This window comes from Trichoplusia ni, chromosome 3 (genome assembly GCF_003590095.1).
Source record: "Trichoplusia ni isolate ovarian cell line Hi5 chromosome 3, tn1, whole genome shotgun sequence".
Classification (NCBI taxonomy): Eukaryota; Metazoa; Arthropoda; class Insecta; order Lepidoptera; family Noctuidae; genus Trichoplusia; species Trichoplusia ni.
Window position 1 is genome coordinate 14,528,657 of NC_039480.1, and position 113,941 is coordinate 14,642,597.

The 113,941-nt window shown below is 33.6% G+C and overlaps 1 protein-coding gene across 1 annotated transcript; it reads left to right on the forward strand.

Annotated features, from left to right (window-relative positions):
- The first annotated feature begins 10,397 nt into the window (after positions 1–10,397).
- LOC113492061 lies at positions 10,398–84,879 on the forward strand. Its single transcript, XM_026869346.1, has 9 exons — positions 10,398–10,904; positions 24,293–24,502; positions 54,688–54,905; positions 57,700–57,838; positions 58,331–58,480; positions 62,976–63,119; positions 75,481–75,573; positions 81,799–81,963; positions 83,714–84,879. The coding sequence occupies exons 2-9, from the start codon at positions 24,430–24,432 to the stop codon at positions 84,229–84,231; spliced, it is 1,500 nt and encodes a 499-aa protein (XP_026725147.1). The 5' UTR covers positions 10,398–10,904; positions 24,293–24,429; the 3' UTR covers positions 84,232–84,879.
- Positions 84,880–113,941: the final 29,062 nt, after the last annotated feature.

Here is a 113,941-nt window from a genome sequence, read left to right on the forward strand (position 1 = left end):
CTCTTCATCCTGATTTCCAAGAATTAAATGCTAGTATGATCTAATCTTGCGACTTTACTTGAAAAGGTTTCTGTCAGTTATGAGTTAAATAATGGGTGATTTGAAATTGTAAGCAGACGGATCCAAATTGAATTTTCTTTTTTCATTTTATTTTAAACATTTTATACTCCATCGAACCATATTTAGTTTTCTATTTGAGTTTTTCCCTCAATCAGTTTTACTTACTTAATTTAGTAACTTGAATGTATTTACTATTTTTATTACACTAAATGACTGAGATTTCGAAAAATAAAGCTGCAAATTCAACCAAACGTCTTAATTTCGTGGAAAACAAGATGTTCCTGTATCCTTCTATAGTAAAAGTGTGGGTTATTTTCCGTTCCAGTGTCTGCATTGTTCCTTAAAACCCACATCGCGTGATAACAACGTGCGGAACTCTGGGTGCGCCCATATGTTGCACATAAATGGAAACCTTTCATTGTTGGTTGTCGAATGAAATGTTAAGTGAATTACGATAAAATTCGACACAAATAAGATGGCCTGTATCAGGTATGAAATGAGTGAATTAGTGATGATTTTTCTAATGAGTTAGCATCAAAAAGTTTAGATATATTGCGTCAATTAATTTTATTTTTTAGTGATAAAACAATTGGAATTCTTTTGTGTCTAGATTAAAATGATATATTTCATAACTACTTTTACAATAAACCTTTGATCAGAATTAAAATACAAATATCGATTGTGAAAACCTTGATCGTAAATAAATGTGTTGGTTTCATTTGACTAGTATTTGCTTTACGTTAAAATATTTGTCAGTTTCAAATCGGACGGAAATTGGAGTTTAAAAATGTTTTACATATTTTATTATGAGTAAAATTTGTTATTGACAGTGTTTGGTGCTTTGAAATAACATTCGTGTTTCGAATAAATATTTTAGTTGTAAATATGCTAGATATTAATAAAATACTGCTTTTAACAGCGCAAAAACAAATACTTGCGCCTACTATTTAAGTAGATTATTGCAGTCGAGGCAGCGTGATATGGTGCTACTCTTTGTAAAGCGGCGTCATTTTTCCACAACAGCTTTTCAGTCACACTCTTAAACCTATCGTAAGCATATGTTTTTTATTCCGTTTCATACCCATTATTTACGTACATACATAAATATACACTAGGTACAAAAGTACTGATTAATTAAATGACATGGATGGCTTGTAATAAACTCACGCAAAATCACTTTCGCCTAATGAAAGATTCTAGTGCAGAATTCCTTGTTAATGAGTCAATGTAAATCTAGATTCAGCAAATGTATATTAATGAACTAATGTGCCCATGTAACGACCATCAGGTAACAAACACATAGCCTATTCATCAATTAGTTGAATAAGTTTCCATGTCTCTACCTTTTTGTCAGACGAACATTAAAAAGGGAATAAGCCCCTATTTCCTTATCATACTCACTTCTTATGCTATCACAATAGATACACGTGCAGAGACACCCTAGTACATTGACTGCGATGGATGACAACCACAACAATATAACGCTATCCAGGAGTCCGAAAATAATCTTATCAGCATTTCCTTTCTGATAAGACTTCCCATCAAAACTCCAACTTGATGCCCAAAGAACCCAAAGCCAAGTGTTAAGTTAATATAATCGATCTTGACACAGGTTGATTGAAATAACCTTTGAAAGTCGACTCGAGCCGAGTCAATCTGTGTCGTAGAGTCAACGAACTGAAAAGCACTTGTTTATTGCTGAAGAAATCAAATATTTCCCTTTGATACTTTAGCCCCGGGCTCCGAGGAGTTTCCAATGCAATTTTGGAGTAAAATTTATTGATGTATTTTAGAATTTTACTTCGACTATTATTGCTTTATTTGAAAATAGCTTGATTGCATCCTTTGTACTTTGATCTTACCTGTCTGGAATGAACGTTGCGAAATTAACTTAATTGTGAAATAAGTGACATAAGCTTCTTTTTTGTAGTGTTAACATTTTGTAAGGCTATAAACAAACATGATTTATAATCCCGATAGGTTGTGTTTTGTACTTAGCTTAATTTAATTAGCAAGCCCTGTTTAAAGTGCACTGAAGTGTAATTTTATTTATATCGTTTTCTGTTCGTCACGTATTGGTGGTAATATATTTATTACTAGCTGTTACACGCGACTTCGTCCGCGTGGTTAGAAAATATAACTTAGGATTTTTTTTTTAAATCGGATTAGTTTTTTTGCGTTTCCGCCCTTAGTTGTAACATATTTCATTACTGATCTGCTCCTATTAATCATAGATTGATAGTAGATATATATCCTATTGCCTTCCTGAGTTAATGGACTAACACTGAAATATTTTTTCATACCGCTCAGTGGTTTCTGAGATTAGGGCGTTCAAGCGTGACAAACTCTTCAGTTTTATAATATAAGTAGGTATGTGTAGGTTATGTGCGTGCATAACAAAAAAATAAACTTAAGGAATGTTTTTTAAATAATATCATAAAGAGTAAAATTTGTGAGTCTGTGAATTGGGGGGATAATCTCAACATATTCTGAACCGATTTCGGAAATTCTTTTACTAATAGAAAGTCATGTTATTTTTTTTTGCACCTCTGGCAAGTCACTTTTCCTTCAAAGATTGGACAGGGTTTTTCATACACACTATATATATCCAAACAAAGTCGTCTAATAGCGTGGGGACGTGGCAGCAAGTTCTCAAGATGATGGTAGAGTGTTTCAATCCTTTACACACCGATCGCGTGCTTCTGCCGGTCAGAAATATGAGCCGGTGGGTCATTTTCATGTCATGATAATCCGATACGAAATATATTTGGAAAAACTTTGGAAAATTTTTAGGCAATAATGACCAATAAGGTGGTAAACTTGGGCTTGCACATTCAATGTCAGCATAAATCGGCCTTCTTAAATCTGTTGCACCAAAAGATGGAATGTGAATGGTCACCGCTTAGCAGTCTTAATATTTCTGAAGGATTTTTTAATATTTCAATCCGTACTTTCCCAACTGAGAAGAACATACCGTTTGTTTCTTTTTGCCATTTAACACCTTCATAATATATACCGAACCATATCTGATGTCGGAATCTGTAGCGCAGTCAATCATAGGAGTATAGGAAAATGCACTCCGTTCCTTATCAACCTAAGAAAGGCCGCCATGCTTTGCGGCAACATTTTGAGACACGTCCGATACGTTATGTCAGATGATTTCGACATTGTTCAAAGAATGTCGAGGGCGATCAGAATTCAAATGTTCTTTGCGCTCTTTTTCTGTCTCTTAATGCCGTTCTCCAGTTATTCTTTCTTTCTGACTTTCTAATTGATTATGAATATTTTAGTGTAATAGTGTTCGGTATAATTTAGGTTTATCTCGGTCAAACTGTTGACCATCACGTTCATCACTTGTTTCAAAAGACTAATTAGTAGATATGCAAATTCGCTGAGAACTCCAGCATAATTTTCTATCAGTAAACGTCTCCGACTCGCGATACAATGCGTGACGTTCACGATCAGCGGACTGTCGCGCATTTTGTGCACTTGCCTCTAGAGATCTAGAAGCAGATGCGTAGATACGCTGAGATATCAAACGCAATTAACGCTACAGAGCGAGTTGCAGCCTGATGTTCCCGAACAGCATCAACTCTCTCCTGACGCTCTTCGATAGATTCTTGGGACCTTATGATCCTCCATATTTTAGCTCCTTTGAAACGTTGGGAAAGATTTACCTTTTTTTAGTCATGGTTATAGTTTTATTGCGAAGTTACCTGATCAAGTAAAATGTAAGTGACTGGTCCGCTGGCTACTACGTAGGTTTTATGACAATATATAAAACAATAAAGACTTCTTTTAATTTACTTTTCAAACTATGACAGACATCAAAATATGTCAAATGTTTGACAGGAAAGTAAGGTAAAGGCACCTAATTCCGCGGTGTTTTCATTATAAATTAAAAGAACATAAATTGAGTATTTAATATACCTTTCTGTAGAATTGTCAATTTTTATTAGAAGTGTTATTTATCTTAATTTTGAAATATACTCACAGATTGACTGTATAAAAGATAAAAAATGTTAAATAGTGTAAAATGTAAAGAAGTCTGAGGCACCTTATTCCGATTTAAAAATTCTAATTCCAATGCATTTTGTTCCTCATTCTGGGTGTAAAAAATATTTAGGAAAGGAGAAAGGTAAATTTTTTTATTGTCTTTGGATTTTAAATCAATCTTAGTATAAAAGGCTCGGTATTTAAAAACTTAATTTTCTCCTCAATTCGTGAAGAAATACTCAAGAGTTAAGTGTTTTCGATAAGAAATATAAACCTCATAATATTTTGAACTAATCAAAAACTCACACAATATAAAAGTATCATCTTAAACACTATTTAGCAAATTTAGTATGAAACATGCATTCAAGTAGCTGCTAGCCTTAAACTGAGCGATTATTAGAAAACCTACACATACTAAAGCCATCATTAATTGTAAGACTATTTGTGTGTGTACATAAATTATTAAAAAAAAAACAGCTAAATTATTAATTAAATAAGACCTTGCTTCGATAAGACCGTTTTTTTTACAATATCGAAATATGGTGCCTTTACCTTAGTAAATTAAATTTGTTATTTTTTCGCCATTTCCGCAACTTTTTCGAATTTTCTCACCGTTTAAACCTTCCCTGGACTTCTACGAATACTTCAAGACTAAAAAAAGCCAAATCGGTTCAGCCGTTTTCGAGTTTTAGTGAGACTAACGAACAGCATTTCATTTTTATATATATAGATGACCACATACTCCTGTTAACCTTCGGATCTTTAATATGCCTGTCACTAAAAGGTTTGCTACGAAAAATAATAATCATGCCTTAACCTCGCCTGTATATTAAGTAGTTACATGAATTTTCGTATGTTATAAAACGAAATTTTTTATCCATCTAAGATTCCTATATTCAAACCCTAACAAGAAAAGGTATACTATTTTATTATATCTTGACATGGTGTCAGGATGATTGACATCTAAATTCATAAATCGTTCCTTATTTTCAATATACAATATTATAAGTCAGTAGTGTAGGTAACAAGTACGCGGAGTATTGAACTCCGTAGCGTTATTTAAGAGTACGTGTGTATATAGACTTTGCGTTTCAATAAAGGTATTTCATACTAAATATTAATATCAGAATGTTCGGAAGTTCGACTACCCTAAATTCTAAGGATCATATTTGGTTTTTGCTAAGCAAGCTAAGTTGTTGTAAACTACAAAATTTTAAATCTGTGACTTTTCAATGAGTTCTGCACATGAAATGGGGATTTATACATCCCAGAAGACGAGAGTATTTTTGAGATTGTTTTATAGGTAAATACCATCCACTAGACATTCCATTAAGTTTTTAGGGTTTTGTACTCAAAGAAAGAACGGAAGGGAAAGAGATATTGTACCCCGCTACCCATTGAGGCAACGGTGACTATTTGTCTGTCCGTCCGTCTGTCACCAGGTAGTATCTCATGAACCGTGATAGCAAGACGCTGAGATCTTCAAAAATGACGGTTAAAAAAAGGAAAATTAGAGGAACAAAGGCATAAATTTTATGTGTGCTATTTTTTTGCAAAGTGTGTCTGGTTATTTTTTATGATAGATTTGATGATGATGATTTCATCAAACCATGGATCAAATTATCGAAATAACGTAGGGATAGATGCAAAAAATTTAGGTGTATTCCAAAACTCACAAACATCAGCTCTCTTATTGAAATTCGAGAGCACATTGCCCCTTCAAAATCCTTGCTATTCACATTCAAAACAATATGGTATCAATACTGGCACATTCAACACCATTTGAACAATAGCGCATCAGGTATTATGTATTGCAAAGAGCGTACAACTATCGCCTAAATTTATTTTATTTGAGGTGTGGAACAGAGACCACACATCTACGGTATTGTGCTCTATCCCTCTTTCACGACTGCTATTATATTACTTTTAAACCTGGAAGTAGGGTTCCAGTCCATCGGCGACGCTCGATACTATATTCGTTGATTCAATTTAATTAATTCATCAATAGGATAGCTTATTAGTCCCGCAGAATAATGAATTATGTTCGACACATTCCCTTGTATTAAACGTGGAATTATTTTAGCAGTGATTTATAATACCGTAGCAGCTACGTCACTAGCTTGGACTTACGATTTTTAAGGCACTTTAAATCTATACTAATATATAAAGCTGAAGAGTTTGTTTGTTTGTTTGAACGCGCTAATCTCAGTTACTACTGGTCCAAATTGAAAAAATAATAATTAAAAAAAAATTGTGTTGAATAGACCATTCATCGAGGAAGGTTTTAGGCTATAAACCATCACGCTGCGACTAATAGGAGCGAAGATAGGTACAATGGAAAATGTGAAAAAGCAGACCAGGTATATATCATAACTTATATCTTCTACCCACGGGAACGAAGTCGCGGGCAACAGCTAGTGTAATAATATACCTATTGCTCTTAGTTCAAATAGCTCACAAGTAAGTTAGCTTCCTATTGGTAATAGTACACACAAAAGGTTTACACAGTTGGATAAACGCAGGTTTTCTCTTGCGACCTTACATACTCATAAGTATCAATAAATCAATTCAGCCTATCGGAGTTCACGGCTGAACATAGGACTTTTCTAAGTTCCACCACAACACCTAATCCTCCGTCTGTTGCATCCAGTCCACGCTAGTTGCCACAATTAAACCTTAGTAAAATTACCATAGACTAAATGATGGACACGGTGGAGTTGATGGACATAATATTTTATTGCCTGTTCTCCTCCGTAAGAGTGACATTTTGGAAATATGTGACTAGAGTCGTTACCAGTTCCAAAAAAGGCTTTTTGACTTTGAGAAAATTACTTATTGATTGTATCTGCAACTTATTAACATTCAAGCAATTATGTTTACGACCGGCAATGAGACAGACGCCACCTATCACTCTTGATTGAACAATCAGGAATTAATTAAGGAAAGTTAATTGAACAATTAATTGGATTTGCGCTGATGTATCGAATATTTATATTAGGTATATTTGTCAATTTGATTGATGGTTTAACGGTGCGGAATGGTACGTCATTGGCTGCCTAAAACCAGATTGTGGAGAACCGATCAAGTGCAAGAAGGACTCGCGGCTTCTTACAAACAGGCTAAAGATAATCTTTGAACAAACCTGTTTCCAGTAAAACGTTTGTTTTTACCAATCGCTGCTAAATTCGATATTACTTTTTATCACTCGCTGTCAACAAAGCGAAATCAAAAAATTGCACGTGTGTTTTCTTTAAGAATCTTTCTATCACGGCTCATAGCCTAGTGACAGACGGACGGACATATCTACTGCTGACATTCTGCCTTTGTAATAATAGCGGGTTCCTTTAAATAAATACCGCTTCTGGTGAGCAAAATATCGTTCTTCGAAAAAAAAAACAAAGGAATTAAATAAAAATAGGTGTCAAACAAATTCGGCTTTTCAAAGAAACTTTATTATATTCATGAAGACAAGACAATAGAAATAATCAGGGTCTATTTAATGTACAAAAAGGCAAACTGAGATCTTGTTGTGATGGCGTGGCGGTTGAATGAATGGATTTCTATGCACGACGGGTAAGTTCGATACCACCGTAGGCAAAGTACCATTATGTCTCTGTCATAGTTGTAATATTAATATTAACTTGCCTAATTATTCTAAGACATCACTGACCAAACGGTAAAGGAAAACATCATGAGGAAACCTGGATTCTAAGCATTGGAATCTGAAGTCGCCAATTCACAATATCATAGTTAAGGCCTGTGCCCAGCAGTGGGAAATATAAAGGCCGGCATTATTATTTATATATAAACTATCTCATATCCAATACATAATTTTAAAATAATTTAGTAATGCGATTAACATGAAATTCGGGTCAGATTGTTTCTGATATTGGTATATTATATGACTTTACTTGATTGATGAGAAAGTTAATTACTGTTGTCACGAATGCACGACTATAAGTTTGACAATGAAACGTAAAACTCGTATCGGGTAAATACAGTAAAATATATGATTTTTGGTGACAACTAGAGATTCGTACGGAATTTTGAATGAACTACTAGTTGAAAACAGTTTTACGGTTTAATGCAAACGCAAAATGCTTTTAGGGATGTGAACATAATTTATTTTACTCTAGATTTCATATCCTTTAATGTAATAAGAGGCGGTGGGGGGGGGGGGCAATTATTTCTAAACTGAAATTTGACTAGTGGCATTAAGAATTACCTCCTAATAACCCTTTTTCAGAACTTTCAGATTTGATCAAGTTTAATTTTCAGACGTAAAAGCCGTAATACCCAAAATGTTGTTAGAAATTTGCATATTTGATCATTGAACGCAATTAGATTAGGTTCAACTGGTCCGTAAGTGAGGCCGTTGCACGAACATTATCGACAAAGTAACGTAACGCTAACGTTAACTAGTATGCAGATTTTGAATTTATAACCACGTTCTTAATACAAATTACTACTCTTCGATACTTTTCTGATGCCGTTTATTCATTGTAGAGACTAACAATTACGCAGACTGTAGTTACTTAAATTTGTATAATCTTGACAGAGGGTATGATAAAATAAATATGAAATTAAAATCACAGTCAGAACCTGTTCCAGGTGATTACGTCAATTTTAAACATTTGAGTAACAGAGCTTTCAATTGAGAAAAACCAAGAGATAGCTACCAGAATACCATCGTCACTGTACTATGCAATGAAATATATTTTTTCTGAAAATGGGGATAGTTGACATCACTTTTACATGATATTTTTAAGGGTAGTTGGTTGACATTTCACAAACACTGGTGATCCTGGGAAGAAACGTCGATATCGGAGTCATTGTTTCTTGTTAAAGTCCAGATAGTGATGTTTTCGATTCAATTCAAAGTGCATCGTCTAAAAATGACGACCATATAGCCTAATGGGAGCAATAACGTGTTCGATGTCAAATTCGACTAAACAATAAATTTTCGATTAGCTATCAAACGAAGGTAGGTCAACATGACCATACAACAAATATGTTTTTAATCCCCTATCGATGTATTGGCATTCGATGTGACCGATACGTGCCAATCGTTTATGGCAGACGGGGTTGGCGTGTATCGTATTGGCAAGAATTCTATAAACCTTGATAACGTTATAGCCCGGTGTAGCGTTCAAAACCTGCGATCCGGGTAACTGCGGCAGATCAATTCAGAGTCAACTTTGACAAACTCTGGTTTGGTGTTGCAATCAGCTTGAAAAATAAAGCAACGTTTAGCAAATTGAAAATATATGTAAGGTGGTAACTATGCTTTCAAGTTGAGACTCGTTTTCAAGATCAAAGTTCCAACACTACCTAGAAAAGAAGATGACATGGTTTTTTAGGTTTGTGAATTACTGTCCCTCCCATTTGATGATTTAGAATAACTTAATCCAAGTCCAGAACCACCCTCTCCTGGAAGACCTATCAAATTCCGGTGAGAAGGTGAGACGCCACTCTACAAATCTAATAGTATTATTGTATAATGGCATTACATGTTACTTAAACCACCAGACACTTTATACTTTCCAAGTGGTTTGCAAAAACTCCTATTACATTTTCGATCCTCACAGATTTTCGGATACGAACCGGAAAACTGACTCCGGCCAGCCAATCTGAGCCGTACGAAGGCTCAGAGTAAAATTTATAGCTACAGGACGTATAGAAAGACCGGCTTAGTCGTTATTAATTAGTACATTGTTAGTCGTTACCGCAGCCTCTAACGGAACTTAGGTCAGACCTGTGTAAAGGGAATGTTACACACTAATAAATACTAGTCATTTTGTAGGAGAAAAGGAGAAAATTGTAAGTGGAGAAATTAAAGTAAGAAATATAGTTTAAAAATGATTGACAAAACTAAAAGTATATAATTTGTGTATTTGTGTATCATATTCTTAGGAGAGAAAAAAAATTAATATAAAAATTGCAAATGGAGAGTAATGATATCCTATATCTGAAGCTGTCATAACATAAACGTTAGTAGTTTGAAGAAAACCTTTTTAAGATTTCTTATTATAGTTTAATTCAGTACGTCATTTACACATAATTATCGAGTATGTGTTTACACTCATTAGGCCTGTAGCTCGTAGCTAAAAGATTTACGTGTATGTATTTTAGTATCTTAGTACCTTAAGTTGTTAATTGTCTACCCCACATCCGATCTACAGCGAATACACTAACGTAAGTTGTGTAAATAGATAGTAATTATAAACAAACACACTTATGGATTTGTCGCCTATATTGAAAACAGAAATTAAAGAAAAGTAAAAAACAAAATTATGAATCTCATAAATAAAATTACACTTACATTACCTACTGTTAAGTAGTGGACAAAAATAATAAAATCAAATAATTAATGCCTATAATACTCAATGTACCCAAATTAAAAGTTTCAAAAAGAAGCTACGTAAAGCTCTACAAAAACGCCGCGCTACGTGCTACGCCGCATTAAACGTTCCACAATAAATTCATGGAAAATGCTCGTCAACGTCATTTTAATTAGCACTACACCATCGACGCACCGTCTGACCGATATTAGAACACCATAATACCCCAACGTCTCTGCGCAGTTCAGACGCGTTGATTCTGATCTGAGTGGCCGTCGTCTCCATCAGTCGTTCGCGCGCTCTCGCCGGCGCTGCACGTGTCACTCCGAAAGTAGAGTCGCAATACGCGCGTATTTTACGTGATTGTATTTTAAACTTCAGTGTTAAAATGTGGGATTTTAATACGTGATGTTTATTAGTGGTGATGAATGTGAAATATGAATTTTGGTTTGGTATGATAAAGTTTAAAGACTCGCAGGATTTTGGTTATTAATGTACGCGGTTGAGGTACGTTCATTATATTTAATTCGGATTTATGATTAAGTAAATTAATGTTTATTAAATTTTCTGTTTTTAGAACTTTGTATATTTTATTTCGGAAATTTGTGGGTAACTTATAAAGGTTGGGTGGCTTATTTATTTAATTCCCTTTAAGGAAATTAATTTTCACCTTGCCTTAACCTGGGTCCTTTTTAACTAAATATCGGGTAATTTAAGTATTATGATTACAGTAAGGCGAACAATACTAACAAACTGACGGACAAGATTCCATTGAACCTTGTAAAAAAAAGTTTTTTCTAAGTATTTATCTGCAGAAAGTGCGTAGCACGTGCCAAAATTCCTCATTTCATATAAATTTAATAAATTCAGACCCCATCAAAAAGGAATACGTTAATCACTTTAATTAGTTAAACCAATTTCTTCCGTATGAGGTTTATTTAGTACAACATTCTGGTATCAGTTTTCTGTTTTATCAGTTTTCATATAATGTTCCACAAGAAAAAGCTGCCTATATGATCCTAACTCAATGTAAGAAGTAATTCAGTATCCGTTAGTCGAGCTAGGATAATTAAGATGATATAATTAGACTAATTAATCCGTCTACATTTTCTCCAGTTTGCGTAACATCTTTTTCTTTCATCTTTATCCGATCATCTTTTTTGCATGCCTGACATAATCTCTCCATCTTTGGTCTGACTCTTTCTCTACATTATCCAGTAGTTTATTTTTAGAATGTACTTTTCCTCCGCATTAATTTATCTTCCTTTTTTTCTTAACTAATATTAGCGTGTTTCGTTACAAGTAATTCATCGTTCCAAGATTGTGGGATTGTGCGGATATAAGATGGTTTTCCCAATGTATGGAACATCAATGGTTATTTAATTATTAAGTTTCAAATTTTGGAGTAAGAGAAGTGCTGCTAGTACTATTGAACTTTAATTGCTTAAGAAAGGCATTCATGAACTTTTAGTTTTACACCTAAAATGTATCAAAGTAACTGGTATAGTTTTGAATGTTCTGTTTCCGGGAATTTGATATAATTTATAAGAAATTAATTTTACAATATCCTTACGGGTTTGATAGGACATGCTTACATAAATACCTATATACAATCATTAAAATTTACGAGAAATCGTTGAGTTTCAACTTTAATATCGCTTTTTTGGTAGATATTTTCAGTACGTCGATCAGAATGAGTAACTTCTTATAATAAAAAAACAAACTGATTCAATTCCATATTTTTTAACTACTATAATACTTTCATTCAATAATTTGCCAGTATGTACCATTATAATTCCTGCCTTGTCTGGTAAATAAAATATATTCTTAAGTGCATCCACTTCTTCGAAACTTGGCTTTGGAATACCAGGAACTGCAATGAGCTCTTATTATTTGCATCGTATTCTGTTCCATTTCTGTTTTTCTTTTCCACAGACTGAGGTAATTATTGTTAACTATTATATCAATTGCAAACTTTGCAGTAGTATCAACTCGTACCCGAAGCTTTTACTAATGATATGAGGTAAAGTAAAGTTTTTTCTTAAATATTAATCAGGTAATCGAATTTATGACCAACCTGAGTAGTTACTGATATACATTTTACAATCTATTCATAAAAAAATATTTTTGTTTGCTGTACTGAGCTGTTCTGACTTTTATATCAATTTGGTCATAGTGGTTTCTTAGGTTTACGCGAATGTTAGATATTGAAATGAAGTCACACAGTCACAGTCTGCCCGTGACCATGATACATGCAAAGATGTCGAAATGTCGGGAACTAACATCCGTAAAACTAGTTTCATTTCAATTTGGTCAATTTGGTGTTTCTTAATATCAAAGGAAATAGTTATCGTTTCTCACACATACAAACAAGTTTCAAAAGTTTTAATTTAGCTTTTAGTTTCATATAGATAAAGAATGAATTAAGGAAATTCGATGGATCAAGTATTGAATGTTTACTGCTATTAAACAACTAGCTGTTACCACGACTTCGTCCGCGTGGGTAGAAGATATAAGTTATGATTTATACCTGCCCTGTTTTTTTCAAATTTTCCATTGTATCTTCTCTCCTATTAGTCGCAGCGTGATGGTTTTTAGCCTAAAGTCTTCCTCGATGAATGGTCTATTCAACACAAAAATATTTTTTCATTTTGGGCCAGTAGTTCCTGGTGGTTCCTGAGATTAGCGCGTTCAAACAAACAAACAAACAATCAAACAAACTCTTCAGCTTTATTTATTAGTATAGATTCAATATGTTTTTGATCTATTTTTTCAAAGCATACACTCATGCCATTTTTGACTGTAATACGGACCTTTTGATAAAACAAATACGACAAGGTTTAAAGGTTTACATAGCAAATACATAAAGAGTATTTACTGTAGGTACATTGTTTAGGTGTAGGAGTATATATACATCATTTACAACAAGCCATTCGTAATTCGTCATCGTATTTGTAATAATAAATTCAATGAAAATATCTTTTGCGATGATCAAATTTATTATACACGGAAGATCTTTCCAACAATAAAAAACATCAATAATATTCTTAAAACCTTATGGAGAACTCTTCTCATACTTTTTGGTATCGACTGCGAATATTATTATTTCTCTAAATGACCTCAACTTCAGCTCATTAGAAATAATTAAAATAGCAAAACAACATCTCTCCGGTCAGCTATTTACTCAACATTCTAATTCCTCAGTTAAAATGGGAACATTTTATTTTGTTCCTGTTTTATTTTAAGCAAGTTATATGAGTTACCTGAAACGGTCTCCCGTGTTCATTTCAGTTTTTACGACTCGTATATTTCATAACCGTCGCAGTGAATGTCGTTGGATCATGAGAATTATATTTTATCCTTCAAAGTGAGTACTGAGTAATAATCTTTACTTCTTTCGAAAGTGTTCGGTTTAAGTTACTGCAAAATTTTAATTAAAAAGTATTTGTAAAATTGTTTTTAATTTTGTTAGAATTGATGATCATGTACTTTAATATACTGAATATTGAACATTTAAAATGGAGTTTAGGACTTTCATGGAAATACTTTTTTTTTAATATTTGCCCTAAACCATTTGCCCGGCAACAGACCATCTACAGTCTGTTATTATTTATAATAACTTTAGCAATACCATTATACTTTCTTATTCATGTCTTGTATACCGAAACTTAAAATAGACTAAAAGAACTAAAAATAGCAAGTTTTTGAAAACCGCAATCAAAAGTTTCATTAAAACGGTGTTACTAAAGAATTATTAATGAAATTGGCTTTTCAAACTTTTCGCACAGTAATAGGCCTAACTTTAGCCAAATCGCTTGCTCACTGCATGACGCCATTTTCAGACCATTACATTTGGGTCTAGACTTTGTAACTTAAATCGGAATCGTTCGTAACTCGGTGGATACAACTTATGCAGGGTGCATTAATGATAAACATTTTGTTGTATTGTGGGAAGGCGGTATATTAAAATAACTATTGTTACTTCAAAAACATCGTTAGTACCAAGTATATCAGAATAGGTGTCTGGTAAGTTTAGATAAAAGAAAATCATGTCAGACTCTGTTCATTGACAAATTTTGATGACTAAAAATATTTCATTTGTTCTGAAACTAAAAACCTCATATTTTTACATCATGCTATAAAAAGTTAAAAGTTTCCATAATATATGGTTTCTGTATACTTATATATCAAAACCTAAAATACTTACCACTTATTAAGTTTACATTCAAACTAAGAAGAATCCTAAACCTTTTATGAAATGTATCTGGTACATGAGACGAAACTATTGAACTAGTTAGGAGATGGTCCTTTAACCCCAAATTCTACTTCAAAAGCTAATCCTTCGATTACCACTTTCAGACATTTCCGAACATTTTCAGTTCCCTATACCTTCCATTTTTGTAAAGCTTAAGAAATTCTGGTAATGTTTGGATTCCTTTCTCGTTTTGATGTATTTATGTCTTTTATGAAGACAAATCAATCCCACTTCCGCGGTGTTCAATTTCGTTAAAAGGCAAATTACGCAACACTTTACTTTGTTTCCACAAAATGTTGGCTTGAGAGTGACAAATAAAAAAACCTTTTTACTCATTTGTTTTTTCGGTGTTCAATCACTTAAAAGCTTTGGAATCGGTATTTCGGAATTAAAGAATGTGTAACTGGATTGAGAGCAGGCATATCTCAGTTAGGGGCCGAATTTAATCATGGATTTGTTCACCGAAGTGTAGTTAAGCTACTGTCAATCGGGTTTGTAATTGGATGGGTTCGGCGGTTTCCCCTTTTGTTCAGTTCATGAAGTTTATTCGTATTCTGTTGTTTAATTACTTCCTTAATATAAATAGGTTTGCATGTTTATATTTGAGTCAGTATGCTAGTTTAAAATAGATTGGGTGGGTAGGTATTGAATAGAGTACAATGATTTTCAACCTACTGAAAAATTGAGTCCTATATTTGTCCATATTTTGTGTTTGTTACCTCAGAAGCTCGGACTGTGCGAATTTTTCATTTGACCTGAAAGAGCTATCATTTGGTTCCATAAAATAAGGAACATAGAATAAAAGTAAGAATAAATTCTAACTACTAAAATATAAAAGCAAAGATTCATTCTTTCAAACTTCATTTTTTTATTTGTAACATGAAAACTTGACTGATTTTGCAAATCATTTAGTTTCAAAACAATTTTAAATCCAACAAATATAAATTTAATAAACAGTTCATTCACCAGTAAAACTCAATTCCATTAAGACGCAAAGATTGTATAAAATAAGCCTATTAAAGTCAGACAAAGGCATACCTTTGATATTTGAAAGTGAGGTATTTGGCATAATCACCACCTCCGTGGAAATGCGATCAAAGGAGCCGAGAGTACTTGGGAAATCCAATTAGAAGTCCAAACATGTTTCAGTGGTGGGGATTGAAGGTTTAAGACAATGAACTTAAGATGATGTTGGGGATACCACAGGGACATGACTTGGGCACGATTGTGATGCGTGCCTATTCAGGAAATCTATCTTTTGTGGTGGAGAAATTGAAATGTAAACTCTTTTTCATGAAATAGTAGATAGCTTTTTTATTTTTATGTAATTTTCAGGTTATAGTTGTTAAGAATAATGTGTCTGTTAGATGATAATAATAATGGTCTGAAGTACCGAAAATATTGTTGCGTGGTCGTTTTGGAAAGAGGTCATATGATCTTTTGCGGAAATTAAGTCAAATCAGAAAAAAAAGACTCAAATGAGTCTTATGCTAAGTGACTTCGTTTAATTATTATGATAATTCTTAGAGAGATCGGTACGAATTCGTAGAGTACGTAATTCGTAATCGTACCCTAAATTATTAGGTTTTTTTGTCCTCTTGCATTCGTAATAACAAGAACACAATTTTGTTCTGATATGTTGCCTTAGTTTCTACTATTAGTTGTGTGTCAGCGTTATCCATATTTATTGCTTGAACTGCAGTCCCAGATTTTATGGATCAGAAGCTATAAATTTGAGTGAAGCTAGTTTTGGAGCAAAGTCATAAGATCGCTCTATTGTAGAATGCTGTAGGTAAATATATCAAGGACTGTATCTACATTGAATTTGAACACAAGCTCCTTAATATGGAGTAAAATACTAAGTATCAAAATTATATATTTTTTTTATTACTAACTTCCATTGTTTTAATTTTCAAAGTCGTCATTTCACTAGTCGTTCTATAAGTTTTCAGTGTGATACGTGACATTTTTTTTTATTTTATATCACAAGGTCTAAAGTTGTGAAATTAGAATATCCAACAGGTGTACACTGTACAGGTAGTATGTTGGTTATTTATGGATTAATACTCAATAGGTTTCCACCGCCAAAGGGGTGGGAAAGGTGGAGAGGTATGCTGGAACCCTAAGCCTGCTTCGCTACCTACATATATTATATACATAAATCATACTCAAACAAGGAACGAATGATCGTCCTTATCACGCAATTTTTTTCTTTCTGTGATATCATGTGGGAATCAGACCCACGACCTACGGTTAAGCAGGTAGCCACCAACAGGTCAGTTTATAGCTCATAAATAATATGTTTATCAAAAACCAAAAATTGCAATACAATAAAATATCGACATCGTCACAACAACAAACCACGACCAAATAACAAACAAAATCATTCTTTTACACGCTACATTCGTTCAAGATCTAGTTAGATTCAATCCAGAAAGTTCTCTTTATCCCAATGTTTTCATACATTTTGTTTATGCATTCCTCGCTCAGGAACTCTCAACTTCCCGTCGGTCTTTTGTTCGTGTTGCTTCAATCTCGGTCTTTTTCGCCGTTTGTCTAGTAGTGGAGCTTATTTGGGAAATTCAGATGGTTTTGGGAATATTTGGTATGTCGGTTTAGCTGGTTTAGTTTGTGATGTTGTTTTTGTGGGTCTCGTTAGTAGAGTACGAATGTGTGGGTAAATGTTTTGTGTCTCATATATTGACTGGTAATCTTTCAATCCGTCATTACATAGTCTAGCTTAATTTTGTCTTATTTGTAGGAGCTCGTGTTCTTATTTACTAAGGTACATTTAAGTGTGGGTCCCGGCTGTTATTCACACATCTCTGACAGTCTACAGAAGCTAGAAACTCTGACAACCAGTCTAAGGGGTAATCTGTTGCCCAGGAACCTGAATTAAGGAGCTTGGATAGGCAGTCACTCCTTATAAAACGAATAAGAATTGAATCCTGTTATACTGGAAGCTGACCCCAACATATTTAGGACGACTATTGTAGAATCGAGACTGTAAGTTTAATGGCATTTATTCTTGACGATTTTTGAGCACAATTCGAAACATCAAATAACAGAATTCATTTGAGTATTAGAACATTATTGCCTATAGATTTTTCAGTAACCTTTTTTTTGCGAAGTTACTACACAAAAAATGTAAACATAAAATATTGCCTTAAGTGGGTACTTTATATTAAATACTATTACTCACTTCATAACTTAAACAAAGACTGTCATTTTCCCTACATTTAATTGTAAAATATTGTTGTACACCATAAAAATGACACTCTTAATTCTACTTATTTTCATTTTCCTTTGTTATTTACTGCACTTCTTTTATCCTCGTATTACAATACAAAAGTTACAATGTTTTTAAAAAGCTAAATTAATTTTCTTTGTCACAGTATTAAGATACGCTTTTTAGAGATCCGGTGTCTAATAAAGAATTTTATAAACTCCCGGTACGGATAAAATTGAGCTGAAAATTCAATTTTAAAACTCGAACTCCTGTTCATTTTTGTTTGTTATTGTCCACATTTTATCAACGTTTACAGAAGCGTACACACCAATGACGTTTAATATATAATGGATCTAACGACAGCGTAATAATTCAATTAATTAAATAATTTTCTCTTTTATGTGTAAATTTGTATACAACCTATAAAAAATCTGCAAGCTACAACTACTAACCTAACCACATTTTTCGTATTGGAATTTTGAAATATATTCTCGGTAGTAACTTAAAATATCTTTAACAAAACCTCATTCGTTGCCGCTGTAGAGTGCCCAAATGAAATCAACCCGTCCCCCACACAAATGCTCCTTGCCACGTCAAATAGAATGAACATCTAAAAATACAGAACCCGACTTTACGAAACACACTTTTGCCATAAAACTCGTCAGAATAAATGAAGGCAATCGTAGGAGCCGCGACTTTTTACGAAGGGAATGGCTTAACATTGGTTACCAGAAATGACTTTTTATATATCACGGAATTGGAGATTTAATTTAGAGGCGACCGTTTTTCTTTTGTTTATATAAGAGTTTATTTTTTCGGCGGTAGGGGGTAGTAATATGTTTAAGATAGGAAACGGCATCGTCGATTTTAACTTCCTTGCACTTTTCACGAACATTTTACACTGTTTTGGTTTTGAATTCAGACTGATAAGTAAGTAGCTATTATTATATAATTTGCAGAAAAGGTTAAGGGTCAAATTTGCTGCACTCTCGTTGGAAAATAAATTGTACTCCTAAAGCTATTTATTTCTTAAATGCGTTTAACTATTTCACGGCTTTAAGAGGCAGTATTTTATGATAAAATTGAGCATGACTCCTTCACGCATTCCTGAGAAAAATGGCCTTAACAGACAGACAAGCAAACGGATGTATAGTAAGTGATTTTATAAGCTTACCGTTATTTCCCTTTGAGGTAGGGAACAGTTATGACCCATCATATCGAAAATAAGGTCGATAATTATAACAAACTATCTACGCATGAAACTTTATACTGTTTATTTTGTTTTGGCCAATATACATATAGTATAGAGTGGTTTATACACAAACGTGTTCTGAATTACAAGTGCGATATCAATTAGAAAATGTTGTTAAAAGGATTTGGGTGAGCTGTTATGCGTAAGGATTAGTTTCACCGTTACGCTCAAGCTTATAGAGAGGTTTTCGTTATATTTGCTTGTTTATATTCAGATTTTATGATGAGAATATATTGTGTATCTACACCGTGATTTTTAAGTCGTCTTACAAAAGCAGCCCAGTTCATGTATCCAATGACTAGAACACGTTCATGATAAAAAAATAGGTATTTATGAGATTTGAATAAATTTAAAATGCAATTTTTATTCAACATTATGATGCAATTCGTAGTTTTTTAGAAACACAGCTCTGTTGCGAGCGCGGTCCGAGCCTTGTAACAATGGTGAGGGGCGCGGGCGGCGGCGTTTTTATCATTTTAAAGAGTATATTTCAGATTTCTCTTGCTTAATTTTTCGTCGTATTTATTATCTTAGTTGACGATAAAAAAAAAAATCGCGCCTAGGGGTATTTTACGTCGGATACATGAACTGGGCTACTTTCGTAAGACGACTAAAAAATCACCGTGTATATTATGAGTTATAACAAAAAGTTCTGAAACGAGAATTTGAAATTGATTTCACGGATGGTCGCTTGGTTGAGGTCGCCATGCCAAATAAAATGTGCGCGATGTGTTGCGGGTTTGACCTCCGCGTGAGCATGATTGTGATTCACGAATGCGTGTCCCCAGTTTTGGTGTCTTTATGCAGTTGATTTGAATGTTTGTTAAAGCCTTCAAAAACAATGTTTGATAAGCGTCTCAAACCAGAGTCAGCAATCAGTCGCGATCTGCGGATTTAAAAAGTAAGATAGCACTTGATGTGATATTTACTTAATCTCCCCTTCATACATTAATTAACGAAGTAACATTGTTATTTTATGAGGTTTATTACTAACGCCCTTATACTCTAGAGCCTAAAGGGTGCATAAATAATGAAGTTTTGAACTACTTATAAAAGTTTTAATGAGACTAGAAATTTAAGATCCTCTCTTCTATGTTACATCAGTATTCAAGAGCCCCAAAACTGTTTCTTTCTATTAGTTATCTTCTCAAAATATTGCTCTTCCTGTATTTGTCTTCGAAAAATAAAAATAAAATCTGTAAAAATGCAGAGGAACTAGCGACACTGAAATTTCCATAAAAATTAGCTAAATTAAAACAGATTTGCAAAAAAATGGTTATCCCTCAATTATTTGATCCTATCTGACTTTGTTTTTCGTTAATTCGGCAACAGAGATAATCTTATCTGAAAAATCATCAAGTACCTAGCTGTCACATAGCTTAGTAATTGACGGACAGCATAGCCTTAGTAACATAGTTCCGTTATTATCCTTTAGGTATGAAGCCTTGAAAAGAAAATAGTATTATACCCAGTTTAATTATTTTTTTGTAAAAACTAACCCTGAAAGTTAACCAACCTAAAATAACTCAACTTTGAATTAACCTAGGCATGGTCTATAAAAATAAAACTTAAAACATCTGTAAAGTCAACAATCTGTTAACGAATTGTTCCTCTAATAGTTTCTGAAATTACAATCTTTTGTTTCAACAAAAGAATGACTTGGTAAAACAAAAATTCGGAAAAAAATATTTTTTGACTCTGTTCAATCACCTTTTTTTGTGACCACGTGGAAGTCCTTGTGGACTTTCTACGACCTGCCTTAGGCGGAGGAATGTAAAGAGTATTTACTGGCTAAAACCATCTGAAAGCTTTTCAGGTCCCTACTGTCTACACCTAAGGCTATCTCAAATGTTTAATCAACTACTGCAAGTTATTACGCATGTTTAAGTTAATAGCTTCATAATAAGGTACGAAGATGAGCAAGTACATACACAAAAATGATATATTTGATAATGCGTGCCTTCTTTCTACCAGCTTCAAAGTCACAATTTCTATCCGTTAGCGGTCACAATCGACATTCGCCAACTTTTTTTCGTCTTTAAAATAAATTAAGAAGATTTTCTTTTTCGTAGCCGTTCCGTTTCAAAGTATTCTTGTTTTATAACAGACGTGACCAGCTTAGTAAAACCCATTCAGTACAAAAATCTTGGCTTGCCTACCACTGCCAAGAACGGTAAGATTTTCTAAACGGAGATTTTACTGATATACCTGAGCTGGAAGCGAATGTCCAAAACCAACAAATTCACCACTAAAAGCTGGTGAATTTATTTTATTTCCAAACGGTTTTCGACCGCGGTTTGCTGGACGGCTTTATAGAACTTTGTTCTCAATTATTCCATTAACTAAAAGTGTCACGGATTGTGGCTGTTTCTACGCTGTCAGAAAAATGAGTTTATAAAAGATAGAAATTAAAATAATGACTATTAAGAAAGCAAATAAATACATTATTATCTGTTTATTATATAATATATTTTGTGTGGTTTATAAATGTACTTTGCAACAATGGTAGGTTTTTATAACTTGTCATATATTGACATAATCCATAACTATCATTAAAGTTTTAGTTTATTCGGATGTATATTAAAATTATGATGCTATTGACCCTGTATTACCCGTTTTTCGTCTAATTGTGATGATATACAACATCCGAAATTCCTATTTCGAGCTACTGTATATTTTGAACTGGTGCCAAAATCGGAAGCTGAATAATCAAATGATAGATTACTAAACTCATCGGTTATAACGACTTAGGATTTATTTGTTTGGAGATGTTTCTTTTGCTTTTTAGATAAAGAAAGTATTTATCATCGTTCTGTGTCCGTAGCCAAGTGCTTTCTGTGTTAATTCTGTGGAAGAGTTGATGGACGCTTTTGTTTTTTAGATATCTGAATATAAGGAAGCCTTGATGTCTGGCCTTCAGAACATTGATATACGAATAAGGGCTTAAAATGATAAAATGTATTTTGACTTCTATAGCCAGTCTCTCTGTAAGGCTACTTTCAGTATCAACGGCTTCTCAATTCTGCTACTTAAGTGGGTATAAATTTGTAAAATTTGTTTAGGTATATTTCGTGTCAATTCCATTATTCTCCCAAAATTTTTTGCCGAAAATTGAAAGTTACGTAAATATTCTTAAACTTTGATCCCATTAACCCTCTCATTACCGTTAACACAACAGCGTGTCTTTGCAAAACCATTTGTAAACTAACCCAGTTTTGCTAACCATTACGGGTTTCCGTAACCAGATATTTTAGGTATATTAGGCGCTATCAGTAATGGATGTGAAAATTGCTGAATTTTCAGAAACAAAATAGTGTAGCGAAAGTATCAAATTCCGTGTAAATTACTTTGTAAAGAGGAATAATTTGATTGTTTGTTGAGGGTTTCTAGAACGGAAACTTATTATTAATTCTCCATTACTGGATAGCTTACAAGATATTTTGACTGGAAGTTTGTTGCGGCGTTACTAAGAAACCAGACAGGTAGACGCCTGTTTTACTTTTTAGAGTTACGGTCAACGAAACTATCGTAATGTAATCTACTTTAATGGATTCCAACGTGTTGTTGGAGTTAGGTTTAAATATTTAAGCAGTTAACCGTGAGAAGAACATTTTGTTTCGAAATATTCATATGGGTGATCTAATATTTATAGTTTTGCAATATTAGAAACATAAAATGATACGTATTTGCCAACCACTTTTACACCAGTCCCTGATAAAACTTTAACCAAGGTAGTCATAAATATGGAACATTTTTTCGCATAATAAAGTAAACCATGACGCCATTACTTTCTATGGAAACATAAACCATACTTTCAAACCTTCAATTTAAGGGTCTGTTAAATTTTAGTAGAAAGGAGTACCCCAAGGCGTTATGGTTCGAATTTTGATGGAATAGCGGAGCAAACTCAGTATGTGCGAAGTTTCTGTAAAAATATTATTCCCAAATGCGAATAAATGTTTGTTACTTGTTCTTATGACTGATCGAGATTTAATATTAGATTGGATAAGGAAAACTAGTAAGATTTACTGCCCGGAAGAAGAAAGATATTGTTATCATTTTCGCGTTTATTTTCGCAGCGAATACGATTTGCTAAAGACCAATCGTATTGCGTTTAGCTTAATTTTAAGAGTCAACAAAAACAATGGTATTTCAAAATGATGCAATAATATTGATAACTGCTAATAAGTTGTTTGCATAAATACTCCACCAATTCTTTTGCCACTATAATCGTATTTACTTACGAAAATACTTTTTACATAAATGAATAGTTCGTATATATTGCTACAAAAAGGAAAAAAAATAAAAGAAAGCAAATTTTGTCCTAATATCGTATTATATAAGTATTTCATTGAACACATATTCTCACCTCTATAATTTAATATTATACAACTTGAGTAGTATCCTAAACGTTTTATATAATTTAACAAAACATTTCGCATACATAATTATAGTTTCTGTTGGACTTTCTTACCAACTTTGTTTGGTTACTTAGCATCTTCTTAACATATAAATAGCTCGAACTTTCCATGAAAGATGTTGGAATATTATGACTCATTCGTGAAACTTACTTTCATACTACTTATCTTTTACGTGGAATCCAAATATGAGTTGAGCTGAGACTATCAAACGCTTCAGTTGAAACTAAATAAAGCAATCTTGGAAAAAACTTACAAGTGCTGGTTTGGAACTTCATTAGACAATATTTAACGATGTCTAAAAATATCCCAAATTAATTCAAGAATAAACCTTTAAAAGCAGTATCACTTACCCAAAACTTAATAAACCCAAGATTTACGAGACCTTACATTTATTAAACAATTACCCGTAGTTTGCTTGGCCCATTTACATTCCATTTACAGAGTGAACCGCTGTATTTAAACATTTATGAGAAACAACTCGTTGATTCCCGGGTTTCCGGGGCCCAACATATCAGCTCCTGGAACATTAAACTTAATTTACATAATGTTGACGGAGTGCAAACAAGTTTAATTGATAATTAGGGTACAGTTAACCCCTGAGCCAAGCTTTGAACTTACTATCTTAATTTCGCATAAAGTTTCCTTTTGTGGGAAATCTATCATTAAACTTGAACTCATTGATCAAAGCATGTATTAAATATTTAGTCATTGTCCAAAATTGTTTTTCTTTTGTTTCAGAATTTCTTCCGACCGGTATCAACATCAGAATCTTCATTTTATAAATCCAAAGAGACAATGTTTTCGATAACACCATCAAAAATTTGTTTAAATTCAGACTTTTTTTTGCAAAACTGACAGTGAGTGTCATCTGAAAAATGGAGAGAAAAGCTGGGCTGCTGGTGGTGTTGTGGGTCGCAATATTCCCACTATATCGAGCCGATAATCTCGGTAAGTTCTCTTTAACTTTCTTTTAGGTAATGCGTAGTTTTCCTCTTAACTTGGTCAATTAAGTTAAATGGAACTCGGGATAAACCTTACTCCGCATAATAAGGTTTTATCACGAATGGGATTGCAACGAATTTGCAGCAAATTTATTTTATTCCGATGTGAGCGTATACTCCGGCCATCCGATGTAGAAACATAAAAATATGAAACAAACAAATATTTCGTGAAATTTAACTTTTTAAGAAAGTTCATCACTAGAATTTAAATTAGCATTATTACATTTTTACAAGATTACAAGTCTTAACTGCAACACGGTAACATTTTCTTTTTGGTAAATTTATTTTAAATAATTAATTTAATAAATGGGCTTACACAATAAAAGTACAATTTTAACTGAAAAATTGCATTTTTAAACTACAATAACATATCCTTCTATTCCGAAATATTGGCTGATGTTTGTTTAGGTTTAACTCAATCTAGACACTGTACAGACTATTGTACAGCTATTTTTATTCTTCAATTTGGACCTTGTAGGGACTAAAATAATATTAAGGTATTGGCACATTTCAAAGGATCGTAAAATATGAATAACACACTTTAAAACATTACATTTTGCCTAATTATTAATGAAGTCAATTTTATCGTTTGTTTTATCACAAATTCTTTCAACTAAGTATCTATTATATACATTAGGTATTAGTTTTGCGTTTTGGAACTTTTTTGGCTTTCTATTCCCGATCCGCTCGAAGTTTCATGAATACTCGCCATTCAACGTCATTAGAGACCAAGGCATCAGATATTATGAGCGAAACGCGTATCGTAACAAAAAATTGTACATCATAAAGTTTATGAAGATCTATTTCTAAGTTCCAGGAATCCAAGGTTTTCCTACAAAGTTATTACTTCTTCTATAAGTCTCCGTATCCAAATATTTTGTTTACGCAAACTTTTTACAAACACATTATACTTTGTAAGCGTACACAGAAGTTAAATTACTCTCAGATCATAATCCATGTTTGAGTTGTCTTCTCTGTTATTTTGCACACACCTTTGCTGTAAAGGATATTTATATAATATTTTCGCCTGTACCTATTGCCCCGAAAGTTCTCTTTACAGTATTCTCAATATTAGCTTTGAATATTTTCCTACCTGTGTTAGGTCTATAATATAAATATTGCCTGTTTTTTTCATACAAAGAGTAGTCTTTATGAGTTTGAAAAAACAAATGAACGAATCAATGTACCGTTGAAAGCGACGAAGATAAACTTTATGAAATAAAAGAAATACGGATCCTTTTCTTCCGCTGGGAAGTCGTGCGAGTTGCAAAGCGATGGCGACAGCGATTTGACTGTCAAAAATTATATTTGTATGAAGAATGAATGTTATTTTTGATAGCAAAATCGCTGCCTCGTTGGTTTTGTGACTTACATTAGACTGAATATTATTTTACTTATGACTTTTGGTTACTCATTCGTCTCTGAGGAAATACATCTTTCCTCTTGGTGCGTTTCGCTTATTTATTGTCCTCCCATCATCTCTGAGGTCAAACTAGTTGTTAGTAACTCTAGTATTAAGTCCCAGCGCAATCCAAATGAATAATTGTTGTTGAACCATACACAGCATATAAAAGTAATGTGTGAATTAGGCCGCTGAGAGCAATAAACTCAAACTTCAAAAACTACCCCATTCTTCCAACAACCCTTGTTCTGTTTAAAATTTAAAGCTTGTATAAAATGACGCACACATTCTCAGCGCCCCTTTTTAAGGCCCGTCATTAAACAAGGATAATGCTTGTCAAAATTCTGGAGTACATGGCTGAACCCTTTTAGGTATGTACAAGATAAACAGATGTCAAAAAGTATTAGCCCTCCTTACACATGCCTTAGCCCCGGAAATAAGTTTGAAAACGGTGCCCTAAAAATCTTGTTGGACGCCCAAAGCTGTTGTAATCCGACTTCGAGCACTCCGCGAGTACTGATTTTGTTTTGATCACGTATATAAGTATTTGTGTATATATTTAAATGTTTGTTACTTTTTAGGGACGACCTCTTTGCTCACTTTGAGTTTTTATGTTGGTCGATCGGTATTACTTTTTTGTAAGAGTTTCTGACGCAATGGTTAATATACATTGAAAGGGCCATAAAAAAGCTGCGTACAACATTAACCTAGTATCGAAAAATATATAGCTAAAAGAACAAGTTCAAAATATAAAATTGGCAAAATCATTGGTTTTCATCAAGGCTATTAACCCCTACAAGCGTTGCTTAACCTCGCTTATCATTCGAGTTTCGTTTGTAGTTAACGGAGCAACAGAAATATATCACTTGTGAGAATTTGAACTGTCTATCTACGGACTATGGGAACGGAACCATAAAAAGTACGTTTGATCCACATATTTCAACAAAACGCTAAGCCCAATCAGAATAAGATATCCTTTCTATGCTTGGCTTAACGTAGACAGCATCTGATATTATATCAAAACATTTTCGGTTTGATAAATAAAGTACCTGTCTATTTTCGTGATCATTCATGTAAAAAGTTGTGAGAAATAAAAATAATCTGTGCGAATACACGTCGGATCATATTCTTCGGTGACGTTGTGATATTTCCAATATCTGGATTACACTAAAATGTGTAGGTATAAAATCAGGAGAAATAGAACTTCGATTTTTTTTTCTAGTATTTGAAACACCAAAACATAAAAAAAATACGTACTATGACGAACTATTAGAAAACTCCAAAATTAAAAATATGTTCTACCTCTAATACTATACCTTTCAAAAGGAGAGGAAAGACCTACTAGAAATATTGCTCTCTATAGATAAAAATCCCAACCAGCAATAATGTCCATAATAATTTGAGTCTTTTAAAATAAAAAGTGATTAAAAAACTGTTCGATATCAAAAATAAAAAACGACGTTTGATTCAAAATCATTTAATTTTGACCGTTTCGCCTTTAACAAACAATATTCTAATTCAGGACAAAAATCAGTACAAATATTTTGGAGCTTCGCAAAATTATAATTTGGGTCATAACACCGTAGCTAATTAAAAGCAATGACTAATTCCGTACTGATACGGGCCGTTGCTGAACACAATCGGTATTTAACAGGTTTCGCAAAATATTGGTAGGCATCATACATAAATTTACCTTTCGCTGAATAGGAGAAAATTAATTAACTTTCTAATTAATTATTTTGTAATCGAGTGAGACGAGAAGTTTGTTTTGATTTTATAACAGTTGAATTGCCATTTGCAATTACTTTAATTAAGAAGGTTTAAGGGTCTTGGCAAAGTGGGTCTCGTTAAAATTCTCCATTTAAAATTTTCTCGTGTAAGGTAGAATTTAAGCCATGTTGGCTTGAATTCTGGACATTTTGCAATATTTTAAACATATTAACTGACCTTATACGAGTGCAATATAAGGACCATCATGAGCAGACGTGATTGAAAATTACATCAATTGAAAACAAATAATGTGGTGTTACGATTTTGTCAGGCCTAACTGGCACAAAGCTGCAAAAGATACAGAAGTTTGGTAGGAGATATGGGAGGCCTTTGCCTGCGGACTGATCAAACACAGGTTTATTAAAAAAAGTTACCAAGACCAACGAAAGAAAAGAAGCAGTAAGTGATGGTACGCTAATATCTTTCTAGGTATGCAAATGACTCTTTGCACAACACCTAAACAAAATAAAAACAAAAACGTCTACCTATATCAATTTTGCGTCTCCACGTATATTTTTTTGAATTAAGTAACATAGCAACCACCTTTTGCTTTTTCGTATATTTACCCGCCAGTATAAAAAATAAGGATCAAAATGTAGATTATTTTAACATCATTTTCCTTCTTTCCTTTTTCAACCTCTTTGTATTCTACAAGTACCTACTGAAGGATCTAAATGACTTTTCCTGTAATGTACTGTCGGCACCAGAAGTCGGTTACCACAATCAGATTTTGATAACAACTACACAATTAAACTGAAAGAGTTGCCATTGTGTTATTACGTAACAAAATAGGTTTTACATCCAAAGTATGGATGGTATGTATAAGCAAATTTAATTATTCAAACGATCACAGCGAGGACTGAAGATTCGTCTAAGGGTTAAGATGAAGTATTTCCCAGAAGTAGGACAACATAGTCAAGGAGAAACAAAAATAAAATACCAAAATTTTGTAAATAGAATTGTTTAATGCAACTTCTGCTGCTAACCGTACGGTCATGATACGTAACTTATGTAATAGAGTAGTTCAGTTATTTCCAATAGTCTTTTTTATTGCGGTTCCAACAACAAAGCGATTTATTTTCTATGACGATTAACACATCATATAATAGAGAAAGAAGGTTTACTTTTATTCTTAGGACTTCATATATCTTTTTCATGAGGACTAGTGGATGATGATCATCCACTAGCCCTCCCACTGCTAGGCATAGGCCTCCCCATTTTCATGCCAATGGTTCTGTGTTAGCATCAACAAGATTCGACCCGAGACTTAACTATGTCGTCAACTCATTTTTCTCATCATTTAAATGACATATATTTAATGTCCATATCATCTTTGAAATTCAATTATAATAATAACTGTTTTTGGCTTATAAACAATTTATTGTCTTGCTATATCTTATGTTAATATTTAAGCCGTAAAATAATAATAATACATTACTCGAACCTGCAACTCTTGGTAACACGCGAAAATCGTTCGAATTTGTTCATTGTATTGCGACACGTCTTATGGTGGAAGTCTATTTGTGTTAAATTGCAAATATTATCCGCTTCGCAGCGCTTTCTGTGTATTCAATAATATATTTTCTCTCGAAATTGTATATAATACCTACAAGATATAAGGAAAATGCAAAGTCACATTTAATACGTGTATAAAAATGATTTATTCTTTTTCCAGGAAATCTTGATCACTTTCCATATTATAATTGAGCCTGTTATAAAAAAATACCACCATCAGATCGAAATTAAGGCGAGAAAATGATTCCGGAATTAATTATTCTAAGAAAAATGGTTTATGTACATATAGATCAGAAGTAATATTACTTTTAATCTCCAAAAAACTTAAAAAAAGACTCGATAGAATCCATTAAAAATATTTTATATCGAATTTATATCTCAGATTATATTTTTAAAAGTTTCAATAGCTGTTTGGACTGGACTTTTTGCCAATATATCTATAATATCGACTATGTTATATTACAAGCACGGATCGTAACGACCGATCGACGTCCACTTGTGAAAATGGACGTGCCTCATAAAACGACACTTAAGTTTTAAATCTTTTTTTTTTGTTGTGGATTTCCGCTGCAAGTATTTTTTAGTGGACGTTTTATGTTGGTGTTTTAAATGCATTTATATTTTGTTATGTAACATAAAGCGTTTCAGAGAAACATGTACTTACTATCATCCCTTTGTACATTAAGTTGCAGGAATATTTTTGCCATGGTCTTATATATTCAATTTGGTCACAGTACCCACGTATTTCTTTACACCCTGTATGCTGAATAATTTATTCTAGATATGCTTATTTTGACAATACTTAAAGATTTATATCTCCTATAGAAAATGGTTGGAAAAGTAATTTACGATGATGTTATAACAAAAGAACTAAAAATATAACTAGTTTAAATCGGCTCTCTCGAATTAATTTAAATGTAATTTTCCTCCGCCGAGCTTTAATAGGTTGGCAAAGGTACCTTAGACTGGCAAATCAACGTATAAATGGCCAGTTAGTTTTAATTTCTGAACTTGTATTACTTTTAAGTAATACAAAGAAAGAATTCTCAAAAGGAATAATTACTTTAAAGCTAATTTATTTGTCTGTATTTGAAACCGAAAAATATAACTTTCTTATTCTTAACATTCCTTTTGCTCTGCGATAAAAAAATAAAACATCTTATCATGCTTTTCTCCCTTATGCATTTTTTGACATAATGTTTTTTATTAGCAAAATATAAAAATATTATTTACTCAAATAGTTTTCTTAATGTTAGTAAACATGGTCACATTGAGCACAAGGTATCAAAGGCTTTAAATCTTATAAGACTCCAGTTCTAAGAAATCAAATAACAAAGGATAAGTATAAAAATACTAATAGATTTAGAATTCTATTTAACGTTTCAAAAGAAGTTATACCAACATTACTGAAGAAAAATGAGAATTTTCTGCCAATGATACACTATTTATCTAGTTCCTAGAAGCTAACACGAGAAATTTATACTTTGTGTGTGCCGCTGCGTTGTACCAGTTTTCCCGCGGAGAAGTCGGCAAGGCTATCACAGACCATAATTCATATTTTATGGGTTCCCGCACCTCTCATGTTACTGTTTAATAAAAAATACATTTTTATTCACATTTACCCTCGCTACGTATGATAAAACAATTGTAATTTAAAGCTTTATTTATAATTCGATGTTTTTATTTGCTTTAATATGAAGCTTAGTGCTTTTATAGTTTCGAGCTAAAAGGGCCAAAGCGGAGCAGAAAGCTTTTCTGTTGGTTTGTCCGTCCATTTTTCAACGTATTCATGAACCATGATAAATTGATACATGCTGTGTATACACATGATGTATTTCTGAAATAAAAATCAAGCATAAGGACTGTTGCCGGTCAAAAATTTCATAGGCAGCCGTTTTTTTCTAAAGTTGTATTTCTTTAGATTATTTGAGTAAAAGGGTCAGTATTGAACACGTCATCTCCGAACTTGACCCGTTTTCAATATACTTATGATCCACCAGTATGAGCTAAAAACTTTTATATTTTCGAAACGTTTTCTCATTACTAGGAAGACAAAATGTCGTGTTGAGTATCATTGTCTCCTGCAAGTGACACATAAACAATGATTGTGCACTTTTTAAAGTACCCTGATGTGCTGAACTTTAATTTATCACCTATATACCACGCCGACAGAATTTCCCAACAATCATTAATAAGAAATTTCTGTTTTTCGTCCACGTGATATATTACGGAGGCAGCGTTATAACGCTGCCTCCGTACTCTGCGGAGCGAAGTATTTTGATGTATTTTGTGATTTTTTTGCTCTTTAAAAATTACTTTTGAATAACATCTGGAAATGTTTCGTCAAGGATGTTTCTTTGCCTAGTCTTTAGTGGCAGACCTTGCCGGTCAGCTCTACCAAACTCATATCTATTGTTCCCAACGCGAAGTGCAAAAATGGGAGCTTCTGTCTGAGGCACTGAAGACGGACGGGCAAACGGATTATCGAAAGCTGCTGTTCGACCGTCTGTCCGTCTGTATGTGCGTCACCAGGCTGTCTCGTGAACCTTTAGATACTTGAAATTAGTAAGAACATAATCGTATTTAATAAGGTACCAATCGTTGCTGCGCCACGAATTTCGTTCGTGTTTGTTTATCTTTTTTTGTCATAGCGGCAAAAAATAAAAGATTGAAAACTTCAATTCATAGGTTCGGAACCCTAAATATGATGATTCATTTGAAACTGTGGCTCTATTTAGGATGAGCTTTAGGTGACATAAATCCAATTCTATTCGTCAGAACTACTGTATTCGTGTTCAACAACAACTCATAAATAAACCTAACACACTCTGACAATGTAAAATCCAAAAGTCTGCTTCGAAGTCCAATTTCAAAAGCAGTAAGTAAACTTTAACAAAGATATTTATTTTTACCTGACACACAGACTGTTTACCTGACCCATATATATACACTTTATGGTCCAACGTGGACTTAGTTTCTTTGTTTTCTAGTCATTTTAAATAACATGGAATATTATTATTTATTTTAAACGTTTGGCTTGGTTTAAACTGTTGCAATTTAAAGTAAACGCAGCCAGTAATAATAAGTTTGGAACGAATCCCGGTTTCGATTTAAACTTAGTGTTGTGCTGTTCCGAATTGTGAATAGAAAAACGTGTAGTTTGTTAAAGTGTTCAAGGATTTGAAATATGTTAAGGATTTTTGCAGAGTGCAATAATACGAATTGTTCTATTCATTGAAAACTTCTTCTTGATACATCTTTTTTTTCAATTTAGAATTAATAAAACGGCCTACTTTTGCATAGGGCATTTATCCTTGTATCGCGGTTCATTTTGCAAATGCATGGGCAGAGTTAAAACTGGTCTGAAGATATAGAGAAACTGAAATAAAGTTTCTCTCTAACCCTCCTTGTCTAACGTTCAAGTCGTAGGCACCAAAACATCTGTAACTAATTTAAATTACCCCGTTAGCATAATCCCGGAAACTTTTTATAACACACTTCATACGAATTGTGGCAACCATAAGGCTTTATTACACGCCGCCATTTTGCGAATTCAAATTTCATGTCGCGGGCATTTACTTACGAACCTACATTTTCGGGGCCCAAAATTACTCATGAATAACTTTCGTTCAAACGACAGACAGTTTGAAAAGCGTCCGGATAATAGTCATGAAGATGACAGTTCGAAATGGGTCCTGTAACGGAAACAAAGTGGAATAAGTTGTCAAATCCAAGCGTTAATAGTTGTTTACTTTTTTCGCGGCCGAAAATTCGCTGTTATTTGAAAATATGGTATCGCTTGAAAGCGCTTCAAAGGGGTATAGGAAACCTTTGGAAGAAAGGAACATAATATTTTTCCGAATGAAAGTGTTCGATTAAGTCGTGTTTTTCCTTAAAAGTACTTTTATGTTACAACATAATAATAAAAACAGGCATGTACGTATTCACCTTTAATACAAAATGATTTTACTTAAAAACCTGGGATCAATTAGAGTATTTTTTAAGCATCGCGACTGTGTCGTGTACGCTTTACAAACATTCAACTCATATGCACGAGACACCCAGACACAGGCAAACATTCGTGGATCACACAAATGCTTGTCCTACGCGGGGATGGAACACTAGCATGCAGCAAAAATAGTCCTTTCTGTTTAAAATTGGTTGAGATTTCATATTTTATTACTTTCTTAGCATAATAAAAGTTCTTTGAAGTACAGCTGCTATTGTAACAATGGAACGTAAATATTTGATTCCCAGTAAAGAAACTTCAAGTTGTAGCCCCCAATGCTTCTAGAAACATCGATACAAACTGCTAGCTTTTTAATCAAACTTCTGAAGCGACACAGCACACTTTTTAAACCAGTTTTCAGAAAAAGCGTTAGTCAACCGCCGAACAAAATTGCTAAGTGCTTCGGTACAAAGTTTCAGAAGCTGCCACATGCACGTTTTATGAAATTAACACTCTTAACGACAGCCGTTCAGTCGAGACAAACTAGCTTAACTTACAGGGATACGCTTGGATTTGCAGAACTTTCATTTGGAGCATTTGGAAATAAAATTAAAACTGTTCTGTGATACAAAATTTTTGCTCTATGTGTGGTGTTTTTTAGATGTGACATGGATGTTTACAGAATTTGCCGTTATGTCATGCTATATTTCAGTGATTGAGAATATGACAAAAGGAGTATGACTTCCATAGAGCTTTTATCGTCATTACGAATAATAAATTATTCTAAAATATGAGCAGTTCTTACTTTAACCGAATCTCACCAGTTCATCAACCAATAAATCTGTATAAATAAGTAACAGTAGCGTCTATAACCAACTAACTAGAGTTAACTATAAAAAAAAAAACTGTAACTAGTCATTTTACGAATGAAGGATTTAAAGTTACTAAACATGGAGCGATGGTTGGCGTGTTAGCAATCGTGCCATTCGATCGTTTGCTTCCTGCCACTCCGGAGTAAGTAGGCAATAAATACCACTTGACTGCTACGTAATCCAACGAGCTTGAATGAAAAAATAGAAACGTTTTATCGAGGAAACACATTTTGAATCCGATGAAGTGAAAAAATTATTTGTTGTTTCATTTTTGTATTATGTCCCCTTATAGTGTAATTGTATTTTGTTAAGCTGTTGGTATGTTTGGACTCAATTATTGTGAAGATTTTATAGGAAAACAGTTATATAGGACCCACTCGGATGTTTGTGTAAGGTTTTTGGAAGCCAGGTTTACGTCAGTACGGGGCGGAACACTCACTGTCAATACAACGAATTTACAATTGTTGTGTTTAAAAAATGCTTAGGCGAAATCGAATAGTGTCATTTTAATCCAATTTACATTCATTGATCGGCCATTGCAAATAATGAAATTCGAGACCAGTTCTCTACACTTCAAGCTTAGGTACTATGGTATAGTTCATGTTGTGTTTATTCTGACCTCATTCAGCAAAGGCCCGAAGTTTTGGTCACTATTTAATCTCAATATATCACAATAAATTATTACAAATTTATATATTCACAATCGTACAGAGATATTTTATATTGTTTTTTCTGAACCCTTCCAGGCGTACTAAATTGTTTGGGATAAAACAAAATACTGTATAGCCACTTAGATCAATTGGCTAAAGTTATTGGCATGAGTCATTTGCTTTATTGCTTCAATAACGTTGATAACACTGGATTTTTGGATTTAGGAAAGATTGATACCACACAGGTTTTTTTATCGAGCACTTTTAACTTTGAAAATCATAACAACTTATATGATACTAGCTGACCCAGCAAACATTGTTTTGCCGAATACATTTTTTTCTAGTTGTATGTGTTTTTAATGCCACATTATAAAAAAAATAAAAACAAACAATTTCGTCCAAGAAATACTTTTTTTTGTGTGTGAGCAACCCTCATGACCTAAGGGTATGAAAAATAGATGTTAGATGATTCTCAGACCTACTGATTACGCATATTAAATTTGGTAAAAATCAGTTAAGCCGTTTTGGAGGAGTACGGTTACTAACATCGTGACACGGGAATTTTATATATTAGATTCCAGTAACAAAAAAGTTTCTCGAAAACATCTCGTCAAAACAGTCGTCTTTTAATTCGGGGATGTAGTCATGCAAAATAAAACTGTATTAAAAATAAGCCGTTACTTATTTAAAAACAATGCAATTTCTTTGCCTTTACGCGTCTAAAAAGTCTAGTAAAGAAAAAAACATCACAGTCAAACTACCAGGTCGTCTGCAACTTATCTAGGTCGCGAAATGCAACACTCTGTATACGCAAATGTATTCTTTTTAACTGTCTCTCAGTTCTCGTTCGAATTTTCAAGTAGGGTCGTCCTCTTATCTCTTGTTTAAAAGACAAGGCTTTTATGATAATACTGTTGATCTCAGTTTTATAGGGATAAAGATAAGTAGCGATATTTATACATCATGTTTTTTGTCATTTTTAGGGTTGTGTACCGAAAGGGTACTAACGGAACTATTGCGGAGACTACGTTGTCTTGTCTTGCCGTCTGTCATGAGATACAGCTTATGAACTGTGATAATAAGACAGCTGAAATGTTCATAAAATATGCGTACTTAAACAAAAATGATATAAATGAAAAACGAGGTTAAGGAATGGTTGGTTTTGTCTTAAATTGAATGGGTGATAACTATTTTAGCAAAATTGTTTTTCTTAAACCTATTTGTATGGAACTTAGGGACTTTAAGGAATTAGTGTATAATCTATGGGTTGGTATGCTGTTAAATTGAATAGATGACCAATATTGTTGCAAAATTATTTTTCTGTCCTACGGAACCCTCAATCCGGCTAGTCTCCCACTTGACGCGTTTTATTCGTAAGAAAATCTGATAACATATTCATAATTCAAACTTCCTTAGAATAGACAAGATCACATTATCTTGTTCCAGATATGAGACAGCTTCGGAATAACAAAAGACGAGGGTTCCAAATATATATTACGTTCACACATTTTCTCGTTTGCAAATGGCCAACAATCAAGGATTTTGCCAAACATGATTGAGTTTCGAATTTCGAGGTCGATCTCAACAACACCCATGTGCTCTTAGCTCAATACACAAGTAACTTGGTAACTTTATGTTGAAGTTGGCGAACCGTAATTGTGCTTTGCGTGAAGTTTTCTTCACGTTAGGTAGCTGTTAATTTGGTGTACCTGGAGCAAGTTTGATTAGGTTATGAGCTATTTCGTACTTTGTCTTTGAGGTGTCTGAGTGAATGTTGTTTTCGATATTTGGTATTCTTGAATCGTTGCAATACTTACACTCTAAGACCTCGGATAAAAAGATAAAAAACACTTTACCCTCTAATAAATTATATTAGAGGGTAAAGTGTTTTTTATCTAGCCCACTGAGTCCCACTGCTGGGCAAGGGGGCTGAAATCTTTTCACGGTTCTCCATCTTGGGCCTCTTGTAACCAACCCAGAAGTATAATTGGACGTCGCATTTATTATTTTAACTTTTCACATAATTAAAACATCCTATTAGGTTTAAATAGATGGAGATTTCAATCGTCAAGTTTAGTAATGTGTAGTTCCTTCGTCAAGTGATATCCTTAAAAGAAAAGTAAAACAGAACTCTGCATTTATCTGCGTCCTGCTACTCCAAAGAAAAACGCATGTTAAGAGCCAACCTTAGTGTAACTGGGTTGGAGTGACGCATAGCAACAAAATGGCAGAAATTAAGACGTTACGTCAGAGTGTCTCAAATTGAAAGTGACAATAAATGTGATAATATCAAATTTCCAAGTAGTAAGATTGTACATGAAAATACGTAAAAGAATTCCGCAATAATAAGTCTTGCTATTAATATTTATGATATGTTATGAGTTCACCTCCCCTGGGTCCACGGTTCAATGCTCAAATTGATTAGATATTGAGCGACAAGTAATCCTGTATTACGATACTGCTTTATTAACAATGATTAATGTTGTAGAAAATAATATTGAATATAAAAATGCTTGCTTTCCTGGTGCAAAGAATTTCTTGGTAAAATGCTTTAAAGTATGATCTAATACTAAAAATACCTACTTATTTTCTTATTAAAGAAAAGGTTGTTTTCTTAGAAATCAGGGCTGAAATAAGCAAGTTGGCGGAGCTATTAATGAGATTATGAAAAGAATTTTAAATTAAAATATGCAAAGAATATCGTGCAGCTTACCGGATAAAAAATTGTCGTTAATATTTTATAATAATGTAGTATTAATAATTAATTATACCCTCGAAACAGTGAATAAACCCATAATATGTAAACCGATAAGCTTGTGACACATTCCAATCAAAAACCACCCTTAAGACCGGACCACAAAGTTCAAATTCAATAATAAGTTAATAGAATACAAAATCAACTGAGCAGACTATTTTGGGTTGAATTTTGCAAAGATTACTCTCAGCTGACTTAGTCGAATAGCCTTGCGGTAAGTGTACACACGTGTGGGCCCGAAGGGTGCAAGGGTAAAGGCAGGTAAGTCAAAAGCGGCCATCAGCCTGTGAACGAAACTTTATGATCAACAGTTGTCTTTAGCATTGTGTATTTAGCCCTATTAAGCAAATACTTTGTGTTAGAACTAACCTGGTGGTCTGGTGGTCGGTAGCCTTGACTGCTGAATCGGACATCGTGAGTTTGATTCCTATTCAGGACAAATGTTGTCATTTGTATGTCTGGATTTAATTTGTCTAAAATATGGCGTTTTAATATATTATATAAGTATTTTTATCAGTTGTTTACTACTCAAAAGCTCTGCGTAGATTGACACTAGACAGCCAAATGTGAAAGTTAATGAATGTTATAACGCATTTAAGATACCCATTGCATACAATAATGTTTAAATTAGATTTTTTTAAATACATACTTAAAATCGTGATAAATCCGGTCAAGTGCGAGTTAGGCTCAAGTAAGTGCGGGTTCCCTAAATGGCTACTATAATATGCTTAAAGGAAAGTTTAAGGTTACTATCTATGAAATCCAAACTCACATTGTTTTTTTCTTAGAAGCAATAAAAACGGGTCCCGCAAAACAACTGTTAGGTTTTATTGCGGTTAGTTTTTATTCTGCAAACATTGTAAAACGCTTGTGCGGCCAATTTAAATGTTTGCTAACATGACCACAGTTTTTATAAAACAAAATAAAGCTATGATGGTTTTAAAACATGGAACGTATTTTGTAAAAAATAAAACTATTAAAACTTTAGAAACATGATCCGTTTGATATCTAGTTTTTAACCTATTACACGCATAGTGTTTTTATTTACCAGGAATACTGTGTTCCATCTGAAATATTACAAGTATTGGTATGATCTAAACATTATATTTTTGAAGTAATGGTAAGATCAAAAACACAGACACGTCAAAACGGGCCCTTCGTACATTACGGAACGTAGGACTTTGCCACCCAACAGCAACTGAAAACTAAGCGTACCCACGTTTGTGTGAAGGGAAACACTCGGAGAGTATCAAATAAAAATAAACAATTATATCCTTTTAGGAGTTATTGTGTCAAAGACAGGCAAATAGACAAGTCAAACTCTAAATTCCCTATTTTAACAATAATCAGGTTTCTTTGACTAAAAAACGGCAGCATAAATATCGATATCGCTCAAAGTTAACATAAAAATAATACCAGCCTTAAAAATACACAGCATTTTTCTAATCGTTAAAATTAAATATGAGACAATTAACATCTGTTATCTATTTTTAAGTATCGGCAACACATGATTGTTATAACCATATACCATACGAAAGAACGTTAATAGGCCCCCAAGAAACAACATTAAATTGTTTAAAGCAAAGTTATAAAATTCAAACGTCCCATTAACCGCTAAATATGTCTGCAGCTGTATTCTTTATGTTTTTCAACGGAAACGCTATAAATCAGTCGTTGGGGGCAGTTTCTCCTATTGGTCATGTTCGTCGTAAAACGTTTTTGATGGCGTATGGCATGGGCCCATACATTCCGAACACATAAATGTCCATCTATGTCTCTCAGTTTTTTCTCATCCAAACATCGTAAAACTATCTCTTTGAGTAATTTCTACGAATGGTTGACTTCAAAAGGCCCTGGATTTGATTGGAACATCTCTGTTTGATGTTTCTGACATAACGCTTGTCCTTTTTCGGAAGAGCTTAGATTGTAACAAAAACATTTCCGAAATGTAATTGTTTATAAAACAATCGCAACCCTTTCAATGTTTTATTCATAATGGATGAGGAAAGTGAAAAAAAGAACAAATTAAAAGTAGGTCCTGGTTCATTTACTTGAAAATTATGTAACAGGTAGACTGGTGTACCTACTAACAACTTTCTTTTATTTTATTCAAAATGAAACGTTTTTACAAGGGTTCCCCACAATCTGAGATTAATTATTAGGAAAATTAAGATTTCCGCAATAAAACGCCGACTTTATGTTGTGGAAAAGTTTATTTTTTTATTGTACCCAAGTTGTTAGGGGACTTTTTCAGGACGGTAATTTTGGCCTTTTAACTCAAACTTTTGTTCGGCGAGAATTTTCTACGCACTTTTAGTCAACTTTGCAGCTTATGCTATTTTAAAGATATTTAAACAAAAACTTGAAAGTCATAACTTATTTGACTTCAGCTACTTAGATAAAAATAAGTTCTTATTGTATTCGCTAAAATAGCAGACGTGGGATGTCAAAGTTGACTCAAAAAATTATGAACAAAATAGGTAAACATTCTGTAGGCTGTTTACGCACTGTGTAAGCCAATAAGCATATCGTTGAATACAAAACAAAGACCAGTGTTTGCAAAATTAGTCACTAATTCAAAGGTACTTCAAATTGTTGGTAGCTTTGTAGAAGCCGATAGCAAAACAACTTGACTAATGAGAATGCATCACATGCAAAAGGCAATCCTGTTTTGGATCGTGGCTTTGTTGAAATTGATCTCTCGACTGCAAAGTCTCGATAATCAAGTTTACTTATGACCGACGCTACGTTGTCACTGTAGCACAATTTACAAATAATTTTCTATGGAACTCGATATGTTGTATCCCGTAGTGTACTTTTAATAAATCATCGATGCATTATACAGATATAATGATATTGTATGTCGTGGTGGCCTTATAGTTCCATGGATGGATTTATGTGTACAGGTGCAACGCCATTAATTGTCATTTCTTATTAATTGTAAGACACCACTGATGTCGTCACTGAATCGTCTTCACTCATGTGCTTCTCATCTCAATGAATTTTAAAAAAAGAATCACATAAGTCCATACCAAAGTTTTGATCAAATCTGCACATTTTGCTTATAAATCCATTGTACTAATTGAAATAGCTTTAAAAAAAATTGGCTTGTCTTTGTCTAATACTAATACTTGTAAACAGAATGTTTCGTATTTATCGCTACACACGTGTCGGCTTTTAATATACCTAAACATGTTTACGATTGATCTAGATATCTCGATATTAGCCTCAAAATTCGTAATTTTCGTTTTAATTGACTCTTTATTAAACTGTTATTAAAATTTAGCCAAACGAACGATAAATCCTGACTGTATTATCTGGATAGATTAGTTGGCTATCAATGCTGGTATCGAAACTACAAATTTATTTATACCGATAAATTAAATATATTATCGGATGTGTGAAATTCGTTATTATAGACCCACCTTTACATGGCTTACAGGGTTGGCAGTTACATTCAACGTGAAAACGTTGCCAGTCTTTTGAGTATACTCCCAGCCGACAATGATGATGCTTACGAATTTTTGATGCGATTATGTCTGTTTTTGAGTATTTTAGCTTAAGTTGTATAAACAGGTGAGTATATAAATATTTCAGTAATATGTGTATAAAATACGTCAGGTTACTTAATTTAAGTTAGTTCTAGCGTAAAGGTAATGTTAACTATGGTACAAGAACGGGGAAAACATATGGGGGGTTGCCTATTAAAAGTTTTTTGTTCGTCGTTAAGAACAACACTTTCTCTTAACTTTCTTACTATGACGGGGTTTTATGTCGAAGTTCAACTCGGTTAAAGGCAAGCTAAAAAAGGACATTGTTAAAAAAATGACTTTAAGAGTTTATAATTAATAGTATCGTTATCCTGAACTCAACAATATTTTCAATTGCTTGCCTCATGTATACAAACTGCAAAAATTAGAAGTTAGGTGCCTTAACATGTTTTTCAATAGCTTTCTATCTTTAAATGACCAACAACTGTCTGTCTAGATGCAAAAATTTATACAGAAAATATCACGTGGTGTTTGCGATAATTCTCGTGTAAATCGGTTCAGCGTAGTATCGTTCAGTAGTATCGTTTTAAGCTGTTAATTAAACCATCAATAAGTGAACAATGAAGAGAACTTAATAGAGTGGTAAATAAAATTCCAAATAAATATTATGGAGTGTTTGTTGTAATTTAAAATCGTTTCATACTAAAATGTTCGGTTAATCACGTAAAACAACGAAAACTTGCATCGAAATCCGAAATTTGTGAGTAATAAATAATAGAGTTTATAACGATTGTTTTAAAACAATGACTATACCAATGAAATGCATACTTATTCATGTGTAATAGTTTTGTTACTCAAAATTAAATGTAATTAAACAAAGTACGCCATTTTTTAAATGAAAACGTTTCCGTACCATAACCGATGTTTTTCTTATTCTTATTCAGCCTATTTTTGTAAAGAAAAAAACATTTAATGACCGTACCCACATTATTTGTTGTTATAGGAGCAATTGAAATATGTTATCTATGATAACTTTACTGTCAGGCCGACGGGAACAGGAACAGACAGTAGAACCTTCAGATATCAAATAGATGTCGATTACCACAGAAATATAGACATATTTTGTTCGAAGTCAAATTCCCCGAGAAGATAATAATTATTGAAATTGTAAAGTGGTTTGTCCATGATATCCTTAGTGACAAACAAACAGGTTTCCTTTATCATTTAAAATATAACATAAGGAATTCATCATAGCGTTCCATGTTCCATATCTTGCTCCACTCTTTTGCCGCGAAGGGGAGTTATAATTGTAACCCCTATATACATAACATATATGTTAGTCGGTGTATGTATCGCTAACACCAGAATCTTTAAACAATAGAACTGATTCCACAGGTGAAGGAGGGGTTTAACGCTATTTATTTATCTTTTTGGGCTTTTCAAGATTTCCGATACCTAGACAACAACAAAATATCTAATAAATAAAATTCTCGTGTCACAATAAATAAAAAAACTTCTCCAAAACGGCTCGACTGATTCTTATTGAATTTTGTGTACATATTTGGTAGGTTTGAGAATCGGACAGCATCTAATTGAATCCACTAAAAGCCTTTTCTTTTGCTTATGACGTTTCATTCTCTACCATGGCAAAGCAACGTTTGCTGGGTCAGCCAGTATTTCTACAAAATACTTTTGTCGTAACCTCACATTGCCTTTGGGAATGCAATCCTAAAATATTCATAGTTATATATGGATACGCTAGCCTGGTAGTAGGTTCATCGCTGACACCTCTCTGACCTATTTCGCTCCGCTGATTCTTGCTACTTGTGCATCAAGTTGCGTACTAGGTAATACTAGATGACACTAGATGAGACTAGATGTAGATCTATCTCGGTATTAGTAGATCAGAGGTGTACATGGGACTGAGTTTGCGTGCGAAATAGGTAATCATTTTAACGGACTGATTTGGTAAGGTATGCTGTGTACAATTTTCTTATTATTTATGAAAATATTTTGCTTGGTAAATACATCAATCTAGTTTAAGAATCAGCTTGAGGACACATCTAAAAATTGTAAATAAATGCTACAAAAAATATTCAGGTGAATAAATTGTAAAACTGAGTGTTACATAATTACTATTATTACTAATTAATATTATTGGGCTTGTTTTACCACCGCCAAGTAAGTTCCCGCTACATAACTTGAAAAGATTTTGTCATACAAAGATTGTCATTTTTTTCAATTTATCTGCCAAATAGCTCCTAATAAGTCATTGTGAATACTAAGCTCCTATATTTATTATTGCTTTGATTAAAAGTAGCCTATTTTAACAGTATAATAGCAGATATATATTCAAAACTTTTAAGTAGATACACACAAAACAAAAAATATATTAATATAATGAAAAAGCACTTCGATACCAAACCCACAATACTATAAGAATCGAAGTAGTAATATTACAAAATAAAACAAAATAAAGAATAAAAATAGATCCGAATTCGAGAGAAAACTCATCTGGTGTTAGAATTAAGCTTTCGTACAAAGACGATCCTGTTTACAGATCAAATGCCACAAAGAACTGTCTGTGTGTAAAAATAAAAACCGTGTGAAGATCGGAGATCTAAGTGTTCTGTCTAACGTTAATTACGATGAATTATATGTTCGTTTTACATTGCTCGGTGTCTTATTTAAGAATTTGAAGATTCGTGTAATAATGGGGAAATGTATAACGTTTGTTTGTTTTGGATCGGGTTCAGAAAAGTTATTTGATGGAAGGAATGATGTTTGGTGTTTAGTTTTATTAGAACTGATGTCATCAAAAAAAAATGCTTGTTTTACTTAATATACTTTATCACTTTACAATTATATCAAATAATCGAGCGTTTATAAAATTGAAAATTAACACACCACAAGATTTTAATTGGCAATGACAAAGAAGCTGTAAGTAGTCAAATATGTAGATTTAATTACGTTTACAAGTTGACCAAACTATCAATGGCTGGAAACTGAAAAATTGTTCAGTTTTACTAAAAAGGTTATTAATAAATATATATGGCAACTTTTAAGCTGATTAAATATAAATCATTATCAATATTCGGGGTGAACTAAAACTGAATTTAAACTAAAACACCTACAATATGTTCTGGAAAACGTATGTTTATTTATAGCTCCGTTATTTTTTGTACACAACACAGGTTTACTTAAAAACTTTTAAATAAAAAGCCATTATAAACGGCTGTAAAAGCCTTTCATTATTACGAGCCAATTAACAAATTCTCAAAAGATTTTTTCAGACTAATTTAATCAAATTCACCAACAATTCTTTTGAGGTGTCTATTAATTAGGCGAAAAATCTCTTTTCTCTTTATTTTCTCTTAAAGGGCAAGTGTTTTATTGGGCTTGGACGCGAACCCTCATCCACGTCCTTTGAAAAATCTCTCTGGCTGCTTTTACATCACGTCCCTTTTTAAATATTAATAATTATATTTTCCGTCATAAAGCACTGTAGTTGAGATAAAACCTCGTTTTAGAACCTTAATCATCGGATAAAAGAGCAACGTATATTTTTTGTGTTACAGTTATGAGAAGCAATTAATATTTAAAAGCAACATTTTATTTTGCAAATGGAATAAAAATCTGAATAGAAGTTACAAAACGAAAAGCTATATACGACAAAATTACTTAGAAATGTGCTTTCGTCAGTAAAAGTCACAGCAGTAGGTATTAAACATTTTGATAATTACATTCTGTTTCACATTTTAATATCAGTACAAAATGTCAGCTTCTGACATGCTACTTACTGGTATTTAACACACTGCAAAACAACGTTATATTTATACACAACTACGAAAGAAACATTCACAAGATACACATTACCAAGACATTAGAGTGCAACAGCAACATGCTTTATCTCTCTCCCACAAGACATTAACACATCAGGTAAAACTTCCCGTATCCAAAAATACGCACATTTCTCGTAAACTACGATGTCACGTAGCGGTTTCCAACATTATGTGACTAAGATTGATGGCGTCCTAACTGTGTCTTCATCAAGTTCAACTCTCATTATACCTCAGCCCTTATGCTTGCTAAGCAGAACAGATGCTCTCTGTTACCTAAATATAGAATATAATGCCGTACAGAAATAATGAGGTAAGTGGATTTTTAGGGATCTGTAGGCTGGAGGTTGAAACGGAACGCTGTGTCATTGTCTTTGCCGAAGGTCAGGGCATCAATTCAACTTTGACAAATTTAATCCAATTTCCATTCATTCATCGGCCATTTTAAAAATCAAAATTTTGTCTCCGTTTGGCCCAGTACGACAATAGTTGAACTTTAATCGCACCCTTTTGCCATGGTCTCTGCTGTCAGACTTTTAAACGCATTTGTAAGTACAGCATACTACTGAGCGTCTACCTTATATTGGATAGCTATCAAGAGTGAACGAATCAGACTATCAACATTCAAAGATAGTGGGTAACAACACAGATCTTGGTCCTCCATTTTTTACAGTCAAAAATTTGATGCTGTTAAATAAATGTGTTTTTTTCAGTGACATTATGATAAGCAATTAAAACAGTATATAATAATACTCGCAATTGTAACACCATACGGAACTCTTGTATTTCAACCCGACACACACCCGACTGGTTATTTTTACTTTTTTTTATTAATTAATCTTGTGTTGCGTGCTTCGAGTTTCTTTTTTTTTCAGTGTTCCGTTTTTAAATAAATGAATGCGTTAATAGAGTTGAGAGGGATCTGAGGTGTAAAATATAAATGTCAATGTTTTAATGTATTTATAGATGGTGAGTGAAGTATTAGTGGTGGCGGGTGCGTTATTAATGTGTGGAGGATATCTTTATGAAAGGGAAGATTGGCTTGGTTGATTTGCCTGGAGAATGATGTAGTCGTGAGCATATTTAATAATGATCATGGAAAAGTGTTTATCGTGTTTAAAAAAAAACAGAATTAAGAATGTTTTGATAGTGGGCTATAACGCTATCAGAACAGATTAATGGTATTGATTAATTCTGTATTTGATTGAACCTAGATCTAAAAGGAGCATTTTTTTTGTCTGTTTTAAGGTAATTTACTTCACATTGAATTATTTGTAACTATACCTTTTTTTTAAATACTACATACAAAAATAAGGGATCATCGAATTAAATTAGAATAGTATCACGCTGTAAACTAATTTTACCCAGCAATTTTTATTCAAAATACTATAGCCAGTACCAAGATACACCAACAATCAACAAACAATATCACACCAAATTTAATTTCACCAAAGATTTACTCAAATAATATACTAAAATATATTAAATTCAGTCTTAATCGTACCCTCTAGTAATATATTACACCGCTTAAATCCCACATACACGTACATAACGCTTGCATCTGAGAATTGCATTGTAATCCGAGTTTCATTTCGTTGGTCTGACAGGCAACCACGTGCAACGTATTACTGTGCTCAAGCATAAACGGGACCGTTATACAGAATTTAAAGTAATTCTAGTTAATTAAATATCTTGTTTTGTGTGAAAGGGGTTTTGATAGTAGCTATCGTGAGAATGATTCATTATTAAATGGTCGCGGACGCGGTCAGTTCGACACGCGACCCCGCCAGCTGATTAAGGACTCCGGTTGGATCCGAAACTAGTCGGGCAATCCCGATAAATACGCGAGAGTAAACCGTTGCATTATTTAATAATGAATAGGTTGTTTGTTTGATTATGCATTGTTTAGTGGTAACGTAGTCATTGGATAAAAGCGAAATCCTGTAATTTTCCCATTCTTCACCTTCAAGGTAGGAATCAAGGTCAACCATTCAAAGACCTGTGTTTAGGCTAACTGTTGTGAAACTACATACACTCGACCCATGATAGCTAACTTATTAAAAAAAAAAAGTTTCGATGTGAAACAATAATTAGAAAGTTTTTCGTAAAGAATCCTTTGTGTCGTTTCGTTTCGTTTATTATAAATATAAATAAAAAAAGTATTGGCACCTTTCTTTTGTTTTGTATTTTCAGTGATTCCTTACAAAGAGATATTTGTCCAGACATCTCAAGAATGAACGCATTGATCTATTATTCTAAGTAATTCAAACTTTGATGAATATTTTAAGTAAACCTTTAGAACTTTTGTTCAGATAATAAAGTTCAATCAAAAACCTATTGTATATACTTATCTATAAAACACAAATTAACAGACGACCTTGAACGTAGAATAAATCAGTAAGGACAGACCTCTCACGTTCGGAAGGACGTGTCAAAAACGTTTTAACGAAGGCTGACACTTACGTTCTTGGTACCTTCTACCACCTCCTTTGAAAACCTCAGTACTACGGTTGCGAGAAAGAGACGAAGCTCTACGCGTTGTAGTGCTATCTCTGTCACAACTATCAAAGTCTTCCTTTCCAAGTTTGTGGTAGTTTTATTCTTCGAAGTCGAACCTATGTCAAAGATTCCATCTGTGTCTTTGAGAAATCCACGTACGAAAAGTATTTAGGTACTTTTGGAGCCAGAAGGTATCTGGACGACCGGCAGGTCCGTTACGGTAATACACTGTGATTTTCGTCGTCTTACAAAAGCAGCCCAGTTCATGTATCCAATGACTAGAACACGTTCAAGATAAAAAAAATGGTATTTATGAGATTTGAATAAATATAAAATGCAATTTTTATTCAATATTATGATGCAATTCGTAGCTTTTTAGAAACACAGCTCTGTTGCGAGCGCGGTCCGAGCCTTGTAACAATGGTGAGGGGCGCGGGCGGCGGCGTTTTATCATTTTTAAGAGTATATTTCAGATTTTTCTTGTTTATTTTTCCTCGTACTTACTATCTTAGTTGATGATAAAAAAATAATAATCGCGCCTAGGGGTATTTTAAGTCGGATACATGAAGTGGGCTGCTTTTGTAAGACGACTAAAAAATCACCGTGTATAGCGTTACGTTTCTGTACCATCCATGATAGATAGAATATTTATTATTGCACACCACGGTACAGGATTGGATACAAATAAATAGTTACATGGTGCAAGAATGGACAGTATCATCGCTATTGGATCGATCTTTTACAGACAACATGTACCTTGTTCCATCCTGTACTTTTTTTATTTTCTCAATGTATAATTTAAAAACATATTACTCAAAATTTTTAGAAGAAATTTACTACAATCACGTGTGACTGTAAAACACACTTTTCTTATACGAACGATGTACGCCGGAAATATTTATTCAGTTGAAGAATAAAAATTATAAGGCAACTGGCATCAATTATTCTCATTCTTAGTTTTATTTTAAAAGTTATTAATTTATCATGTTACAATATTATTCATTTGCAGCCAGCAGTTTTATTAGCATCGGTTCCTTTTCCGATATCAATTATTATTTTATAAATAAGAGCTTTGAAAGTCAATATAAATGTACAATCTGGTTTGAATTTAACTTAACCCAATGTATTTTCAAGGTAATAATTTTAGTTCAAATAGTTTTAGCGTTTTAGGTAATAAATTAGATAAATACAATGTTTATTTTGAAATCTTAAATTTCAAACGCCAAATGGCCAGTAGCCATTTCAAAATTTAATTTATCTATCTAAAACCACAATAGGTAAATCTTGTTAAATGTGTTATTAACAAAGACTTTTAATCAGACTCTCAGCTTAACTGATCGGTTTTTGAGTATCTTAAAACTAATGTTACGATACTTAAACAGCGGGCAAGTAACGCTTTGTGGGCTTATAACAGTGTGGGTTAGTCATTAATAGGGTTTTTTAATATATCAATGGGGTTAGTATATGTGGCCTAAAAGCCGAAAATTTTCATGATTGATGTAGAATTCGGACTCTCAACACTGAGAGACCTATAAAAGAAGGATAAAAAATGGTAATTAATAAACCATCTAGTTGATGGACTCTATCAACCGTTGAGTAACGAAAATTTTTTTTTATTATTTTGTACCGATATCATCTGATTAGTTAATTGTCTAGCTATCACCGTTCATGAGAAATCCCGAGCTTGAGTAGAGTACTAAAAATATGAAACGATATGACGTCAAAGAAAAGTCGTCATTCTTATAACAATGCAGGAAAAATACCTTGTTTTCGTATTAATAATCACCCCCTACATATCGAATTCTGTCAAGTCGCGTCTACCGCTAAGAGACGATAACCATATGTGGCTTAGTATGAAATACGATATTTTCTATAAATAAACTACATCGCCTTAATGGGTTTTTGTTCGAGATTAACGTAAGTCAACTTTGTTTCGGTTATCTACTGCGTTTTAATTAATCCTGATTTATAAGACTTTATTTTGTAAAGAGTTTTTATTACATGGATTATTCTTTTAAAATATTGATGCATTACACAATTGTGTAAGCCGAGCACTATAAATAAAGAGATGCCGAAAAAGTGCTGTAAAATAAACCACAGTATTGAAAAGTAGATATTATTTAAATTATATTTATTGACCTAACAGATTAAATATTTTATTTTTCACGCAATTTTCATAGTAATTGAAGCTCTTTAATTTTATATTATCACTCAACGCTTTACGTTATTCTTGGAATTTATGCAGCATTAAACATTGTTTCATAATTTCCGATCAAAAAAATCGAAGCTTAATTCATATTAAATGCCGTTAAATTCACTGAGTCATTTAATATTGGCAGAAAAGTGTATCATTTATCAAGTTTCATTATGGCATTCATAATTATATGTTTTTCTTTATACTCTTTTGCGTCAGAAGATACGTGATATTATTCCGATTATTATTCATTTTTACTCAGCTGTAGGCGTTGGACGAATAAAATTCTTTACCTAATACACCCACACGGTAAATACACTCACATTTACCCCCATTTCACGGGCCATAAGTCACAATTATTATACAAAAAGTAATTAATATTTTAAACATGGCTCGTTCACACCAATACCAAATTCCCACAGCTTTTAAGCTTAACATAATGAAAACCAATGAACCTTGTATCCGGAGAATTTTTTGGATAACAGGGGCTTTAGTTCAAAATTTAAAAGCAGGACCGTTGCTAACGTGGAAGCGAGACGGACTTATACGCCGCGTATAGTGTTTTCTCGCTTCCATAATGGGCCACAGCTGCATTATTAGCTGATAGTAGGCAGTCAGAACCAACCTAAAGTCATAAAATATAATCTAGGAGTTTTATTATCGCACGTTATGTGTGGGCTTACAGATAAGGTAAACAGGACTCCAGATTTATTGAACATTGTAAATTAGTATTAAGTATAGGGCACTTTGATGGGTCGTTATTATTTATTATATTAGAATAGGCAATAGGATTTTATATGATGAGGCTTCCTTGTTACATTAAGATGCGGAATAGAGGCTGAGATAAAATGTGAGAGTGTAATTACAACATAAATAGTACTGAATTGTTCTTAGATATGCTTTTATTTTTATAAATGTGTGATCTTATCTAAAGCATGGTTTTCCGTGGAGTGTTTATTGTAATACTTTTTGCTGCATGGATAGCCAATTAGTCGAGGTTACCACGCCAAACTCACTGTGTACGGCTTGTCACGGGTTTGATCTCCGCGTAGGATAAATGTTTGTATGATTCCTGAATTAATGTCCTAAGTCTCGTTGTCTTAGTGACTCGAAAGGCTCTTGTGACTAAAGTTTACCTAAATTCCTTAGTACTTTATTCGTTATTTTAAAAGATTAATTTGTTTTTGCTTTTTCAAAAGTATTCACATTCACTCAGTCACATTAAATAAATGTCGATAAAAAATGGGAATAAAGAGTATTTAGTATTTACTCCAACGTTTTTACCGCATAATCGTAATTCGGTATTTCGCAAATAAAAAAAAAGAACTTAATAAAACCAAATCATTTTACAAAAATAAAAACACATTTCGGATTTTATTAGTAGGATTTATTTAGCATCTGTATTTTTTTTTACATTTCCAATGTTTTGCATGCATTTCCTATAGGTGTACAATCATGTAGACATAAAAGTAAGTACATAACTAGTAGCTTCACTATTGTGCAGTTTCTCAAAGGAATTGAAAAAGATTTCTCGCGAACGTTTTCTAGTACAATATACTAAAGGATTACATAACAAAGACTGACTTCAAGTGGAAACTTTTAAGTGTAAAATTTAAAGTGTCCGTGATACTTTGTTCAAATGAACTGTTCCAATTTTTATGTCTGGAATGTAATATCGTAAAATCTGCTAAACTGAGTCTTACATTCAGATGTTTCAATTCTCCGCTCCTTTATTTTAACTTGCAATACTTGTCTAGGTAGTTTTCTTTTTTATTATTGGCCTGTTTAACTTCTACAGCTTAATTTTCATTCAACGTTTTTAAGAGACCATGAAAATACACCTCGCACTTTAGGTTGAGCGAAAGTGAGTGTAAGACTTTTATAGACTAAAACACACATAGATTATTCTTACGCCGTTTGTGCCTTCCTAGCTGGCATCAGGCCTAAGGGACCCCTGAGCTTGCTGCCATTTCTCTAGGGTGTGCGAATAACAAGAATGCGCCGGCTGGCAAGGGCCTGTTTCTGGCCGTTCAGTGAGATATCCATCACTTAAATTCCCCTGGTCCGTGCCTTCAGAGGCCGGGATCATCACGACGTGGCTCCCGACGACTTTCAATTGGTATCTTTGTTTGCAACTTAGATTTTAAACAGTAAAAGTTTTGTCTGTATGAGTTTTTGTCGAAAATAATTTGAAAAGCTCTGTTTCAAATGTGCGCGTCTCTAAAATGTTTGTAACAGCAGAAGTGTGAGACTTAGCAACCTCATTATAAATGAAGGCTTGACTTTGGGCATGAGATCCAAAAAATATCCTTTTCCAAAGAGTAAATGCAGGCAAGCTTCGAGACAGAAACTATTGACCAAAAAAAGAAGAAAATTCCACTCAAACACTATCCTTATACAATCAACATAACTACACAATCATATAAAACAAATATATATTTGTTCGTACAACCCCTAATAGGATTACGTATCTCGTGAGCCACAAAAACCGAAAAATAAAAGTCATATTAATATGTTTGCTTCATAACAACGCTCGTTACGATCTCACCAAGTCGCTTGAACATCTCTTATGGGCCTCAAACATCGTTTGAAATTGTTATGTTGCTAATATAAACTCAATTAGTGTTATTACATATAAAATGATAGTATTATTGTGGACGTCTGACACTAATTGGGTGCGGTGAATAAAACATGAGGTTAATTGTCCTTTGTTAGTTTTGGATATTCTTATTTGCTAAAAAGGGTTTAGGTAATAATAGTGCGTGTGAATGAGTTCTTGAAACAGATCTTCTAATGGGGTTTTACAGCCGGCTGCAAAATTTGATAAACACAGAATTTACAAGAAGTATAGATTGGTAAACATTAAAAATCTTCTTAAAACCTGATAAATGTTAGTATAGTAATGGTCGCCGAAAATTTTACGTAGTTTGTGAACCTGACTCTGTCCATAAAGTTTCTTGTTCTCAAAAGTATGCGTCTTGCTACTATATCGGCAGCAGTCCTTATTTGACGGATCAAGTGATAAAAAAAAACTAATTGAAGGCTAGAATGATCTACACTTCAAAATTCTCAAAGATCTTTAATTAGAAAACATACTATACAGAGATCTTCTTTTGTTCCCGCATTAGTGAACAAAAAGTCATAGCAATTCTCTTTTGAGTGCATTAGAATATGCCCAAAAATAACCACCGAAGCAGCATTTGGTGGACTTGAAAGATTAAAATGAAGATTGATTTGGCGTTCCTTCTGTCCTCTGGGATGCTATTTTTCATTTTATATTTCTATACATTCATTATCTTGAAATAAATAGACCTGTCACCGTTTATAAGCCTCAAACGGTATTATGGTAGAACGACTTTGACATTTTTCTATTGGAAAATATTGTGATGCTTAATGGTATTGCCATAAAGTTTTGTGCAGTGTGTTTGTTCGACCTTTCAATTTTCCGCACGTTGTTCAAAATATGAAATTGTTTTGATGTTCGATGTCTTGTAAAAATGAAGAAATATATAAATATTATGTGAAGGATATAAAGATTTATGTCATTATTTACAGGTAAAGATAAATATTTTTACCTAACATCTTTTCCTACATTTCTTGCACTAAAATTAACGTTTTACCTAATGGTACCGCTAACGGCACTCTTCATTTGAGACTAAAATCTCTGGGATCAGACACTTAGCGTGTTAGCGGCTTTATATAAACAAAAACACTCTTTCGTGCATTAAAACTCAGCGACTGAAAAACATTAATTAAAGTCATATGCCTCGAATCATGTTGATAGAAAAGCAACTTTACCACAAAGGGTCAAAGTACATTTTCTCACAAACACGAAGGGCGGCTATACCCAACTTTTATACCAATAAAACCCTACGTAAGTTATCATTAACATTCTTAATGACTGTTTGCCATTATTAATTAAGTTTTAGTTATAACTTGTAATAACAAGGTTCTATCTTTAATTACTTAGTTCATATAATGATAATTGCGTACTAAAATTAATTTAAGTCTATCTTTATCGTTAATACTGAGCCTTATATTTGAGTCTAGACATTTACGTGTCTCAAGCTGGTGATTCAACTATTTAGATACTGTAGCCTTTAGTCCAAGTGAGTAAAAGTTTCAGAAACAATTATTACATCTGAAACTTCTCTTGGTAACGAGATAACTTTTATGTTAGCTTTTATTGCAATGTGTGTAAGGTTCAATTTAGTTCATTATGTGAGTTCAGGTTTGGGGTCCTTGTTGCATTTTTTATTGTTACTACCCATGCTTAGGTGACCGTACATGGTCCAGGGTCGTTAATGTTTATATTAGAATTATTCTTCATTCTATTTTACTATCATGGTCATATTTGAAATAATGCTTCTGTTTATAAAAGTTTAAATAAATTATAATGAATGCTCATGAGCTGTTCAGTTTCTGCGCAGAAGGACCTTCATGGTATCGTTCATTACTTTTCTATGACAGTTTGACATTTTAGTGCACCTAAGAAATTTAATGTTGTAATCAGTATAAATAGAATAAAACACATTGGGTAATGTAGAGTTTATTATTTTTTAACTGCAGCCTATTCGCATTCGTATTATTTACGATTCCTATGGGACCCGGGTTAACACATCCAGGGATCAAGCGCAAGACCCCTTTTTTACGAGCACCCCATGTCATGGGGTCGTATACTGCCATGATTGAAAATTTAATAATTAAGATGAAAATTATACGTACCGTATTTATAATTTAACTCGAGAATTATTTATTATAGGACCTAAAGAAGATATATAAGGAGCGAAGAGTTAAACCACTCAGACCACTGTGCTTTTGATTTAGGTAAAATTTATGGATACATAGAGATCTGTCAGGTGTCTTGTTCGTTTTACTCATACTAACATGTTGCAAAGGCATTTTCTAAACTGAAACATAATTACAACAATTATAGCCAGTAATTTTGTCGCAAAGAAGTGAGACGAACATTGATCAGGTTAAAAAAATGAGATTGGAATATTAGTTATTGTTTTTTTAATCTCTCACGCAGTATAAGAATGAATATTCGTGGTTCACACAAATGCTTGTGCAGCGCAAGAATCAAATTCTTAACATGTCGTGCACTTGGGAATTCATGAAGTCGTATTTCTAATCCATTTTTTTTTAATGTATCTGACAATTTATCCAAATTCATTTCGTTTATCTTCTCCACAGAACTTCTCCTGGGCACTTTAAGAACACATCAAAAGGCAGCCTGTGACGAAGAGATGGTGACGCTTATCTGTCCCCGAGGGACCACCATTAGCATTCAAGTGGCGCAGTATGGGGCCTCAGCTACCCAGGGATCCTGTGCCTCAGACCTGGCCGAGTACCAGCCTGTAGCTGTGGAAGTGGTTGGCGATACATCCTGTATATGGCCGAGCGCGTTACAGGTTTGATGAGTTTTATGATGAAGGCTTTTTTTTAGAAGGCATTGTGAATGAATTTTTAGGTACTTTGCAAAATCTATTTTGAGGTTCTAGTCAAGTAGTACTGGAGACTAGAATAAGCTAAAAAAAAATGGAAAATGAATTACCAAGTAGATACTTTTTTTATAAGCAGATTACGAAACAATTATTGCATTAAAAATGGCAGTTTTATTTTTGGTAGGTTAAAATTTTCACAGATGATGTATTTCTATTGGGGTTGTATAAAAAAAACACGGTTAATCAGCAATTGGTTCTTTCATAAATTTGACAAGGGTATTTTTTAATCGGATTTTCTTAGATCTGATTTGCACTTGACGTGAGTCAAAATCTTCCCTAAAAATGTTTTCTTTTTAAATCAGCTTCGATTCTGTCATAAATTGTGCTCAATGTTATCTAAGATAATAACGAAAATATTCGCTTGAGTTGCCCAGCAGAAAATACAGCACTAAAGAATAAAACCAGGGAAAGACAAGTCTGACGTCAATAAATCTATCTAGCGCCCCTCGCGACTTCTACCGGCAAAAGTAAATTACATCAAGTCTCACTGAGAAATGCTGTCACCATAATGTTTTAAACAACATGACCTCTGAAGTTAAATAAAAACTCTTCATGAATAAAACAAAGGACAAAAGCGAGAGGAAAAACAGAAAGAATCACGCGCTTATATTTTTTTTGCGTTTTAACGTTTAACAACGCGGTTTGGTTATTTAGTTTGATTACTTTTCTATTCTCTGATGGAATCTGTGGGTCTTTAAAATTTTCCTTGAAAGGAATTCGAACGGCAATTTTATTACGTATCCTTAAATATTATTTTCATTAAATTATGGTGCCACACAGCTTTGGTAAAGGCTTCTCTCAAATAAGTCCACTTTAAAAATCAAAAATAAATAATTCGTTGACATTAGTTTGTCATCTGGAAGCAACGGTCATAAATGATGAATATTCAGATAAACAGAAGCTTCATTCTAAGAATAAAAAGGGCTTTAAATTTCAGTAATTAGTGCTTTTACAATTACAATAATAATTTAACAAGAAATGTCTTTGAAATACAGTGAAATTCTAAAAAACGTACTTCACAGCCAAAAATTGTACGCCGGCAAGTCCAAAATTACAAAAAACAACTACTTTTCTGCTGTGCTTTTTACCGTAATGAAGTGTTAGCTTTCAAAAGACTTCGTTAAGTCTACAAGTCGTATAATTATAGTTTATGATATAATTATTTCTATGAACAACCCTCCCGTGCGAGAATAATGACGTAATATAATTATTTCACCTGACGAGAGCCGTGACGTGAACTTGCTTTGCTGCGGTTCATCTCAATGCTAGTTTAGTAGTGAACGTGTGAATTGTGACGTCAACTGTACTTATGTTAGATGGAACTTGCAGTGTTTAGGAGTTATTACATGCCTAGTTACATAATTGTAATATCTGTTGTGCGCTACAAGTTTTCGATGTTTCGTAAAATCGTCTCGTTTGAGTGTGTATATTTGTTACTTCTTTATCCTCAAATGGCTAGACTGATCTCAATGATATTTTTTTTTATGTTAAGCTTATTTTGCACGATTGCGTTAAAGGAGGGTGAAGAGGCGAGCAAAGCTAATACAATTGAAAATTGAAGTTAAAAGTCATCGATGAAGAGTCATAATTGACTGAACTTGGTCCCATAACGTCTTCTCCTATTAATGTCATTGAAAGTAGCAAGCCCAGTTTGTAGCTATTCGAAAGATATACTAGCTGCTTTTAAAAAATGCCACATAAATATTTATCCCACCCGTATTTCCAATTGAATAAGGTATTTAAAAAAACGAATTCAAATTCCAAAGCTAATACGTTCAAACATTCCGATTTTATAGCCGTCCAAATATCCATTATGTGAAATACCCCAGTGTTGTTTGTGACTGTTCCTTTTTCACCAATTTTTATTACTCATTCTGATATGTTTAGGCAATAAGTCGGCTTTACGAACAGCTGTCAATGCTGTCAACCCTTCTGATCCAACATTGTACGCGAGATTTCTCTTTTCATATTTTCACCAATATTTCTCTCTTGCGCCTTACAAAAATAAAGTTACGATTTCCCTTTTTATGAAAACAAATATTATGCTTCGCGATATTGTTTTCTTTTGATATTCTCAGATAAAAAAGGATTTGTTAAACGTATAATAACAGCCAGAATTATTCAGCTGTTTGGAGGAATATTTTTCTATGCAACAAATATATTTGAAAAGGGTTTTGGCTTTTTAAATCTGCGTAGTAATTTTGGTGTTGTATAACCTTATTATTATTTATCTACTGTTTGTTATGCAATCGCGCTTTTACCTGCCTGACTGTCAGTTATGACTACAGAATCATTGCCCTCTTTCAACGTAGTAGAATAAAAGTAGATTATGTGTTTATCCAGGTTGTCAGTTAAAATACATTTCAAACACGTACTTTGGCATTAGTCTGATAGTCGATTGTTTTATACTACAACGCTGAAATGGTATTATGGTTAGCACTTACCATTAGCCTTTAGTGTCTCAATCACTAAAAAAAAGCGTTAAAGAGAGTTTATTTTAGCAATAAAATAAATTTTCGAGAATCACAAACCTCGGAACTGAAGTTTAAAAATACTATCTTAATAATTTCCTATTCACCTGTTCTTGAATTCTCATCTTGAAAACAGTTTTAAACTTTCAAGTGAGTTCCTAACTTTGGGGCAACAAATTATGCTTTTAAGTAAATTTAGACAGAATAGGCATACTAACTAATTTGCGTAGTATTCCTTGTTACAGACCGTTGTGGAGGCCTGTCAGAAGAAAAGGCAGTGTAAATTCCATACGAGCCCGAAGGCCTTTGGCGTCGACCCCTGCCCGGGGTCCAGGAGATTCGTCGAAGTCGCCTACAAATGCCGTCCCTGTAAGTATATACGCTCAAACTCCATACCACCGAATTATTTAAAATACATCACATTACACCCGCCACCTCCGAACTACGCAAATTGAATAACATACGCAATGGAACGTAAAATAGAATTTGAATCATTTTTCATTACAGCATTCAACATGAATTTATTGATCTAACTACATTTTTATTTGTACCTTTGAAATCTTATTCGAAGTGCATTTTAAAAGGTTCTCTGATGACAAATTCCTTTTTGATAGAAATGTGGAGCGCGATTTGAATTCAATTCGATTTATTTCGAACTTGTTTCGTTACTTCCTTTGTGAGGGCATCAAATGCTATTTGTTTGGGAGTCTTAGCTCTTATTTACATCTTAACCAGTATTGAATAGGAATAAAATACAACTCCGTACTTAGTTCTCCTGTTTACTCATACTGTTGATTTTAAAACCCTTAACTTAAAAGTAAGATTTTTACAAGACGTCTAATATTTTGTTATTGTCAACAGATGAATTCCGTAGCAAAGTCGGTTGTGAGAATGATGTCTTGCATCTGAGCTGTAATCCCCACTCGAGGGTGGCGATATATTCAGCGCAGTACGGCAGAACGGAATACGACTCGATTCAGTGTCCGCAACCAAGAGGAATGAAGGAAGAAAGTAAGTTTTTTTTTTAAAACGACTCCCACGACTCAAACATTCAAGTCATATGTACAAAGACATCCAGACCCAGGACAAGCATTTTATTGATAAGTACATAAAATTAGAACACCTTCTAAAATATGTCATAAAACATACTGGCCACGGGGTATTGGATATGTAACAAAACAAGCAAGAGAGATACTTCGCTGTTTAAAATGCCATTTATATGAAAATTGAAAATAAGAGAAATGGCTCTTAAAAAATATTCTTATCATAAAACTTAAAGCCCTGGTCAGTTCTTAAGAGACAAATCAAATGCAATGATTGTCGAAAAAAAATTGTTTTTAATTAACCATCACAAACGTCACTAACCTTAATTAGAAAGCGCTCAATCACAGTGGTGACTAATAATAAATATATAATAATTGATTTGAAAGCAATACTAAAAATAATAAAAAAATGAAAACGAAATGTTGTTCTTAAATTATGAATCTTTAGAACAAAACACATCTTTGTTATAAATATTCAAAAATCGCCTTTAGTTATATGTGTACATGACTAAACATTCATGTATAAGTATAATGTGTGTAAATTAGGCCTGGCCTTACTCTACTTCAGACTAAAACCTTTTGAATTGATTAGGTTTAGATCTCAGTAGGCAATTCAACATAAATAAATCGAGTTTTCGTTACTAGCAAATGATGTTATCTATATTTCATTCTCAAATATTATAATAAAAGTTCTATTCACAATTTCGAAGCTGTAAATACTATTGTAGTTTAATAAATTACCGAAATAAAATATAGAGGATCGCTAAGCTGGTTAGGCATGATCCAATTATCTCCACGCTTCAGGCCACAAAGAGTTTCAAATATTACATTTATATAGTTCTCAGTTCTCAGAAATTCATGGAAAATATATTATTTAGATTACTTTTTACATCTTATACTACGAAGTTTATCGACGCTCAGTCGTTGTACTAACTCTTTTCGTTTTACGCAAAAAAAAAATTAAAGACTTTATCCTTGCGTCGCGGGTAGTTTCACATACATTAAAATTACATGCGCAAAGTCACAAAGATTCAGTACAAGCATTTGTTGATCACACAAATTTTAATGCTTGTCCAATACGTGGATTGAATCCGCGACACGTCGCGTTCGATTTTGGCTTGGTGAGCTCAGCTATCAGTCATTTCTTATGCTCTTTTAAAGCAACCGAAGGATAAAATTTTCTGTTTCTGTCAACCGATCTAATCAGTACAAAATATAAACATTCATCAAACTAGCTTCAATCACTAATATCTCACAAACCTACACGATAAAACAAGATGGAGTAAAAAAAAAAAATCGTAGGTATAACCTCAAACACGTCATCTCAATGTCCTCATCCTTATTAACATTTCTTTTGCTCCAAACATCTTTAAACTCACTTTTTCAATCCATTATCGTTTTGTCCTCTTTGTCATCCAACTCCATTCACCTGAAAAACTCATCAGGTTGTTTTTAATCTGTTTTGTTTCTTCTTTCCGCCATTTTTGTTGTTTTCGTTTCATTTTTAGGTGTCTCAAATGATAGATGAAGTGTGTTATTTGATGCTGACGGCTCGTTAAAAGACTTGCGCTGCTGCCAATTTATAATGGAAGAGGAGAATTACAATGTTTTTTTTATTGCTTGTTTATGTTTGAGACAATTGATATTATACGACTGAGAACAATTTATATGATACTAGCGGTCGCCCGCGAATCCCTCCGCGGGGATTAACGGAACAAAAACTAATTACTTCTAATCCCTTCAAAAACATAATGTGCAAAGTTTCATGACAATCGGTTAAGTTTTAAAACTTCGTTCCCGTTTATAATATTATTAGGGATGTGTTTTGAGTCGAAATAGATGTTTTATGTTCAAAATAAAATAATTGTAAATTGATCATAGGTGCTTTAATTTTTTTACACACGATATACGTACTATAATTAATTAATTGTATCTATAAAGTGTAATGGGCAGTCAGTGACTTAGTCCCTAAGACCGAGATCAACCAAAAGAACACAACTTGCCGATTACGTAAGATCACCGACACGTTGATATAAACCTAGAATTCCAAATCCACAGATCACCCAATTTCCCTTTAAATCTATAAGACTCGAGCAAAATTTTCCAAGTCTTAATATAGGTCTTGATCGTAAATGTTTATGTAAATTGGGGACAACTCCAAATGTCTGAGTCCAATTATTTTAATCGGGGTATTTTATTGACCCGATTGGCGCGCCAACTAAGTGCTCCGGCTGCAGAGGACAAATATTTGTGTAACCCAAAGCTATTAGTGCTGATTCTTGGTATTGCGGTAGAGGGTTATGTATGCGGTAATAGATTAAATTCACACCTTTAATGGGTCATTATACAGGGTGTATCGGAAATAGAGTCTGCCTATAAAATTTACGAATTATTCCTCGAAGTAGGTTGAATAGTTTGAGTAGAATTGTTGATTGGGGATTATGAATTATGTGGTGATAGCGTTGTTTTTTTTAAAATAATGTGATTGCGATTTTTTTGTAGATACATAAGTTTAGAAATATACATATGTGAACATGATCACGACTTATATAATACTGGCTTATTTTGTACTGCTATTAAATTTTACTTGTAAATTTAATTACTGGTGGCAGCGGAGATCTATTTTTTTATCCGAAGATATTTTGAAGAATAGGTGGAAACAAAATAAATTGAGGACTGAGGGATCGAATTTCATTTTTAGTGTTACATTTTATTTTTATATCGACTACAGATATAAATCTTCTGTTAACATTATAACTGTCTAGCTTTCACGGTTCAAGATATTGACTGTTGGATGTAGAGGACATCATGATGTAGTAATAAGTTCAGTAACATTGTTCCACTTCGGAATCCAAAAAAAATCTCTATTTTGAATCATTATTCATCCATCAACCATCTTTCCTGACATGCTTTTATTTATCATTATGTACCACATAACACTAACAATATCAATAAATCAGTACCAAACCCGTCCAACCAGAACAAATAAGTACTAAAAGCACGAGTGATTCCACACATTTGCATAAATAAAGCGAGATAAAATGTTTCCCGAAATGTAGCGATACCGCACAATTGAGAACAATAGACGTTGATAGAAAATTAATAAGCATACTATAGTACTTTTATCATCCGAAATTCATTCTCAAGGAAACCTAATTTGGAAACGAAAGCGTTCCTCGGTCGGAATCGCTAATTTAATTTTAACGTGTAAATTCGGCCCATTGAAGCCTGTTTATTGAATAAATTATTTAGATTCTTACGTTTTAGAATTGTTAGAAAGGAACAAACTCGAATGATATTCGAATTGTTTAGACTTCCCATTATCCTATTATAAAATGTTTGCTTCTATTTTGTTGTTTAATTAATTTACTTGTTTTAAGTAATTGAAATATTAAACTACGATTCGTGTAAATAAGTCAAGCTTTTCTGGTTTTTCAAAAACAATTTATATTTAACGTAGTCGAAATTACATAATTTCAAGGATTTCCACCGCTTTTAGCCCGTGATTGTTTGAAATATATGTACACGTTATTTCATTTACATAGAAAACAATTCCAAAGTTGAATCATTTGTGTACTGAGTATCGGTTCCAGGCCAGAAACTAGTGCAACCAAAATACTCGATACCGTAGCTTTATGAGCGCTAAATCAAGCGCACAACGTTTAACTTTAAACAAACCAAAACGATTATTCGAATACTAAAATGAAAATAAATCATTCGAGTAGAATTACTCGATTGTTCGTTCTAAAAACGGGGTTCTAATTTTAGTTGGCCGACCACAGGAGTTTGTGAGTAGGTAGGCACATTATTCAACCCTAAGTGAGCGATAAACGGGGCTGGAAAACATCAAATCGATAATAGACCTTATTTTACGGCTCACTTTATATATAGCTAAAGTGTTTTCAGTTTTGAAATGCCAGTGTTAATTTAGCTCGCTTTGTTTTTGCTCCAAGTTTTGACATATAGGTTCTAAATGAACATTCTGTTTTTTGTTTCGGAGAAAGAATTTTGTTAGGGAGAATACAGAACTGGTATTTAGGCATTTTGTTTATTAAATTAATAGTTGGAATTGTCGTAAATATTATTCAATTATGATCACGCAAACATCGCGTGAGCACGAATTTAATCATGTTACTATCAAAATAATATTTTCGTAAAATAAATGTTTGTGTTGACGTATTTTTTTAACGAATCGAAATTACGATTCATTTTATTTTGAGTACGTAGATTCAACATTGTTTTCAATTGTACGTATCACTCAAACTCCAATTTAACGCTACACGTAAACTCAACTTTATCACAATAACACAAAACCCTTTTTGTAAGCTACCCTAAATTGACTCAAACACATTTCATCACAAAGAAACTGAGCATACGTTAGCCCCATTCAAACGCCCATTAACTTAAATACGTAAATATTTACACAATTTTTGTGTATGGCTAATAAAACCTTTGTTTCTCAGCGTGTTTGGAGCCATATGCGACAGAGACTGCCATGCGGGAGTGCCACGGGAAAAGGAGATGTGTTCTTTCAGCGGATAGCAACATGTTTGGGAAGCCGTGCCGGTCGGGGAGTCGAACCTACCTCAAAGTTGTTTACACTTGTGGTGAGTCTGCACTGAGTGATTACTATTACATTTTAAAATAAGACTGTTGTAGATGTGGGAACGAGACAGCGCTCTACGAAACGTAAAACGTATCTCGCTTCCACAATTAAAGCAATCATTAAAACGAGTCTGGAAGAAGTTTTGGTAGAGCCCTCGAACATTAATTAAGTCGTAAACCCCGTTTTAAAGTGTATTTTATTTTGTTTTTGGTTGGGTTACGTTATGGTGTATTTAAGTATTTAAAAGTCGTTTAAAATTCAAGTCATTACCTAAAACTGATTTTTATTTATTTCCTTATTGTTCTAACATATATTTAGGAAAATTCAGTCAAGAGTGGCCAAACATTTATATTGGTCTACATAAGTAGACTATAAAATCGAATTGAAATTGGGGATGAAATGGCCAATGACCTGTTTTGTAATTAGTTGGGCAAGAAAAATCACCTAAAGTATTGCGCTGTCAGATAAAACAATTTTTCCTCTGTTTATGAGTATTCTTGTGAAAACTAAAAGAAACCACTCTTATAACCTGTTAATAAGTTCTGACAAGTTCAACAGCGCGCTCGAGACGTTTCTGCACAACAATGTTCGTAAGAAGGATTAATTAGCTGAGTTATTTAGTAGCAAATCTATACTCTATACTACTATATAAAGCTGTAGAGTTTGTTTGTTTGAATGTGTGTTTGTTTGTTTGAACGCGCTAATCTCAGGACCTACTAGTCCAAATTGAAAAATTATTTTTGTGTTGAATAGACCATTCATCGAGGAAAGCTTTAGCCTATAAACCATCACACTGCGACAAATATGAGCGAAGATACAATGGAAAATGTGAAAAAAAACAGGGCAGGTATAAATCATAACTTATATCTTCTACCCACGGGGACGAAGTCGCGGGCAACAGCAAGTAAATTGTATTATTGTTAGTAAGACCAAAAAGTTTGAATTTAGTTATTCTTCAAGTGTTTACACGTGTAATGTCATCAATCAGTTTTAAGTTGTCATTAAATCTGATTCTTACTGCTACAAGGTGCAAAATACTCTAACTAAGGAAAGAACATTGCAAATTAAATAACGGTACAATTCAAATTTTTAATTGTTATGTATGCAATCTATTTAGATAGGAATTGCAAAAAAACAAACATTAGATTTAACAATCTTCGCTGTTAAAAAAGTGTAAAGGGTCTATAATATCCTTAATAAAACCTGTGTTACTTCGAAAATTTATCCCACCACTATTTATTCAATGTCCACCGCGATATAGATTGGTAGTCAATCTATTAAGTTCTTTGAGGAGCAAAGTACATGCATACCAAGAATTAAAACCCCTAATAAGTTATGAAAACTTGATAAGTTTTAGGACCTGTATTTAAGCAATTCGGTCCCTAAGCTTAGCTACCAAAAACACATTTAATTTATTCAAAGCTACAAAGCAAACACTAATGACTTATTCAAATAACAAACAAAACATCTAAAAAGGAGCAAACAATAAACAATTCATTTGTTTTGCAAAAGAAATGGCGTTCTTAAGCAACACGAAAAACAACTTCATTCTCAACGTTGTACAAATCGTAATAAACGTCTCAGTCTGAAATTTATTTCAACACTACGTGAATTCAGCTACAAAACGCATTGTCGCCTTTTAATTCACCATCCAGCATTGTTACTGATGCTAATGGTTGTCGCTTAGAAGCAAACAATGCTAAGAACCAAAAATACTAACTATGGAACTAAAAGCACTACACATATATCTTACAATAATGGAGTGAGCGAGCAAAGACCGCCCAGTAAAACGGATAGCTTTAGGACCCTTAAATATTGTCCCTAAAGGCCACTAAAATGTACAAGCAAAGCGCCGCAAACCAAGCCTAGTTAGTTATTAATATTTATGAACATCTGTCGACATTATTTCAATCCGAATTTGCCATTCGTATACACCGATATTGCCGGAATGAGATATGAAACTAAGGCCTACGACTCAGGCCTCAGGCCTCTCAGATTAGTACTGCTAAGATGTAGAAGGTAACTGGTACATGACGGTGATATCTCGTTTCCATGGCAACAGTCTTGGTATAAAACATCATGGTGAATGTCTTGAAGTAAATACGCTTAAGAATCTGGATGGAAACAATCAATGTATCTACAAAATGAAATAGACCCCTTTCCGCTTCAATTTAAACGAGTTATTTCTTCCTCATCAGTCAAAAAGTTTGTACTTTATTTTGACTTGCTTTTTTAAATTCCTCTTTTGTTTTCGCTCGGGTTTTTTCCTTGTCAAATGTTTATTTATTGGAGGTCAGTCGGCGGAAACGTTTCTTTCAGCAGTTTTTCAATGGAACCAAAGTTTCTGTGAATAACGATTTTGCGTAGTTACTGTTGTGCCGATAAAATATGGGAGCTGAATTGTTGCTCAGATTTTAAGATAAAACCATTGTAAAGTATTTAATCCGCTACGCAAACAATTTGAATTCAGTTTAGCTAAAATTCATTTTCCCTGAAATATTTATCATGAAAATAGTCAAGTTTAGGGCTTAACTTTTTTGAATCAGTTATAAAGAGGTTCATCGAAGATTAAATAACGAAATTCTTTAAAGATTGTATGCTCACGAAGCTTAAATACCTGCTCTTCAATAAAGCTACGTTCCACACTCAAGATCAACGAATTACTGAAATTTATAATGCTTCCCCAAAGGACACACTTACCTCATTTCCGCCTCATAAAATATTCGAGACATCGAGTCACAGGTGCGAAGATACTTCACAATTTTCAATCACCGTTTTTTGCCACACCTGTACTACGAAATCCCAATACGAGACTGCTGTGGGTTACAGGAGCGAGAGGTACATACATAGCGCGTATTGGCGTCTCGCTTCGACACTGACAATGGTTTTTCTTGAAAATTTCTTGGTAAGCGGGAAAAATCTTGAATCTCAAGAATTTCCATCCTTAAATTGACTTACATATTAACGCAAGAGGGCTTTATTTCATAATCTTTATTATCGTGTCAGCTTACTGACATTTTTGTTGAAGGGTTTGGATGATTCTATCAAAAGTGCCCTTGTAGGATCGTGTTTTGTTTTTTTTTCCTTGGAAGCTACTTGCCTTAGTTCAGTTTGTTATACGGATAGGTTGTTATAAAGATATGTAACACGTTACTTTGTCCCAAGATTTTGCAAACGATTGTGTAAAAATGTGCCTAAAATATCCCAAGATAATTATATAGGTAATCTACAAAAATATATTTATCTAAGATACTTTATTAACGCCTATACTGCGTTCTATTTCAGTTGTTAAAACTCAAAAAGACCTATCCCCATATAAGCATAAAAATACACCTAACACTACGAAAACCCCGTAAAATATGTGAGAAAATTCGCATCATTATTTCAAGATAATCCCAAATAGCATTAGTTACTACCAAAGAGATCGGTGAAGTTAGGGTAACTTTTTTATTTCAGTCATTTTTACGACTTTCCGGTATGTTAAGCCGATAATACAGTTCCCATTTTCCCTTTTACCAGGAGAAGTAGAAAATCTCAAACTAACTGGGGTATGTGAAAACATAGGTATAATGGCGAAATAAAATCCTACTGAAGTTGACTTCAAACGCTTTGGTATTTGATGTGTCTATTTAGTGGTTTACTTCCATTTATATTTTCATTGCTCGATCGGTGAACAGATAAAAATTTGAAAGATAAGGATGACATAACCGATGATATAATAAGTTAACTACGTATATTTATTGGCGGTTTCAGTCTATATAAAAGAGAAAATGGTCAAGTGAAAGCCAGAACCGCGACTCTGAAGGTTCCGTACTGGATGTTAAGAGGTATGGAAGTTTTAACTTCTAGCGACTATCGTTCATGAGATACAGTCTGCAGGAACATTTAGACATTTAGGATCTTCAGAAATAGGGATCTAGTTTTACCCCTTGGGTAGGGGACCGTAAAAATCATGGGTATCTGGTAATTTGGTAGGAGTACAATTTTCATTTTCAGTTATTTCAATCTTTTGTATCTCTAACGGGAAACAAAATAATATTTAAACGTCTTTACATTTATTTTTATTATACTTCAAAATTGATTATAGATTGTCTGAACCTTTCGAAGACTTGAAAAAAGCATCCCTCTGGATTCTGACTAAATGACTTCCGTCTCATCTCAAATAAAACAAAAGGCGAGCTATATAAAACAACGACATACATTCAATTTGGATGATACCACAGCTTACTAAACCAGTGACCACGCATAAGAATATATGGTTAGCATACATCTACATATTTTCTCCGAACTCTATTGCATTTGGCTGCGGAAACCGAGGAAGAATCGCTTCAACAAAAATTCACTGATTGCTCCGAAATACAAATGTTCTTATGAATCGAGATTATTTTGGTATGTTCTACAAAAAGGAAGTTTAGTCATCAAGGACTGTCTTTTGTGAAAATTTTTAAAGTGACTCAATATGACCTTGTAAATACATAAAATATGAAATCATTTCCCGTCTTCACTTTTTGAGTAATTATATCATAAAGTGTTTATGACCCCTTACTTAGACAGTGCCTTGTTTTCGGGCGTATAAATAAAAATCAGCTAAGCAGAAATACCTACAGGCAAGAGAAATGCCAGCTTTCATCGTAAAAGGCTAATGTGTACGAATCGAGACGACTAATTTTGCTTGTGCCTGATCAGAACCAGAAAATCCTAGAACTTTATAGGCCTAATGAAATTCGTTTAAGGGCTCATAAATACTAACATTCTCAAAATCGCTTTCCCTAGTTAGGGATACTAAGGAAAGGAATAAAATCTAAAATTAGGTACATGTTTCAGCCTTTCCAAATTCAGCGTTAAAGTACGCAGACAAATACATAATAAATAACGAAAATAGAAGGTTATTCCTACTTCAGATTTGTAGAGAAACATTTCAAAAGTTAAATAAGGTAAACGTTACGTCAATTGCTCCGAAACTTTGACCTTTAAAACATTTAAGGTATTTTCTCTTTCGTAGGTATATCTATTCACTAATTTTCACTTTTCAATTACTTAAAATCATACCATTAATGTCAATTTCTTGCACGATACAAAATACATAATTGTGTTAATTATGAAAACTTAAGTCTTTATCAATTATGTTTACAAGTAAACTCCCGTATTCGGTACATAATATGGGTGTTTCGTGAAATCAAAATAGAATTAATAATACAATAGGCCTGATTCTGTTGTTCAAGTTTTCCGAAATTTAAAGCATTGCTATCTTTTGCTTACATATGGTATGAGAAATAGATGGAAATACCTTTTGATGGAATTTTCCTAGAAGAACGGTGTGAATATAGTGTTTACACGTTTGTGTGTCGCATTTGGAATAAAATTTTCGTTTAAACTTCACTCGCTTTAATTTTTTTTGTTGTGTTATTTCTTAATGCATTTTCTGCTGAAGCTTGGATTTGGCTTTAAAAAAGCCAGAAAAAAACATTAAATGAAAAAAAATCATATAAAAATCTAATTTAATAATAACCAATTAAATAAATAATACTTAAACTATCTCAACTGTAATCCATGATTTTAATTCAACAACTTTTCATAGAAACGACCGGTCAAAGTTTGTGATATTTCAAATTGTAAATACAGATTTCCCAAAAATTTTACAGTACGGATTAAGAGAAATATTTTAAAAGCACTGTTTCCGTTTAACACTTCAGTTTCATTTTTAGTGTAAGCATACAAAACCAACATTTGAATAATGTTAATATTTTGAAAAATAAGGACCAATATTTAAATGTATGCACTAAATTGCTGTATATAGCAAAATATTCCATATTTTTGGCATCGTTGACATTCTGATCCATTGGCAAGCGAGTCCAGTTATACCGTTTCTCTGGATTGAGTTATTTGCCTGAAGCTCTTCCAGTTATTACTCGACTCGTTTTGTCCGTAATAAATCCGAGACATAAAAATGCGAAGCGTCTTACATTTGGAACTTCTTCTATCTCTGTTTTATTGTCTGCTAGAATAGTGATGCCTTTCAGTGGTGCTTAAATAAGAGTCCTTTTATCATGACGTGCAACGGTCTTGTTGCCATTGTTTTTGTATTTGTTTACTTTGTAATGAAACTGGGTTGTTTTTGTTGGTTACGTATAGGATGTGACAAAAATGGCCATGGCGGTACTTAAAATTTTTCTTTTTTTCTATTGTTTTTATTATTACTTTAATTAAGTATACGCTGATTTAAAATTGTATGAAAAAAGAATTTTGATGGCATTTAGCTTACTTCATTATTTGCGTTATTTTCTTTGTGCTACAAGAAAATAACGTAAGTCTCCGAAAATACTTAATAAAAAAAAAGAAAATTTAGCAAAAAAGAGACAAATTTTCCCTTCATTTTAGTTACGGCAAGTTAGCAACAAGGTCTTTGAACTCCGTATCATAGGACCAGTCCTGCAAATGTAATTAATAGTCTACCGAACTACTAAGTTAAACTTTGTGTACGAAATGCAGCTCGTACAATAATGCAGGTGGCTGCGACACTTAATTGCCCATATATTCGGCCACTCTGCTTCATAAGTTACTAACTTTGTATATAATTGGTTTAATTTAATTCTTATGAAGCATATATGAGGTTCAGTTGTAGGTAATCGTAAAACAGTGAGATGATAAAGAGGATGTTATTTTATAAACCATATCTTTTTCTATATACTATAGTAAGATAAGATGCATAATTCCTGGTGAAAATTATGTCAGACGTCAATTAAATAACGAGGCGACGTTTAATAAAAAAAAGGATTAATATTATTATAAAAACGAAAATTGAAAAAATCTGGTTTAGTGTGAGTAAAAATGAGGGCTCCGTGCATATATAGGAAAAGAAAAACAAATGCAATTCAAAATTGGTCCACTTGCAACTTGGTACTAATTGTAAACTACTTGATAAACAGTGGCAATAGAAATACAACATCAGTAACGACCTGCTGACGGAGAATCAGGCAGCGGAGCTTGAGTAATACTGTCATATGTTGAATACAAAACCTTAAACTTACATAAAATTGATAATACTTAACAACGCTTACATCAATCGGTTTCCAGCCGAACCGCTAAATTCAGCAATTAAGTAGAACAATAAAACGTATTTAAGTTAACTTTAATTGAATAAAAAGCCACAGTAAAAGCAATTTATGGACCGAAGCTTAGTTCTAAATAGTGAGGGATATTTAAGGGAACATTCCTTTGCTCAAGCGACTCTCGCTGGCTATTCTCAAATAAATTCAGACACTACTTTGTTTGCTCATGCAAGCTTTTATTACGGGGTTGTGAGACAAGTATTGCAAGCGCTAATTCTAGATGCATGTTGTAATGTGATTAAGAAAGTCTCGTTTGCTTACGACTGTTCGTGTATTTTAGACATTCCTTGCGTTTATTAGATTTGCTTTTTTGGAGAATGAGGGAAAGCTTTTGTTGCTAAGGACTTTGTTGCGCTGTTTATTATTTATGGCTAAAGCGCTTAGGTAGTGGTAAAGGATGGGAAATACGGGGTGCTACCTTTTTGGTTGATGTTTAAAGTGCCAGTATATAGTTGAAGTAGGTTTTTTTTTGTTCGTGAATATCCCCATTTACACCAACTTTCTAGGGGGAAGCCGGTAATGTCAGACTCTTACTGACTTAATTTCAACCGCATGGCAATGTCCCTCGCATTTCGTAGTTGTGTAGCAATGCTAAAATTCATCATGTAGCTACCGCGGGGTACTGTCAGCAAAAGGCTCCGAAATAGAATATTAATTGTATAGGAGTACAATGGTCTGCGGGAACTTGAGATCAATACATTTTTTACGTTGAGAACTTTCTTTGACGACCTATTTGGCTCAGTCGCCAAGTGAAGACCAATGCGCTGTGGATGGGGAGTCCAATCGATATTATTGTGCTAAGCTTATTTTTGTAATATTCAAATTGCACAAAGTCACAGAATAATGTATTTTGTGACCTTAGAATAAAGTTCAAAATTCTTAAAATCTTGTTTGTGCTCTATATTCAATTATCTGTATCTGTAATTCTCATAGGGAATATAACAGGTTCTCAGAAAGGTATTGTTATAATTTCCAGGAATTAGGGCACTTTGAAGGATAGATCCGTCGTGTCGCACGTAGTATACACGGAAATTTCGTTTCCTAAATTTGAAAGAGTCATTCACGATTGTTTGGTTCCCATCAGTATTTGAGATTTTTTTAACTTCAACATTTTAGTTTGATGCAAGGAAGAATTTTATTTTTATTTATTTTTGATACTGAAATATTGTTTTTCTCCTCTTTTTCATACCTGTTTAACATTCTTAGCGCGAATGTATTGTTTAAGTGTGGAAACTGTTTTGGATTATGTGTAGTTTATTATGATTGTAATTGTTTATATATAATATCTGTTTGTTTCCCTAATAAAATAAAATAAAAAATAAAAATATCAGATTTAGAAATTACCACGAATAACCACTACAAACGCAACGAAAGTCGAGTCATATAGACTAGAGTAATTATGATATAGATTTTAATATTGAGAATGCAAGTATCTATCAGGACCGTAGAAATTGGCACGAGAAAGGGGAGGTCTATGCCCAGCAGTGGGAGGATAAAGGCTGTGGATGATGATGATGATGATGAAGTATCTACCTTAAACATAAGCTCTGAAAAAATAACTATTAAAGTGGAAAATCTGTTAATGCACTTTTTTAAGGTATTGGAATGCAATTTAATTAATTGTGACATTAATTTCTGCTAATAGAATTAATTTTTAGAAATAAGAACTACTTATATATGTTACTACTACCTTTAATGAAGTGTCCTATGTAAACTTATGGGTACATAAATCAATCAAAAATATTACCTATATATTGATTTCAACTTAGCAACAGCAGATTTTACTCAAAATATTAGAACTACGAATTCTATACCGCCTGACTCAAAGGAATCATATTTAACTGTTAAGAATCAGTACAAAGTATCAAAACGCGCTCAAAGACGTCAATATATAATTCAAGAACAATTCTATGAAATCGAACCCCACCCTTAAGACCTACGTTCCTAGAACTTCCCCTTAAGCAACTAATTGTAATTTAAATATTTTATAGCTACTTATGTACTTAGGAAAGTGGTTTTTACTGTAATTTAATCATTATTACAAAGGATTAAGGTAGAATTTCGAAACTCTGGTCTAGATACACATGTTGGGTTTATATAATTAGGATAAGACCGTTATTCCTGGGAATGAACCTAACTAAACTTGACCTTTAACTACTATTATACTCTTGTTGAATAACTAGGGCTTTGTAGTATGCATTTGTTGTATTTGCATAGGACATCATTGTAATCATTGTGTTTTAAAGTCTAGAAAAGTATTCCTGAGTACATATTTTTTTCATATGGATAAAATTATAATAGGTGCCATGATCCAGTTTACGGAAAAATGTTTTTGAGGATGATGCTTTGCTGCTAAATGACAATTATATGCTTGAAGTTTTGCAAAAGGTTAAATGTAGGTACATAATATTCTCAACTAGCTGTTGCCCGCGACTTCGTCCCCGTGGGTAGAAGATATAATTTATGATTTAGGTATACCTGCCCATTTTTTTTCACATTTTCCATTGTAATTTCCTTAGCTTCTATTAGTCGCTGCATGATGGTTTAGCCTAAAGCCTTCCTCGATGAATGATCTATTCAACACAAAAATAATTTTTCAATTTGGACCAGTAGTTCCTGAGTTTAGCGCGTTCAAACAAACAAACAAACAAACTCTTCAGCTTTATATATAGAATATAGATTAGCTACCTTTTATGCTACTGAAATATACCAGAAATATAGATAGAATTAATTATAATTTAATCTTTGAGAGACAATAATAAATCATCAATGAATATTTCGAATAAAGTTTTCTCATATTGATTAATTGATGTTCCGGAAACTTGAACCTTTACTCCTTTGATTTGATATTTATACACCTATTAAATATGAGGAAACGTTACGCCTATCTTATAATACTTACCATTGGTTTAATTATCGCTAATTATTTGCCTCCTAATTAACACTTAATTGTATCAAAGCAACATTCATTTTCTCAATTTTAGTAAAAGTCCCACTTTGTTCATTTTAGTCACCCAAGTGTGAGTAAATTTTTACAGTAGATATATCTTCCTAAAGAAACGACTCCCTTCCTTTTAACTCTTCTGAATGAGTACGATTAGCAAATCAAACATTGCAACAAGGCCTCACAAGCGCAGGCGAAGCGTCGCGGTCGTTTCGTGTCTATTCTGCGCATGACGTATGCGCAGAATAGACACGAAACGACCGCGTCTAATTGGAAAAAAAGTACTGTAAGATGCTATCAGGAACTACTGCAGCTCCTTGTAGCCTTTTTTGAAAAAGCTTGGGAATCTCTAGAACAAAAACCTCCTTAGTGGAGAAAGCGATTAGAATGATTCTTAATGACACATAATAAATAATGTGCTGTCTAACTTTGTGTTTTTTTTTATAGATGCTTGAGCTCATATAAAGTTTGATTCTCAATTTATACGAACACTCCGTTTCGCTTGAGCTGAAAAGCTCTACACATGCCTTCCTCGGTAAACGCTGTTCAGCTTTAATTAAATTATCAGATTTACCGTACAGCTTATGGACGAGCATGGTACGGTCAGATATGAAAGTGGAGGAAGAGACTACTATATATGATCTACGTTAATAATTAGTGTTCAGAATTGATTTAGCATATTTCATGTATCATGGCTCACTACTAAACCTCTGCTCCTCTTGTTCAAATGTCTTCTAAATCTGACGGTGATCATTTCCGCTGTTGCTGATTGTACCAGAAGACTCCATTGGCAATTTAGCTAATCGAAGTACTGATCCCCTCTTAACCCTCTCATGTACAGAAACGCTGTATCGAGAATCCATTTGACCAATCCCTGTGATCAGATTCGATTCGACGGCTTATATCTTACACCGATGCATGTATTAGGCTTAAGGTTGTATCTAATAGTGTTAAGGTATTATTACAATAGTTACCTTAATCGCCAAGCCGCAATGAGCAACCGTGGTGATCAACGTTCAATCCTCTGTGTGGGATGAATCCGTTGCACATTACAAGACTGGTATTGTTATTAACTTCGCTTAATAATAATACCATATTTTGATTTCACGGAGTATTGGGCTGGGTTCGATCCCTTGGTCTGTCCTCTGGCCTTGTGCCCCTATTTGAATGTTTGTGAAAACACCCTGCGGCACAAGGATTAAATTACTTAGTGCGCGAAATATTTTTTTTAAAGAAACGCCAATTTGGTCAACTGATATTTTTTGTTGTCAAAGAATATATCTTTCTAATCTAAACTATATTCGGCTATTTTGCCACATCAAAAACCGGTTAAAAATATATTTGTTCATAGTGGCATAGGACATTTTTTTTGGGAATTTTTCTAGGGATGACAGCTCATTTAAGGTAAAATTGTGTGTCTTTGTCTGTATAATATTTATTGTCTGTATATCTATATTACAATGTGGGCATTGTAAAGACTAGACAAATATTTTCAGTCCAGAAACCAAGGGCTCGTATTACATAGTTTCATTATTAACGATGTCGTTATGATTTTCTTAGTACACATTTGTCTTTTAAATTGGATGGTGTGTCCGCAGATTAGGTCAGAATAATTAATATCGGCCGTCAGATGGCCTTGGGTCGAAGTTCTGAGAAGATTGAGGGATCCTTGTTCATTAATTTTATGTTCATAGAGAAGACAGGGGAAAAACAAGGAATTTTTGCTGTAGCATGTTCTATTCAAAAGAGTCGTTATGGTTCTTATTTAATTCAACCTTTTTTGAATGAAATGTTCAATAGAATAAATCTCTAATCGAGTGCCCGCATTTTAAAAACCGAAGCTCTTTTTTCACGCAAATCCTGAATACAATCTCCGTTCACCGATTTATCTATGCAAATATTTCCTCCGACAACTACCGTATATTTTATAAATCGGCTAACACAAACGAAAATAAAGCTGTCACCCACCCTCTTCCAAACTCAATAAAAGTCTAAAATAAAAGTCTTTGAAACAGTAAAATGGCGGGGATATAGTAAAAAATAAAATAGACGATAACGGGTCACGTACTCCCGAAACCGCTTCTAAACAAAATGTACCGCACTTGAAAAACAAAAATACTCAAGCGAAGCACCCTAAAAATCTAAAATTAACATCCCCTTAATGAGTGCCTACTAAACCACTTCATTTGAAAATGCACTCTATTAAGCTGTTCATAAAGTGTTTTTTTTTTCGAGTACGTACTAAAACTGTTCTTCTGTTTAAAAATGCACTGTATTAAGTTCTTGATAAGGTGTTTTTTTTGTTGTAGTTCCACGTACGGTGTTAAAGGAGAGGTATGAGAGTGCTCCTGAGGAGGACGAAGTTGCTCACGACGTGTCCGATCTTGAACACGATGATGTTGGTAAGTGCTTTTTATTTTTTTTAACCTGTTAAGCCAGACGCCAGTGCTTGGAATGGAAGCTGTTTTAAAAAGATAAAAATAGGTAACAGTAGCTAAGTGATTCGAGTACCTATCTGCTATCTACAAAAAAAAATAATTTACTCAATATTGCAACTTACAGTTTGATGATTAAGGTCGAAAGTGCATTGCCTTAAATTTTGTTCTGCATTTTTTACTCGTAGTCTTAAAGTGTTCTTATCACAGAATTTTACTGTTTAATCTTCTTTGTAACCTGCACGATGTCATGAGATACAAAAGAAAATTGTGACTACAAAAATATGACTTTAAGTTGTTTGTTTAGCAACATAGCAACATAGCTTTGCCAAATCAAACAAAACCATTTTTCCCACGTTTTTCCCACTTTCTTGTTTGCAATTTTTTCAGTAACCTTTTCAGTCTGAATAAATACTGCCTTATAATGCCCATTCGAGGCATTTTAATACGAACGCGTGAATATGTCCCGTCATAAATTTACATGCCCGATATATACGTAAACACTAATCCCAATCAAGCTATACATGGTAATTACTATTGAAACTATTTGCTCGGCCATCGATCCGTGTACCACAAACCACATCGGAAATCACGCCCTTATAGTAGCCATCAAAATAATTACGCCACAATAAACCCTTCATGCACACCACTTAAACAAATGACGATCATCATGGATTCCCTAAACTTGGATTAGAAAAAGATACTTGTATGTAACGTACAATTAATTTGATTTGAAATTAAAATACACGTATAAGTTAACGAAAAGTCTGTTACATATAGAAATTTAGCAATAAATAAAGTAAATTTTTAATTTTGTTTAGCATGCGTCTGTGTCCTGAACGTTTGTGCAATCTCCCGCAATACAAGCATCAAATTTCGTAGTCGCTTTTTTAAATAACTCCAAGAAAAAAAATCATCATAAAGCAGGATTAATACGGTCGATTATTAAGCAAGCAAAAAATTTCATACAACCTACATCAAATATACTAACGTACTCGTATCTAAAGCGCTGTCAAATTGAAAGCCTAATGCTAAATTAAAATTAAACTTGATTTACAATCTCTTGAATACGTAAGTATGCAAGTTTATAGCTTGCCTATAAAGGTGCCATAACTCTGTTCGGATTATCCACAATTTTGGTTAATCTTGGGCTGAGTATAAATTTCGGCTGTCATGTGCTTTTGTTGTTCGGGTTTTAAGTTTAAATCTCCCGAACTTAGGTATAGTGCCAGAAACTGAGATACGTGGCTTCTAGGTTAAGTGAAGGTATTTATAAAGGAATATATTGGCTTTATATTGAAGTTTATTTACTGATAACATAGTTCAGTGTATTTTTCTCGTACAACAAATGGAAATTTCTAATTATATCTTTTAAAAAGTGACGGTTCATTTGAATCTATACTAATATATAAAGCTGAAGAGTTTGTTTGTTTGAATACGCTAATCTCAGGAACTACTGGTTCAAATTGAAAAATTCTTTCTGTGTTAAATAGACCATTCATCGAGGAAGGTTTTAGGCTATATATAATGAAAAATGTTGAAAAAGCAGGGCTGGTATAAATCATAACTTATATCTTCTAACCACGCGGACGAAGTCGCGTGCAACAGCTAGTAAACTATAATTTCGCATAGTACTAAACGAAAATTAAAATAAAAAAAGTGTGAATATCTATAAATATTTTTCAATAACTTCTTCGCCGAATTTTAACATTCTTTGCCTAATTCTTAAAACTAAGATTTAGATGCTTTTCTTTACCTCACACCATCAATATACATTTACAAAGTTTGTTTTTAATACTCAGAGAAGATACAGAACGTTCGTGAACATAATATGAATAATTTATTAAGTTTGATGACCTCGAGGAAAGTAAACATCAGCTTAAGGGAAGCTTCCTTTGGCAAATCCAATAAAGGGTGTGACGAAAACGTGTAGTCATGCGAGCTATATTATAACATGTAAATAAATAACGTTTTTAGCATTGATATGTTTAAAAACCCGTATCAATGATTTTTAGGGTCCACTACCAAAAATGTTAAAATTAAACTCTACTTAAAGACATCGTGTCCATTCGTCTGTCACGGGTCACATGACCCGTGATAGCTAGACAGCTGAATATTTTTTCCGATAACTTATTTTTAATATAAAATTTGTAAAGTAAACCGTTAGTGCGATCGTAAATATGATGGGAGACCATTTTTACAAATTTGTTTTTTATTTCCTAATAATTTGTGCGATATATCGCACTTGCACTTGAGTTGTTTTTTTATAAGACATCATTATTGATCAATATTTTAAAAAGGTAACCTGACGATACTAGAGGCAGATTATCTAATAAATTACTTAGAGGGCGTAAAGTTACAAAGTATTAAATAATCTGAGACAAATCTGAGATTATTTTAAATGTAAATAAATATAAAACAGGAACTTGTAAAAAGCTAGTACGATAATGATGTTAAAGTATTAATGTTCTAACATGCTAGTTTCCCGAGCATTCAGCCCTCTTCTGACTTTCTCATTACTATTACTACACAGGTGCACTCTGAAATACTTCAAGGATTCTTTAAAACTCAAGACGTTTAGCGATACATACCTCATTGCCGTTCTAGTATCTACTGTGTATTCTTATTTTTAGATTTGTTTTTTTTAACTAGGTTGGATATTTGTAAACTAATAAAATTGGTCATACGAGTGAGACTATAGAGATTTTGCACAGCGTATTAAAGGTAAGAAGGATAGAGGGCATTTAATTAGCAAACAAAATTGGTCAAATAAATCTAATTTTGCAACATTCAAGACCAAATTTTATGATTGTCAGAAGCATCTTAATATTTGAAATCCTCTAGCTACCACAGTTCATGTCATGAGATACAGCCTGGTGACAGGCGGACAGATAGTGGCCCTTCAGTAATAGAGTTGCCTTTGTATCCCTCGGTCTTGGACTCTTAAAAATAAAACCTTGGAAGGTGTTTCTTGTTTTTACTTTATAACTGTCCATTTCGGTAATTGTTAATAATGCCTCAATTTTCATATTGCGTATTGTAATGAAACACAAAATTAAAAGAAAAATGTTCCATTCACGCTGTAAATCCTAGAAAAGTCAATTCAACAACGTTTGGGGAACAGACGCCGTCTGTCAATCACTGTCACTCTTAATCCCCTATTTCTTTATTCAAGACAAATTGTTAGCTAAAACCTAATAAAAAAACTTGACAAGCACAACACGATTACAATCAGAATCAGCCTTAAATGTATTATCTCCCATTCAAAGTGTATGAAATGAGACACAAACGAAGAAATTTGCTTAATCCTCTCTTAATTTGGACTCGTGCAATCTGTGAGGATTTGTTTGGATCCGTGACAGGACGGTTCTTTGCTTTGTCAGTGTGAAAACGGATTACAGGATAAAAGGTTTTCTTGAGACGGAAGCGGTCGTGACGACTCATATTCTAAACCTATTAGTAATGTGCTCCGTACATTTCTGTAAAAAGCGAGACGGGTTTCAGTAAATTATTTTGCAATTTTCTGTGGATTTTGTAATCTTTTTTTTATGCAGTTGAACTGTTTATTTATGACCCTTATTATATACAGCATTGCGATTTTTGCTTGTCTTTATTTTGGTTTAGTACGTAATATTAAAATTAACCAAATATATTCGTAGGTGTAAGTTTTCAAGACCATCTTAACATCAATGTCACCTTATAAAAGATATAAGATAGCAATTAAGGTCTAGCCCAAATAACGTAAAGTAGGGATATATTTAATCCCGATCAGTACAGTTAGATCCTTCTTGGTATTTTGTCTGGATCGATCTCAATGTGTCTGAAACAATCAGACGGACTCGGCTTAAGCTCTTAGATCGGCCAATCAGCTCGAAAGCTATTTCGCCAACGTTTGTTATATTCATTTTATCCTTGCGTTCATCATCCCCAGTTTGTTCTGTTCCCACAAGATTGCAAGTAACAACATCATAAAATTCCTCGTCTTTCTATTTTCTCCTACATTCAGATCAAAAAGGAAATTTTAATATCGTCTTTAAAATTACAAGTAACTCTTCAAGGTGCGGCGTTTTGAGTTTAACTTAATGCGGAAGGCAATTGCTTTTCTTCCTTCATTGAAATGTTCCACTTGCTATCTTCAATAGACGTTTATTAAGTTTGGTCTTACAAGAAAACTTCTGAGGAACAAAGTAGTTGAAAGCAATTGTATAACATCTTGAACTTTCATTCTGTGATACCAGCGGAATTTTCCGGCTGTGGGAGCTTAGGGCTATGCCGACATGCCGTTAGTGATTCAATGTTGGAATATTACTGGCGTCTGTTTTGCTTCCAAACTGGCACAACTAGTACGATGATTAGAAAGCACAAACAACAAGCTATTATTGTCACGGTAAATTGAATACTTCGTAAAGGTTCGTCTTATATACAATTCAGAAGTGTTTTTATTTAGAAATATATTTTCTTACTGTTTCTTTGTGTGTTTGTTTTTATTAGCATCTACTTTGTTACTTTTCGAATTAATTCTATTGGGCTACATAAAAACTTTTGCTTCTTTTGAAACCTAATGTACTAATTTTTAGGTGACGTTAAGCGAAACCTTTACACTTTACCAAAATCGATGTTTTATTCATCTTCAAAAGTTTTATCTTAAGCAGAAATCCAATAGACTCTAAACCTTGAAGGTAACCGACATTTCTCCAATCTTTATCGATGATCAAATTCTTTGAATGTTTATGACAAGTCTTAGTCCGATGCCATTGTTACAAAAAAAATCACGTCCATACATTTGAGTAATGTCCATCAACTCAAATAAAAGTCTGGAATACTGGAAATACAATAAACTAGTCCAACTGGCAACAGGCAATTATAAAACTTCGCCTAGTTTCTCTGCATCAATTTCATGTATACATGGAACTATTTTGGACACCTATGAAAGTAATTACTGGCTGGCATCTGATTGAAGCCGGACAGCCTAACAGCGTAACTTTGAAATTGGTACTCCGCAGGTTATGAAATTCTGGGAAGTGTTTATGTGAACTGTATCAGTTATTGGAATATTGACACGATATTGCCCGATTTTTGCTAGTTTGAAAACGTGGTGTGGAAAATACATATATCAGTAAAGAAAATGTGGCCTTCAAAAACTTTAGTAAAGCATATATAAAACGAGATAGTGTAACGCCATGATTAGGTCTACAACTATATGACCTTGACCTGAAGACGTGACGTAGGGAAAAAATCTGATAATTGTTAAAAAATAGCAGAGTATCCGGAAAACTTAGAGTATTAGTCTAAGTGGAAAGTCACAAAAGTAACATTAAGTTTGATTAAACATGACCATGAATGACCAAACATGAATTCAGTAAAACTGCCCTATGTAGCTTACCATAGCAGACAAAGGTGTAAAATGCTTAAGTGCATCTCCAAGCCTTTTCTCCCACTTCAGCTTTCCCATTCGCTGTGTACTTCGTCCTATCCCTATATTTCATTCGTATCAATCTCGTCCACTGTTTCTCAATATCTCAATTTACTCCAAGCTACTTCGAAGGATCCGAGTCGATAATAAAAAACCTTTTGAAGATAGTTCATCTTTTATATTTGTGAAGTGGAATATAATATTGGGTTTACTCAACAAAAGTAGATACTTTGGGAAATTGTGTTCCAATGTCGTGTTTTACGGACCCAGTGTCAAGATTGGTGGATATTGAACGATCTTTTCAAGGATTTTCTTTGCTTGTTATTAAAAAGTGAAGGTTTCTATAGATTGGAATATTGCTTTCAAAAGAATTTAAGAAGGTCGCTACAAGCGGATTGAGGTTCTCTAAAGGAATTTGAATTAAATTAGGATCTATTATTTTGAACCCTGACCTCACCCTTCTACACAGAAATGTTATATTCAAAAATAGGTTATGTGTTCATTCAATACTGTATATAAATAATCAATTCAAGTTACAGCTTAACTTAAGGCTTAGACATCATTCACCGATTTATGTGTGAAGAAAAATGTTTAGAAAGAACTATTGATCGTTTCCGTCAATCACAATCGATAAAATTCATCGGTAACCCAAAAAACCTTACTAAATTATAAAGTACCACATGAACGTTTTATTGTTGCGATTCCTTTTCGTTCCGTAAGCATACTTTTATCAACAAGTTCATCCTTTTATCACATTTTAAAACCAGGTTTTCTTACAGATGAAACCAACGACAGATGGTGGGGGGAGTCAGCAGTTCCTCCAGCGCCAGCGGTAGCCGCAGTGCCTCCTCAAAGACCTTCTATGTCGACGAGCTTGAACATCACAACCATCAACAGAGATGAACCTTCGGCGTCACCACCAAGACATCATTTAGCTAAAGATGGTACCTATATTTAGATTATTGGTGTGAACATACTATTTTGAAGTGAAAACTTCTTCAGCGGCGTTTTGAATTTGTAATTGGTAAAAAAAATTAAACTCGCGTCAAAGAGATAAACTTTTTTGAGAAGCAAATTTTGTGACATCGTCTTCATCGATGCGGTTGGCTTAAGCTACCTTTCTTGTACTAATACTGTCTATTCTTGCCATTCTTGTCGAGGTTCATACTTTGCACGCAAGCACTCATCTTATCACTGGTTTAGTTCCAATCTTTACGTAGCTCTCAGTTTAGTCGAGCTAAAATAATGCTAAACGAAAACGTGCAAGCATGCTTTGGAATAGTCCGAACTTAAAATAAAGGTAATTGCTGCGAAGAGGTACTCACCACAGTGCTTACCACAACGCAATATGCTACAGCTTAATTTGTTGGACAAACGTTTGAGTTCCCCAAATGTTTGTTATGTGTCCGTCTGTTCTGTATATGATTTAATAGTTTACATAGTACGTATGATAAGCAGATTAAATAAGACATTGTTATTAACGACGAGATACAATACACATTAGGCGAAATCTTACGTAATCTTGAATTCTCTTGGGATACAAACAGACAGAAACCATTATAAGACCATTAATCATTATTCTACCGTCTAAAATGATTGTAGGCAACAATAGTATCTTACTCAATTATGCAGTAATTTTCCATCTCTCTGAATCATACTTGGTATTAGATAATTTTCAGGTGTTATATACCTCTGCTTTGTGAAATAACATTGAAAATTGCAAGCTTATTATATCTTCTTTTATAGAGTTGCTGCGGTTTTCTAGTTTAATTTGATTTGAATTAAATAGTAAAGACAATGTCTTTGTTGAAAAATGTATGTTTTAAAATAATATATTCATTATTTTATTGGCGGTTATAGCTTTTAATCATTTCATGTTGAAGTAGATGTGGAAAAGCAATTTCTATTTAATAGAGTTCTTTGAAGTATTTTCTGTGACATATTAAAAAAAATACTCTTCTACTAAATCCAAACGTTTTGCCTTACCTCCAAAGTGGGCATTTCTTAATTGTCAATTGTTTTTTTAAGAATCAATTCCAACTCCTAATCAGATACTCGGTAGCTTAGATGGAAATGATTCTAGCACGTATAGCGAGGAGTCGTAGGTTCGAGACCTGTACTCTACTTTACTCATTTCCAAAACATGTAAAAAGCTTATAAGTCACATTGTTTTCCTATCTGACCGTCCTTTACATAACAGCTCGTTACCTGTATCCCTGACTCAATATAATCCAGTAACATACACCATTTATTAATAGAACACTATACAAATCCAGATACACCCACAAAACCACATTGTAACAATTTATGTTCGCATCGAGCGACCTTTATCAGTAACGGTAATTAAATCCCTTAAGTTTGTACGTAGGATTTGGAATATGCATAATTACCTGAACAAACCCGATAAGAGTTATGCTGAGGTAACGCTCTTAGAAATATTATGCTGGCTTAAGATTCTCTCACAATGGTACTCGTTCAAACATTAATTAATTATAAATTAATTGTTTATTAAAGCTGGCTTTTGTGTTAAGAGTGTTATTGTGCGGTGTTCTCGGTTGTTGTAATTTCTTGATAAACGTGGCGTTATGTGTCGTAAATTGTTTAATTTATTTTAGACTCGTTTTTTGTTTGTTCGATTTTGTTATTTTGTGCTAAGATTTGGATGTATTTTTTATTTCCTTTTCTTGTTCACAGATCAATTCGACATCATGTACGTGTACATCATCGCAGGGGTCTCTATAGCCCTCCTGCTCTGTATTATCCTGGGCATTGTCCGATGCGCACTCAACAAACAGACGACCGACCAACCAAAAGGTCCCGACGTGTCCGCCACAACAGAAATCCCCAACGGCTTCAACGACAGCATATCAGAAGTCGACAATGATATTAATATAAACAGTTTATCCGGTCCCGTCGACGCCGTCGACTCAGGCATCAAACAAGACATACAATACACAAGCGTTGCTCTCAGTCCCAAAATCAATAAGTACGTCGGACGACCAGTACCCAACACGTATCCACACGTGAGCACTAATATGTACGGACAGGTGGCCGAATTCCCTATAGAAATGCCTCTCCGAACTATGCCGCACGGCACGCTAGGGCGCGGAGTCGCGGTCAAAACTCTGCCAAGAGTTCAAATACAATCTGAAACCGACCCTAACACAAGGAGTTTATATCGATATTCCAACGCCCAGTACTACTTCGGGTGACAACAAGACACAAGCCAGTGTTCGGACGTATCCAGAACTTACTGTTTCTAGTTGAATCGTGTAGTGGAGTGTATATAGTTCACGGACTAACTAGTGAAGTTTGTATTCTACTTTTAAATACGGAAACTGTGATATTAATTGAAAACTTTCCTATTGTACTGCGAGCAGTTTTCCAACTGTAGACACAGAAAGACAGTGCGGTTGTTCCCCCGTTGTGAATTGAGAGATAGATCGTTGTTAGCCGAACTTTGTTATACTTTGTTGACCTTTGATAACTCAACATTGTTTCGTGTGTCGAACAAATCAGTGTGTTCATTTATGTATTCACATTGTTTGGAGTTAGACGTAGTCGAGCTGTTGTATTATTAATTTACGTTCGTATGTGCAAATATCCTACAGTTTCAAATTGTATGGTCTCTCTGGCTACTTAAGTGTAGAATTGGTATCTTGCCAGCTCCTGTCAAGATTGTGTTAAAAGCTTGACAATAACTTAATTTATTTTAGACATACCAAATACGTATCTTTTAGAGCAGCAATGAGAATTTTTATTCAAGCTGATAGACGCTACAAACTTTTTTAATTTGAAATTTAGTTCTTTTTCATGTTGCTAGATGTAAATTCATTAATTTAATGTTGCTAGTAATAATAATTTGTGTCGTTTGTCATTTCATGTAGCTTTGTAAAAACAGAGATCTGAAAACTTGATGCTAATTTTTATTTCGATAGAATCTGATAAATCTGGTGTTTTGTATTGGTAAACGCTTTTTGTGTCTACTAGCTTCGGAATCAGACACACAAACGTAAAAACTTTTTTAATTCATGATTGTGATAGCATTATAATTTGACTATGATTTTATAAAAAAAAACTCGACTGTGTTAATTAATTTTTACATAATAAATGTGTTTTCGGATCCTTTCGATGCCGACATTACTGAGATTATTCATTTTTTAAGTAAGTAGACATCGGTACAAATTTATTGATTTAAGACTAGGTACCAAAGACTAGTAGTAGTACCTAGATAATGTAAATTTTATCAAACCTTGTATTCATGGTTTAAGTTTTATAGCAAGTCAACCATAGCATTTTATACCTACCTCATTTATTTAAAATAAATGTCATAAATTTAAAAATCAACCAAAGCTACATTCTTTTGTAAATACCATATAAATACTTTCTTGTTCATTTACAAAATAAACGACACAAAATTAAAAACAAATTTCGTATTTGAATTTCGAATACAATAACATGGTAACTCACATTCTCATTAGCAAAATCACGAAACCAGATTTAGCAATGCAAATACAGTGACGTGATAACGCCGGCCGCTTATTGGCTGTTGTATTGTAACGCCCGAGTGTCAGACCAGTTAGCGGCTAATGTGACAACGACTTGTGAATTTGTGTGACAGCCAGTGATATTGAATTGGTGTTAATTCGTGAATTTAGTTTCAAGGAGCTCGAGAAGAGACCGCCATCTTTTGTTAGTTATTGAACATAAATTAGGAAGGTTTGTTTTCGAGTGGGAAACTGGTAGCAGGCTACTTGGTCATTTCTTTTATTCTTGACCAAAAAAAGACAATTTCGGTCAAGATTATTTTTTACTTTGTTGCATCACTTCAAGCGTAATAATTGTAAATTATACTTTAATATATTCATTCATTAACTCACGATGATAGTGACCCCAAAAAAAACTTTTTGCCGTGTTCTATGAAATTGCTATCGACCAATTCAAAATAAAAAAAGACACGTGCAGGTATGTACCTACCTAAATATAGAATTCAACTTCACAAACACTCGTGTACAAAAGTGCTGTCTCAAGTATTATCAATGAAACGACACTGCAACGTATTTATGGCTAAGAGCCAATCCGCTGTCACAGCAAGGAGTTCTATTGTTACAATGTCCTACAGTATAACGGTTACAGTAACAAGTTGCCTAAAGCCCTGTGCAGACATAGAGAATATCCGAAAAGCAAAATTTTTGATAACTCGAAAAAATTACCAACTTGTCACTTCGCTAAAGGGGATGATCTTCAGTGAAGTGACAATCCTTCATTAGTTAGTGTAAAAATGAAAACGTAAATTGAGATAATGACTTTTCGAATTGAATAGTCACGTGACTTGAGGCTGACATTTTATACATTACTTTCTATCTTTACATATGAGTAAAACGTTGACCGTAATGCCAAACAATTATGTATTTTACGCTGATCGTTTAGAGTCTGTTTTCGATTGTTATAACATTTGTTACTAAGCTCTTCGTCAAATCTGCACCGGCCCTAAAGACATGTTAGATGGCACATAGTCTCGCTAACGTGACATGCAAGCAACATCTGGTGAACAATTAGCAATGCGTCTCCGAATATAAATGTTCTATGATAATCGGATTAGATGTTCTTGTTTCAGAGATATGTTTTGACAAATTGACGACAAGAATCATTTTGTCAAGTTATTTGTAGTGGGCTTTTTATCATTGACAAAAAAAGGCTAACTGCATAGATAGCTGAGTGGTTGAGGTCACCACGCCAAACCCACTGAGAGTGACGTGTCGCGGGTTCAATCCGCTAATAGACTAGAAGGCTGGGTGTCTTTAGATGACTTAAGGATTAAATTTCTTAATGCGTGAGTCGTTTAAGAAAAAATTTTCGTTTCTAAAAAAAGCCTTTACCGCAAAATTTTGGTATACCTATGTGACCTGTTCTCACCAATCAAAACACAATTTATCGCCTTGAATCCAGATTTAATTACTTGATTCGAAATCTCAAGAAACATTTCAATTTCACAAATCGCAAGTTAGTTCCAATTAAAACTCTTTAATTGCAACTAAGCTGCAACATGGCTAGTTGTCACGTCACAAATTAGGCGACACGCTCCGCTGTACGTGTTTCTAGACCAATTAATGTTCGCCGTGACTAACCGGTCTATGTTGAAATAAGTAGATTATACCTTGGCGGAGATTTGCTACTTTAAAAGTTGTTCGTTCGAAATTGTCAGCTGTTTTTCTTTAAGATGGCTGGACTTGGTTGTTCGATTACAATTCTAAATATAAATTTAGATTATTTTGAAATTACATTTAAAAAATAAGTATATTCGTTATTCTAAATTTGACAGTTTATTATAAGATTCTGAGAGATGACATAAAATGTAAACGATGTTTTAAAAAGTGCGTTATAATTCTATAAAATAAATTGATATTCCATGTTTTTATTATTGTGTCTATTTATGCTTCAAATGGAATAAAAAAGAAGTTCGTTATACAAATTCATAATTTATAATTCGATTTATAAATTGATATTGAGCAAGTAAGCGTGAAAAGAATTGACGATCGCTTAAAGGCGTTTCACACCGTTGTGTTGTAACAAAGTAACGTTGTAAAGTCAAACTTTCTAGCTGCAACAGCTTAACGCCTCATATGTGTACTTAGTTCAATCGCTCTAACACAAAATCCCTGCGACACTGTTACGGCTCAGCCGATCGTGTGACGTGCCCCTTATAAAGTACAGTGCCTTATTCGTTGCAGTACTTTACATATATATCTTCTTAAAAACCTTAATTATTTTATTAATAACTTAGTGTTATTCTGTTCTAAAGTTTAAAATATTGTTTGTAATATAGTAATTGTACATGAATGTAAATAATTATCACAGTCGAGATCATAATATTTTCGAAACGACTGATTGTAAACCTATCCAGAACACGTTAGTTAATATAATAATTGTAAATCTAATGGATATCTGTGTGCAGATAACTTTTTATGTCGTACATCGATTTAATATTAAAGTAATGCACATTATTAAACTGTTTCATTTATTTAACCCTTGTAAATGTGATCGTGTTATTGCATCAAAATTAACATTAAAATTTAATGACCGGATCTATGTTATTAACGTATTTCAATATTTTGATCAATTTATGAATCTGTTTCAATTCAGTTTAAATATTTATTTATAGGCAGGAAATTTACTACTATAAATCAATTAGCATCAAATAATTTTATAGTCAAATCCTATAAAATCAATCAGTCAATATGGGTAAACTATGAGAATTTGGAAAATATTTTTCAATATTAATAGTTTTAGTGACATTCGTATATAAACATTTGGAGAAGCCGCTACGCACGAAAAAGAACGTCTGTTCATCTCCACATCGGCAAATTTGCTGATAGAGATAGAAAACAGGCAATTAAGACATGTCTATATGTAAGACATTTTTAAACTAACTGACGTAAACTTGAAGGCAACACAATTCAATTCCGAACATAAATTCAATCATTATCAACTGAAGTAGAACGAGAGGTGCAAGCTTTACTAAGATATAATAAATTACTATGGAGAAATGTTTTTTTTTTCGATGACAACCCCCTTCTGACATCAGTAGAATTTTAACATAGGCACCAGGGCTGTCAATCGTGACAGCCTATAAAACATGGTATCATCCGTCAGAGTAACGAGTGGATCAGTAATCAGTCTGTGGTGATCCGGTATCGAGTGCACAGCAAATACCAGCCTTGCGTGGAAGACTTTGAAGCTTTGACGTGTACGACATCGACATATTCGTATAATAGAAGATTTTTCAAAGTAAGTTTGTTATTGAAATATTATAGCAGTTAGGGTGACTAACCACAAGACCAACAGAAAGAATATTGGAAGTTTCCTTGATTTTTTTTTTCAAATTTGTCAAAATTGATGTACATTTTTAGGAGTATTTTTATAATTCAACCGGCTTCGATGCCGTCGTAATACACTTGGTCTTAGTCGAAGAAAAACTTGGCTTGTGAACCTTACTGTGGGAGAAGTTTATGAAAAAATCTGTGTAGAAAAATAAATTCCAAAAAATATTCATACAAATATTCAAAACCTTTTGAAAATGTTAAAATTCTAAATTAAAGTTAATCATATAATCAAGCGACTGCATCGGCAACGTGCAACAACACTTGTTATGCATACATTGTCTGTTATGTGTACACGTATTTCTACACTTACTATGCAAAGGTCGCAATGTATAGCTTATCCCGTGCAGCGGTGGAGTCGATAAACGAATTACGATCCATAACTTTGTCTAGGATCATAGTTATGAAGCAATATTTGAGACATTGCCTCGAACAGAATTGTATTAAAACGTGCAATGCATGTTGTGAATTTCATTTTAAACAAGTACTTTGTATATATTTGTCAGCAAATTTCAAGAATTTGAATATAAGCTGTCTTGGTTACTGTTTTAAGCTTAAATTTATTCAAAAGCTGTATAGTAAATGACTCTTTATTATTTTTAATGTTGGCAATAATGTTCTTTGCTGAGATTTTTTGGGTTCGTGCTCAAAGGGTGCAAACGGTACCTTATTAATGAGGCGCCGTTCTCTGTCCGTCCAATTGTCACTAGGATGAATCTCATGATTTAAAAAACAGTTACAATTTTCACATACGATGTCCTTCTATTGCCACTATAACATCAGATACTAAAAATATGAGGTTGAAACATCGTTTTTTTCAGACACCTTACCAGGAACCTCTATACCAGTAAACGTTAATTTTCGTCCACCAGATTTTTTAGAACTTCTTTATACGGAATCCTTCGTATCGCTCGCCAGACTGACTAGTCTATTTATAAGTTAAAGCATCATTATTGTTATATTTACCACTTGATAACACTTATTTACAAATATCGGTTACGCTATCCAAGATGACATTTTGAAAGGGAAAATTAGCATTTCAGCTAGAAAGTGAGTCCTTGTCGTCATTCTACTACTAGAGAAATATAGAAGGCAGTGACAACCAAGAGACCGTCTCTTTATCTACCCTTGATTACGTAACGCTCCTCCTTAGTTACCTAAATATTTTTAGCTTCGGATATGTCCATCATATCACTAAAAGCCGGACATCAATCAGGAAGAGTGCCTACTATTTCCTTACTCTATTTTTGTTCTATAATTACAACACATCGATTACCTAATTCAGGTCAGTAAACAAACTTAGGATCAATTCTTTCGAATTTATAAACATTGTTAGAATTGTATTGAATTATTCAGGATGTTTACACTCCTAAAGTATTTGCTCTTTACTTGGTTGTTTTTATTCTTTAAGTACGTTTTTAATAGGGCGCCCTGGTGTTTTGTAGAGTGCCATCTCACTTCCACTCTATAAATGGTCCTGTAATTTTACGATTCTGATTTTTACATAGTAGATGTGTTAAACCTTTTAGGGCCGATTTTTTAATCGTCAGAGAATATACGGTCATATTTATTTCTCAAATACATTTTCTATATAAAAACTGTCAAAACGTCAAACATATTCGTCAGATAAAAGTTATCTGGCGATTGAAAAATCGGCCCTTACAGAGATCGTTTTTTTATGACAATACTAAAATTAGCCCTTATAAGTTAGGTAAACAAAACAAACGGGTATTAATTCGTAAAAATGTATTTTTAAACCTTTCAAGCACTGGGTACATTCCTGATTTTCAGCTTGAAACTACATAACATTGCAGCAGGTGATACAAAGTATCACATTGTACCTGCAAAGAAACCTCGATACAAAATCGAGCACACAACACCGTCCTTATCGACACGATACCACAGACTCTTTGTTCAAATAGAGTAACCAGCTTAAAATTTAAAGCTCACTTGTCGCCTATAAATCAGTTGGTCACTGCTATCTTAATTTATTGCTGCGAAATGCAAGCGTAAAATTAAAATTAAGGAAACATTTGTTCTCGATTTTTGGCCGCCAGTATCTTTATCATTAATATTTATTACGCAGATTTGCCTGACGAGTCAGTTGAAAAATGTATTCATTTGTTTCTCTGTTCTAATTTTGGTTTTAATTTGCGCGTTGATTAATTACGTAGTAAATGTACTGTTGGGTTTCTCGCGAATGTGTTTTGGAAGCCTTTAAGTTTTGGTTATATTTTGAGGCAATTTGTTTGGTAATTATATTTTTTGTTGAACACGAGCTTTTTATTCAGTGAGTCTGTAACGATGTTTCGATGTTATTGTTTTAAGATGACGTTAATATACCAACTTTTTGGTGCTACTGTTTAAGCTTATGATCTACAACCCCCTTAAAAGTGAGATAGTTGTAGTTATGAAATTACCGAAGTTCTCTTCTACTACATGTATTCCTGTTGTGAGCCGTCTAACTTTCACAACTATAACTAACTTACTTCATGAAGTGGTGATAGGCCGTCAGTTTCAAAGTACTGTGAAGTTTTATAGTTGAGCTATGAGAAATATATCTTCATTAGAGGCAAATATCTAAACAAAATGTTAATTAATGGTTCTAGGTAAGCATGATTTGATCTTAGTTTACATTAATTACCTACACTTTTACTACAGACGTCTGCCCGGACGGCGGCATGGTCACCACGCCACAAACTCACTGTGTGCAACGTGTCGATAGTTCCGTTCCCGCATAGGACAAGCATTTGTCTGATAAAGGTATGCTTGTTCTGAGCGTTAGTGCATGTGATTTCAATGTTTATTTATAGACTTTTTTTTTAAAATTCTGTAAATTGGCATACGTAGTTTTGCATTTTGCTACTGTTGTACTTTCGTTAATCAAAAATATCATACATCGTTTTCTGTATAACTGTGGAAGCTTGTTATTGGCGTTTTTTCTATTATTATGTATATTCATTCGTATTATACTCGTAGCTCTAATAATCCCTAATAAAATAAATTGGATTTATTAAAACCTCGAGATACAAGTATTAATCCCTTAGTGCGAGGTCGTTTTTTAATGTAGCACGATTCGCTTGTGAATGACAACTCTGAGCTAAAAGTCGCAATTTGAAGTAATTCTGTCTCTATAATTGCAAACTGAAATGTAGAGGCAAACAACATCAGAACATTACTTAATAAAGTTGCGTTTCAGATTGCTTTTACTCTATTCACATAGTCAAACGCTGTTAATATGAAGGAAATATGGAAGATATTATTATCATATTAAGTAATTTCCCTCAATCTGTATACGAACGTGTACACCCTGATTCAATTTCTCTATTTTGAGTTACGAAGAGAATATTGTTGTTGCTATGCATTCAAATGTTATAGTTGTTCTGTTTGTTTTTAGATGCAAATTTAAATTACGTTTGGGTGGAATCAGAAGCTGGTAATGAATTATTTTTACTTGGCTTTATTATAAATTTTATAAATATCCTATAACACTTCTATGTATTTAATTAAATTATTGTATAAGCGTACAATCATCATACATCCTGACTAGAGACCAAAACACTAAAATTGACATTATAGATTTTAGTAGTAGGTACATTTACACAAAATATTTCAAAGACATAAAATATTATCCTGAGTTTGAACTAAAAACTTGATTTTTACTAAAATAAATTATTATAACTTAAAATGAATTTCTATTAAAAGTTATTGACAGAGTAATACCCCCAACTCTACATTACCACAAAAACACAACACAGATCATAAAATCCACAACCAACTCCGAAAAACTGGTTTAAAATATATTTTAATATTAAAACTCTTCAGCAAAATAAGCAAAACATCTGGCCAACATGAAAGTAATGCAAACACGTGGGAATAGAGATTAATTATGGAAAGAGCTCCGGCGCTACGAGAACAGCCGTTTTAAATACACTAGAGGACGTACAATTTGTTTTTCAACCTGTGTATCGTAAATTTAGATTAATTTTGACAACATGATAAAATCTTAACTGGTTTTTAATTGTGTGTTATAAATATTTGCAGGAATATACTTTGATAGCCTTTTATTTTTGTCGCAATTTAACGTGCAAAAAATAAATTTAATGATCGCGATCTACACTGCGATCTGAAGATGACTAATAGTAGATTAACGGTCAATTTGGTACCTAAAATAAATACATATTGGAAAAATTGGACACCTCAATTTGTTGCTCTTAAATACATATTTATTTTTAATCCTTGGTACCTACTAAAATGTAAATTCTCATCAAAGTATATGTATGAGTTTAAAAATTCATTTTCTTCAGGATTATAAGGACAATTCCATGGAAGCCTGCTGAGGGAAGCGGATAATTATCGTGGAGCCAGATAAAGGGACGAAACCTTTCATTACATATCCATATTGTGACTTTTTGTCAATAGGCTTTTGTTTTGTTTGTGCGAATAATTTTCATGCACACGTCAGCTGCTCATCAAAGATAAAAGAAACCTCACGGTCTGAAAGTGTTAGGTACTGAACTTTTAGAGAATTAGGAAGCGTGGTGAGTTTTCCATCCCTTTCCTTTGGATAGGAAAATGGCATGGAACTGCAGGCTTGTCCTGGCCGGATATTATAATTATTTTCACACTCTACTTGCCACCCTGCCTGCGACTAACATAGCACACAGAAGTTTCAGATTTTAACACCATCTTCCTTTTTCTTCGTTTTTTCATTTTTTTTTGCTTAACGATCACTTTTAAAACAATATTCCTGACGTCCTTTTTTAATGTAATTATTTTTACTATATAATTAATTGTCGACCTCACTATGCCAACAATAAAGTTCTTTGAAAAGGTAAGTCTGGTTATTTATTTAACAAAAAATAAATGGCTTTGCGGTTTAAGACCCAAACATTACTTTTAGGTTTATTTTACCTAGAAAACATAAAATTACTTTCAGCTTATAGCAGACCGAAAGAGTTTCTTGGAATTTATAATTCTATTTGATCAGAAAATTGGTTTTACGCCCTGACAAAGTCTATTCAATTTCGGTCATTATTGTTGTATTCAATGTACCCAACCCGGATTGGTCTAAATTCTTTTTAAATGAACGGCTTATGTAGTTAGGAAAAAGGATAAAGTAGACATCGAATAATCATAGATATAAATACGAATTTTCACTAAAAAGTTGATAAGATGTGAGACACTTTTCTTTTGACATCACCAAAGTTCCTGTTCAAAGAGTACATGAAAATCGTTAACATTAAATGCTCACTTAACAACACCATTACGAGAAAATTGACAGCGCACAGTCAATACGGAAGTCGAGCGCTTTGATAGAAACTACGGCCTCGACCGGCCGCTCCAAATTAAACGACAAAATGACCGAAGCCCGTAATTTTCAATGTGTTACCTAATAAACGTTCAATAATGTGATTGTGCGTGGCCGAGCCTTGGGTCAGGTACATTTTCCGTCCCTTTACAGGAAGGGTGGACCAATAAAAATCATTAAATTGCGGGACTCGGTTGACCGGCCAAGGGAACGCAATATGCCCGAATCTTTAATGTCCTTATAAAGTACTTTTTTTTGAGAATTCCTCATTATTATTTAGAGGATCCTGGCGGTTCTGCGACCCGTTTACGGATTCGTCGTTACCTTTACGTTGGAAGTTTCCATATCTTGCGAATACCTTTTCGTGGCCTTGGATATTTTTTGAAGGTTATAAATTTATGTTATGGGTTGAATCTATTCTCGTATTTTACATTGTAGAGGTATTTGTATCTTATTTATATTCAAATTAAGGTACAGCCAAGTCAATGTATAGCTTACATTACGTAAAATTTTGTTTGTCATTTTCTAAAACATAAAAGAAAATCCTTTCAAGTTCAAAAAATGTAGAGTATAATACTGCTTAAATATTCGCGTGCACTTCCATCCATCAACCCTTGTATCCGCTAAAAACACCTCATATACTGCCTCCAAGTAATTCGGGGACTTATTACAACCTTACAACACCAGGGGATTTAACCCCTTGCACATAATGCACGACACTCCCAGTGTTTTTGCGCAACGAAAAGGATCGAGCAAGCCTGTTTGCATAGCATAACGATATGATCCTGAAAACTGCACTAGAAGAATGAAGGAAAAATATTCTAAGAGTCTTTTTTGCTTTGCTCCTTTTGCGTTCTTCTACGGTAATAGATACTGTGCTTTTAGCTTGATAACCAGTTAGGTTAGCGTCGTGTTTATGTAACGAAGATGCTGTTTTCAATGGTTCTATCTATCCTTTTTTATTATAAAAAAAAACAATTCCCGCTTTATTATTTTCTTTATCTTGAGCGCAATTATGTGCGGTAACAAAAAAAAACCTCTTTGCTAACGAACTGAGATTTCTTTATTCAAAAAAACCGATAGTGCAGGTTAGATGATATAAGGATTATCGTCTTAGGGAGGCAAAGCCTTAAGTTATCCCCAATGTTTGTATTCTCTTGTTATTTTTCAACCTAACGATTTAAAACGAACACCAGTGATGATGCAGCTAAATTCGCCCATATTAACCGCATGAGATTCCACACGCTTTCAGATAAAGACAGAAAAATTGCTTTTACCGTTCGGGTATTTTCCCTTCATATCTATGCTCATCACGTTCAAAGGTGTCTCGACCAGTACAAGGTCCTATTCATGAGACGTATCGTTCAGCTGACCTTTGCGGCAAGATTTGGCAATAAACAGGGACCCCTGTATAATTTGAATGTTTAGTGTCACGATATGTGTGCCTTAATTTCGTTTAATGTATATGGAACATTTCGGTCTTGTTTGGACGTATATACATTTTGGAAATGTGGACGAGGTAGCTGAGATAATTTTATTGTTGCAAGTAAATTTGAAACCCAGAATTGTACAGTTGTTTTGAAATACAATTTTGATACTGTGAGATACAAATAAGAAATATTATTTCAAATAAAATACGATTCACTCAAGCATTTTTCGGGATCGCTCCACTAATTTGGGACTCAATAGGAGTCCTTATAGGAGCTGATAAAATTTGGCTAGTATAACGGTAGAAGTTAAGACTTCGTGTTAGAAACAGGTTAAATTTTTCAATTAACCAAAAACAAAAACTGCTCACAAAAGTGTTTTACACAAAATGTAAAATACAGGCATGTGAGTAAAAAAGTAAACCGATTGAACCCAAGGGGATATTATCAAATACCAGGTCGCTTTTTGAGTTAACGCCGTAAGCTTGCTTATGATCCGTTTGATCCCGAAACTTTATTTGATGGTGAGGTGCTCACATGATATTTCCCATGAGTAGACGATGGAAAAATACTAATGTAATTATTATGAAGATGGTTTCATTTAATTTTTATTTCGGGCCTTAAAATTTGCTACCTGCAACTTTTGAGGAAACCAAACAGCAATACTTGCACTATTCTAAAATATTCGTAAAATACGGAAATGTAGGAACAGCAAAAATTGAAAACATTGTTTTGAGTACCGACCAAACCTTTCAGATACATTAATTCACTTTTGTTATATTCTCTTTGATAATATTTTAGAATATAAGCTGAACATAAGAGAGAATGTTGTAAGTGCTCCACAATTTTAAGTAATACAAAAAATAATACCAGCATCCTTTCGCCATATAAAAATATGTAAATTAAAATGCACTTCTATTTGTCACGAAAACCATTCTCTTGCCATTTTTAGTCCCTTTGGTCTACGAACATTTTTTCTCATTTGAATACCGTTCGCAAAGAATTCAATTAATTTTACATTTGAGAATTTTAATTGCAGTTATAAAAACTTTTGTTCACTTTGTATTTTTAGTGGAAGTGTTAACTTGTGCTTTTAAATTCAAGGATGTACCTTCGCTCTTCTTTTTCTCTTAAAACAAAAGTACATTGTTCATTATGAGGAACCACCTGGACATTGAATTTGGCAGTTTGCCGAAAGACATCGTCGTAGGGTTAGCGTCGATGTGAAAGAGTCTGGATTGTGTAACCCCTCCTAGTGTTGTGTTTGCGAAGATGCAATTCCAAAATGAAGTGGTCTTTTTTGTGCTTTTGGTTCTTCGTTTATTTTTTTCGCTAGCATTTTTAGTATGATTATCTGCTGCAATTTATACACAGTAGTTGCAGCTCTGTAAACTACGTCCTAGATGTAAACTTTCATTATTTTTTAATGAAAAACTTCTTATGCTTTGACGTTACGTGTAGCAGAAATATAACGTTTCTTTATGAATGTGGCTACTTACAAGAATGTCTTAAGTTTCTCCGTCTTTGCCTCGGCGTATAAAACATATTTTTTCATTCCTGTATGTGGCTTAGTTTTATGTTCCTAGATGTTTCTGGATGTGTCTTGTGGAAGCGTTTATAACTCTCAACAAGAGTGCAAAATATGTTCGTACCAACCATTTTTCAGCATATTCCTTTTTTTGACTACATCCTTTAGATAAGAATACAAAAGAATCTTTAACGCTAAACGAACCTCATTGGAAAGGTTTCTCAAATAATTCCAGATTTCAAAAATGCATCGTCAAAAAAGACACACGTGTTCGCAAACTTTATTCATCTATTCCCACACATTATTCAATGTGTCATTGAAGTTTTTACTAAGAAATGGGGTCGGGTTACGAACTAACACCACCTGACGTCGTCTCCGAACTTATTCTACATGAATTTTCAAAGCTTTCTCAGTGGTTGTGACAACTAGTTTTTGAACGACACGACGTGCAGTACGCTTAAATGCAGTTGATTCCATTTGAAAATCGGAGCAGCGGAATTTAAAAAATGGATAGCTTATGTAACACGATGCTTTTTTAAATAACAGTGCGAATTTGGGATTTTACACGCTCGATCATGAAAACCACTTGAATACAGATGTCATTTATATTTTCATAACTATGCAAAGTACATCATCATTGGCCTAGCCTTTTCCCAATTATGTTGGGGTCGGCTACCAGTCCAACCGGTTTCAGCTAAGTACCAGCGTTTTACAAGGAGCGACTGGAAAGTCTGTATGCAAAGTGCATGGTTCTAAATTATTTAAACAATTTAAACCCTATGGAAATAAACAACTCCTTATAAGAAAATTCATTATTGCAATTCTTCAGTATTAAGAACTACATAAGGCAATCAAAAGTCAGACTGGTCATCAATTTATCTACTTAACTACTTGGAACTTGTTCAAACAAGAACAAAAATGATAACTTATTTTTGTAGTTTTTCTTAACAAACGCGATTTTCTGGTTTGTGTTAACTTTTATTTTGTGCCGCAAACATCAAAGCTTGTAAAAACGGAGGGAAATAATGAGAGAGTTGTCCAGAGAAATAGTAAAAGCACTCGAGGCGAACTGCGATAGACCTCAACCGGAAAAGATAATGAGATAATAGGACAAAAAAAAACAACCTTCACAAAATAAAAGAGAGGTTTTAGGGACAAAATTAAACGTTAATTTGGAACAGATGACTGAACTAAATATCAAGATCAATTTTCCACAATTAATTTCACTGAATTTGAAGAAATTCGGATGAAAGAACAACTGCAAATCATCTCATATAAGCGGAATCTAAGATCTTACATAAAATTATACCAGCCTATGTCCTACAGCTGAACAAATTTAGGCTGGCCTCTTTCCATAAACAGAAGGTTTGAATATTGATCAATACGTTTGTTACTGCGGGTTAGCGATTTCAGATTCCAAAACCCAATAATTAAGAATCCTGGTTTCCTGATGATGGATTCCTTTACCATCTGTCATCGGTATCTTAGAATACTAAAGGAAGTACAGTCATAACACTTTGAGGAAGTCACATGGTAGTCACGAGGTACAAGGCTACAACAACGATAGTAGTTATGTGACCTGAAATATAATATTTCCGAAATTAAGCTTGTTTGACATCAGTTGATTGATACAGTTTCCTAAAAGGCTGATTAATGAAAGCACTAGGGACCTAAAGTGTCAGAACTGGTTTTGATCGTAAAAAATATCCTTTAAGGTTGAAGACATCAGTATTCGTCAGGATTCAATATTTTTATAAGATTAGTTAACAGTAAATTTTCGCATCTACTATATAAGATAGACATACAATGATGTCTTTAGATGCGAAAGCTGTAGATGCGAAAATTTCTCAGGGCTTTGTATGTGTATGTTTGTTGCAATTTGACACTCAAACACGTACCACGGATGATAAAACTTGGTTTAGGAGTAAAACGGGACCCTATACTGAGGAACCGCTGTCTGTTCATTCATCAGTGAATTCAACGATCATAAATTTTTAAAGTGACACATTATTATGTTTTAATTTTTTTCTTTAAACTGTTTGTACAGAACTCTCTCTATTCCGTATGACATAGAACTATAAAACTAAATGAACCAAAAACCAATAAAAAATAATTACCATTGTAACAAAAATGTAAAATCTACAACATATGTGTTCTACCGACCATCATACAATAAACTCCAATGTATACAAATATTCTTAACAAAATTATTTGTAGTCGATTCCCTACTCTTAACCGTGGCTCGTTGCACGTTACATCTATAAAATATCCTAGAAATTGGGTGCCTATTTCAAATATCACGTATACACCAATACGTGAGAGTTCGAGCACTCGTATGGCCCACTGGGATGCTGTGGATTTAGATAAAGTCAGCAAACATCAATTTTCTTTTTATCCACAAGGTGCGACTCGAATTAACTTTGTATGGATGGTGATTAGCTTTTTACTGGCATCGAATTAAAGACATTTTATGTCTGTAAAATACATATGCGACATACATAAGTTTTATGTTACATTTCCTGAATAATATTCCTAACAGACGATCTGGAAGCAAAATTTTTCAGAATGCGTAATGACTTATACATCTAATTCGCCTTTGTAAGATTCTAGTATTGGAAAAAGCTTCCTCCTTCTCCTTTCAAACTTCTTTATCTTTTGCAATTTTTAGCCGTCACACCACCTTTTTTGGGTTCTACCGCGACTACCGTCCTCCGGAGTTCAGGGGGTGGCAATCTTTGCCCATCGGTCAGGTTGCATACACGGGACGTGACCATTCCCATAGAAGCACCTATTTAAATTTGCGGTCTTATTAATCTCCAAAAGTCCGGGCGCCATTTGAAGGTTTACCCCAAAAAAAGAAGGTTTAAACAATTAACCAAATTCTTTACCTTAAACCAGTTATCCAATTTTTTAAGACTATTATCGTATAATCTTACATAGATTAGCTAGAGGGTTAATGTGTAATAATAATGTCCTGGTCTGATCCATTATGGCTATAAATTAAAATGCTTATTACACATTGATGCATTAGTGGCTCATTCATTTCCATTTACGGCCATAGGGAGCATAATATTTGTATTATCATCATTCTATTACCTATTACAGCTAACTTAAAATAACTGTACTGATAGAACAGTGATTGAAGTCACAATGCTCTTAGTAAGAGTGGTTGTCAGACTCTCTAGCCTCTGACTAGCCGAAACGACTGTAACTAGTTCCTAGTATTTTTCAGTGACATGTTTAAATGGTAGGTGGTGGTGGCGATTGTATGTATATTTGTATTCATGAGGTCCAGGTTTAATCCTAAAGCAGCCAATAGCCAATATGACATTTTCAAAGTACTTATTACTTATTCAAGGATACTTCTGACAAGCAGTGAAAGAAAAACCATAGTGAGAAAAAACTGGATTTGAAAAACTGGAATCTGCAATCGCCAACCTCCAGTGAATCGCGTGCTAGCGTAGTAATCGATGCTCAAAAATGTCTTCGTGTAAAATGGATTGCAACGCACTACCTTAACCGACATAAAGTTTAGTCAGTAAGACTCTGACACCTCGGGGGACCGTTTTGTCCCCAAGGTAGATAGTGTCCAAAAGGATTTACAAACAAAAGGTGTTTTGGTCTTCGCAACATGTATTCTTTCAATGTTTTGATTTTCAAGCTTTCATCTTTGACTTGGCAGATCAACGGTCTTAGCACTAAGCTATCTGGCCTTCAAGATCTTAGAATAAAATTTAATATCATTCAGTTTTTAAGGTTTTAACAAACAATTTGATACAAAAATCGATTTGATGCAAAAAACAGCAAGGAGAAAAACGCGAGTAAAACCAGGGGCTCTCTTAGTAAATGATATACGCTTTCAATGAGCGCACCCTATTTGGCTAACTGCCACCATTATACAAAACTGTCAGGCTTCACTGCTTCTGTATAGAATGGGCTATTGAATGCCATGACGTCATAATGAAGGTTGTACTGAAAGATATGGAAAAGGATTATCATGAGGCCATGGTAATTGTTCCGTTATGGCTTTTCCGGGAGTTATTTTTCATATTATATTGGATTGTATTGACTTGAAAACCTTTTTTCGTTGTAATGGTTGAAAACAGTTAAATCGTTTAGCTTATATTTTTTTAATGTGCTTCTGATCACATGAACTGAGGCACTGTTAGGTCGAAAGTAGTATTGTTGTATTAATATCAGTTAGCTGTATTTCTAAAAATGTTAAGAATGTAAGGTGAACTCACCATCACATATATAGTTTCAATGATTAGATTAGAAGCCAACAGACTGCAGAAAAAAAAACGATCTTTAACCTAACCTTAGCCCTAATATTATCAAATCTTCTACAACAACTCGTTAATATCTACTTAATTTTGTATGAACGCAGTTAATTTAATATTGCGTGTAAAATTAAATACCTTGATAAATTCCCAAGAGCGTTCATATAAAGCGTAATACGACCGCATCTTTTAAAATATGTCTCCATTATGGGGCTGGTACGTTCGCCCACGCAGTACGCATAACAACGAATTTCGAAACTACATCTTAAGTCCTTGCAATAAAGGTTATATCGAGGTGGAAATATTATCACTCATATGCGAGTCTGTACGAGATTTCATATGAATTTTCACGTGGACGGATTTTCTTTATATGTTGCGAATATTACGTGGTTGAGTTCATTTATTGTATGTTCGGGTAATAGTTTAAAGGTATTGGTCTTGTGGCTTCACTGACAGTGGCAAATTGCGGACGGAGTAGGGGACGAATGATGATGGGTCTAGATTCAAATCTAACAACCAAAGATTAGGTAGGTATGTTTCAAAGTGACATCGTGGAATTAATGAAAGCACTTTCCACTTTACTCTTGCGAAAATTGAAGAAAATCAAGTTAAAGACACCTTGATTCTAAAATGAAATAAAATCTCTTTTATCATCTCTTTCTATAATATGGTCTTAATTTAAGAGAAGAAGACAATATTTTTTAGAGGTTGTAATAATAAGAAAGTTCTGATTCATTTCTATAAATCTATTTCTATAATAGACATGTTTTATGCTGAATTTATGTTGACAAAAATACGTCACCTGCAAAAATTGCAACTGTCTTTGACGATTCCTGAAATACAGCATGGTGACAGACGGAGAGACAGCGAAGTCTTCTATAAGATGGGTATGTAGAACTGAATAAAATTCTTTTTGTCCTATAACTTCAGCCTGTTGTTTTGCTTATTTCTTTTTATCATGGAATTTATTTTACAACTTGACAATGTTGAACCATAACCATGAATTGCAAACATTTTAATGTAGATAAGTATTTTATTCTTAGTTTATGATAAGTGTTATTGTGTTTTTGTCCTGCCCAGTGTTATTTATTGCATTCGAAAGTCTCAATGGCAGATAAATTGAATAAATAAGTAACGTAAAAAAACATTTTTTAGACTCGAAATTAAAACTTTTTTTGATATTATTTTGGACACTTAAAAAACCCGTTAATATATAATCGAATAACACTGGCAACTGTAGAACATAAAAAAAGTGTTTATTTCTTTTAAAGCATTCTTAATGGAAATAATCCATTTCACTCAAGGATAGATGACTTAGTGGAAACTCTTATGGAGTTCCTTCACCCTAGGGATGGCGCAGGTGTGTATTAGAATCTTACCAGCTAAAACCAATGGGATGCTTCTTTTATCCCTGTAGTTCGCCAAACGGGAAAGCTTTCCCAGAATAGAAGTAACGACCAAAATCATCTCAAAAACTTTGATTGACAGATCACTTATGTTGTTTACTAGCCGTCCCAGCAAACGCTGTTGTGCCACAGTGTAGTAAAAAAAACGTTGTCCGATACTCAGACCTACCGAATATATTCACAAAATTTCATGAGGATCGGTCAAGCCGTTTTGGAGGAGTTCAATTTCGTCACACCAGAATTTTGTATATTAGATTAGATTAATTTAGGTCAATCAGGGCATAGACTTTTACAGGTTTCCTCTAGTTTACTGCTAGGAATTCCTGACAGGCACTCCTAACGTTTCCGTTATCTCAATAAATGCAGGTCTCTTTTACGAGCTGTCGTCTACTGATTTACAACATCCTCTTAGACTGAAATGGATTTATGTGTCGTATAAGAAAAATGGTGTGACGTTAGTTGAATAAAAATCGTTTTGAAACCGATTCCTTTTAAAGCGATACATAATATATTTATTTTTTAATTTATCTGGCTGTGTCCAGCACTGTCATATGTTTTCAATGTCTAATAGAGCTTGGTGGTAATTTAACTCAAAATAAGATTCAACGTATAAGATAATGTTGTGTTAGGTACGAGGTGCTGGTTTGATCACATGTAGGCGAGTTCCAAGAAGACCCTACTGTGAAGGGAAGCATCGTGAGGAACCCTCAACCCAGTAAAGGGTAGCGAGGTGATCAATACTCAAACGTTCTCTTAATTAACAGAAGCCTGTGCCCAACAGAGTAGCAACTAATGTAGTTTCTGGCCGGTTCTTCTATATAAGAATGAGACTTTGGAACTGCGCAACTCGAGTCATGATTGTTACGTTTTGAAAGTGCCTGGAAAATGGCCAACTTGAAACAATAAAAAATATTTTGATTTTTAGTGACTCATTCTTGGTTGAGGTTTATAGGTATTTAGGAATCGGTATATTAGGAATTTATCTTTTCATTCAAATCGAATCTATCGTTATTGATCTCTTAAAAGACAGAGATAGACGAAAATCGATAAAAAGTACCGAAACGTTTTGTATTTCATAAGATAGATCTAGACTAAAACATATTTTGTTTGACTACTTGTGTTGTGAAGAATTCTTCGTCCTCCGAGTAGAAAGGGGTGCCGTAAGAGTCGAAGTACCTCCTCACAGATCTATCGCCGTTCCTCTCCTGGTGGACTAAACCCTCCAGTAGTTGAACGAGATCAGCTGTCTTTGAGCTGTAATTACAAAAAAGTTTTTATGTTTAGTATTGGTATTTAGTGTTTCACTTCGTGGCAAAGGAATAATTTCTCTTTCCTTATATCTCGGTCTATCCATATCTGGTCTTAGTCAGAATCTGAAGTAAGTTCTAAAAAAGGACCAGCTATCTAAAAAAAAGGTGCTATTAAATGTTTTGAAAAAAAAAAATGTATATCTAAATCCTGTAATAGGTAAAACGAACTGGTAAGTACTTTAGCTTACGTAGTTCTACTTAACTCCTTAAATTCTGTATTTATCAACATATTGTTAAATCCTCAGATCTTTGGTTTAAGCACTTTATGTTATGGTGCTTTTTTTTTTCTAAGCCAAGAAATGGTTAATTTTGAAACATCTTTTCCAAAGTTTCCATTCACTTCAGGACGACGTGTGTTAATTATAAATTGTGTCAAAACTCTGTTAAACAAAATTAAAAGTTTGCCTGTAGTTTGCTTTGGGGGACGTTAAAAAATGGCAAAATTAAAAAGTTTTAATTGCCAATTCGTTGCTTGCTTCGCTAAAAGCTTGGCTCTTCAATTTACGCACATGGAATTTGATTAATTCATGTGTGGGACAAAATTCAGTAAAAAAACGCTGCTGTGGCCTAATTTAAGGTCTGAAACATGGCACCATTTTATTATAAAAAAGTACATTTTATTTTATACTGTTGTATGTATGTTGAGCTTATTTTTTAATATGAGGTCGTATTAAACTGTGAGCCTAAAAACATTACCTTATCATTACTGTATCCATTTCATCGAAAAACGTTATTTTTTCTCTCGAATCTGCGCGTGAAGTTTGGAAGCCAATCTGAAACAAATTTAAATCTTCTTAAAAGGTAAAATACTAACAAATTTACAGTTCATCCGAAATTTGACTTAGTAGTCGAATATCGGACGAATTCAGAATTTGACACTTAATTTAGAATTTCAGAAATAAGTGTCAAGACTCGTTCAACAAGTATTCTGTAAAATTCAATCAAACCTGTGACTGTTAAAGTCTCTGCTTAGCCTCGATCTTATTCACATAGATATTTAAAACCTTACTTTAGCAAAAAAAAACAAATACTGGTATCTTTTTAACCTAAATACGTCAAAAGTATGAATATTTACAAACAAAGCAACATTACACGTTCGCTCCGGGTTACCTAAATATCATTCAAATGCCAAAAACGGAAACCTCTTTCGTTGGAAATATACCACATTTAATTCTCTCCCAGTTGATTGCTTCCTAAAAACACGTGAGTATTTTCGACAACAAAGGACGCTGATAAAGTGAAAAAAAGGTTAAAAGGAAAAACATATAAAGGAGTTTACATATTTAATGCAATCAGTATAGGATGCTTCTTAAAAGCGCTCACAGAAAATGCCACAATCATGTCTGAAAGGCTGAGGAAACCATCCGAATAGTAGTTAGTAACATGATTAGAAGTATATTTCATGAAAAGAGGATAAATTTAGGTTGAACTCAAGACATTGAGTGTTAAGAATAAGTAGGCTATCAAAAATTAAAATTCCCAAAAGAAAATGTTCTCTAGATTGTACTTGTTATTGCTTTTGTTTTTTTTTTTTATTGTTCGTGTTCTTTAAGCGGCTACCGAAATATGGCATCAGTGAATCATCAGTTCACTTTCTCAGAGACTTATCACGACATCGACATTGCAATATTGCAGAATATAATAAGAAAGACTGGTGCAATCTCCATTGCATACTTCACACGGAGTGTTGCTAAAGAAAAAGTGTTGCAAAATAAGTATACTAACTAACTAGTATACTAAGAATAACTATCTAATATTGAACTTCAGAAAAACAGCTAATGAAATTTTACTTCAAAAACAATCTTGACATTTCAGCTAGATCTGGAAGTAACGGCAAGACTTAAAACGTAACTTTAAGTGATGTCGTAAGTACCTATAGCAAAACCGTCGCAACCTCCCCACAAATTGCGACATAAGTCGTTGGAGGAGCTTTCACGCCACTATCACAACAATTCCAGATCGCACGAGTAAAATTTACCATGTGCTTCAAGGAGACAGCTATAAAGTGCTGGATATCCTACTTCTTACTAATTTCACTTATATTTTGATGTGAAGAATAAAATTCCTAAGATTTTGCTTTACAACGACAGCCATCATCGGTGACTGCAAGTCGATCATAATTGAGTGGACATGGTGTCCCAGTGGTATGGGACACCATGTCAAATCTACAGGTGTCGTGGTTTGATTCCCTTGAAAAACAAGCATTGTGTCATCCACAAACGTTTGTTTTGTTTTTTATGCATGTGGCTTAAATGTTTGTGAAACCACCAAGATTATATGAAGGACTGTTTATCGTAAGCACATTTAGATGGACAATCGTATTAAATCAGCCAATTACCAATTGATGTTTAAAAAGGTAAAGTCACTTTTAAATAAATTAAAAAATAATCAAGGCTTAGGCCGAAAGCTTTGTATTTTCAATCTCTGAACTAGAATATATTGGGATTGATCCTTAAATCCAGATTATAGGATTAACAAAAGTTAAAATCAACTTTGATTAAAATAGGGCTCTGTCACACAGTTTTGAATTTAAGATGTAATTTAGCATCGTTTCACATCAAGGCTGAAATATTTAGTTGAGTTTGCGAGTCTTTATATAAACAATATGAAAAAAACACCTATCTGGATTCAAAAATACTATAAAATTTAACCTAAAATAAATCAAATTGATTACATTACCACCACAACTAAAATCACGGCACTTTGCAATGTACGTAATATTTTGAGATTCATTTTTACGTCAATATGAAAATGTTCCACTTTTATAACACGCTTTTATTTTTAACATTTTATGTGTTGCTTTTATGTAAATGCATATCGCATACTGTTTTATAGGCAATCTGTAAATATAGTGTTATGTTCTTGGGACTAGCGGTTACAGGGTGATGACTGAAAGTAATGATTTTTGAGGTATAGTAACTATGTCTGTCTGCCTGTGTTACGTTCCACATTTGTAAGGGATTCAAACTGATGCGTCGGTTCCGAAAGGAAATAGCTAATTTAACGAGATATTATAGCAAAATATAATCTAGGCCTTGAGTATCATAATAATTAAATGATTATTTTTTAATGAGTTTTTTTAGCACAGAATTGATCAAATAAGCCTGATCTGAAAACAAGACTGGCAAAATCGTAGATCCAAAATTTTAAGTCAGGGTTTCACGGTTTTTTAAGCATGAATTGATTAAAAACTGAGCAGTTATATTTACAACTTTCTTAGAATTTTCAAATAAATATTTTTCCAAGTAAATTTTGTTGGTTCAATAGTGTAACTATTTACATATCAAATAAAGGCAAATAAAAAACGAAATGAGTTTAGCAAAGCACGTTAAATCCCTTGAAATTGAGCGGCATCCTAAAAACGTGATGACAGCTTTATCCCTTGGATTGTTGCATCTAGTTTGCAAACTAAGCTATGGCTATTTCATGGGTATTACGGGAACAAGATATGTTGAAATTGACAGCTCTATGATAAAATATTATAATAAATAATAATAAAGTTTATTTCGAACAAAAACAACAGAGATATATTATAAGAACTAATAAAACGATGAAAGTTGCAAATAGTTATGTTTATAGTGATAAAATAAAGGTACAGTTAATTGATATTTAGTAATTAACAGACATTCTGTATTTTTTTTTAAAACCCTATTACAAGGAAGTTTTCTTCTTTTCGTATTGTTTATGTTTAACTAGGTCTCATAGTATCAAAACAATAATTGATTTCAAGTTTTAAACTATAATTCAGATTTAGTCATCTTTAAATTATGATTGACATATTGTTATAATTATATTTAGCTTTAAGACTTTAGATGATTCTATAAAATTTTATCAATATAATATGGGCAGGTATGTAAATACATACAATTACCTTATTTTGAACAAGGTCAAAATAATCACAGTCTTAGCTCAATGGCTTAATGCATTTTGCAATCCATTTCGAAAACTTTACCTAAGAATTTATTTTTACCTAGAAAATTCTCTTTTGAAATCATTTTGCCATTTTTTGCGGCATTTTATAGGAATCTAGACGGCGGGATTTCATAATGCGTTGCATTTTCTGTACCGAGAACGAGGGGTCATTAAAATCTGCCGGAGCGAGATAATGATAATTAGAGATGTGCTAAACCAGAGACTTAGTCGAGTAGAGCTACTCGATGTCTAAAACACGAACCACATTGTAGCCTCAAATAAAATAGTATGATCATCTTTGAACTATTGCTTAATATTTTGTGCAATAATTATAATAATTATATAAGAAAGTAGTAAAACGACTTTGATTTTACTATAAGTTTAACATTTATTAAACTGAAATTCGCATTCCATTCCATATCAGTTAGATTATTTAAATTTTAAATAATCTAATTGACATATATATTGTAACATTACATTTTAGAAAAACAATAACATAACGAATAAAATTACATTTTTTTTAACGATATATTTCCACTCTAATTCAAAAATCGACTAAACGCCAGCTAAAGTAACATCCCTAGCAGTAATGATCATGGCAGACGCTCTTCGTGTAATTGATATATAACGAATTTTAAATTATAATGGCGTTGCCGAGACCTTAACACCATTATGAGTTCGAGTTACAAATGGCGTCTTTATCATAACTGTTTTAAGTTTATCGAATACGAATTGAAAATTGTTTTCGTGAAATTATTTATCACAAGTTTATGGATCGTATATTTCTTGGTGTTTTTCATTTAGTTTTTGCTCATTGGACGAGCCTAATCTTTCAGTAATACTAGCTTCCAAATTTCCCACTATTTGGCATACGGACTGCTTTTGATGTAAGGAATAAAAAATACATTTGTTGAAACTGAACGGTAGTTTTTTCTTAAAAAGACAATTTCAGCACAGCAGCAGATTTTCCTCTGAGAATGTTTCAGGATAAAGAAAAGAAGGACGCATGAAACACGAAAATAACTTTCTAGGTCTTAAGAACTAAGTTCGCTTAGGTATTTTGCATAGATAGGTAGCACTGGAGTCTCTACCTTTGAATTTTAGAAAAGTACATTTTAAAATGAATATCTACGAAGGTCTTCAAAGACGCAGCCAAGAGCCAAAAACTGAAGATTTTCATCAGGATCAAATAACATAAGCCACTGCGAGTCGGTCAAGGTTCCCAACTGATTAGCTAAAGAAACAAATATGCAAAAAATTTGGTCACCCATCAAATGGGCCATCAACCATTGCCGTCATTTGATTTTTATTATTGTTTATTAGTTATTGCAGCAACAGAAATGCATCTAATTCTCAACTACCTAGCTAACAAATATTATGTGATACACCCTGTTGATGACCAACAACTGAGCCTTAGTAATAGGGTTCCGCTTCCGCCTTTGACTATGGAAAAATAGGTTAGGCCTATTCGAAGCACGCTGAAAACAAACACCGAAATACCTTGGCCGTTTGATCAAAATCCTTTTAAAGTTCACTCAGGATCCATCCGGCTTAACATACGAGAATATAGTTAGCAAGTTTGACACAAGTTCCTGGCTGTTCCCTAAATGTGAGGATATACATTAATCAAGAATGATGTATGGGTTCTCAGCTCCAATATGACAGTCAAAGCTTCAGTGTAGGGAAATTGATTTGTGCCAAACGTTCCTTAACGATAAATATTGAAAATGAAAAGGGTAGTTTTTGACTATTTTGGCTTCATTTTTGGTCTCTTTTAAACGTGTCATAGTTATATGTTTCTGCTTTGTTTCTAACCTAACTAAATATCACAATAAAGGAAAACTGATGAAGTGCGAGTAAAATTTTTGACATCAAGGCTCTGAATACAATTTATGACTACGGTACAGATAATTAATTTTATTCAATGATTTGTTATTAATTGTGTCACAACAAAAATGCGCTTATGACTCTCCTTAAGCTGTCAGCTAGCCACATAGTTACATATACAACATACACGAACCATCCTGTTACCATACTATTGGAATGTATTACATATAAGTACGACAGCGAAATTGCATAATAAATGTAACTCCTCAGAACTCGGGCTTAGATCGCTAACTTGTAATAATACTCTGGCGAAGTTTAAGACATGGATTTATCGATGTACCGCACCTTAAAAAGAACCTGCCGAGCTAATGAAATGCAAACTTTATACATTTGGAAGTTTAGCTGACACATCGCTTTGTGTTTTAAGCGTTTGTATTATCAAAGGTTAACAATATAATATAATACCAACTCATTAACTTACCGAAAGTGTCACAGGCAAATCAAATCAAATCAAAAGTCATTTATTCAAATTAGGCTACTAAGTAGCACTTTTTGAAGGTCAAATTACATTGACAGCACCCAGTTTTGCCCACCCGTCACCGCTTCCTAAGTGCTTTTGCTGTGAGAGAAGAAACGGCGCAACAAACTCCCCAGCAGCACGCTGTCTTTCCATTTACAATATAATTATTAAAAAATATATCAAAATAAGTGTGTAGGTGCCGTGCCAAATAAACAAAAATTTGAGGTCATGGTACCTAAGCCACTATGAACTTAAACTGTCAACTACTCGGCCAAGGTCAGCAGACCGACCAGCCACCGCAAGCAGCACCCGTTCACGAGTATGACGCAAGGGTCAGCCATCACCTCCCTCGCCATATTTGAGGGAAGGAGGTGACCCGACCCAAGACGCCACCGCAGGCAGTGACGACTAAGGGAGCATGACGTATCTGCTGCCGGCTAATAAAATAAAACTCAAAGAAAGAAATACCCCAAACGTTGATTTACCTGGCACAGCCCCGAACACGGAGGCGGCATAAATTGCTACGTCATTCAATCTTATAATTAATAAAATTATACATGTCAAAATTTCTAATAAAGAACATATACGTTTATGCGTATAATCATACTAAAAATAAAACAAAATAGGTAACACAATGTTACATACATAAAGTATGCCTATCAAATAACATAATAATCGTAATAACACGTCATACATTAATCCACACTAAAACCGTCCTGTGTTAATCACGGCGACCAACTATTTTTATCATTCAAGTAATCATTTATTGTATAGTAAGCCTTCTTGCATAGTTTATCTTTAACCGTTGATTTAAACGAGTTGAATGGCAATTCCAATAAACTAGGAGGTAGTTTATTGTAGAGGCGAACACTAAGCCCTACAAATGAGTTGTGTACCCTATGTAAACGGTGCGATGTACCAATTAGCTTATGTTTGTTCCGTGTATTTATACTATGTATATCACTCTTTTTATGGTATAAGTGAAGATTTTGTCGTATCCATAGTATATTATCTAAAATAAATTGGGATGCTACAGTTAAAATGCCTATCTCTTTAAACCGCTCCCTAAGAGAAACTCTAGAGCCTAGCTGATAAATGGATCTGACAGCTCGCTTTTGTAAGACGAATATCGCTTCGATATCAGCCGCCTTACCCCACAGAAGTATGCTATAGGACATAACGCTGTGGAAGTAGCTGAAATAAACAAGACGAGCTGTGACCACGTCAGTAATCTGCCTAACTTTTCTAACTGCGTAAGCGGCAGAGCTGAGTTTATTCGCTAGGTATGCAATATGCGCCGACCACTTTAGTTTTGCATCAACCGTAACACCGAGAAAAACCGTTGATTCTACAGTCTCTAGCACTTCATTATTTATAACAATATTCGGCCCAAGATTCTTAACATTAGGCGTCGCGAATTTAATACATTTGGTTTTCTTGGCATTTAATACTAAATTGTTAATTGAAAACCAATGTGTGACGCGAGTGAGTGTACTATTTATTTCATTAAAATCATTTCTATTTCTGTTGACTTTAAATATTAAAGAAGTGTCGTCTGCAAACAGCACAACGTCACACATGCCTTTTAAAAAGAATGGTAAGTCATTAATATAAACTAGAAACAAAAATGGGCCGAGTATTGAACCCTGGGGTACCCCTAGTTTCACAGGTAGTCCGGTGGACTTGCTACCATTGACATCTACACATTGGACCCTATCACTCAAATAGGAATTAATTAAATCCAGTGATTTATTTTTGACACCGTAATGTTTGAGTTTGCATAACAGTGTGTCATGCCGGACGCAATCGAACGCCTTTGAGAGGTCACAGAAAACGCCAATAGCATTCTGAGAGCTTTCCCAAGCGTCGTAGATGTGTTTCAGTAAAGCTACACCCGCGTCGGTAGTTGAACGTCCCTTTGTAAAACCGTATTGCTCGCTATGTAAGAGGGTCTTGTGATTAAAATAATGCAGAAGTTGTTTTAAAATCAATTTTTCAAAAATCTTGCTAAACGCAGGTAAAATTGATATCGGTCTAAAATTACCAACGTCACTTCTACTACCTGCCTTAAATAACGGTATGACTTTACTGTGCTTCATCAAGTCCGGAAAGACACCTACGTCTACGCATTTATTAAAGATGACAGCTAAAGAGGGTGCTACAATGTTTATTATATTACTTAGGAGTTTTACAGAAAAGCCCCAAAGATCTTCTGTTTTTTTTTGACTGAGTGATTTGAAAGCATTGTTTATATCTAATGGAGTCACATATTCGAAACTGAAAGTAGAATCACAACTGGGCACGCAATTACGTAATAAGTTTTCTGCATCAAGTGATGATGATTTCAAGGAACTCGTTGTAGTTAATGGTATATCTGCGAAAAAGTTATTAAAAATAGAGGCAATTTTATTAGCTTCAGTGACTAATTCATTGTTGTATAAAATATCGAAGTTGTTGTCGCGTTTCGTAGCCTTACCAGTTTCTTGATTAATAATATTCCACGTGGCTTTTACTTTATTTAAAGAGTTTTTTATTTTTTCGCTGATATACTTAGACTTGGCCGAGTTACAAACCTTCTTAAAAATTTTTGAATAATTTCTAACATAATGTATAAAATCTGTGTCAAATTTATATTTTTTCATGCCATATAACTCATATAACCTGCTTCGACTTTTGTATATGCCAGTAGTGGCCCATTGGTTAAACGAGGCAGCAGAACTGCTCTTGACTTGTCTAGTTTTACACTTAAAAGTTGTTTCGAACTCGCTTTTAACTACATTAAAAACCGATTCATAAGCCTCATTAGGGTTAGTCGAGTCCAAAAGCGATGGCCGTAATTTTGACTTGATGTTGATTTTAAAACGAGAGCAACGATGCGCTGTGTAAGGCCTACTGACTACCTTAATGGTTTTATTAGATAGTAATTGAGAAAAACTAGCAAGTTGGCCACAATGGTCAGAAGTAATATTAGTTAAAAGTAATGTTTTATTTGCTTCACAACTACTAAATATATTATCTATGCAAGTTGCAGAAGAGGCCGTAAACCTAGTTGGTTCGCAAAAAAGGTTATTTAAATTAAACGACTTGAACAAATTCAGCAGTCGGATAGAAATTGGAGCTAATTCTAAAATATTTACATTGAAATCCCCACAAACTATAACTTGCTTATTATTACATTTAACTTTCGCTAATGAATCTTCCATAACAGATTCAAATAAATTAAAATCGCTTGAAGGGGGTCTGTACACACAAATTATAATGTATTGCTCTAGTTCCACACAGGACAGTTCAATAGTGCGCTCGACAGAAAGGTTAGCAATATCAGGACGTTCTTTACATTTAATTTCGTTTGAAACAATAATAAGTGACCCTCCGCGAATAGCACTCTTTCTTACAAACGCACTCTGTATGGAATAATGGACGCTATTAAATACCGCCACCTCAAAGTCTCTTAACCAGTGTTCAGTTAAACATAACACCTGAACATCGTGATTTTCAATAAATAAACTTAATTCTAATTC

Excerpts from the sequence above, each read along its gene's own strand:
- LOC113492061 (XM_026869346.1), top strand. The coding sequence starts at position 24,430 with ATGGAGAGAAAAGCTGGGCTGCTGGTGGTGTTGTGGGTCGCAATATTC. Across the intron at positions 54,906-57,699 it reads TATGGCCGAGCGCGTTACAG|TATTCCTTGTTACAGACCGT; the intron begins GTTTGATGAGTT and ends TAATTTGCGTAG. Across the intron at positions 63,120-75,480 it reads CAAAGTTGTTTACACTTGTG|TTCCACGTACGGTGTTAAAG; the intron begins GTGAGTCTGCAC and ends TTTTTGTTGTAG.